General features: G+C 34.5%; 6 protein-coding genes and 4 pseudogenes across 9 annotated transcripts; 2 read left to right on the top strand and 8 right to left on the bottom strand.

Annotated features, from left to right (window-relative positions):
• Positions 1-9,671: 9,671 nt before the first annotated feature.
• On the bottom strand, positions 9,672-10,412 carry LOC110730767 (uncharacterized mitochondrial protein AtMg00810-like). Its single transcript, XM_021910589.1, has one exon. It carries the CDS (start codon positions 10,410-10,412, stop codon positions 9,672-9,674), a length of 741 nt encoding a protein of 246 aa, XP_021766281.1.
• A 3,634-nt stretch (positions 10,413-14,046) lies between these two features.
• LOC110730766 lies at positions 14,047-15,645 on the bottom strand. The gene is made up of 2 exons (XM_021910588.1): positions 15,499-15,645; positions 14,047-15,396 (listed from the first exon to the last, which is right to left on the bottom strand). Exons 1-2 carry the CDS (start codon positions 15,643-15,645, stop codon positions 14,047-14,049), a joined length of 1,497 nt encoding a protein of 498 aa, XP_021766280.1.
• Positions 15,646-16,632: 987 nt separating this feature from the next.
• LOC110730830 lies at positions 16,633-19,282 on the bottom strand. Its single transcript, XM_021910655.1, has 3 exons — positions 19,035-19,282; positions 18,856-18,931; positions 16,633-16,930 (listed from the first exon to the last, which is right to left on the bottom strand). Exons 1-3 carry the CDS (start codon positions 19,177-19,179, stop codon positions 16,789-16,791), a joined length of 363 nt encoding a protein of 120 aa, XP_021766347.1. The 5' UTR covers positions 19,180-19,282; the 3' UTR covers positions 16,633-16,788.
• Positions 19,283-28,862: 9,580 nt separating this feature from the next.
• Positions 28,863-30,863, top strand: LOC110730829 (alpha-1,6-mannosyl-glycoprotein 2-beta-N-acetylglucosaminyltransferase-like). Its single transcript, XM_021910654.1, has one exon. It carries the CDS (start codon positions 29,301-29,303, stop codon positions 30,579-30,581), a length of 1,281 nt encoding a protein of 426 aa, XP_021766346.1. The 5' UTR covers positions 28,863-29,300; the 3' UTR covers positions 30,582-30,863.
• Positions 30,864-31,727: 864 nt separating this feature from the next.
• Positions 31,728-34,426, bottom strand: LOC110730764 (annotated as a pseudogene).
• A 2,806-nt stretch (positions 34,427-37,232) lies between these two features.
• On the top strand, positions 37,233-43,236 carry LOC110730828 (phytochrome C-like). Of its 4 annotated transcripts, XR_002513155.1 has the most exons (6): positions 37,233-37,477; positions 38,237-40,375; positions 40,921-41,734; positions 41,929-42,225; positions 42,354-42,687; positions 42,775-43,236. XR_002513155.1 is itself a non-coding variant. In XM_021910650.1 (5 exons), the coding sequence occupies exons 2-5, from the start codon at positions 38,287-38,289 to the stop codon at positions 42,565-42,567; spliced, it is 3,414 nt and encodes a 1,137-aa protein (XP_021766342.1). In that variant the 5' UTR covers positions 37,233-37,477; positions 38,237-38,286; the 3' UTR covers positions 42,568-43,236. The 4 variants fall into 4 exon arrangements, 3 of the variants coding, with proteins under 3 accessions (XP_021766342.1, XP_021766344.1, XP_021766345.1); XM_021910650.1 differs by having other exon boundaries at positions 42,354-43,236; XM_021910652.1 differs by lacking the exon at positions 37,233-37,477 and having other exon boundaries at positions 38,664-38,751; positions 38,838-40,375; positions 42,354-43,236.
• Positions 43,237-44,397: 1,161 nt separating this feature from the next.
• LOC110730827 (serpin-ZX-like) lies at positions 44,398-46,167 on the bottom strand. Its single transcript, XM_021910649.1, has 2 exons — positions 45,586-46,167; positions 44,398-45,434 (listed from the first exon to the last, which is right to left on the bottom strand). The coding sequence occupies exons 1-2, from the start codon at positions 45,976-45,978 to the stop codon at positions 44,649-44,651; spliced, it is 1,179 nt and encodes a 392-aa protein (XP_021766341.1). The 5' UTR covers positions 45,979-46,167; the 3' UTR covers positions 44,398-44,648.
• Positions 46,168-54,528: 8,361 nt separating this feature from the next.
• LOC110730825 lies at positions 54,529-64,267 on the bottom strand (annotated as a pseudogene).
• Positions 64,268-75,748: 11,481 nt separating this feature from the next.
• Positions 75,749-82,135, bottom strand: LOC110730824 (annotated as a pseudogene).
• A 23,134-nt stretch (positions 82,136-105,269) lies between these two features.
• Positions 105,270-111,086, bottom strand: part of LOC110730763 — a 19,854-nt pseudogene continuing 14,037 nt past the window's right edge.

Genomic DNA, 111,086 nt, shown 5'->3' with positions numbered 1-111,086 from the left:
TTAATAGGTATTTTCTTTAAATAGCTCAAATGACATACAACCTACCAAACAAGTTACTTTTAATATATATTAGGCGACTCGACAGGTTTTCAAGTCGCACCTTACGTATAGGTGACTTTGATAGCCTAATTTAAACCACCGAATAAGTTGGTTTATAGAGTCGTATGCAAATATTGGGCGACTTGTTAACCTATCAAGTCGCCTCATAATATATTAAGTGACTCGTTAGGTGCTTTAATGATTTTAACCCCAACTTAACAAATCGCCTAACAAGTATGAGGCAACTCGATAGGTTTATAAGTCGCATCTTATGTACATGTGACTCTAAAGTCCGACTTAATAGGGTTTTTTTTTTTTTTTTTTTTTTTTTTTTTAGTAGTAGTAGTAGTAGTGTGCCCCTAAAACATTTATTTACATAATTGCTCTCATTAATTCTAATTGTTTTTTTAACTCTTAAAAATAGTTTGTGGACATTTATACCCCTAAACAATATTTGTTTACATATTTTGCCTAATTAGCGCTACGAACAATAAATTAAAGTTGTAACATAAGGCCAAACCAAGAAATTCCCTAACTAGCTAGCTATGATGCTCGCATCAAGCGCTTAGCTGTCCTAATAGTAAAAAATAACTTGGAGGGGTTATACACTATTAAGATTTTTGAGAGATTAGGTGAAAACTTAATCCTCTATTTATATACTTCTTTTTTTTACCCTTGCAATCTTATTAATTCAAGCTTGTCAATGTATACACCATTACAATCACTAATATCTTAAATTACCAATATATAAAACTTTTAGGATATGACATTATATCCCGTCTTGTGTGTGGTTGGCCACCCCGTGTGACCACTTATAAAAGATCAAATTTAAACCCTATAACACTGATCAAGTAAACCTGTAATACTGATCGAATAACACTCCTCTAACACTGACCAAGTAACCCATATTATTGTGAGAGTATCATGAATTAAGATATATTTAACAAAAATTCACATAACTATTTTCCCTAAATTATAGCATAAGTGTAGAGCTGTCAATTCTGGTAAACGGGTCGGGTTTGAGTCGATTTAGTGTGAGTCGGGTCATCTCGGGTCGGGTCAATACGCGTTAATGTCATAACAAAATGCGGGTCATGCTTGAGTCGGGTCATACATCTTATCAGGTTTGGGTCGGGTTTAGGTCAGGTTAGTAAAAGGTCGGGTTACATTCAGGTCGGGTGAAAAATAGGTCGGGTTAAATTCGGGTCTTTACAGGTTTAAACAAGTTAGGGTCGTTCTCGGGTTCAAGTCGGGTTCGGTTCAACTCAATTATTTACGGGTTATAATCAGGTCGGGTCATTCTCAGGTTCAAGTCGGGTTCAGTTTAAGTCAATAATTTGCGGGTTATAATCAAGTCGGGTCATTCTCGGGTTCGAGTCGGGTTTGGTTCAAGTCAATAATTTGCGAAAAACATGTTTCGTCCCTGAAATTCGTCCCTAAAAACAAGTTGTGAAACTAACCTCTTAAAATTCAAAGTGAAATATTGAAGGAATAAAGTTAGGATTCAATTTCCGTTCCAATACCAACATGAGATAACGACCTATGCATATTGATTCAATAACAAGTCGGGTTGAATTAGGGTCGGGTCAATAACAAGTCGGGTTGATTCGGGTCGGGTTTATAACAGGTCAGGTTGAAATTCGAGTCGGGTTTGTAGCACATCAGGTTAAATTCGGGTCGGGTTAGGAACAGGTCGGGTTGAATTTGGATCGGGTTAGGAACAGGTCGAGTTGAATTCGGGTTTTGACAGGTTAAAACGGGTTTGGGTCAATTTCGGTTCAGGTCGGGTTCGGTTCAGGTCAATTATTTACGGGTTACATTCGGGTTGGGTCGTCTCTAGGTCGGTTAATGTTCGGGTTCGGGTCTCAAATACTCGGGTCAAGGGTTGGTTTCAGGTCCGGTAAGGTCGGGTTCGGGTCATCATCACTTTTTTCGGGTTCAAACAGGTCGGTTAATAGGTCGGGTTAGGGTAGGTATTTCGGGTTGGGTCAGCTTTTGACAGCTCTACATAAGAGAAAGACCAGAGTGTTACAAATTTATTTTTTTAAAAATAAATGTTTATTCTTCGCATAAGATAAACCTAACATTTCATCCCATTCAGAACCCGATTGGGCCATCAAACGACCTATTATTTGGATGTTCATGGTGAATTACTAGTTTTTCTAATTAAAATAGATTGAGCTACCTATAGGGGAGTGTGGAGTGGTTCAATGTTGTCAACGGATGGGCATCCTTAAGCTTTTGGTGATCATATATTGCGGTATCACATCTGAGGATGAGTTGAGTTGTGATATGGACTAGTATTATGGCAACTCACATGGCAATTCACATGTGAGAGTGAGTGATGAGTCCATAAGTGAAAGTATGGCCTCACATTAAAAGATTGTAAATGTAAGAGTGCATGTTGGGATGTGTATCTCACATTAAAGAAAAAAATAAAAATAAAATTGTGTCTACTTAGTTAAGTTGTTACTCTTCTCATTGTCATATGCTTTGGACGTGAAACCTCCTTGGACTTATAAAGTAGACATTCACACCATGTGTGCCTAAAGCTCGTTTATATCATATTATTCCACATGTTACAATGGGTACGAAGAAAATAAAGGCTTGTTCTCTTCATCTTAAATCTAGTTTAGTTCACTTCAATTTAGCTCATATCAATTCAGTTCGGTTCCTAATTTCATTCTCTCATAAAATATTCAGTTCAGTTCACTCTATCTATTTTAGTTAAGCTCCAATCAGTTCAGTAAATCAAAACAGGCCCTAAGGTGAGATTAATTCTCCTCCCTCACCCCCAAGTTTATTTTCATAAACTAAAATTCATTTCAAAATGGATTTTTCTAAACCAAATTAAAAACAACCTTAAAATATTTCTCATAATCCTTTGATGCATTGCTTGCTTTTAAGTTGACTAACTAATACTTCCTCCGTTTCTTTTTAGTTGACACGTTTGTTTAGTCACGTTTGTCAATGCACTTATTCAATTATTAATATCTTTAATTACCAATAAGCAAAAATTATGAAAAGTTGATATTTTGAAAGTATACAACATGACGAATTAACAAGATCCCACGTGACTATATTTTTCATTACATATAAAGCACAAAACACCGTCAAAGTAAGGGGTGTGAATAGTGCTAAAGTCAAAACGTGTCAACTAAATAAAAATGGAGGTAGTAAGAGCTTGGATTGTTTATTTTATTTTATTTTTTTTCAAATTGCAAAGTGCATTTTAATGATGTTCAAACTTTGTATTAATTAGTGCAAGTTGGTGGATTTGCTTGGTAAATTCATAAATTTGTTTTGGATACAACCCCAAACCCTTTTTTCTAAAAAGGGTATGTATTGTACATAATGAGGAAAATGATCACTTTTGATCGTGCAACTTGCCAAGATTATGCCAGTTAGATCTAAAACACTATGGATCATTCCTAAATTAAGTAAGTTTTTGTCAAATATCAAAATAATTTACTTGTATGTTCTACTACGTATTTGAAAAACTTAGTGCTAATTACTCATTAAGGTATATAATCAGCACAACTCATGCATGCTAGTTTCTTATGTTACAAGAGACTTTCCTTCCAAAATTACATTTTAAATTATGAACATAATTGGCTTATAGTTAACAAGCTTTTGGAGAAATATATATGTAGTACAAGAATTTAGCTTCGGTTATAAATTCTATGACACAAAAATCATGTTATATGTACTCTGTGAGTACTTCAATAACTTCATTTGTGATGTCTTTAAACTAATCTTAAGAAATTCTAGCAATATGAAGAAATATATGTAATAAATCGTAATAAAGTGTTAATTATGTATTCTAACTGACGCACATGTTTAGCATTTTGAACACCCAAGATGTCAACAATCAAAAGCCAAGAAAAGGCCAATATAATTATTCATTAACAAACAAGCTATCATGAAGGTGAAAAACTTCAAAGTAAAATTAAATTAGTCATATGTATCATTTTTGATACTTTGTATTTACTAAGCTAGCTATTGCGGCTTGGGTTGTACCAAGTAACCCTAGTAACACGATGGCACAGTATGAGGCCGAGGCTTAACCCGGTTTAAACCTTTACAACTTATTGCCAACCTTATTATAAGGTCGATCTATTATCGCTTACAAAATGGATTTATATAAAGAACCGGAGGTTGCTAGGTTTCATACCAAATCAAGTACAGTAGTAAAGGTCTTCCTACAAGAAACAAGTGAGGATCCCATAGCTAACATTGATGAAAACAATGGCAAGACAAATGCAGCCACTTGTCGAGTGTCTACAAGGAGCAAATGGTAGCTAAGGTACATGCCGAAAGAGATGCAGCCACTTGTCGAATGTCGACTAGATACGAACGCTAGCTGTAACAATGAAGCAATGCCACATGGAAATCCAGCAATTTAGAGACCTCTTTAGTGTTTGCCCTGAGTTCTAGCTACAAAACGTAGCTTGTGCAAATAAACAAAAGGATTTTGGCCGTTAAGTTTGGATTTTAATTTTTTCGTTGAAAGTTGCTAACTTTGGTAGATGTAATTAGATCAAGTGTGACCATTATTAATATTATGCTAATGTTTTTGGGGAGAGTAATTAGGCTAAGGAATGTCTTAGGGTGTGATTTCCTATTCATTTTACTAGGTTGGGGACCATGCCTCTTTTTTGATGAATGTTTCATTGTAATTTGTTGCCTATTAGGACTTGTGACTTTTGATAAAGAGTGGTAAGTTTTCCATTTTTTAAATTCACTATATTATCTTACCTTTTTAATTATACTCTTTATTTTCATATTTATATTCCGCAATACTTGTTTTGTTTTCTTATATTTGCAATACAGTTTAATGACACACATTTTGAGGAAGAGATAATAATGTAAACAGACGAACTAATCAAAATAATTAATACACATAGCTTTCTTATCCTAATGGTAAAATTATTCGTTTAAATTATCTTCTTTAATCACATCCTAAAATTGTGTACTATGAAACTATCTTGAAAGTAAAATAAAGCGTTTTACAATGCAACTACTCTTTCTATAAAGTGATTTTATATAAAGTGATTATATAAAGTGATTTTAGTGAAGTGTAAATTTATGCTATTAATTATTTGCATTATATACCCTCAGTACAAAATAAATCTACCTCCATTACATATTATTTGCAACGATTTGACATAAAGTAGAGAGAAAAAATATCTAATCGTTACAAATAATATGTAACGGAGGTAGTATTAAACCTTTCATTATACTTGACATAGGTTAACTTTGTACATTATTATTACATTAACTTTGATCATAACTTTTACTCATATATGCTCAAAAATATATAACAAAGTACATTGTATCATACAAAATGTTATTAAATAGGTATTTTGTTAAGTATAAAAACTTAATTTTGAAAGAATTTAAAAGTGGAGGAACAAGAGGATTAAATTGTACGTACTTTGTACCTAATCCCCTCAAAGTTTGGTAATTGGCACTAGGGGTGTACAAAAATTGGCCCGGACCTGAAACCGGACCTGAACCGACCTGAACCGGACCGGACCTGTTGATTCAGGTCCGGTCCCAGTTCTTAAAAATCCAGGTTCCCGGTCCCGGTCCGGACCCGGTCCAAACCCGGGGTTTTCAGGTCCGGACCTGAAACCCGGGAAAATCGTAATTAAAAAAAAAAAAAAAAAAGAAGAAGAAAACCAAACTCTGGAAAATTGAAACTGAGTTTTCTTGGACTTATTTGTATTTTCGGTGGACTCATTTGTATTTTTGGTGTTTGAGAATCGGGACTTTATAGACTTTATGTAGTTTTGTAATTGATAATTTTGGTTTGTATGTAATTATTAAATTATGCAACAGGTCTAAAAATCACAAAACAGGTCCATATGCAGGTCCATATGCAGGTCCAACAGGTTTTGTATTAAAAAAAAAAAAAAAACGAAAAAGACACAAAACAGGTCCATTCAGGTCCAAACCCGGACCGGACCTGTTAATTCAGGTCCGGTCCCCGGTCCTCATAATTACCCAATTCAGGTCCCCGGTCCAAACAGGTCCGGTCCAGGTCCGGTCCGGTTTTGGACCGGTGTACACCCCTAATTGGCACTACACATTTTGTCTTTTGCGACGATCTGATGCTGCTTTTGAAGGTTGGAGTGCTTCGCTAATCACTATAGTTTTTAGTAATTTTGTTTTTTTTTTAATGGATAGTTTTCGAGGTTACTTTTACGATTTCGCATTTTCTTGTACTACTGTTACCGTTTAAAACAACAGATTAAAAATGTTAATCGTAAGAAATGCAATTTTATCCAAATTTCATGGAATTTGTCGTATTCGACCAAAGTGGCCGGTTGGTACAATATGATTAAAATATTAATTTGGAAAGCATAGCAAATTTAACCTAATTTAGTTGATAAGGTTGTAACTTGTTATTACATGGGAATGATATATTTTCATTAAGATTGGATATATAATGTAAATGCATCCCCTCCATACTCAAGTATATATATTAAGTTATTTAGTAAAGTGGGTGAATAGTAGCTGAAAAATAAGACTAAGGGCTTGTTCTGATTTACTGAAAACACAAGACCGAACTGAACTGAAATGAACTTATTGGGGGCTGAACTGAACGGAATTGAACTGAACTGAACCGAATTGTTTATGAGAGAAGGAAATTAGAAACTGAACTGAATAGAACAAGCCCTAAATTGATAAAAGTTGTGAAATACCCCCTCCGTTTTTTTCTTATTTGCATCACTTTCCTTTTATGAGTGTTATTTTTTATTTGCATCACTTCTATATATAGTAACTTTACACTATATTTGATTATTTCTCTCTTTTATTTTAAACCCCACTCAAATTAATTTATCATTTCTCTATCTCATGGTCCCCACTACTCTCTCACATACTTTCACTTTCATGGTCCCCACATTACTTTTACCATAATAAATTATCCATCCACTCACATTATTAATTCATACTTCTAAAACTTCGCGCACTTGCAAGTGATGCAAAATAAATAAACAAATAAAATTAATTAAGTGAATTTGAAAAAAAAAAGTACTTTTTAAGTAAATTGACTCACACGAGATATAGACCCTGTTTGGGAGAAAGCTGAAAGCTGAAGCTGATTGAGTTAGCTGATTTTGACTAGCTGATTTTATTAACTGATTTGACTAACTTATTGTATTAACTGATTATATAAAAGTGTTTGGTAAATAGCTGATAGCTTAAAGGTGATTGAGTATGTGAAATGACCAATAAGCTAATTGTGAGGTAGGTAGTTTAGATAGGATTTTAAATTAAATGAGGTTATAAGTGTCATTTCACAATAATTAATGAATAAGCTAATTGAAAAAGCTCCTAAAATGAGCTTTTTCAAAAAGAGCTTATTTAGTGGAATAAGCTCTTTCAATAAGCTTACTACCAAACACTTGTATTAGCTTGTTTTACTAGTCAATCAGCTAAAGTTAGTCAAATAAGCTAATATACCCCCAATAAGCTAACTACCAAACAGGGCCATAAGAGCAAGATTAGCCCTAAGACTCAGGATGACATCATCTTTTTTTGATTTTGTAATCTTAAGACAAGACTTTGTTTTTTTAATGCATTTAAGAAGCTAAATCTTAACAAAATCTGAAGTGGAGTCTTGAAAACTCAAGACTCAACTCTATATACTATACACAGTGTTTTCCCTGTATATACATCAAAACACAGTGTTTTGATGATTAAAAAAAACCCTTTTTTTTCTTAAATACATTAAAATCTATGTACATTTCTTAAAAATAAAAATAAATTGTACATTGTTTCAAATTTTTTTTATAGATATGTACGTTGTTTTTAATTTTTTATATACAAAGATCATATTGTTTGTTTAATTTATCTTAATTATGTACTTATCTTGTTGCAAAAAAAATATAAATACATACTAATCATGATTCAACAACAAGTATAAATTTAAATTATCTTGTATTTTAATTATCCTATTTTTTTTGTTATTGTTTGTTAGTTTTTAATATTTATCATGTATGTACCTAGTCATAATAAAACTACACTATATATGTATTATTAAAGCTAAATATCCTATGGGATTATATATATGATTTTGAGTTAGGAAAATCATAAAGATAGATAGCCTCTCTTTCCTATGTTCTCTCTCTAAAACCCTAGTCACCATTGTTGAATTTTGAAGGGGCTTCCATCAGATTTACCGGTGGAAAGCCCCAATCGTTGTTTCTTTTATGCCTTTTCTCTTGCTTTAGGTTTATAATAATTCTTCCTCTTCTAGGAGGAATATTTCTCCCTCGAAAGACAGGGTTTTTCTTCCTCTTTAGGAGGATTTGACTCCTTCGAAAGACCGGGTTTTTCTTCTCTCTTTTGAGGGAGGATTTGCTTTTTTATTTCATGGATTGCTATAGAGTTGTTTCATGGGTAAAATTTTGTGCGGGATTGAAAAAGAGATTAATATTTCGACAACAATCGAACAAATCAGACGGAAATTTTCTGCACGGCTACAATAGATCGATAGACCCCCTCGCCGAAGAAGACTGTAAATCACAGCGATATGAAAGAGGGTATGAAGAATGTACGATTTGCAACAACGATCGTAGCTATGCTTACAGAATGTTTTTATTTGATTCAATTATTATGTATTTGTTAGATCTAAATCTCTTTGTAGATATCGTATGACTTATTTATGAATCAATTTTATTTCAAAAAAAAAAAAGCTAAATATCCTATTGATTTTATTATCATTTATTTGTCTTCTTTAAAAGCCTACTACTAATATAAAGAACGTACAATATTATAGCTTTTTTCTTAACATGATTTGGTTGAACATTTGTGGAGTCGTTTTGGGGGAAGTAATATTTAAATTCAGATCAATTTTACATTAGTCATTTTTATTTTACATTTACAACTATTTGATGCAATATGTGTATAGTAATTATAAAGTTTCATGCATTTTTAAATCAATTAAATTCATGTAGTTCCATTATAATTGATTTTTTTTTCTTGATCTATTTTGCTATTATTTTTCAACTATGACATACATCTAAATTGGGTTAGAAATTGTTATCCCACTGTTTATTTATATCATATTAAAATTATATATGTATTTCAAAAAAATATATTGAAATATATATGTTAAAAGACCAAAAAAAAAGTAATAAATAATTTTAAGAAATCTAAAATAAGTCTTAGGATTGAAGAGATAAATCTGATTGAGTCTTAAGGAGTCTTAACATAATTAAAATTAAAAAAATAATTATATTTAATTTAAAATCTGATGTGGCAATTAATTAAAATCTTGATAAATTGATCTCAAAGTCTCTCTCTTCTCATTCATCATTCATCCAATATTTATACACATATCTTAGAAACCTAATCAACGTAGGAATCTAATTCATATCTATCTTATCTTAGTAAATATTATCCTACCTAAAGATATCATAATATAAACACAAATATATCAAATATATTCCCTAAGATATTCTTCCTTATCTTAACATCCCCCCTCAAGTTGGAGCATGGAGGTCACGAATGCCCAACTTGGAAAGTAGAGTCTCGAACTGAGCCTTCCCCAAGGCTTTGGTAAAAATGTCTGCTAGCTGCTCCTTCGTAGGTACATACGAAGGTGAAATCAGTCCCTCCTAAATTGCATCTCTTACAAAATGCAAATCAATTTCAATATGTTTTGTTCTTTCATGAAATACTGGATTTTTAGCAATGTACAAAGCTGACTGGCTATCACAAAATAATTTCATACCCTGCGGATGTTGTACACCCAAAGTTCGTAGTAGTTGTTTCAACCACTTTAGTTCACACGTCGTAGCCGTCATTGACCTGTATTCCGCATCTGCAGACGATGTAGCAACTGTGGGTTGTTTCTTTGTCCGCCATGATATTGGGGAGAAACCAAGTAACACAAACCAACCCGTCAAAGACCTCCTAGACAAAGGACAACTAGCCCAATCAGAATCACACCAACCTTCAAGTTGCAATCCACTATCCGAGCGAAGAAGTATTCCTTGCCCTGGATGTTTCTTCAAATAACGCACCACTCTAAGTGCGGCCTCCCAATGTACTTCCTTCGGATTCTGCATAAACTGAGATAAAATATGAACAGGATATGCTAGATCCGGTCTAGTTACACATAAATAAATCAGACGACCAACAAGCCGTCTATATTTCTCCACATCCTCCAATACTCTGCCTTCCGCAAGAGCCAATTTATGATTTTGTTCCATCGGGAAATCTGCAGGCTTAGCTCCCAACAAACCAGTTTCTGAAATAATGTCTAATGCATATTTCCGTTGACAAATATAAATTCCCTGCTTACTTCTCGCAACCTCAAGACCTAGGAAGTATTTTAATACTCCCAAATCCTTCATCTAAAACAATCTCCTAAGTATGCCTTAAATTTTGATAAGGCTTCTTTATTGTTCCCTACAACAATCAAGTCATCAACATATATCAACACATTCAACTGCAATTTTCCTTTGGTGAATGTGAACAAAGAATAATCTGAGTAGGATTGCTTAAATCCGTACTTCTTCAGAGCTGCAGTTAATTTTGCAAACCAACATCTGGGAGCCTGTTTCAAACCATACAATGATTTTTTCATCCTGCACACATAATCAGAGTTATTTTTATTGAAACCTGGAGGAATTTTCATGTAAATTTCGTCCTCCAAGTCTCCATGTAAAAAGGTATTGTGCACATCCATCTGATGTACTTCCCAATTCTTCACTGCTGCTACTGCTAGGAATGTTCGAACTGTAGTCATCTTTGCAACTGGCGCAAATGTCTCATTGTAATCAAGACCTTCCACCTGATGATTGCCTAGTATCACCAATCGTGCTTTCAATCTTAACAAGTTCCCATGCTCATCACGTTTCTCTGTATACACCCACTTACTTCCCAAGGCTTTCTTCCCTGGTGGAAGTTTTTGAAGTACCCAAGTGCCTTGCTCTTCTAGAGCTCTTATCTCTGCAGCCATCGCATCTCGCCAACCTGCATGTTTCATTGCCTCTTTGAAAGATCTAGGCTCGTTCCCTGCTGTTATAGCTGCAATATACTTTTTATGTTTCTCAGAAAAACGTGAGAATCAACAAAATATGTGAGAGGATAAGGAGTACCTGAGGAAGATAATATAGGAGTCGATGTACTTGTTGATGGACTGTATTTCCGTATTGTGTGAGTGACAAAATCTCGATATTTAGTGTTTGGTATCTTTGGTCGTTTACCTTTCCCCAAGTCCTCAACACTCCCCTCCCCACGATGCTGCACGGGCTTGGCACGCCCCTCATGACACTGCCGCTGCTGCTCAGTGCCTGGCTGCTGCCCGTCACTCCCACACTCCCTGCCACCGTCCGCTGGTGTTGCTGCGGGCTGGTCAGCGTTGTCCTGGGGCTGTGCGGCATCTCCTGCACCCTCTAGCCGGTGCTGGGCTACGGGCTGTTGGTGCTGCACCCCGGGCTCCTCATGTGCTGCACCCCACCCCTCGTCATCACTACAAACATCCTTTAGTACCCCAAACTGTAAGTGCTCATGTACCCCCGATTTTTCCTTTACTAAATCTTCAATATATGGGAAAGTACTCTCAAAAAATCTCACATCACGGGACACAAATATCTCCCCGTTTTCCAAATCTAGAACTCTCCAACCCTTTTTACCAAATGGATATCCCAAAAAAACACACCGTCGACTACGACATGCAAATTTATCTCCCTTGGTCTTTTGATTGTGAGCATAACACAAACAACCAAATACTTTAATATATTCATACGTCGGTGGTTTATTGAATAATATTTCAAACGGGGTTTTGTTATCAAGTAAAGGAGTTGGAGTTCTATTAATTAAATGACATGCCGCTAAAACACACTCACCCCAAAATTTTAATGGCAAATTCCCTTGAAATCTTAAAGACCGGGCTACATTCAATCACTAGGCAAAAATATCAATTGGCCACCAGTTCAAAACCCCCCTATGCCACCGGTTTTGAACCGGTGGTCATTTGGGGGGTGGAAATAAACTGAAGCTTTTGCCACCGGTTCAAAACCGGTGGCAAAATCAAGTATTGCCACCGATTAACCGGTGGCAATAGTCGTTCCCGCAATTTTTTTTTTTTTTTTTTTTTGTATTAACAACTATTGCCATCGGTTAACCGGTGGAAATAATACCCTAAAAAAACAAATTTTTTTTTTTTTTTTTTTGCATTTTTTTCACTTAAAATGTTGCAGAAACATATATATATATATATATGAATAATATACATGAAACACATGTATTCATCAATAACCAGTATATAATAACTACAAATAAATTTCTCATAAAACAGTTCCAAATAACTAAGATAATCAGATTTACAAACTAAAATTCCAATATTAAACTAAAATATAATTACAACATTAAAATCTAAAAAACCCCATACAACATCTAATTCACTATTCTTGCATCTTGGTTCTTCGATTTAAGATCTTGATCAATATACCTGCATCAATTAAAACAAAAAAATAAATCGATTAAAATAAGCTATGAAAAAAATAATAATAACCAAAACACTGCATGTAACCATTAATTAATTAAAATCAGTTTAAAACCCACATAAACAAAAACAAAAACCCAGAAATTCAACAAAAACCCAGGAAAAAAAATTAAACAAAAATAAAATTAAATCCCTGAAATTGATTTTCGCGAACTCAGAAAAGAGAAAAAAAAAACAAGAATTAAATCGAATTAAACCCAGAAGAAGATGGAATTAAAATCGAATTTTCTGTCAAATTTCATTTTAAACTAAATGTCACAAATTTTTTTTTTAAGTACTATCTCACACCAGTCACCACCCCACCACCTTAACCCACCAACAACACCACCTTAACCCACCATCCGCACCACCTTAACCTTCACCCGAACACCCACCTTCACCCACTAGACCCATCCACCAACTGAACCCACGTGTAATAAACACAAATTCAGAAAAAATAACCCAGAAAAAAAAAAGAAAAAACAAACCCAGAAAAAAAAATAAACAAAATTCCCAGAAATTAGTAAAAACCCAAGCTCAAAATCGAAAAAAAAAACAGAATAAAATCGAATAGAACTTAGAAGGAGATCGACTTAAAATCGATTAAAATCAATTAAAATCGATGAAAACACTCAAAAAATCCAAAATCGACTAATTAACAATTAATTAAACCCAACAAAATCCAAAAATCGATTAAAATCGATTAATTAAACACAAAATTAAACCTAACCTCGTGCATGTCTTCGTTGTTGTTGTTGCGGTGGTGGTTGAAATGACCGAGAAGGAGACGAGAAGGAGATCGAGAAGGAGACGAGAAGGAGACCGAGAAGGAGATTGAGAAGGAGATCGATGATCGAAATGAAAGAAAGAGAAGGAGATCGAATGAGGGAGAGAGCAGGAAAGGGAAGAAGAGGGACGACGGCGGTGGTGGTTAAGACGATAGAGCAGGAAAGAGAAGAAGAGGAGAGGAGAGGAGAAGAGAGGAGAGAGAGAATGAGGGAGGCTGATGAGTGAGTAGGGCTTGGGGTTGGGTTTTTATATGGGCGCTTTTTTTTTTTTTTTTTGAAATTTAACTGGATATTGCCACCGGTTCAAAACCGGTGGCCTTTTAATTATTGCCACGGGTTTGGTTTGAACCGGTGGCAAAAATGGTTTGGCTCATCCCGCCCATTAATTAAGCCACCGGTTTTCAAAAACCGGTGGCCAATTAGCGGTGCATTTTTCAATTTTTCTACTAGTGAATATATGTTGATGTTTTCTCTCTACTCTCCCATTTTGTTGCGGGGTTCCCACACAAGAAGTTTCGAAAATCATGCCATTATGATGAAAATAATCCTTCAAGTTATTAAATTATGTGCCATTATCACTCCTAACAATTTTAATAACATGATCAAATTGTTTTTTCACCATTGCAACAAAATTCAAAAACATTAATTCGACCTTTGTTTTATTTTTCAATAAATAAATCCATACACCTCTAGTAAAATCATCAACTATTGTTAAAAAATAACGGGCACCACATGAGGCTGGTATTTTATACGAACCCCATAAATCAATATGCACAAGTTCAAATATACGACTTGCTTTATTTTCACTAATTGGAAAACTACTCCTAGATTGTTTTGCACGAGGACAAACATCACAAATTTATTATTTTTCCTAGAAGAGCTACTCACATGCGGAATATTTCTCAAAACTGAATCTGAGGGATGTCCCAACCGTTGATGCCATAAGTCGAACGAAGAATCTCCTTCTACTGCTAGAACCTTCACTTGAGGCACACCCCGGAATATATACAGTCCATCCTCGCGTTCACCCACACCAATCACCTTCCTCGTCTGCGGATCCTGTATAACACATATTTTGTTAGTAAATTGCATCATACACTTGGATTCATCATTTAATTGAGTCACAGAAATTAAATTGCAAGTTAATTGAGGCACGTAAAGCATGTTCTCGAGTTGTAAACCACCCGGCAATATCACCGTTCCTAATTGATCCGCATTAGCCGAGTTTCCGTCTAGCAAACCTGCGGGACAATTTTGGATTTTCTTCACGTTCTTAAACAACGTCAAATCACATGAAACATGGTTTGATGCACCTGTATCCACAATCCAAGGTATTTTATTTGTCTTACCATGAAACTTGTTATTTTTCAAGATGTCCAAAATTTGTTGGACTTGAGTAGCACTCACGCCAACCAAACTAGCTGCTGCATCATCAGTCAAGGGGGCTTGCGATTGTTGTTGTGACGAACCACCAACCTTGTTGGCTCTCACGGACTGCTGCTGTGATGAAGTAGATGCCGAGTTGCTGCCAGAATTGCGTGCTCCTCCCCGGCCACCACAGCCTCCACTACGGCCTCTGCCTCTTCCTCCACGACCACGGTCCCCCCACCACTCGGGGTAACCAATGATCTGAAAACACCCACTCTCGTCATGGCCTATGCGATTACAATGATTGCAAAACTTGTCACTATTATCCTCATATTTTGGCTTTGCCTTGTCCACCTTAAACGCCACAGCATTCTCTACCTTCATACTCCCATCTCGCAGTCTTTCCGCCATTGCTACATTTTGGTAAGCAACATCCACACTTGGCAAAGGTGATTGTGCAAGTAGTTGAGCCCGAATCGCTGCGTAGTGTGCGTCCAAGCCTATCAAAAAATAATCCAGGTAGTCTTCTTCTCTAATACTTTCTACCTGTGTAACAATGTTACACTCACACTTCCCACATCCGCATTTAGGAACCCGAACATAATTCAAGAGCTCCTTCCAAATCTTCGAGAGCCTGCCGAAATAATCTGCTACGGACTCTGTAGAAGACTGTTGACACGCTCCCAAAGCAGTCTTCAGTTGAAAAACACGGGTGCCACTAACTACACAAAATCGGTTCTTAAGATTTTGCTATAGGACACTCGCATCATCATAATCTCCAATGGTCGATCGAACCTTCGAGTCAAGAGTATTAGTTATCCAAGAAACTAACATGGACTGAACAACAATCCAATCCTCCATCTTCTTTGCATCCGTCTTTGGCATTACAATAGTACCATCTACAAAGCCGAATTTACGCTTAGCCAGTAAAGACCTTCGCATCGCTTGAGCCTATTCATCGTAATTTTCACCACGCAATTGTATAGGCGTAATGATATTACCCGGACCATCACTTGATCCCAGATAATACATCAAATCCACCGGAGTTTTTTCACCCATCTTTGGTCTGCTTCAACTACGGTTCGATTAAATTGTATGTTTAATTTCAGATTTTACTCAAGGCAAAGAAATTGTATTCTTACCCTGGCTCTTGATACCATGATAAATTGATCTCAAAGTCTCTCTCTTCTCATTCATCATTCATCCAATATTTATACACATATCTTAGAAACCTAATCAACGTAGGAATCTAATTCATATCTATCTTATCTTAGTAAATATTATCCTACCTAAAGATATCATAATATAAACACAAATATATCAAATATATTCCCTAAGATATTCTTCCTTATCTTAACAAATCTTAAGACCAAATAGGGCTAATCTTGCTCTAAAAAGCATTGAAAGAGTTAGGAGTCAACAACACATGAGATCAGTGAATGAGCCCCATTTTTTTGTAGACTTTATAAAAAGAATTAAGCGTTAAGAGGGTCCATGCCCATCCATGCTTCTAGCCCAAACGGGCTCTCGTATGAAGGGGCGTGATAGAATATAAAACATATTTTTGGGTCTCAACCAATAACAAGCTTTTGGTTGAGTTGGTCCTTTAACATATGGAAAGCTCGGATTTGACATAAACACATAGGAAAAGTCATGTACTTCGTATGTATAACATCCAAAAACTCTGTACTTATATTGAAGCCAGCTCCCAGTGCTAGTTACACAAAATTTGGTAGTAGATGCATGGCTGGCTGCCAAATTGGTAGTATTAATAGTATTTGGCTCAGTGCATTAATATTGGTGCGTACTCTAGGTAATGGCTCCGTGAACTTGGACCTCTATTACTATAAACTGAACATGCATCAAAATGGAGCATTCGAGACATACATATAACAGATTATACATCACAATACAAAAGGGGTGTGTAAGTATAGCATCCAACAGTATGTCATTGTATGTGTATATATATAGAAGCTCCAAGTGCTAGTTACACAAAATCTCATCTGCTGACAGATATAGATGCCTGCTGCGAACCTGATATACTATATATAGTTTTGAACAATATGATACAGTATTTATTTTTATCTAATTGGGAGTTTTTATCCATCCATTAGCAAATGCAATGGCTAGAATGATAAAAGGCGTGGACATTCCGAATATGAAAAAATAAGGAAGAGGAGTTGCCATTGGATTTTCACCTTCTCTTTCTCCTGCCGTTTGCCAATACCTACACATGTATTTTTGTTAGCTTGCTTGATCATAATATGACGATATAAATGTCAAGGGTAGGTGCTATGAAGTACATATAGTATTGTGCCAATGCAATGTTATATGGATTTACAAGGTTTTCAATCTTGCTCACATGCATGTCCAATTGCATTGGTGCATATTTACTTCATGTATAGAAGTTTTTCAATCTGGCTCACATGTCCAAGTGCATTGGTGCATACTTTGTACGTCATATAAGATATGTCACACCGACCATTATCCAACATTTTAAACATTCATTCACACGACCCTTAATTATATACCTTGTCACCACGCTGGCTGCGTTTCATTCATGGTTTGTAGAGTATATACCTCTTTCATCCCATAATATTTTTCCCATTTCTATTTTTATATGGTTAAAATCGTTTAACTTAGAAAACTTTGTCCAATAATGCCCATTGATATATGTTGAAGTTTATCCTACCAAATAACACATGTAAGTGTCAGATAAAAAGAAGAAAGCCTAAAACACTTTATAAGGCTAAGGGTTACTCCTCCTATTGTCATATGATTTTGGGATGGAACCTCCTTGGACTTATGAAGTGGACTCTCTCTCTTGGTTTGCGGGTGCGGCCCACACTCGCGTTTAATATTGTATTAGAGCCAGGCCCACCCACAGTATGGGACCTCTAATGGTTTGAGTATATTGTCAGGCTCAAAGTTTGGGATCTTTAATGTCATTAAGTATTTTGGGCCAAATTAAATTGGATCAAGTGATCCTTGAGTTAAAGGGACCTTACATGTGAGGGAGAGTGTTGAAGTTTATCCTACCAAATAACACATGTAAGTGTCTCACATTGATAAAAAGAAGAGAGCCTTAAACACTTTATAAGGCTAAGGGGTTACTTCTCCTATTGCCATATGGTTTTGGAATGGAACTTCCTTGAACTTGTGAAGTGGACTATCTCTCTATTGGTTTGTGGGTGCGGCCTAGACCCGCGTTTAATAATATATGGTCATGTGAGATATTGTTAGATTCGTCTTTGATAGAGTATAAAACATATTTTTGGGCTTCAACCATCAGTTTAAGCTTTTGGTTGAGTTGGTCCTTTAACATGGTATCAGAGCCAGCGTGACACAAAGGTTACGGGTTTGAATCTCATCCGCCCCTCCTTCAAAGTGGAATTAATTCGCACCAGGTATGGGTGGGCCTGTGTTGCATCCACATTTCAAGCCCAAAGGGCCTTTCATGTGAGGGGAAGTGATAGAGTATTCATCCTTCTTGATTTGGTCTAATAATCAAACATTCAACTCTTGTTAGTCATTGGGTACGTACGTCTCTCCAAGTAAAGATTTACCTCTTCATTAGTTAAGTTTTTATCGCCTTTTCTTGGATGTTTATATGGTAGTCAACCTTAAAATGACAATCTTTTCTTTTCAATTCTCTATACAAATTACATAATTATATCGATTAGGTAGTTAGACAACTCTGTGATACAGGACACTATATCGATTGTACATAGAGTCTAGTCAATTAAGCAGTTCCGTGATACAATTAAGTGATAAAGCCCGAGAATATCTCAATCGCAAATCTTTAACCAATCATATATCGATTTGTACATGTTTAGCCCCATGTAATATATTGCACAATATATTTGAGTGTCTCACCAAATGTTACACCCATCTTATTGATCCAACAACTCATAATTCTCCGTGCAACATATTTTATGCAAAATTATTAATATAATATCATACGGAGTAAAACTCGATAATCTTTAAGTAGTGACATACGAGTAATGTTTAAGACGAACCCAAAACATTAATCATACTTGTATTATTTAGCAAACATTACATCTTTCTCCAAAAATTTAAACACTTAAATAAATGACGATTAATTCTGGACGGAAGGAGTAATATATAATTGTAATTAGAAAAGAGACTCACTGTTCTGGTTCTTGCTCTTTGGTGATAAATTTCCTCTTCCCACTCTTCTTTTGCTCTGCTTCTGCATCATCTCCACCTAACAACACAAATTTCCCATTTTTATAGATTATGTTAAATTAATTAAAACAGATGTATTAACTATAAAGTGGGAAAATTAAACACGAGATGATTAAAAGTACCTAATTTTGCATTAATTCTGAAATGTGAATTGGTGCTAGTTCTTGGAAGATAATGAATATGAGGAGCTGAAGTTGAGGGTAATTTCGGTAAGAGATGAATTTTGGTAGTGATATAAGAGGAAGACAAAGCAATTTTGGCAGCCATTTTATGTTAAGTTGCAGAAAGTGTTTCAAGTTATAATTTGAAGGACCATCAATCTAGAAAAAAAAAGATGCAGTTAATGTATGGATATGGTGGGAATCGTATATGATATATCTGCCTTTCGCCTTGCAAACAATCTTATCTTGCCTATTAATTGCGAAATGACCTTCTTGCCACTAAGATTTTGGAATTCTTACATTTGTGTGTTATGTTTTGTTGGTTTTAGGGGTGTCCATAATTCGGATAAAAACCGAAATTCAATCCAATCCAAACCGAATTATCAATTCGGATCGGCTCCGAACTTTAAATCGGATCGGATTGAGATTTTTTGGAAATTCGGATTTTCGGATTGGATCGGATTGACCCTAATTGGATCCAATCCAAACCGAAAACCGAATTGTAAAATTAAGCTTGTATAAATATAGATTTCTGTATATTTTGAAGTTTAGCTCAAATACTTAATACTACATAAAATAAATTAGAGAGACTTTGTATTAATTAATTAATGACTTGACGTTGAACTATGTATTTTAATCATGATTTTGAAGACTTTTATTTATAGTAAAGCTTTATTTATATAATTGTATTAGGCGCTAAAAAAATAATGTATTATAATTTGGATTTTCGGATCGGATCCAAATAATCGAATTTTAATTCGGATTGGATCGGATTGGATCAAGAGAGAAATTCGGATCGGATCGGATTGGAAAACTGAAAACCGAATAATATTTCGGATTGGATCGGATTTGGACTAAATCCAAACTGAAAACCGAATGGACACCCCTAGTTGGTTTGACTAACGGTTTGTAATAGTTAATTTATACTACTATACTTAGGGCCTGTTCTCATAGACTGAACTGAAATGAAATGAATATTTTATAAGAGAAGGAAATTAGGAGCTGAACTGAACTGAAAATAAACGTATGAGAACATGCCCTTATTTTGAAAAATAATTTTTAGGTTTTTTTTAGAAAATAACACAATAAAAATCACTCAAATTTATTATAACAACACAAAATTTAATCATAACACCACTAAAAAAATCCAAAAATTGAATTTCACCACCACTTAATTTTGTCATCCAAAAAAACTGTTAGTGAGCCTCCACGTTGTACACATGTCAATTATTTATTGGATTATAAAAAAAACCCTAAATTCCTAACCTAGCCACCACCCCCACTGCCGTCACCCTAACCCAGGCGACCACACCCTTGACGACGAAATTAGCCAGTCGACCGCTAGTAAACCCCTCCCCTAACACCGGCACCGCCAATATCCCTTCCCCTAACACCAACACTACCCAAAACCCCCTCCCCTAACACCAGCAACCCCCAACCTGGCCTCCTCCCCTAACACCGAAAACCCTCGAAACCTCTTCCTATAACGCTGGCAACCCCCGAAACCTACTCTCTTGTCATCGATAAACCCAGAAATCTAGGTTAATTCTAGCTTTACGGAGGGCTATGGTGGTGGTAAGGCTGGTGGGGCGATGGGGTTCATCGAGAAACGGGGTTCCGGGGATTGGCTTGGCTTGGCGACAGAGGTGGGGAAGCCGGTGGTGGGTTGTATGTAGAGCTGGTGGTGGTGGTCGCTGGATAATGTCTATTGTGGGCTTCACTAACGTATTGGATTCCATCTAAGACCGTTAACAGGTGGTGAAATCCAATTTTTGCATTCTTTTGTGGTATTATAATAAAAGTTTTTTTTTTTTAAGGTGGTGTTATAATCCATTTTTATGACTTTTTTGTGGTGTTATTTTGCAAAAAGTTCTAATTTTTATATGTGGCCAGGGTTACTTATTCAAGGGTTAATCGGTTGGGCAGGGGATACTTATTCAGGGTTACTCAGTCAGTTAAGGGTTACTCTCACACAGAAAACCGCTAACTGATTGAGTAAATTTAGAATAAGTAACCCATGACCGAATGAGTAGCCCTAAATAAGTAGCCCTAGTGAAAAGACGTTAACTGACTAAGTAACCCTAGAATAAGTAACCCTTGACCGATTGAGTACCTCTTAAATAAGTAACCCCTGAATAAGTAATCTCTATTAGTAACTCGTGAATAAACAACCCCTATAAGTAACCCTGACAGCATGGTGTGGCTAGCCACACAGAAAAAATATCACATTTCGTATTAAACTACCGTACTTCCTACATGTTTTAATATGTGTTACACTTATCAAATATAATTGTATTTAAACAAGTGTTATACTTTCCTTTTGTCAAAAAGATACGTTTTAATTTATATGTTTCTCCTTTTGTAGTCCCCATCCAAACCTAGGCCACTTTTGCTATTTTAGGGCTCGATTTCTACGATTTATTTAGTGATTTTTTTTCCAATTAATGGTTTGAATTTTCAACTGCAATTTTGTTCGATATTTTTCAAATTTCCAATATTTTTGTACTCCAATTTTATTTGATTTTGTATTGCAATTTTGTTCAATTTTGTACTATAATTGTCCGAGGAATTTTTGATATTTTTAACATGTATACCTCTAGAAAAGTATACTGGAATGTTTGGTTTTGATAGTTCATTGTTAGAGTTCATATGAGATTGCAAATAATATTGAAGCATTTACTGTCAGTTGCATAAATTTAGTCATTTAGGTTAGTTCATGTAAAAATAAGAGTATTATAGTAAAAAATTAGATTAGTACTTGCAGTAGATAAATTTGCATTATATATTATAGGAATGGAGCAATGGATGAACATCCAACTGTATATTTTCCTCTGTCAGACTGATGTAATTTACTTTATAATACTTCCCAGTAGTACTGTAGTAGTTGTGTTTGGTAATTTGTATGGTGGTTGTTGTAGTAATAATTGAGGCATTTGAGTTTCTACATGTGATCGTTATCCTCTACTTCTATGGGAAGGCGGTGCATTGGATCTATACCAAAAATCTATTAGCTCAAGTGGTAGAGCACTATGCAAACTGCATAGATGATGTAGGTTCGAATCCTACATAGATTATATTTATAAATAACTATATATATATATATAAACTTAATCATCTCTCCTTATAGCCTAATTATTTTTGTATATAGGAAAAAATTTAGAATTAATTAGATCACAATTCATAATGTAATAATTTAGAACATAAGAAATAACTTTAGAACATAGGGAAAAAATTAGAACATAGGCTCAAAAGATAGGTTTAGAACATAGGAAGAAATTTAGCACACACATAAAAAATTTAGAACATAGACGGAAAAACTAAGAAATAGGAAATGATTTTAGAGTATAGGGGAAAAATTAGAACATAGGAAAAAGTTTATAACATAGACAAATTGTTTTTGAACATAGACAAAAAAATTTTAGAACATGAAAATATAAAATCGAACATAAATTGAGAATCAAGCATAAATCTAAATTTAGATCATAGAAACAAAAATTAGAACCTAGGGAAAAAATTAGAGCATAGGCTCAAAAGATAGGTTTAGAACATAGGAAGAAATTTAGAACACACATAAAAATTTAGAACATACACGAAATACTAAGAATATAGGAAATGATTTTAAATCATAGGGAAAAATTAGAACATAGGCTCACAATATAAGTTTAAAATATAGGTAAAAGTTTAGAACATTGGCAAATTTTTTGAACATAGACAAATATATATATATATATATATATATATATATATATATATATATATATATATATATATATATATATATATATATATATAATAGAACATAAAAATATAAAATTGAAAATCAAGCATAAATCTAAATTTTTTTTCTTATGTTCTAATTTTTTTTTTTTTTCTGATGTTCTAAATTTTTTCTGCTTATACTCTAAAATTTTTTCTATGTTCTAAATTTTTTTCTATGTTCTAAATATGAACTCTTCAAAATTACGGAAATGTCATTACTAAAGGATCATTTTAGATGTTTGATCAAAATTAATAAAGGGTTGAGATTGATTCTTATATAGAGGAGGGTGATGAAAACACTTATAAATATGTGAAAACACTTATAAATAGTTTCTATGAGAAAACACTTATAAATAGTGTCAAAACAATTATATCCTTAATATATTTGTTTACCTATATGTCTATATTGATATGCATGATGCTAATTACTTTTTGCTTGTGTGAATTAATGATGTTTGGACAACCATATCCTCAAAAATATTGATTTACTTATCTCATTATTGTTGTTTTTAAGAATAGTGTGCGGTTATTTATACCACTAAAAATATTTGTTTACATATTATAATTTAGGAAAAATTTGGCCGCAACAACACCGACTATGACAAAGGTGCGTGTAGCAGCACAATCTTTCGAGGGTGCACTCAACGTCGCAAACTATGCGCTTGAGTGCACATAACAACATAAATGACTTGACAAAATTTAGCTTTCTTCTTAAAGTGAAATCTTAAATATTTTTAATGTTTTTTCTGTTTATAAATATTTTTGATTAATTTCATTCTACTTAATTTTCCATTTTCCATCTCATGTAATTAAGTAACCATTAAATTGAATTATTTTAAAAAGTTTTCGCCATTATTTTGTATCATTTGTTTCTTCAATTACTTTTTTTTTTAAATCTCATGTAATTAAGTAACCATTAAATTGAATTATTTTAAAAAGTTTTCGCCATTATTCTCTCTTAACAGTGTTGTACATCAAAAACAAGAAAATCAAGTTGACATATCCTAAAATCCAATTCTAAAATTAATTTTAAATTAAGTATTTAAAATCATTTTGTGGGGTTTGGTATTAGAAAGTTTCCTATGTATCTTGAAATCTTGTAGAATGAAGGTATTCAAATGGTTTATTTATTTATTTATTGATTTAGTATTTAACTAAGTGAAAAGGGAAAGGAAACTAAGTCAAGCATGTGAGATCGATATTAGAAAAGTAAAAGTAATTGGAGAAGCGAACAAAGGAAAATAATAGCACAAATTTTTTTTGAAGGAATCCGCTTAATATAATGGTGGAGGTTAAGAAATGCTTAAATGAAAAAAATAAATAGAAGGTAAGGCTAATTTAGTCACGCATGATGGAAAATCATATAAGTTTAAATAATGTTTAAACAATTACTACCTCCGTTAACGGTTATTTGCAACATTTACCAAAAAAGGGTGCTAACTATTATTTGCAACAAACTTATTTCTTTCTTATTTTAGTTACTTATTTTGTTAAATTGACCAAAATACCCTCACTTAAAAATTATTAACACATAATACTACACATAATTACAAAACATTATAACCTTAATCTAAATTAATTATCTAACCCTTCCCACTCTAATAATCAGATTAATCATCTCCCATTATCTTTCTCTCTCCCCTTCATCTCTCAATTCATCTTCTTCATCTCTCATCTCTCTTCAAATTCCAATCCATCCTTCTAGTGGGTTTTAGATCTAGTTTTGTGGGTGGTTTGCTTGATTCGTGGTTGGAATTGGTGGCTTTTGGGTGGATTTGCAGATTTGTGGAGGTGCTTCGTGGTTGGGTATTGGTTTCGTGGGTGGGTAATTGATTCGTGGTATTTTTTGTGGTTCTTGGTGGTCGGTTTCGGGGTTTCTTGGTGGTTTTATTTTTCTTAGATTCTTGGTGGTTTCTAGTGGTTTTGGTTCGTGGTGGTTTTGGGTTTTGGTTTGTGGTGGTTCTTCATGGTGGTGGTCCGTTGGGATTTGGTTTATGGTGATTTTGGTTGGGTTAGTGGTTAGGTTTTGGTTCGTGGTGATTTTTGCTGGGTTGGTGGTTGGGTTTCGGTGGATTTGGTGGTGGTTTTAGGTTCTGGGTTTCGGTGGGTTTGGTGGTTCTGGTTGTTTCCGGTGGTTTTGGTGGTGATTCTGGGTTTAGTGTGTTTGGGTTTCGGTGGTTCTGATTTTTGTTTTATTGTTTTTTTTCCAGGTAGGATTATACTTAACCACATAGCCTTATTTTTCAATAATCATGATTTAAAACTTTTGCCTTGGAGTCCGCGCAGACCCCCTTTGTTGCAAATAACTGTTAACGGAGGTAGTATATAAAATAATAAAGATACCACTTTTTTTTCCCCATGAAACCTTAGTTAATTAGTGTCATTTATGCTAATATGTGCACCAAATTACATAATTTGTGCTGTAGACCGCACCCTTAAAAGGTTGTGCTGCTACACGCACCTTTATCATAGTTGGTGTTGTTGCGGCCAATTTTTCCTATAATTTATCTGATTATATTGCCAACAACTAAAATAGCTTATGGACATGGATCTATGGCGCGCATTAGCTACCCTTGTCTTGTATAACACAATTTTTTTATATGTGGCTAGCTATGCGGTGTGGCCACTTTACATAATCACATAGAATAAGACAACTAATTAAGTAATAAGGGTCCGATGATGCGCAAATAAGGTAATCTTTATGTATATATGTTACTTAAATGAGAAATAGGGGTTATTATTTTAAATATGTGGAATTATTCCTTCATTTTTTAAAACAAAAGAATAAGGGTTTCTCAAACGAACAAATGAAGTTGCTTAATTATTTCTAAATTACTTGATTCTACTTGTATAATGATTTGGGTTGCTTTTATATATAACATGTGTTACTCTTGCGGAAAAAATGAAGTTATTCATACATTTAAATGAAAATTACACTTATAAAACAATATGACCACACCGTGTGACTAGCCATTGATAAATCACATTTATATAGGATTTATAGGCACATTTATGCTAAGTTTATAGTAGTCTTTTAATTCTTTTTGTTGCTTTTTAGGTTGCAAATGCATAAGTTGTTTGTTTTGTACTCTATTACGCTTTGTTTATGTTTTTCTTAATGTTTCAGGTGATTTGATAGTCATTTGGACGCTTTTGAAGTGTTTGAAGTTGATTCGAATGATATTTAGATGGAAGCCGATGAATTGAGTTTATTAATTGGATATCCCATGTTTGTGGATGTTGATTTTGATTAATATATGCATGATACATGAATATATCATTCACAAGGGTCGTTATGCACTTTACGGAAATGAATTTGAGTTAGAAACGAGGAAAAACGATAGTTTGCAAAGTATCAAAACAGAACTTTGGTCACTCTTTTGATCATAACTTGAGTTCTACAGCTCAGATTGAATTTATTAAAATTGCATTAGAAACTAGACTTGAAGATCTTTCCATTGATAGGTCTCACGCCCCTATACGATTCCTAGATCTCGAGATACAAGCCTTTGAAGTTGACCCCGCGAAACTGCCAATCCATCGCCCAGCCATTGGGCAAGGCGATGGAAAACCAGCGGCCGCTGGTCGAACTCCCCCTTGTGCAGCTCCTCCAACCATCGGCCACCCATCGCCCGATGGGTGGTGCGCGCATTTGATGATCAAGGAGTCCTATGTGGACTACAACTCTTAAATTCGATCAATCATTAAACTTTTTTTGTTATTTTTATTTTCCTATTTTATTTAGGTTTAGGATAATATAAATACTCAAGGGATATTATTTTTCCCTTATGCCTTTTATATCTTTTATTATTTTACGTTTTTTTAGTTTTCTCTTTTGAACCCTAGTTTCTCATGGCATCTCCATGGATGCTTCTTGGGTTTACTATTTTAATTCATTGAGGTATTTCATTTCTATTTTCTTGCTTTTAATTATTTTTTATTCCTTAGATCTAGCTTTTATTATATATTATGTTTGAGTAGTTTATTTGTAGGGTTTGGGAATCCATGTTTATATAATGAATCTTGATTGATATTATTGATATTTTGATTATTGATTTCTTTTATTGATAATGTTTTATTGTTAATCTTGCAACCTGATCAATTGTTTGATTAATTATTGTTAATAAGAGTTTGAATTGAAAGATCTTACTTTTAGAGGCTACTACAATTAGCAATTTTGGTTATGTTAGCAACCGAACTACATATGTTGAATTGAGAGCGTTGAGACCCGACCGTAGGCTTAGCAATTTCTCTAGATAATTGATTGATTGAATTGTTATTGATATTTGATAGATTTAGAACTATAAACATGGTGAACCATAACCCTAGGTCTTTTTATTAATTATTTTATCCCTCTTTTAATTTGGACTATATTTTTATCCCATTTTCGTGACGTAGTTTAGTTTCTCCATGCCTTGAAAGCTAGATTAAATAGCCATCTCTCTGTGGATTCGACCCTACTTACCCTACTACATTTTTAGTTGGTTTGTTAGGAATTATTTTTGACAGGTGTACGACAACCTATCAGCCACATACAATACTTTCCATAAATAAACATAATGATGATAAGAATTTATCTAAACTAGATAATACTAAGAAAACAAATTCCCTAATTATATTAGTCACTAGTTTTGTTCCCCGTGCGGTGCCCGGGCTGTTTATTGAATTTTAAGATAAAATTATAATCTATATATCAAATTTTAAATATATCATTGATACAAAATTAGTTAGGAATTAATGTGCTTTTGTGATGATTTGCTATCTAGTAGACATTTGGTGAAAATGTTTAATTTAATACATTAAAAAAAAGCAATAAATAAATAAAATAAAATAAATGTTCAAAACCCGTTGGGTTGACCCGAACTCAAAACTTTGGGCAAGTATTGAACATTTATTGACTCGTAACCTGAAGTGATCCAACCGAGATGACTTATGACCCGACCCTAATTGACAGGTCTACACATTGATAAAATTCTAGGTTGTGAAGTATATTATTTTAGCTAATTATTATATATTATAAATGTATGTTTTACACTTCAAACACTTCTTTCGCTCCAAAAAAAAATATGATGATATAAAAAAAAAATTTATATGGTAATTTTTGAAAATAATAATCTAATAATTTTTTTGAATAAAATTATAATTCAATTTATACCTCTGAAATGTTGGTATTTTATCGAAAATAAAAATCTAAACTAATAATCTAATATATATATATATATTGTTGGTATTTTATCAAAAATAAAACTCTAAACTAATAATCTAATATATATATATATATATATATATATATATATATATATATATATATATATATATATATATATATATATATATATATATATATATATATATATACATACTAAATGGGAGTTTTTTCCCGAGTTTTTAGAGAGTCACGTAGGATCTAATTTTCTCAGTGCGGCATATAGGATTATAAATCTTAGTAGTAGCCAATTAAATAAGAGATTATTAATTTCTTTTAGAATTAAATAATTTAAATGTCATGTAAGTAAAATTGGCGAATGAGATTTTTAAGTTTAAATTAATTAAATATTATATATTATCTTTTAATATTAGGAATTTTATCTAAATATATAACAAATTTAGGCTCATAAATACAAAAAAAAAAACATTATTTAAAAAAAATCAAACAAACTGTGCATCGCACGGGCTTCATCTAGTTTTATCCTAAAATTCTATTTAAACATAATTCTAAACTACTTTTTATCTTATGAAGTCTATTTAAATCTATCCAAAGTGACACGACACTTGGCGAAAAGTTAGAACGCTAAGTGTCGCTGCCTCGTCACCTGACTAAAAATTTAGCATACTTTTGAATTAATATAATTCAATCTCATGGATATCGAATAAAAACTAAAAAACTTTAATTTTGATGCCTTTGATCCTAATCATTTACAATGTCTATTTTTATAAATTTAATTAATTAATTAATTAATTTTTTCTGTAATTTTTAATAATACTCGGTAAACAATTAAGATAATCAAAGTAATTTTTCTTCATTACAAACAGCCAAAGAAAAGTCTTTCTCTGCCGCAAGTCTTTACTTCAAAGTCTTCTCTCAGTCATTTTCTCTTTCTGAATAGTCCATCATCAATCTTCTGCCAACTCCTTCAACTCTTTAATATCCCAAATTCATTAAATTTTACCCTTTAAACTTCCAAGTTCAGATCTTTCACCTTCTTTACCCCATCTCAATTTTTCCGATTTAATTCCTCTTCTAGCATTAAATCAAATTTAGGGTTTTTTGGGTTGCTGATTTCTCGCTTGGAATTGCTGAATTTATCTGATGTAGAAAGAGTTCATTGAATTTCAAAGTAAAGGGTTTTTTTTTTGGAGGATTCAACTTCAGTAAGATTACAACAAATGAGGTTACAATTTCTTCTCTTTCTTGGTTTTTTTCCCTATTAATTGTTGTTCTAGTTAAATTAGCTGATTTTGGATATAATGTCTGTTTCGGCCGCCATGATTCCGAACAAAAAACCTCCTGTTAGAGTTAGTAGTTTTGGAAGATTTGTGCTGATTTCAGTTATTGCTACATCATTGGTTTTATTGTTTGTTTCACTAATTAGAACTAATTCTGCAATTGGGTATGATGAGAGTGTACATGAGAATCTGAAACCGGGTTCTGTTCGAAAACACCGGGACATTAACTTGCCAAAACAGAATACATTGTCGAAATCGTTGGAAGAACGGAATAATTTGCCTCCCCGGAATTTGGATTTGTATCCAAGTTTGCCTAAGGATCATGTTGTTATTGTTTTGTATGTTCATAATAGACCACAATATCTCAAAGTGGTTGTTGATAGCTTGTCGCGAGTAGAGGGGATTAATGAGACTCTACTTATAGTTAGTCATGATGGGTATTTCGAAGAGATGAATAAGATTTTGGAGGGTGTTAAATTCTGTCAAGTTAAGCAGATTTTTGCGCCGTATTCTCCTCATATCTTTAGTGATAGTTTCCCTGGTGTTTCTCCTTTAGACTGTAGGGATAAGGATGATGCTAGTGAAAAGAAGTGTGCTGGAAACCCTGATCAGTATGGGAACCATAGGTCCCCGAAGATTGTCTCTTTGAAGCATCATTGGTGGTGGATGATGAACACGGTGTGGGATGGGTTGAAGGAGACTAAGGATCACTTAGGTCATATACTTTTCATTGAAGAAGATCACTATATATTTCCCAATGCATATAGGAATCTGCAGCTTCTTATAAAGCTGAAACCTAAGAAGTGTTCGAGTTGTTATGCTGTTAATTTGGCTCCCTGGGATGTGAAAAGTAGAGGAGAAGGTATTGCATCATTGGTTGCTGAGAGAATGGGGAATGTTGGGTACTCTTTTAATCGGACAGTCTGGAAGAAAATCCACAACAAGGCTGAAGAATTTTGTTTTTTCGACGAGTACAATTGGGACATAACAATGTGGTCTCAGGTTTATCCCTCATTTGGGAGTCCTGTATATACATTACGAGGACCTAGAAGTAGTGCTGTTCACTTTGGGAAATGTGGGTTACATCAAGGCCAAGGGGATAAAGATGCATGCTTAGACGATGGTTCTGTTAACATTGAAGTACAGAATGATGACAGAGTCGTGAACATTAGCCCACAGTGGGACGTGTTTTTTTATGACCATCAAGCAGGGTATAAAGCCGGATTCAAAGGTTGGGGAGGATGGGGAGATGCAAGAGACCATAAGCTATGTCTGGATTTTGCCTCCATGTATCATCAATGACTTGCATTAGACGCGGCCTGTGCTGCTTTGCTGATTCGAGTCATTAGACGCGATGGTCTAAGTCAAGCATCCTCATCTGTGACATTGTAAGAGTATCTATTGTGTTCTTATACGGAGTGTTCTTTTTGGGTAGATTTGGATTTTGCAACCTACATTTTTGGTGCTCTTTGATTTTAAAATGCCTTGTATATTTTATCACTAACAAATATTCAGGTAATTAGAGAGATGCTATTGTATTTAGTTTTATTATTTTTAGTAAAAATCATCTTGGATACATTTTCAGCTATTGCCTTCTCTCATGTGCTCATCACCTTTATTAGGGCTATTAATCCTATTATGCCACAGCATACTGTAGTCTGCATAATAGCCTCAGTTCATGCTGATAGAGCAAAACTCTGGTGGCTTATTTTTTTTGACAAGATCTATCTCCAGTGAACCATGTTTCCTAAACCAAGTTTGGGGCATTATCATTCTTACCACACTTTGTCTTGGAACTTTTATCTACCGATGTGTGGAGCTTGCAGAATGACCAACCAACACCCCCCCCCCAACTCACACACACACACTGTAAATGACTGCTCCTTCACAAAACATGTTGTAAACATGTATGCCATAGTAGTTGTATATGGGCAGAAAATGCAGAATTAATAAGAATTTCTATGAAATCTCACCTGCTTAGTCTGATGTGTACATCAAGAATAAACCAGATGGATTTGGTGCTTGCTATATGAATATAGATTTCTGTTCTGAAAAAATTTGGCAGAAAGCTTATAAGATCATAAATTCAGACTCTGGAGTCTTAACAAGTGCCCTACACCACTTCATAGTTCATCCCATGTCGCTTAAGTAACTTCCTTGGACACATAACTGGTTGGTATTATAAGTTTGCATCTTTGTGTGTTCTTTGCATTGTGCTGCAATGGCAGGTAAATTTGTAGCCTTCTATTGCGACATCAGCTTAGTACTGAACATGGTGTAAATTGCATATAAGCTCAACTGTGCCGCTTCATCTTGGCTTTGTACAATTCAAGTAACTGCTCAACTTCTCGACTAGCTTAGGAACAGCCAAACAGGTCCCGTATCCTTTCTTGCAATGACTAAAAAGAGTAACAATGGTGCTACTGAAAGAAGAGGGACTATTAAGCTTTACTGCAAGTACTTTTCCTCCTTATAACTCTTCTTTTTTTTCTGAGAGTTGTCGCTCTGTGCCTTAGGAGGCACTGGTGCAAAGCTCTCTGTATCAAGCCACACTGTCCTTGAAAATTCCCCTAGCTGTGAATTCAAAATCCTGTGAAATAATTCATGTAAATTATGCCTTCTTACAGAGTCACTTCAAGGGGGGAAAACAACTTGTTATATGAGCATGTATTTTGATATACTCCATTCATATTAATGGGAGGGAGAGGGGAGGAGGAAGTGCTGGTAAAACGAACCTGAAAGCTGCTGTGAAAAACAGGGAAACTCCAATCACATTGAAATGGTTGAATAGCAGTTTATCCATCCCGAATATCATCTGATACCTCCAATTTGTGTAGAGGCCGAGGAAAGCTCCATATCCGAGTGCATTTGTATTTGCAGGTGGTATTGGCACAGACAGCCTACTTGTATGAGTCACGCATAAGAAACTCTGTACGAAACAAATAAAAGACAAAGATGAAGTGCAAAAATTAACCTTCTCTCTTTTCCTTGAGTACGGAGATGTAACAAAGCGCTTTGAAGTGCCCCTGCTGTAAATCCCACTAAGCTAAATTGTACAGCCTTGCATAAGAAAGACAGAACTCTCTTCTGCAAATCAAATTCTCTAAAACGATAACTTGCTTCGAATACATTGTTTGGGAGCTTCTGCAGTTTATTCTGTAGATCAGAGCTGAAGGTATTGGCATATGAGCAGCAAGGAGCGAGTGACCAAACAATTACTAAATTGCACGCTGCTACTGTGAGTACATTTATAAGTGCTATATCCCATTCCTACTTCATTCTGTTACAAACAAAAACAAAAACTTTGGTCGGGCAGTTGTTTGATGATTGACAATGTAAACAATGAGATTGTTACATCAGAGGGAATGGAACTTTGGGAAGAGTCAATCACTATTGTTTCTAAAAGCAGTAAGACATTAAGCACATACCTTCCCTTCCGGTTTTTCATTTCTGACCGAACAGAACAAGCAATAGTGACAAACTGCTCAAACAGAAGCTTATGCAAAAACGAAGGGTCTGCCATTATCCTGTTGCAGCATATCGAGGATTTAAGGTCATATATTATGCTCAGTTCATTCCATCAACACTCATTGTATGAAAGACATGTCAGTAAATCATATAATATGGTCATATAATCTGCATTACAAATTCAAGTGATTTATTGACAGCATTATTGATCTGCTATTATGGCACTAGATGCGTAGAAGCTGAAGTTATGATTGCAAATACACCGATCACAGATGTTAAGTTTAAGTTTATACGGAGTACCTCCCAAGGAATTCCCTTGACATATCCTTATGAAGCCTTCGATGTAGTGCTCTGGTGAAGGATGGCCTCGCCTCGTTCATCAGGTATTTCACCAATTGAGCTGAACTTACTGCACCCTGAATTCAATGAAAATCCAAGTTTACGGCCTAAGATTGATCATAAAATCAAAAATGCTGTAAAATCTAGCTTTTGTACCAGTTCACATGCTTGACGAATTCCTGCAGGTAACTCAAGCAATGTCTTCTGCCACTCACTCAATACCGCATCAATGAAAACTCTATCAAACAGCTGAAATTTCACAAGAATAAACACTTAATTGTCTGTTAGCTCGTTCTTATACAATCTATACCGTTGTTTTCATACCTCTGGCAGAGATATCCTGCGACTGAACAGTCCTTCGTCGTCCCCCTCCTCCTCATCGTCAAAATCCTCAAAGTAATCATCTTCATCACCAGAACCTCCACCACCCTTACCGTCACCACCCACATTGCCTTTACCAATGTTATCGCCGTTGTTGTGATCAAAATCCCCAACTGTAGCCTTCAAAACCCACATCAATTAGTCAATTGTATCAGTATACACCACCATGTCAACATAAACATATTACCTCATCATACAAACACATTTTTTTTAAGCTTAACTCTAATAGTACAACTACAAAACAGGGGAGGCAAGTGCTAGCCTAGTTGGTATGATTTAGACATGAAAACGTGACATATATAATAGTTTTACTTGCATCAAATTAAAAATGGTTTGTGCCCGTCTACATCATTGCCCTTAAACGAAGCTTTCAATAATGACTAACACCACATTAATATAAACATATTTCTTTATCACACACACACATTTATTTAAGCTTAACTCTGATAATACAACACAAAACAGGGGAGGCAAGTGCTAGCTTAGGCCTGTTCTCATACGTTTATTTTCAGTTCAGTTCAGCTCCGCTCCTAATTTTCTTCTCTTACAAAATATTCAATTCAATTCAGCTCAGTTCAGTTCAGCTGAGTTCAACAGGCCCCTAGTTGGTATATGCTACTCTACGTATGATTTAGACATGAAAACGTGACGATTATAATAGTTTACGTGCATCAAGTAATTAAATACACACGTCTACATCATTTCCCTTAAACGAAGCTTTTAATAATGACTAAAACCACTTAATAGTTAATTAAATGCCACAAACCCTAACAAAGGAACACATTGAAAATCCAAGAAACACTAACCTCAAGAACAGGTTTGCTAGTCTTGACATCCAACTCTGGTTTAGGCCTCTCTAAAATGACCGAAGGCGACGAACCATACGATCCCATAACAATGGTGGGATTTCGTAACGATAAGCATGGATCATCCAACGTCAAAGCCGATATGGCAGACATTCGTAAACTTCTTGAGGACGATACAAGGACGGGTTTTGGTGGGAAAGATCTAGGATGATTGATGACAATGGCATTCCTGATTTTGTTGAAGTTATTATTAGTGTTTAGGAAGGTGACTTTGTTAAGGGAGGTGATTGTTTGGAAATGGTTGCGACGTCTGTTGAGAGTAGTGTTGTATGAAATGGAGGAACAAGGTTTAAGGGCTTGAATTGTGGCCATTGTTGTCGAATTTTGAGGAAGGTTTTTGGTTTTGGAACGAACTCAAAATGTTTGATTTGGACTTTTTGATGTGTTAGTTTTGACAGATTTTAGAGGTGTTTTAGTGTTTAGGCAATTTAATTGGTAACAAGAACAATTTTGGTTGTTTCGTGGGAACATATTTCATACATGTTTCTCGTAGATGAAGCTATTAGACTATTTGATGGCGTGCTTGTATAGTTGTATTTATGAACTTATGTGGCCGTATAAATTGTTGGATTCTCTAGGAAATTAGGTCATGGATACAAGCAATATGCATATGAAGAATAGACGGCATATAAAAAAACTTACTACTTCCGTTACATATTATTTGCAACGATTTGACATAAAGTAGAGAGGAAAAATGTCTAATCGTTGCAAATAATATGTAACGGAGGTAGTAATTACAATTAACGAATATGAGATTTGTTATATCTCATGTGGTTAAAGCTTCTATTTGTTATATTCCTTTGTTAAGGCGAAAACTAAATTTTGACCATATGACAAAATGTCACTTTTTTTTTTTTAATAAAGATTGATTCATAAGATTAATTCATAAATAAAAAGTCATACGATATTTACAAAGAGATTTAAATATAATACATACATGGCAATTGAATCAAGTAAAAACATTCTTCCAACAGAGTTAAATCGTTGTTGCAAATCGTACATTTTTCATACCCTATTTCATATCACAGTGATTTATAGAGTTTTTTGATGATGGGTCTATCAATCTGTTGTAGTCATGAATGAAATTTTTATTTGACAAATTGCCACTTAGTTCAAGAAAAAAATAGTATTGTAATGTTGAAAGATTTTTTTAAAAAAGTATCTATATATAAGGTCAAAATTATTCTTGTAATGATCTACAATAAAGATCGAAAATCTATAATGTTAGATAGCCACAAGAAAATAGAGTATTAAATTGTAGAAATATACTTTATAGTTATGAAATTACAATTTACTTTGTTTCCAAAAAAAAAAAAAATAAAGCAATTACAATTTACTTTGTATGAGACATGTCACATGTGCATGAGGGTTACACTTAAGATTTGTCCTCCATCCCTCCTTAGTTATGAAAAAAAAATCTACAAATACTACTACCTTCGTTAATTATTATCTGCAACTTTAGAGTTTAATTTGAGATATATAAAAGTTGATGCTATGCGTTAAAAATTTCTTAAGTAAACTTCAAAATCTAATACAAAGTAGAATGAACCTATTGCCTACAAAAATTGATTGGCATCTATCATCAAACAAGTAAACTCTAGTGTGGTCATGTGGTGTTAACTATTGTAGGATTATTCAAATCAAATTTGGCCAATTCGATTAGATTAGGATTATACTGTGGTGATTTTCTTTTCAGTTTAAGGTGAAACCTTACAAATCAAATTTAGTCATACCTATGAGTAGCTTCGTACTCCGATAAAGATTGGCTATGCGTACAAATAAATTGAATGGTAACTATCTAATCACTTAGGCCCCATTTGGTTTGATGTAAAACATTTTCAATGAAAAAATTTAGTTTTCATGAAAAACATATTTTAAACGAAAAGCACAATTGTAAATTAGGATTTTTTATTATTATTTTTTTTTCATACAAGGAAAGTTCAAGAAATATCAAAATATGAGTGGGTATGTGAGGGAAGTAATAAAGAGGTATAGAGGATGAAGTAAAATATGGCTTCCCTTGTATTATAAAGTAAAATGTTTGCCCAAAAAAAAAAGAAACAGAACAGCAATTTTCCACCATGGTGCATAGGAAAACTGTTTTTCATGCCTTCACAAACCAAATAAAGGAAAATGGGAAAATCATTTTACACCAAAACATTTTACATCAAACCATAGTTCCTACAAAATCAACAAATGTTTTATCATTTTTATGATACAACTCGAGTCTTTGTCTATGATCCAAAAATAATCATCACTAGATTAGGCTCGCGCGATGCACGCGTTTAACAATAATTTATGATTTTAACAATATCTTTTAGCTTATTTGTGTGTAATATGTACGTAATAGAAATAATTTTAAAAAAATCTAATAAATTGATAAATTAATAAAGAGTGGACACCCCAATTCATATAATCTGTATAAAATATATAAAATAGGAGAAAAAGATACTCCGTAATGTTTATAAGAAAATGAAATAGTCCGACCTTCCTTTAATTCTCCAATGAAAATTGCATAATTAGTCAATTCAAATATAAAATCTATTAGAAAAATATATAATTAATTTAGCATTTTCTAATTTTTATTTAGGTTGATAAAAAAAATTAATGATGTCATTATTAGTTTTGGAGGGAAATTTTTTTACAAGAAGTTGACATGTGAAAAATAATGATATCCGCGACAGTTACTTTAGTTATATTTAATTATTTATAGATAGTTATTCAAAGTTTTCATGGGAGAAATCAGAAAATTCATTTGAGGAATGATAAGAGAATGAGAATAACAAAGAAACATTAAAATCAGTTGAATATGATTCTTCAAATTTGAGTCTTTTTTACCAGAGTGTTGGCTGACCAATAACCACAAATGTGGGGCCAAAAATTGAAGATGAACCAAACAAACAATCAGTCAGCTTTCTTTCTTTCCCTCGTAAGAGATCTGCTTCGAGGCATCTCTCAACTTCTTTGGTGGACCCAATTTTTTTTTTTATACTTCTATTACTAACCTTTAACAAAAATTCATGATTCCACTCCACTTTTTTTATTTGGGTTTTGTGTTCTTCTTAACATCAAATCCTTGCTTTTTAAATGATTCTCTTCTATCCAGTTTTTTCTTAATTTCAAGCCCTTCGGTATAATTACATGGTATGTTCATTTTCTTTCAGCTTTATGAATTTGAATTTTGATTTGAATTGAATTTGCAATTTTATGCCTAATTTTATAGTCCCTTTTGTTATGGTGATTGTTATGCTGTGTATTTGCTTATACTTCATGATTTTGCTTGAGCAATTTTACTGAATTTGCTGCACTGAAATAGGTAATTAGAATGTAGAAATGAGAATTGGGTGAGAAATTTGGATAGTTTGTGTGTGTCTTAAGGCTAAACTGAATTGGGTTTTACTCAAATTTGATTTGTTCTTTTGATAATTGTAGGATTATTAATTGAAATGGAATGGTTCTGTTGATTTTTGAAGGAGTAATTGAAATTAATTCAAATTGTAATCTTTGTTTTTCATTTGGTAATTGAATGCTAATTTGAAATGGGTTTAACTCAAATTTGAATTTTTTTTATTCTTTTGAATACTGATGGATTATTTTATTTTATTTATTTATTTTTTTTTGAAAGAATTAATGGATTATTTATTGAGATGGGTTTTATAGAACTTACATTTTCTTTACATTTAATAATTGAAGGAGTAAATGAAATGGGTTTTGTTCAGATTAGTTTTTTTTGTTTGTTCATTTGTTATTTGAAGGCTAACTTAAATGGGTTTTCCTCACATTTGAATTTTTTTCCGTCATTTGGAAGAATAATTGGGGTTCTTTTCTTGAATTCCATTATTGTTTTTTTGTTGATTTTGGGCAGTAAGGAACTAATTAAGTAACTATACTCTGATTGTGTAGGTTGAGTTAATTAAATAAGCTTGTAGAAGAAAGAAGAGTTGCAGTGAAAGATGTCTTCGAGGTCAACTCAGAGGACAAGTAAGATGTCTTCAAGGTCAACTCAGAGGACAAGTTCTAGGGGTAGTTCGGCTCGTTCGAGGCATGATGCCTGGGTAATGGCTCAAACCCCCATTGATGCCAAGCTTGCTTTGGATTTTGATGAGTCGAAGCGCCACTTTGATTATTCATCTTCAGTTGATGTCAATTTGTCAAATTCTACTAGCAATATCTCTCCTTCAACAGTGTCATCCTACCTTCAAAAGATCCAAAGAGGGAGTCTTGTCCAGTCTTTCGGGTGTCTGATTGCCATTGATGAGCAGGACTTCCGTATCCTTGCGTACAGTAAAAATGCCCCTGAGCTGTTGGAGTTAAATCCAACTGCTGCCCCTAGCTTCCAACAACGTGAGGTTCTAAATCTTGGAACCGATGTAAGAACTCTTTTTAAAGAATCAAGTGCTTCTTCACTGCAAAAAGCTGTACGTGTTTCTGAGGTTAATCTTCTCAATCCCTTGCTTGTTCATTGTAAAAACTCGCATAAGCCTTTTTATGCCATTCTGCACAGAATTGATGTGGGGTTGGTCATAGACTTGGAGCCAGTAATTGCTGATGATACAGATGTAACTGCAGGAGCTTTAGAGTCTTATAAGCTTGCATCTAACGGGATGTCAAGATTGCGATCATTGCCCGGCCAAAATATTCAACTTTTCTGTGATGTTTTAGTTGACGAAGTGAAGGAATTAACGGGTTATGATAGGGTAATGGTGTATAAATTTCATGACGATGAGCATGGGGAAGTGATTGCTGAGTATTGTAGGCCTGAATTGGAACCTTATCTTGGTTTGCATTATCCAGCAACAGATATACCTCAAGCTTCGAGATTTTTGTTTTTGAGAAACAAGGTGAGGATGATATGTGATTGTCTTGCTTCTCCCGTGAAGGTGATTCAAGATGAAAAATTGACTCAACCACTGAGTCTTGGTGGATCAACTTTAAGAGCGCCCCATGGTTGTCATGCACAATATATGGCAAATATGGGTACCATTGCATCCCTTGTAATGGCTGTGACAATTAATGAAGATGATGATGAGGTTAATGATGGACAGAGAGGAAGAAAGCTATGGGGCTTGGTTGTGTGTCATCACACAAGATCCAGATTTTTTTCATTTCCTCGAAGATCTGCATGTGAGCGTTTAGTTCAGGTCTTTGGCATACAAATAAACAAGGAAGTTGGTTTGGCTGCTGAAATGAGGGAAAACCACATATTGAAAATTCAAACTGTGCTTTGTGATATGCTCATGAGAGACTCCCCTGTAGCCATTGTTACCCAATCACCTACTGTAATGGACCTGATTAAGTGCGATGGAGCTGCACTCATCTTTAAGAGCAAAGTATGGGCCCTTGGTATCACTCCAACTGAGGAACAGCTTAGAGATATAGCTCAGTGGCTTGTTGATCACCATGGCCCCACTAAAGGATTCAGTACTGATAGCCTAAAGGAAGCTGGTTACCCTAATGCTTCACAACTTGGGGATGCAGTCTGTGGGATGGTTGCAGTTAGGATAACTTCAAAAGATATCCTGTTTTGGTTTAGGTCCCATACAGTGAAAGAAATAAAATGGGGTTGTGCAAAACATGACCCTGTGGACACCGATGATAGAAGAAAGATGCATCCAAGATCATCATTTAATGCCTTCTTAGAGGTAGTCAAGTGGAGAAGTCTACCTTGGGAAGACATGGAGATGGATGCTATCCATTCATTACAGCTCATATTACGAAGATTATTGAAGGATAGTGCTACAATTACAGATGATTCAAAAACCACTACAAACAATTCAAAAATGATTGTGAATGTGCCTGGAGTTGATAATTCACTAGTGAATCAACTCCAAACTGTGACTGGTGAAATGATTCGTCTCATTGAAACAGCTGCTGTTCCAATTTTCTCTGTGGACGCGTCTGGTGTCATTAATGGATGGAATGTCAGAATGGCAGAATTAACTGGTTTGCTTATAGAGAAAGCAGTTGGCTTACCTTTAGTTGATGTTGTTGCTGACGAAACAGTTGGAACAATTAAAAATGTCCTCTCCTTGGCTGTACAAGGTAGTCAGTCTATACTCTGATTTGTGTTCCCTTCTTCCAGCTATTATACCACACTAACAGTAAGCATCTTTTTTATAAAAGATGGATGGTATCATTTTTCAATTATTCATCACACTGATGTTTTGGCTACTCATATGCATAACAATTAAAATTTTCATACTTTATTTATTTTCTCTAGGCTGAACATGATAGTGTATTTTTTATATCTGGAAGTTTTAAATGTTTAATGTAGCTGCAAATTACCTCACGGTTGTTGATTTTTATATTGATGTTGATTTGATAAAAGTAAAATGGAATTTACACCCAACATCACGTGATAGGAATTTCCTGCTCTACCCCTCCACCCCAACACCCAAAAAAAATTTCTTTTTTTTTCAGGAAAAAATGAAAGGTATGTGAAAATCCTGACAAGTGATCATAGTATACACATGTGCTTTGAGTAAGATCGTGGGAGATCATTTGTGTTCGTATTTATAAATTAACTTTACTCTATATACTTACTAATATTTTTCTATGCTGATCTCCATGAAAATTTGAATTGGCAGGCATAGAAGAGAAAGATGTTGAAGTAAGATTAAGAACCTTTGGTTCCCTAGAAAAGGATAACCCTGTGGTTTCAGTAAATGCATGTTGTAGTCGGGATGTGGATGAAAATGTTACAGGAATTTGCTTTATCGGGCAAGATGTTACTTTACAGAAAGTTATTATGGAAAAATATACTCAACTGCAGGGTGATTATACTGGAATTGTGAGGAACCCTAATCATCTTATTCCTCCAATATTTATGATGGATGAGCAAGGTCTATGCTTGGAGTGGAATGATGCAATGGAAAAACTATCTGGTTTTGGGAAAGAGGAAGCCATTGGTCGGATGCTTCTTGGGGAGGTGTTCACTACTGAAAGTAACGGTTGCCAGGTCAAAGATCATGACACCTTAACCAAGCTCAGAATACTACTAAATAAAATAATTGGAGGTGCGGATGCAGATAAAGTGCGTTTTATGTTCTTGGATCGGCATGGTAAATGTGTTGATGCATTGCTCTCTGCAAGTCCACGAACTGATGCTGAAGGAAAGGTCACTGGAGTTTTGTGTTTTCTCCATTTACCAAGTCCAGAACTTCAATATACCGTGCATTTGCAAAGGATTTCAAAAAAGGCTGCTGAGAATACCCTAAATAAGTTAGCATATTTCCGAGAGCAAATCAGAAATCCAATACAAGGGATGCTATTTACACGCAATTTGGTGGAATCATCTGAGTTGAATGGAGGGCAAAAGCAGTTGATGGTGACAAGGGCATTGTGTGAAGATCAGTTAATGAAGATCGCTGAGGACACTGATATCCCAAGCATTGAGGAAGGGTAAGATAATAACTTTAGAATTTGGAGTCTTTCCTTTTCATTATCTTCCTTTTTCTGCTTCCTTCATTTGAAAATTCAAGGTGGTTGTCTGAGCTAAAATTATCACTTCTCTGTCAACTTAAAATTGTTTATTCTTTTTTGAATTTTCTATCAATATCTTATACTACAAATTGAGTTTTGATTGTTGCTTGCAGTTACATGGAAACCATAACTGCTAAATTCAATCTTGGGGATGCTCTTGAGGCTGTCATGAGTCAGGTAATGCCCTTTAGCCAGGAAAGCCAGGTGCAGCTCATGCGTAATTCACCTTCTGGTCTATCTTCTATGTATCTGGATGGAGACAGTTTGAGGCTACAGCAAGTCCTTTCAGATTTTTTGGCGGTTGCTATCCGTTTTACCCCTGCATGCAGTGGATCCTCTGTTATGTTCATGGTAAATCCTAGAAGGGAATCTCTAGGAAAAAAGATGCAACTTCTTCGTGTTGAATTTAGGTAATTACCTGATGGAAGTTTGATGTTATGATCAATTAAACCTAAAATAAGAAGAAAACACACTACAAATGCTACTGTCATCCATTACTGATAAAATTATGAATACTGACGAGTCTTTTTCCTTGCAGGATTATACATCCATCCCCAGGGGTCCCAGAAGATCTGATCCAAGAGATGTTCCACCGAAACACAGGCATGTCAAGAGAAGGACTGAGCTTGTACATTAGCCACAAGCTTGTCAGAACCATGAATGGTACTCTGCAATATCTTAGGGGGGAAGGTCACTCATCTTTCATCATTCACCTGGAATTTCCGCTCATCCAAGATATTGGCCACAAGTGAAATTACTTTTAACTTCTTAAGCAAAGATGCTGTCAAAACTTGGAAGAAATCTTATTCCAAGAAGGCAGTTCAAGAACTGATCTCTGTAGCCTAGCATCAGTTTTCAGACATTGTTTGCAGGTGGGGCTTTCACACCTTTCAGTGTTCCATTTTGTGGTTCAAGCCCTCAGTTACATTCTGAACTTGTGGTTTTATTGGAAGCTGTAGGCTGTAGCTGAAGGGAATATTTTAGGACTTTGAAAATGGTGGATATTCGTCAGAATAATGACTTCCAAATGAATTCGGTAAGGAGGTGATATGTACCCTATGAGCTGCTATGTGCAGATTATTTTCGATGTTTCTCTACAGGATGAAGCTGAGTAAAATAAAACAGATATGTATATATGCTGATCTGTCACTTCTGTTCTGTTGTAATTTGTGAAGTAGCTAAATCAGGTAGGTTGGTTTGTGCAAAAGAGGGCTCCAGGGTACTCTCTTCTAGGAGATAGTCTTCAGATTGTAGTTCGATAACAGTAGCTGTAGCTAGAATATGGGAAAATCTGATGAATAGAGGGCAGAATACCTCAAGGTTCATAGAAGAGTCAGTCTGTATATGCAACAAACATCTAATTGACATTAATCCACTGCTTGACATGGGTTTGTATGACTATGCTTAAAACTTTCTAACTATGTCCATCTCTCAATTGTTTTCCGGAAAGTCTTCTTTGTAGAATCAATGGCCAAAGTAATTCCATCTCTCCAAATCAACTGCAACAGTGCAACATTAAAGAGGAGTGGAATGGAATCAATGGATTTTCTGTTTTACACAGTTTTTCTGGCATTTTCATCGATTGTCATATGTAAGTCTACTGCTATTCCTTTATGCTTCTTTTTTTTCTTTTTTGCATTTTTATCTGTGAAATCGAGTATATAAAACCATTGAAAATAGAAAGTGTGAATTCGCATGATAAAGATTCACGTCTAATGTACTGTAAATGCCCTGCTTTATGGATATTGTGAGAAAGTAGCTTTTCTTTTGCTTTATGTTTGTGATAAAAGAATCAGTATGTATACTGCTTTCTGTAGTTTTTCTCAGGGCCATATATTTCATTAAAGGTTGCACAGATGCGAAAAGCAGGTCCCCTACATTCTGACTTGCAAAGCCAGATTATGAGCTTCCTGGGTATGTTTCGTACTGTAATAGATACATCTTACAAAGTCATCAAAGATATTATATCATATCAGCGTATAGGTATTGACCCTCTGGAGTTATGACTTGCAAGATCGTAACAAGTGAAGTTTGTCATGTATACCTCATCCTGATTCCAAATAATTACTTTCTTTGTTTGACACAGTAGTCTTCATGTACTGGTTTTTGATGTCTGAAAAAATCTGGTGCATCCATGCATGGGCAATGCCCCGAGTAACTTTGTAAAATATGATTAAATTTCTGAATAAGTTAATAGAATTGTTAGCTAGGAAGTAGCTTGTCCTGTGAATAGCACAGCTCCGATTATGTAATTTGTTTTAAGGAACACGAATGGATAGTTAGCTACGAAGTTTAACACAGGCATTCTGCATTTCTTTTTCTCAGGTTGAAACGAAGTGTGAATTGCATTATAAATTGTCAGAATTACTGTTTGTTTTGGCTTTTGGATACTGTGACAAAGTGGCTTTACTTTTGTGTTATGAAAGTGATGAGAAAATCACTTTGAATGCCTTTTGTAGTTTATCTCAGGGCCATATATATTGCTTCGTACTCCTTATTAAAGTAATGGTGATGCTACAAGAGAATGTCCCTTTAGTAATTCAGGCTTGCAAAGCCAAATAAAGAGATTCATGGATACAATTCTTACTGTATTTAATTTGTTAAGATGTTGCGAACCAAACTCTGACTTTATTTGTTATCAGACTACACCAATATCTCTGATATACATTACAGATCATATCCCCTAGAGGAAATACAAATAGATGGATGACTTGCCAAAGTGTGTCACTAAATAAATTTCAAATGAAAAGCATAATAATTAACTATAACACGCTCACAACATTGATACTAGATACATTTACAATTGTCTAAGACTGATTCTAACTCGAACTTTTTAATCCTCAAGAGGATTCATAACTTGTCCAGTGAATAACACAGCTCCGGTTATGTCATCTCTTATAAGGAACATAAATGGATAGTTAGCTACGAAATTTAACATGGGCATTCTGCAACACTTAAATAGAGCTCTAGAAGCAGCAGCAGATTCAGTCCCTTCCTCGTCGATCTCAATAAAGGATTTCTGGAAAATGTCTGAAACATAAAGTTTCTGAGCCATGGCGGATGATGAGTCTGTCATTTCAGTAAGGCCACCCTCCTTAAAGGGCAACTCAACTCCCAACCACTTTAAAACATTTGAAGCCTCAAATCCAAATGAAAACTTGAACTTAGGAATCTTAAATTCAACTGCTTGAACTTTTTGAGCTAATAGTGGAAGAAGCTTATGTAGAAAAGCAGGTTCTGAGTTTAGTTTCTGCATCAAGGCGGGAAGCCCATCTTTCTCATCTGGAAGGAAGAGATACATAGAAAATTGACGCTTATCTTCTTCTCCTTGTTCATAAGGAAGACGAAGAACTTTAAAACCAATGAAAGCTTTGATGAACTGATCATACTTGGTGGTCATAAAAGGAACCTTAATCGAGTTGCCATTCAATAGATAAAAGTCATCTTCCTTTGTTCGTGATGCATCAAACTTCTCCTTCCATGCCCCCTTGAAGTATATTGCGTTTGCAAAGATGAGCTTTGTGTTGCAATCAATGGAGTTAGGAGCTAACGAATCGCTTATAAGGCCATTAGTCTTGTCCTTAGCCCATGAATTCACATCTAAGGCCACTTCGTTGTCCTGCATACATGTATGCATAGACATCATACGATTACTCGATTAGGTTGCAATAACAAATTATATAGAAATTTGATGAACATTAAACTCAAACTTTTAAACAAACAAAAATAAATAAAACAAAACTTTGGTGAAGTGGTAGAAGTGTACATACTTTGTTGCAAAAATCAACTTGATTAGAAGAAGCTTTGTAAACATGATCAAGTAGATGTTTGAAAGTGGGGTTAAGAGGAAGAGTTTGATCAACCCAAACACCATTAGCATAGCTCAACTTAGGCCCACCGGTGGCGCTGCCATCAGCAAAGACGAGTGATACAAGCTCTGCACAAAGTTTGTTGAGTTCATCAGAGGAATTAGCCTTAAGATACGTAAGAAGTTGGTCACGAGTTGAGCCAGATGATCCGGCAGCGATCACACCAAGTATGACATGAAGTGAGAGTGGTGAGATGACCAAGTTCTTGTTCTTATTCGCCTCCGTTGACGACAGACGGCCGGTGAGAGTCAGTGAGACGTCTGCTAGGTTGGTGAGTGATTGTTGATGGTCCATCGCTAAGAACACTTTAGTTATGGATAAATTTACAAAGTAGTAGTACGGTTTTATTTTATTTTTACTTTTCTTTATTAGAACCTAATACAGCTTAATTAAGGTTTTTTTTTTTTTTTTTTTTTTTTTTTTTTTTTTTTGTGAGTTGTAGGCTTACTTTTTATAATATGGATGAGATGAGATTTGGTCTGATTAACTTTATGATTTTGCTTTAATGAAAGAGCTCAACAAATCAACACACCTACATTTGTTAATTCGGATAACCGGGTGGAGTTTGGGTTGATCCATGACGAGACGGGTCTGTGGACCAGATATACTTAGTTCAAAATTACCCTGTTAAGATTGGGTCTTTTTTTAGTCGGGTCAAATTCGAGTCAAGGCCTGTCAAGTCAATATGGGTTTTGGATCCATCCGGTCTAACTTAAGATCGGTTCATACTCGGTTCGGATAAATTCAGGTTGGGTTCAGTATGGGTTTGACCAGGTTAATTTCTGGTTGGATGACTTTAGATCGGGTTGGTTCTAGTTCGATTGATTTCAGTTATGTTAAGTTTTGGGTTGATTACTAATGTTGATTCGATATTTGATCAATTCTAATTTAGATACTTTTCGGGTTTGGTTGGGTTGACCAAATTAATATTCATATATAGGTAAATTTTAAAATCACGTCAAATCAAAATTAGGTTAAATTAAAATCAGGTTGGGTTAATATCAATTCGGATAAAGACACATTGGATTGAATCGAATAATACTCGAGTCAATTTTGATTCGGGTTAAGTTCAGGTCGGGTCAAAATTGGTTCGGTTTGAGTTCAGGTCAGGTCAAATCGGTTTCGAGCTAAGTTCAAGTTGGGTGTAATCGGTGCCGGGTTAAGTTCAAACACTACTACAAAATTTGAATAAGGGACCCCAAATAAAAGACCCGTCATATCAACCAACATGTTTGTTTTATGTAAGAGACCTAATATCATAGATTACGGGTCTGTAACGTGTAATAGGCCTCACCACTATGGAGATAAAAAAAAAAAGTAAAAAAAGTAAGAGATCCGTCTTGATTTTTTACAGCTTTATTAGTCACCAACGGATGTCTAATATGTAGTAGGGCCCAATACTTAGGTTAGAAAATTTGAAAGAAAAAGATAACAACCTTTTGTTAGACTTGACACACCTCTTGCCTTGATTTTTTTTAAAACTTTATTAGTCACCAAGTAGGTAAGTATTCATTTCTCTTTCCCTAGATTTTTCCTCTATCATTCCTCGTTATTTCCGCCTAACTTAATCTTTCTCAATCTATATCCTCTCCTTCATTTCCAAGTCGCACTAAAACAATCACTACTACAAAAAAACCCCTATCGAGTCGCCTGTAAATGACCTAACGAGTCATTTTAAAGGCGACTCCACAACCACCGACACAATAGCTTTCAACTTTAGGAGTCGCCTCTGAGGCGACTCGATAACTTTTATATAAGTCACCAATTAGTTTTTAGCTTAGGTGACTCTATTTGTTAAGCTATTGTGTCGCTTGTGTTGAAAAGAGGCGGCTCCATAGGTTCATCTATTGTGTCGCTTGTGTTGAAAGAGGCGACACGTAAAAAATCAACATTTTTTTCCAATTATTTTTATTAGCTCATATAATGTCAGTGTTTATGACACTCAGCATGCTTGATCTCTGGTTCTTTGCCTGGAAGGTTGGAGTTCTTGCCATTATGCCAAAGTTACTTTTCATATATATAAGATAATGTAACTATTTTAAATGCATTCTTAAAATTAACCTATCGAGTCGCGTCTTACGTATTAGGCGACTTATTAGGTAGTGGTCATATAATAAAGCACCTAACAAGTTGAACTTTTAAAGTCACCTGTATGTAAGGTGCGACTTGTAAACATATCGTGTCGCCTCATACTTATTAGGCGACTTGTTAAGTTGGGGTTAAAATCAACAAAGCACCTAATGATCGAGTCACCTGATATACATGAGGTGACTTGATAGGTTTACAAGTCGCACCATATATGCATGTGACTCTACAACTCGACTTATTCGGTGGGTTAAATTAGCTTTTCAAAGTCACTTGTATATAAGGTGCGACTCATTAACCTATCGAGTCGCCTTATACATATTAGGCGACTCATTAGGTGAGAGTCATAGATAACAAAACTCACCTATTGAGTCGCCTAATATGTATAAGGCGACTCGACATGTTTTCGAGTCGCAATTTATGTACAAGTGACTTTGAAAATCTAATTTAAACCACCAAATAAGTCGGATTATAGAGTCGCGTGCATATATGGGGCGACTTGTTAACTTTTCAAGTCACCTCATATATATTAGGCGACTTGTTAGCTGCTTTGTTGATTTTATTAACCCCAACTTAACAGGTCACCTAATAAGTATAAGGCGACTCGATAGGTTTATAAGTCGCACCTTATGTACAGGTGACTCTAAAAGTCTGACTTATTAGGGATTTTTTGTAGTAGTGAATCTTAGCAGGTCGATAGCGGTGAAGAATTATTTGGCGACTGTAGACACCCAAATGTGTCTCCCCAAAACCAAACCCAGTGATGAATACCTTTCATGTCATTGATTATCGAACAAAGCAAAAGTGTGAAAAGTCTAGTGATGAGGATGTTTTTATTAAAATATCTCCTCTTTCTGTTTTTTGAAAATATTTCTTTTCTTACCCTATTTATGAAAAACGTGTATTATAGTTTAGTTTGGTCCATGAAAAGGGTACAATAATGGTGTAGTTGGATGGGGCTTGAATAGACATTTCCAACGATATATTATAAGCCCAATTCCGATGAATAATGAGGAAGTTATGGCCAAAATACTAAACTGGGTCCGGTTTGGTTCTTACATACGGTCCAATGATCTAGAGGAGGGTCTATTATTAATTATCATTCCTAAAGCTATTATGATTGATTATAGTCTTCTAGAATACTCTAGAAGGTTCTCTTAAATCCTAATGGAGTTAGGATTGATAATTATGTTTCAAAGAGTTTGAAATTGAATAAAACTACTCCTTTTGAGAATCCTTATTTTGTACGAGATAGAATATATTTAGATATTATTTTTGTGCCTCATAATCTTTATCCAAATTTTATATGGTTGGATAGATCTTGAAATTATCTTTTCAATGATACATTATAATATTAAATACAAGCTATAACGAAAAAGAAATGAATGGAATATGAAACTCTATCCAAATCTGACACCCTTACACTATTTCGGCCATATCGATCTTTTTATCTACAAAAGATTTTAATTGGGTTAGAAAGTAGACTTCAAGAGCTTTCCAACGACATATTATATGCCTTATTTGGACTTCTGGATCAAAAGAGATGATAAAAATAAAATCCGCAAAAACTGTCTTACAGCATCGGACAACAGGCCTATCGCGCGGCTATAGGGGTTGTTGTGGCGACAACGGCGTGTTTTATTCCTTTGCAAGCTCCGATTCTTTTTTATCATATTCGGACTATTTTCATTATAAATAGCGTCCTTAGACCTCCGTTTTCAAATCACCAACTCTTATCAAGAAATTCTTGATATTCTTTTTTTTTTTTCTAAACAAATTTTCACAAACAAAATTCCGCATTCACAAGATCTAGACACACCTAGCCACATTCGAAGTTGCCTTCGCCCTAGACGTGAAAGGTTTAATATTTATGAGGGTTTGGTCCCAAATCTCTATTTCAATTATTTAATTTAATTGTTTGATTTTATTATTTTCCTTGAAGTTACTAATGTGTGTATTTTGTTATTAGAAAGAGATACAAGGCATCCAAGTAAGTACTTTAATTGCTTAATCGATATTATGATATACAAATCATGCTTAGATTATTATTTTGATTCCTAATATCATGCTAGAATGTTTTATTGCTTCCTATTATCATGTTTAGGGTAATAACTAAAAATTCCTAATATCAAGCAAGTATGGTTGTTGTGATGCTTTTTATTTTCTTCCCTAATATCATGTTAGTATCATGTTAGGGCTAAAGCTTTGATTTTTATTGTTTAGTGGCATGCTAGGGTTTGTTAGTAAAGACTAGAATAGACCAGGTCTACAATTACTTATTGTAGACCCAACCTTCTAGTATACCATACGAATGTGATTATATCATACGAAATGTGATTATATCACTACAAAAGTGATTATATCATCCTGAAACTGTTATGTAACTGTATCCCTCAAAAAGTGAATTTATCATTATAAAAAGTATCAAATTAAATAGTAAATTACATCCATTCAAAAGATGATTTTTAAATTTTATATAATTATATAATCTCATTAAATGGTTAATAAGTATGAGAATGAGATTATATAATTCAAAATATGACTCACAAAAAGATAATTATATCGTCTAAAAAAGTGATTATATCATGCAGAATGTGATTATACTATTTGAAAGTGTCAAATTTTGGGTCTACAATAATTTATTGTAAACCGGGTCCATACAAGACCAATTATTGTTAGTAATCTTGTTAATATCATGCCTAGGATCTTGCTATTTTTATACTTTAACATGATTATTTTAATTATGATTATTATTATTATTATTATTATTATTATTATTATTATTGTTACTATTATTATGTTGCTTGATTTTTTTTTGTTATTGCTTGATCACACCCTCTTGTTTAGGGTTAATATGATTATAACACTAGTAGAAAAAAAGCATTAGGCACCCCCCATATGGCACCGGTTCAGGCTAAACCGGTGCCCAAAACCGGTCCAGAAATGGGCGGGATTTTAGACGAAGAGAAAAGGCACCGGTTCAGATCGAACCGGTGCCAAAAATGCAAATGGCACCGGTTTGAACCGGTGCCACTGAACCGGTTCACCCTTTTAAAAATAAAAAACGGAGCATTAAACATTTATACCCTAAAATCGTTTAATCCGCCCCCATTTCCTCTCCTCTCCTTCTCTCTCCTCCTTCTCTCTCTGTTCATTCTTCTTTCAATCTCCATTGTTCATTCTTCTTTCAATCTCCTCTCTCTCTCTGTTCGTTCTTTTCTCTCTCTCTTCGTTCTTTTTTATTCTTTCATCTCCATCGATCTCCTCTCCCTCATATTCTCCCTTCGATCTACAACAACAGCCGCCGCCACCACCACAACGTTCGAGCACCAACAACAACAGACGCCGCCACCATCACAAAATCTCTCAAAGTTCAAGTTCTGGCTTTATTTTTTCGATTTTAATTGTTTTTGTTTTCGATTCACCAATTTCGATTTTGGTTTTGTTTTTCGTAATTGGTTTTTTTTTTCGATTTTTCCTTTTAATATCGATTTTGGTTTTTTTTTTTCGATTTGTGGGATTTTTTTTTCGATTTTGGTTATCTGGGTTTCAATTTTGATTTTGGTTTTTGATTTTGGTTTTTTTTTTTTCCGATTTCTGGAATTTTGTTTTTGATTTTGGTTTTTGGTTTTCAATATTGATTTTGATTTTTGATTTTGGATTTTGTTTTCGATTTCTAGGATTTTGTTTTTGGTTTTGGTTTTTTTTTTCGTTTTTGATAATTTCGATTTTGATTTTTTTCCGATATTGATTTTGATTTTTAATTGGTTTTTTTTTTTCGTTTTTGATGATTTCGACTATGAATTTTTGGGTTTTTTTTATTTATTATGAATTTTTATTTCAAATTGAATTTTTGGGTTTTTTTTTTATTTATTCTTAAGCTTATTTTTACCAATTGATTTTTTTTCTTCTGTTTTAATTAGTGCAGGTACAGAAGATTATGCAAGTTGTAATTGATCTATATTGTAATTTTTCTATTTTTACATTATAATTTTTTTTTTTATGATTTATAATGTAATTATTTATTTATTTATTTATATGTTAGTTGTAATTGAGCTATATTGTAATTTTGGATTTGATTATGTATTGTAAATTTTTGATTATATAAATTGAAACCAATTCGGATTTTGTTGTGATTGTTATTTTTTTTTTTCAGTTGATTGATTTAATTGGTAAGTGAAAAAAACCAAAAAAAAAAAAAAAAAAAAAATTATTTTTTGGACATTTTTGGCACCGGTTAACCGGTGCCAAAAGGAGGATAAAATTTTTTTTAATGTATTTTTGGCACCGGTTAACCGGTGCCAAAACCTGTTTATGGCATCGGTTTTGAACCGGTGCCAAAAAGGGGGGTAAATGGCACCCCCCACATTGGCACCGGTTCAAACCGGTGCCTATTTTATTTTTTCACGTAGTGTAATTCAAGTGATCGCCGATAATAGTTTTATTTGTGCATTAATATTTGACCAACATAGATAAATAGGTTTAGGGTAAACCTATTGATTGTAGGTTAGTCAGAAAACGCACATGAATACTAGAAGAATAAAGTAGAGGTCTATTATTAGGGCGAGTTCTTTCTCTTTTAGATTGGATTTGTACCTTCATCCCCGAACTTCCAGTCTTGGTTCCAGACTTATTGGAGTTGATGATCTCTTGGATCGTTAAGGGGTGTAACCTTCACCCTGCGTACGGTTTACAAGTTCCTGAAACTTGTTGGCGACTCTTTTAATCTAGCTTCCTTCCCTTTGGACGTCACCATGCTTAAGTGTATGATCACAGTGGGGTTCAAGTTTTGGGTAATGCTTGAAATATTCCCTACAGCGACAATCGGTGATTAGTGGTGGTAACATTGTAAAAGTGAAAGAGGGTCGATAGCAGTGGTCGATTCAACAGCAAGAAAACTAGTAATCGTTACTGAAATCTAAATTTGATAAAGGTATGTGTTACATTACAATTTTATTTTCCTACTTCAATTTGCTCGATTAATTTGATATAAACTTGCTGTAATTTGTGATTAAGAATTAATGGATTTTCATTCTGACTCAACAAGCTGTTCTCCACCTTTGCTTTTATTTATTTTTTTTTTTTGGGTTTTTTCTACATTATAACCCTCTAACTTTCCGTTTTGTACGATGTGCCCCCCCTTTTAAAGAAATCTAACTGTAACCTCAAAATACATTTAGCTTCTATATGGTAACCTTGCCGTTAACAAATTCCGTTAGTGGGGCCCACTCACCACTTAATAATATTTTTTTATCGATTTGCGTGTTGAAAATGGTTCTGTTATTGGTTTTGGGGGCTATTTTGGCCCTAAAGGGTCCAAATTGAGCTCGGATTTGACAAAAAAAATAACACAAGTGGCTCCTTTTTCTTATTAAGAAATGTCTCGATTTGCGTGTTTACGTATTTAATACGCAAAACAAGACATTTGCGTCATTTTTTGGTCAAATATGAGCTCCATTTGGTTTCTTTAACGGCAAAACCTTTAATGGAACCATTTTCAACACGCAAATCAATAAAAAAATATTATGAAGTAGTGAGTGTGCTCCACTAACGGAATTTGTTAACGGCAAGATAACGGTAAGGTTATCGTATAAAAGCTAAATGTATTTTGAGGTTACAGTGTAGATTTCTCAAAGAGGGGGGCACATCATAGAAAACGAAAAGTTAGAGGATTATAACATAGAAAAACCCTATTTTTTATACGGTAACAATTAATAAAACGTGGATACAATAAAAGTTGATTGCATGATTGTTATTGCGGGGTTCAACCTTTCATCATTATTTCTTGTAGTCCACCTTCTCACTATCTTTACAATCCTTATAATGGACATATATGGGTTTATCCTCTTCTATGTCGAAATCCAGAACACATTTGGTGGGATATAATTTGTCCCATGTAACATAGATCTTAAACAAATGTTCTTTCCCTGCTGAAGATAGAAATTTTCCAACTTCTACTTCTTCGATTTATTCAGAAGAGACTCACCCTTTTTAATATCTTTGGTAGATGATCTTTGAACCATTAAGGAGCTATTGTACTTGTACTCCAACATGAATGATTAGTGGTGGTTCTTTTTAGATCGAAGATACTGAGCTATATAGAAAAATTCATATGCTCTAGCCTGGATCATTTACTTTACTTTGTAGAGCACAAATAAGGTCTTTGGATAAAATTTTCCAATTATTAATAAGTAACGTATATGTTGGGGGGGGGGGGTGTATATGTCCATCTACTACTTCTATGTATCAAGCTGAAATTTTTATTTGAACTTGTATCACAATACCATTGGTGAATTAAGTCCTACCACCCAACACCTTCCTAATAAATAAATGCCACATATTTTTTTGTTTCTTTTCGACTCTTTTAGCTTATATACAATATACAATAACATAACTGGATTGGATAAAATTCTTAGAAGCCTTAAAATATGGCTAGCACTAAGAAAATTAATAGTTTTTTTTTTTTTTTTTAGTACAATATATTATTGGTGAAGAAGCTAAGCATTAATAATAGCAAATTACAAACATTTATACAATATAGAGTCAGTTAAGTATGTGTAATGGTTATGCACGCACAAATGTCAAAGATAGTTATATATGTAATTATCTAGGATTGACATAAATAGGTACTTCATTAAATTAATACTTGCCAAAGTGACACTAATTAAACCAAAGCATGAAATGTTATTGCTATTTATATGCTTATGGTATAGATAGGTTTATCAATCTAAAATTATTTCACACTCAAACTCGAACTTTTCAATTTTCAAGAGGGTTCACAACTTGTCCAGTGAAAAGCACAGCTCCAGTCATGTTTTCTCTTATAAGAAACATGAATGGATGATCAGCCACGAAGTATAATGTTTCATAAGTTCTTAAGCACTGTTGTCTTATTTTAGCAAAAGTAGCAGCAGCAACTTCAGTACCTTCTTCATTGATTTCAATAAAACATTTCTGTTTAATGCCTGAAACATATAGTTTTTGAGCTTCAGGTGAGTCTGTCATTTCGGTGAAGCCACCCTCCCTAAAGAGCAGTTCTAATCCTAAGCCCTTGAGAATCTTAGAAGCTTCGAATCCAAATGAAATCTTGAACCTGGGAAGCCTAAAACTAATCACTTTAACCTTTCTGAATGGAAGGCGTTCATTTAGAAAACCAGGTTGAGAGCTTACTTTATGTACCAAAGCTGGAAGTGTAATCCCCCGTATTTTTAAAATATTTTATAAATAAAATTTTATTTTATTTATAATATTTATTTGTTATTTTCCGGAATTTAATTTCAAAAGTTTCAAATTATTAATTTGGGTCAAAAATTATTTTGGTACAAATTATTTTATGAACCTTCATTCTATAATTTATTTCAATACAACTATAGCTTAGTCCATTTCATTCATTTGACCCATTAATTTTATGAGGCCCAATCTTTCTATTTACCCTACAACGTTCTCTCCTATAAATACCCCATGAATCCCCAAAAATTTCCTGCACAAAAAGGTTAGTCTTATTTTCTTCCTCCTTTGTTTCATTCTTTTGCTTAATGTTAATTTAATTGTTTTGATTTTAGTATAAAGATTATATTTTTAGTATCAAATTATATTTTGATGGTATAAAGATTATAAATTTCAGATTATATTTATGTTATAAATTTTCATATTTTATGAATTATAAACCTAGGGTTTCAATTTATTGAAATTGAGATTTTAGGGTTTTTATGAACAATTGATTTAGAGCTTTTATAATAATGATGTTTTGAAATTTTGGTGATTATAACTACTGATTAGTTTAACTTAATTCCATATTATTTTGAACACGTAGATTCGTGTTTTAATTTTTAGATTTTCGTTCGTTAATATTAATCCCGTTTTAATCCCGATCAGATTATGAACTCATGATATTTTGATGAAAAACTAGTGTTTTCCATGTGATTTTTCGGGCAGTTTTTGATTTTAACGAAGTTTTTTTTTATATTTAAAATATTATCCTTGAGTTTGATTAATAAAATTAATTATGTTTAAAGTTGATTAAGCATAAATATATGTTTTTATTGAAGTTTTAAGTGTTGGAAATAGTTTCTAAGTACTATTTTTGATGTTTTATAAAGAGGGTTTAATAATCACCCATTAAAAAGGGAGATTATTAGGGGTTTTTATATAATTTTCAGATTTTTATTAGATTTTTAACTTGCTGTAATTTCATGTATAAGAGTGTATTTTAAGGTTTTTATGAAGAAAATTTAAAGAACTATATATAAGCCTTTAATATTAACTAAAGGGAAGGTTTTAAACTGTTGTTTGATTTGGATTTTGAAGGTTTTAAAGTAAGTTAGTATTGCTGTAAATTTGATTGATTGGGTATTGATTAAGATGTTATTATATATTTGGTTTAGGAGAGGAGTTTATTGAAGGTGATTTCTAGATAGTAAAGTGGCATACCAATTTGTTTACTCAAGGTAAGTACAAGTTATGAAACCTTGCTTGTAGGTGCATGTTTAAGGACGGATCGAGAACTTAGTATCATGTATAGGGATGACTGGGTTAAATTGTTTGGTTATACATTGTGAATTTCATATGAAGTGCACTATTTTATATTGCAAGTATTACTTGTGCTCTAATTATGCAAGATGCGCTTAGAGGCAAAGGTATGTGATTGGTGTAAAGATTAATTTATTACTCATTCATGATTATACAAGCAGGATGAGTAAAGGAAGAATTTAAGTCTTATTAGACAAGGTTAAGGTTTTGGGGTGCCTTATGCACTCAAGGTGTTTAAACACCGAGGTAGTAAAGGAATAAATAATAAATGTTGCTTGTCACTAATAAATCAAGAATTGAAATTGGAAAGTTGTTTTACTTGATTGAATTGATAATGGATTGATAGTATTGTTTGCATATGAGTCATCACCAAGTCTAAACCTGTAAATCACGTAAAGTGCAAGATGGATGAGCAATAAAACTCTGGATTGGTGCACTTCTGGAGTAATGACAATCAGGGGTTTGGGTACACGGGGTATTAGCCGTGTACTTTTCTCGAGGCCGTCTGATCTACGAGTCTCTTATTTCAAATATTTTTTTTTTAAAACTAGGAGTTAGGTGAGATCTCATACTAACTACGATCACGGAGTCGCGCCCGTGGTCGTTGGATGTTTATTGATGTTTCCGAAAGGAGGCATGGGGTTTTTCTTTTATTGATGTTCCAAATGGGACATGAGTTGGACAACCTTGTCTATTGCTAAATCCAATGAAATAAATAAATGAGTTAGTTAATATCAACTAGTGAGGTCTTAATAAATTTGATAATTGAGTCATGTGTCGAGTCTGTATTTAATTAATGATGCTTATGCTTGATTATTAGTAGCATGTTAGGTATTTTCTTAATTTATTTCATAGCTTGTATGTACTCAGCTTTGCTGTTTGCGTGCTTTGTGTGTGTCTTTCTTTGGTCATGGCCTTCACCTTTCAATGACCCTGTGACGATCCAATTTTTACACTTGTAATATTGGGGAGCTGATTAACCACAGGTTCTTACATACGCAGCATTCACATCAGGGTTGTGGGATTTTGAGTAGAGGGTTGGTTATTATTCGCAGTTTATTTCTTTTCATAAGTTTGAATTTATTTAAACTCTGGTTTTATTTATTTACTACTTTTGTGGGGTTTTGAATAAGGGCCTTAATGGTTCCATCTTGTATCACTTAATTTGGTTTTATTTGTTGGTTTAGAAACTTATTTATAACTGAGCTAGTTTTTCCGCTGCTAATTTCTGATATAGCCTTAACGTTTGAACACGTGGCGGTAGCACGCCAGTAATTCTCTTGGATTTTGTTCAGGATATTTACAGATTTTAAGAGAGAATTATTTGGGTGTTACAGGAAGCCCATCTTTTTCATCTGGAAGGAAGAAATACATGGAAAATTGGCGCTTGTCTTCTCCTTGTTTATAAAGTAAGCCAAGGACTTTGAAACCGGGGAAAGCTCTGATGTATTGCTTCTTTTTGGTGGTCATAAAAGGCACCTTAACTGAGGTACCATTAAGAAGGTAAAAGTCATCTTCTTTTGTTAGTAGTGCATCAAATTTCTTATACCATGCACCTTAAAGTAAATTGCGTTTGCCAAGATAAGTTTTGTTTCGTCATCAAAAGAATCAGGAGACACCAACTCTTTAATAAGACCATTAGTTTGCTTCTCAGCCCAAGAATTTACATCAGCGGCCACTTCAGTTGCCTACAAAGATAGAATAGATCAACTTGTGAGCGCACTAGGCCACTTTCAAAAAGTAGTTAGCCTCGAGTGAAACTAAATCATACAAATATGTTTGAGTTGTACAATGTTACATTGTGATTATCATAACAAGATCTAGCAATGAAATGGTTTTTTCTCATGCACTTCCTCTATTATTTTTTTACTACGTATTTCATCTATCATGGTTATCAGTTTTGCATTAATTATATGGCTATTATCTTTTAACATTTACTCTCTTTATTTTTAAATACTTGCTCTATTTCTCCATGCACGGAGTTTTAGAATACATTAGAGAAAACAATAAAATATAGAGATAGTGGGGTAGGTGAAAGATTAAAAAATTGTTAAAGTAAAAGTAGTGGAGAAAATTGAAGGCAAGAGAACATAATTAATAAAATATGATTAATGGCGGATTCACTAGGTGAGAGAAATTAATTAAATATTTTAAAAGCTATCCAAATAAGGAAATTGAACAAGTATTTAAAAATGGCCGAAAAAGAAAAATGGAACAAGTATTTAAAAACGGAGGAAGTATTAACTAAGTAAAAAATTAATACAAGTAACAATCAACAGCGTGAAAATACTTCCTCCATTTTTATAATTAGAGCAAGTTTAGCCGCAAGTCTTAAGACTTGGTGACATCATCATTTTGAGTTCTAAGATTTATACTTAAGACTTTTCCCATTTTTCTTCAAAAATCTCAAGCAAATATCTTCACCTACTTCACTTTTATTTTTATTATCCTTTTTTTTTCATTTTTCTACGTATAATATGTCAAATATTTAAGTCTTAGGGCTAAAGTGATAAATTTGTACAAGTCTTAGTGAGTCTTAACAAGAATTTGATGACATCAATTTAATGAGAACACAAAAAATAATGTCACATCCAAGAGTAAAGACACGGAAAAGTTAATACTTGTACTGTAGTTATTCTTAATTGTCTAGAAAATCACTTTTTAACTATTTGATGATGTGCACTAAAGTTATTGCACTAAAATTTTTTGATTAAAAAAATTGAGTATTGCTTAATCTCATCAAAATCCGTACATAACTAATGTAAAAGAAGACAGCCGATTCTAATTCAAAACTATAGCAATTGATACGTACAGTAAACATTGAAAAAAATTAAAAATAAAAATAAATAATAAAAAGGAAAGAAGACATACTTTGTTGAAAAAATCAACTTGATTAGAATCAGCTTTGTAGAGATGATCAGCAACTTGTTTAAAGGTATGCTTAAGAGGAAGTCTTTGATCCACCCAAACTCCATTGGCATAGCTCAGCTTCGGCCCACCAATGGCGCTGCCGTCCGCGAAGACGAGTGAAACAGCTCCCAACAAAGCTTGTTGAGATGATAGGTGGAATTGGACTTGAGAAATGTCACGAAATAATTTTTTGTAGTTTTCATTAGAGTATAGCAAGCGTTATATACAACCTAGCAAATAGATTAGGGCTCATGAGATAGGCTCGATAACTATACACTACACATAATAATAGGCCCTAACACCCCCCTCAAGTTGGAGCATGCAAATCACAAATACCCAACTTGCCAAGTAAATACATGAATTGACTTTTACTCAAAGCCTTGGTGAATATATCCGCTAATTGATCCGTTGTCTTCCCATAAGACGGACTAATGATACCATCCTGAATCGCATCACGAAGATAATAACAATCCACCTCAATGTGCTTGGTACGCTCATGGAAAACCGGATTCTTCGCAATATACAAAGCAGATTGATTATCACAAAACAAACTCATAGCACGAGGATGCGAGACACCCAAACTCAGAAGAAGGGCCTTTAACCATTTCAACTCATCAGTAGTTTTAGACATTGAGCGGAATTCGGCCTCTGAAGAAGACTTGGCCACAGTGTCCTGTTTCTTAGTCTTCCAAGATATAGGAGAAGCCCCAAGAAACACCAACCAACCAGAGATAGAACGTCGCGACAAGGGACAACCCGCCCAATCTGAATCATACTAACCTGTAATATGGAAATCACAATCTGAACTCAAAAGGATACCCTGACCCGGACATCCCTTCAAGTACCGCACTGTACGAAGATCCTCTTCCCAATGGTTCTGTCGCGGGTGTTGCATAAATTGAGATAAAATATGCACCGCGTATGCCAAATCCGGTCTAGTAAAAGACAAATAAATCAGACGGCCCACAAGCCGTCGATACTGCTCTGGATCAGAAAAGAAAGAGGACTCTGATTTGGCCAGAGTATGATTCTGCTCAATAGGAGTACCTGTCGGACGAGCACCTAGCAAACCAGACTCTGCAATAATGTCAAGTGTATATTTCCGTTGACATAAAAATATGCCTTCCGGACTACGAGCAACCTCAACACCAAGAAAATACTTTAATACACCCAAATCTTTCATATGAAAACAGTCACTCAAGTATGACTTGAATGTTGAAATCGCAGAAGAATCATTACCATAAATTATCAAATCATCAAGATACACCAGAAACTAAGTCGAATAGACCCAGATTGCAGAGTAAAAAGAGAATAGTCAGAGTACGATTGCACAAATCCGTACCTTCTCAGATAGGCGGCCAATTTAGAATACCAACAACGAGGTGCCTGGCGAAGACCATACAATGACTTCAAAAGACGACACACCATACCAGGTTGAGAGCCATGAAACCCAGGGGGAAGCTTCATATAAACTTCCTCATCAAGATCACCATGAAGAAATGCATTGTGGACATCCATCTGATGCAATTCCCAATTCTTTGCAGCAGCAACAGCAAGAAAAACACGAACAGTGACCATTTTAGCAACAGGAGCAAAAGTCTCATTGTAATCAATACCCTCAACCTGATGATTACCAAAGATAACAAGATGAGATTTCAATATCTCGAGTGTGCCATCAGAATTAAGCTTGACCTTGTAAACCCATCTGCACCCTAGAGCTTTCTTGCCCGGAGGTAATTTTTCCATCACCCATGTTCCATTGTTTTCCAATGCATCAATTTCTTTTTGCATTGCCTCTTTCCACCCCTCATCTTGCATTGCCTCCTTGAAATTACGAGGCTCAACCACCGTATCACTAGCTGCAATAAATACACGGTGTCGTACGGAAAATTTATCACAATTCACAAAATGTGCTAAAGGATAGGGAGTACCTGAGGAGCATGGAGTAGACAGTGAACTAGCAGGGATAGATGGACTCGGAACAGAAATAGTATGTGCAACATAATTTCGATGCCAACCTGGGGGATATCTATGTCGTTGACCACGACCAAGATCAAGAGATGATGTAGATGAGAGGCTCGGATTAGCAGCCTCCGAGGAAGAAGCAGTAGCAGAGGGGTCAGCAGTGGCAGTAGTGTGATCTGAGTATCATGGGGGGTAGCACAGGTAGTGGCAGCGGCGTCACAAGCAGTGGCAGAGCTACTCGGTGCTTGTGGGGAACCGCGATCAATAGAGGATTCACCGACCTCCAACACATTTTCCAAATCGTCCAAAAAATCATGATCAACTACCACATTTTCTTGTGACACACCCTAGGTTCCCACATTATCATTAAGAGAGTCACTAGCAGACACAAAGGGGAATTCATTCTCATAGAACTTGACATCACGTGAGACAAAAATTTCACCAGTTTCAAAATCATATAACTTCCAACCCTTCTTGCCATGAGGATAACCCACAAACACACATTTCCTACTCCTAGGAACAAACTTGTCACTCTTAGCTTTTTGATTATGAGCGAAGCAAAGACACCCAAAAACACGCAGTGCATCAAAATCAGGTTCTTTGCCAAAAAGCATTTCATATGGAGTTTTCTTATCAAGTAAAAGAGAAGGAGTGCGATTAATAACATAAACCGCCCCAAGAATACACTCACCCCACAAATCAATTGGAAAATTGCCTTGAAACATCAATGCTCTACCAACATTCAATATATATTGGTGTTTACGCTCTACCCGACCATTTTGTTGAGGGGTACCGACACAAGAGGTTTGAAAGAGAATGCCATGTTCATCAAAATAGGGAAGCATGTGTTTGAATTCAGTACCATTATCACTCCGTACACACTTAACAGTAACATCAAATTGATTTTTAACCATAGCAAAGAAAGAACAGAAAGAAGAATAAACTTCAATTTTATCATTCAGCAAATAAACTCAAACACCTCTTGAGAAATCATCCACTATAGTTAAAAAATAGTGAGCACCACAAGTAGAAGCCGTCTTATACGGTCTCCACAAATTACAATGTATCATTTCAAGAATACGACTAGCACGACTATCACTATCAGGAAAATTGGCTCGGGTTTGTTTTGCTAGATGACAAATTTCACATACGTTATGTAAACACTAAGGAGTAGAACTACCTCGAATAGAAGGAAGCAATTTGACAATTTTCTCCGACGGATGCCCCATAGGACGATGCCACAACTCAAATGTAGAAATGTCCGGACCTGTGAGAGCACATACTTTTGGGAGACGCCGAAAATAATATAGTCCATCTATCCGTTCACCGCCTCCAATTAAGATCCCCATGGATTGATCCTGTATAGCACAAAGAGAATTAGTGAATCGGACAAAGCAATTAGAATCATCAATCAATTTAGAGACCGAAATCAAATTGCAATTCAATTGCGGAACAAATAAAATATGTTGAAGAGTAATGCCATCTGCCAAGACAACACAACCCTCCTTAGTAGCCATGGCCTTAGCACCATCCGGAAGACTAACAGGACAAGAAATAATTGAGTGAGCATCTAGTAGAAAAGTCTAGTTGCTAGTAACATGATGAGATGCACCAGTGTCAATAATCCACGACAAAGATAAATAATCATCATAATAGAATCGGTACGAGAATCGAACACACCACCCAAAATAGGAGTAGTGGCGGAAGTAGAAAGCATTGTCAAAGTAGTAGAGGCAGTCTTAGTAGCAAACCGAGGAAGAGCAAGACTCCCAACCTGCTGGGCAGTCCACTCCGCGGCCTGGCTGCGGCTGGGAGGGCTGTCCCGCGGCTGGGTCGCGGAGTGATCTGGTTGGTAGGATGGCGTAGCCTGCTGGGCAGTCGAAGAACAAGCAGTAGCAGCAAAAAACGAGGAGGAAACTCGCCCTTTATGCCCATACGTGTCAAGCCACCAATCGGGTAACCCGTGGACAAGGAAGCAAGCGGCATGGTCGTGACCAAAACGATGGCAATGGATACAGTACAAGGTCGACTTATCACGTCGATTAGAGATAAACATGCCTTAATCCACCATTGTTGAACAAGTATTAAAGAAATGCAACCACCGAGTATCGCAAATTGGCAGAACCCACAAACTTAGGGATTAGTAATTAAAAAATTGATAGTGGAATTAGAAATTGATAGTGGGAATTAATTAGAGAATGTCGAATCAGGAAATAGAAATTGTGTTTAGAAATTAGAATTTAGAATGTAGGAATTGATAGTGGGAATTAGAAAAAAAAAATGGGTTTTTCTAAGCTATACCCCTAAGGTAGTTGAGTTTCTAAGGTGTACTCATGCTTTTTCAAGTTTCTAAGCCGTGCCCTTCAACTTCTTATCAATACTAAATTGTACCCTTATTAGTTATTTAAAAGTTAATTGAGAGTGTGATTTCGTGGCTTTCTTTCTCGTATCATTTTCTTACCGTTTATCATCTTTTTATTAAATTTATAGTTAACTTTAGGTGACGTGGAAGTTCCAAGGAGGGTACCATTCATTAATGGTAGTGAGTTGAGGGGCACAACTAAGAAATTTGAAAAAGCATGGGTACACCTTAGAAACTAGACTACCTTAGGGGCATAGCTTAGAAAAACCCAAAAAAAATTTAGAGATGTAGGACTTAGAGTGATTTTGGCTCCGATACCATGTCACGAAATAATTTTCCGTAGTTTTCATTAGAGTATAGCAAGCGTATATATACAACCTAGCAAATAGATTAGGGCTCATGAGATAGGCCCAATAACTATACACTACACATAATAATAGGCCCTAACAAGAAACGATAGAAGCTGATCACGAGTCGAGCCGGATGAACCGGCAGCGATCAAACTCAGTACGACATGGAGTGAGATAGGTGACATGACCGTGTTTTTGTTCTTCGCCTCATTGGACGACAACACGCTTCCGGTGAGAGTCAGTGAGACGTCCGTTAGGTCGGAGATTGATTGCTGAAGGTACATCGATCCCTTTGACATGGACTCTACAAACAAACAAGATGGAAGAGAGTATGAATGAATAGTGGAAGATCAGACTCTTTCTATATTCTGTTTTATCCTTACTTGTTATTGAAAAAAAAAATGGAAGAGTGGAAGACTTTATATATGCTACCTGGTTAATTAACACGTACAACTTAAAAATATTATTCGTGGGATATAAAAATTTCAAAATTGCACATAATGATTATCGGATGTAATGTTGTATTTCTTCCATTTTGGCTTTTGAATAGTGTTTTGGGTCTAAAAAGCATGAAACTCACTATTCAACATAATGAAACACAAATCAAGTGAAATTCACGTGAAATTATGTTGAGATAGAATTGGTTTCGTATTGAAAAAGCTAGAATATTGAGTGAATATATTCGATTGCATAGAATATTTAGAGAATATATGAATATATTTTATTGATTTAGGAAATATATCAAGTGCCTTTATATTTATTAATAGTTTGATGCTTTCGTGCGATGTCTGGGTTGATTATTAAATTTTAAGATAAACTGTTCATCAATGTTTCAAGTTTTACAATATATTATTGATACAAAACTAGTATATATGTAATGACTAATAATAATATTGGTGAAAACATTTTATTTAAAAAAATTGTTAACAAAAAATAGCAAAGTAATCTTGAAATAGTAGAAATTTCTAAAAATTAGCAAAAATAAAGTTAAAAAAAAAACTATTATAAGCACGTTGGGTTGATCTGAATCTGAAACATTGATTTTGTGTGAACATTTCTTGACCCGTGACATAAAGTAACTCAACCAGTAACCTGACCCAATTGACAATTTTACATAAAGTAATTAAATCATTTTAGATTGTAAAGTATTATATTTCAATGAATGTTATAAATGAATGTTGTACATTTTGAATTGAATTACTTCCTTTGATCTAAAAAAACTATGACATAAAAATAAATTTATATGATAATTAAATTATTTAATTGTTGTTAACGTGGCGTGATATTAGGTAAAAAGTTAAAATGTCAAGTGTCACAGCTAAACTTATAATTTATGTTGTACTTATAAAATATAGGTATTTTTTTTTTGAACGGATAAAATATAGGTATTTAATCGGAAATAAAACTATAGATCAATAATTTTATCCTATAAATTTATCATAATTTTATTGAAAATAAAACTCTAACCTAACTTTTTTTTTATCCTATTAAAAAATAGGAAATTTTGATTTTTACCACCTTCAAATAACGACTTTATTGAATTTACCACCTCCAAAAAAAAAATATTTACTTTATCACCTCATAAAAAAATTAACATTAGTTTTCCCACCTAAGCCTAACTCCGGTGACGGAAACCGCCAGAGGGGCACGCCATAACAACTAGTTTTTGAAATTATCCCCAAATTCTCCCGATTTCCCTTTGATTTAAACCTAACTTCTTCATTTCTACATCTATTTCGTGAAGATTGAAGTTTTTTTTTGCCATTTTCTTCACAAATTTTGATTTTGGGTGATCCTTAACAATCCCACATCCTCAAATTATCAAATTATTGAAGATTGTACTCGGCCCTGAATCAATTGAACTGTTCGACGACAAACAGCGAAAAGGTAAGCAATTTTCATGAATTCTGTTGTAATTTTTTGCAATTGTTTGCGTGATTATGTTACAACTGCTAAGTATAATTGAAATTGCATGTTTTCTGTTATTAATTCAACCCCAATTTCATATTGTAAATAATTAGGGTTCATGTAAGTGTAAATTAATTTGGGGTTTTTGATATTTCAATTAGGCAGTAAAATTAGGGTTAGATTATGGTAATTGTGTTCAAATACAATTAACTTCAATGAAAATTTGGCAGTAGAAATGGTCACACTACCTCCGAATTACGAGAACAATTTTTTTCCAGAAGTCGAATCTATTCTTCGTCGCCGTTTGTTTTCTGAAACCTCTGTCATATAACAATCAGGTTCAGGAAACAGAAATTGAAGTAGCTCAGGTACGAGTAATTGTTGTTGCTCATCGACGGATTCGGTATTTATAAGATCAAACACGTTTTTGTTTGCAATCCTTAAGCCATTAAGGATACAAATCAGACCAAAAACCAAGCTATAAGCAAATTATAAGATGAACTTTGGCTCATTTACTACCCAAATTAAGGATTTGTAAAGAAAATCGCTAAAAAAAAAAACTTCAATCTTCAACAATTTGATGTGGAAATGAAGAAGGTTGTTTAAATAGGAGGAAAATCGAGAGAATTTGGGGATAATTTCAAAAACTAGCTGTTATGGCGGGCCCTACTGGTGGTTTCCGTCACCATGGTAAAGTAAATCTTTTTTTTTTGGAGGTGGTAAATTCAATAAAGTCGTTATTTGTAGGTGGTAAAAATCAAAATTTCCTAAAAAATATAACTTTTTTATTCATAAATAATTATATTCAGATAAATCCAAAGTGTCATACTAATATTTAATTACTAGATTAGTACTCCTGCGGTGCACGATTTGAGAATTTAAAAGATATTTTAATTTTAGTAATATTATATAATTAATTAATTAATAATTTTATAACCAATCATATGAATGAGTATTTTTAGGGAGAAATACTTCATTAATGCATTTTTAGTAATTGATACTCATACTTTTATTTATTTTTTAAAAAAATAATTTTTCTAATATTTGAATTTATTTGATGCAAAGATAAAAAAATTGAAATAAAATGATTGAAAAAAATGATGTCATAATTAATTTTGGACGAAAATTTTTTAATTAGAAAATGACATGTGTACAAAGATGATGTCAGCGGTTTTAACTTTAGTAATAGTTATAGATTGTCATGGTATCACAAAATTGAGAATAAACACATAGAGCCGAGATGACTAAGGGCCTTTTCATATTTACTGAGCTGAGCTGAACTAAACTGAACTGAACTGAACTGATTGGAGCTGAACAGAACTGAACTGAAAAATTAAAATGCATAAAACTGAATTGAACTGAATTGAACTGAAAATAAGTAAATATGAACAGGCCCTAAGGGCGATGATTAGGTGCCGCAAAATTGAGAATAATGAACGTGCTAAAGAAATTTGACATTCAATGAATTTACAAATTTTTAAGTTCAATAATAATAAGATCCGTTTAAGAAATACTTAAATCAACTAAAAATTAAAAGTTCACAACCTTATGTGACGTGATTGTTATATTGAATTTTTTTTTTTTTTTTGTAAAGACGTGGCGAATATTATTAAATTAAATTAAGACCAACACGCCAGTAAAAAATGAGTACAATTAATGGCATCAAAATCTTGACTCGTCTTAAAATAAAATATCATTTAATAACATGGAATCTGGTGCAATTCATGCTACTTTGTGTCACTTACAACTTTATGAGCGGTAATAATATAATTTTTATTTTACAAATATGATTATTAATCCATTAATAGCAAATTCAAATGCATACGTCTTTTTCCCATATATATATACTAGGTTAAAATCCCGTGCAGTTGTTAAATATTTTTGACAATAATATTACAAAATATAAAGTATATAAAAGGTATTTAAAATTATTTCTTTTGGGTATATATTTAGTATGATTAAACTGGAAATAAGGCTTCAAAAAAAAAAAAAAAAAAACTGGAAATAAATTACATAAGATTTACTTAAAGATTTTGCAAAAAAGAAAAAAAAAGTAAAAAAGGCGGAAATTTTTTTCACAAGATAATGACAAGTGTCATTTTAAATTTGTTTTTAAGTATAGGTTAATAGATAGATATATAGTGTATATTTTTATAATATATACAAGTATTTCGTTTTCTTACAAAATCAATATATCCTATATCAAAATAACCCAAATCAAAAGAGATATACACATCGATCTTATATATAACTGACAAATTAGAAAGAATAGAATAGAATAGCTTAATTTCTCATTAAGCAAAGCCCCAAATATATACAATTGGTCTTGTATGGACCCGGTCTACAATAAATTATTGTAGACCCAAAATTTGACACTTTCAAATAATATAATCACATTCTAGATGATATAATCACTTTTTTAGATGATATAATTATCTTTTTATGAGTCATATTTTGAATTATATAATCTCATATTATACTATTTAATGAGATTATATAATTATCTTTAGGATGATAAAATTTAAAAATCATGTATTAAAATGATGTAATTTACTATTTGATACTTTTTATAATGATAAATTCACTTTTTGAGTTAACATTTACATAACAGTTTCAAAATGATATAATCACTTTTGTAGTAATGTAATCACATCTTGTATGATATAATCACATTCGTATGGTATACAAGAAGGTTGGGTCTACAATAAGTTATTGTAGATCGGGTCTATTCTAGTCTTTGTAAAATATATATAGCATTACATACTTTCCTTAACCTAGAATCATAAGATCTCCTAGAATATTAAGGAATACACAAGATAATATTAGGGAATAAATATCTTCCTAAAATATAATATATGATATATCTCAATACCCCCCCTCAAGTTAGAGCATGCGGATCCAAAATGACGAACTTGGAAAGAAGATAATCAAATTGTGACTTTCCAAGAGCTTTTGTGAAGAAGATATCAGCTAATTGTTCCTTTCTAGAAACATGAGATGGAGAAATTAAGCCTTCATTAATAGCATCACGAACGAAGTGACAATCAACCTCAATGTGCTTCGTTCGTTCATGAAAAACTGGGTTCTTTGCGACGTGCAAAGCAGACTGACTATCGCAAAATAATTTTATCGCCTTTGGATGTTGGACACCCATACTTAACAACAAGGCCTTAAGCCATTTAAGCTCGCATGTGGCTCCTGACATGGACCTATATTCGGCCTCAGACGAAGAGAAAGAAACTGTGGGTTGCTTTTTTTGTTTTCCATGAAATAAGAGACTTGCCAAGAAACATTAGCCAATCTGTGAGAGAACGCCGAGTTAAAGGACAAGCGACCCAATCGGAGTCACACCACCCCTCCAAAGTCAAGTCACTTGCAGAACTCAAGAGAATACCCTGACCTGGAGTACCTTTCAAATATCGTACCACCCTCAAAGTGGCCTCCCAATGCTCCATACGAGGAGTCTGTTGAGATAGTATATGAACAGAATAAGCAAGATCAGGCCGAGTGACACCAAGGTATATTAATCGGCCTACTAGCCTCCGATACGACTCAGGATCCGGCAGAAAATCACCAGTAGCCGTACCCAATTTGTGATTTTGCTCCATTGGAAATCCGCTAGGCTTAGCACCAACAACCCAGCTTCAGAAATAATATCTGACGTATATTTACGTTGACATAGAAACAAACCTGCAGAGCTATGAGCAACACCGTTTGTTTCAATAATATGTTTTAAAATTTGGCGTACAAATAAACAGTTTCTCTTTAACTTCAATAAACTACAACCTGGGCATTATATGAGACATAAAACTAGTGTTTAAGAAATTGAAACTTAATCAACCCTATACAAAATACTACCTTTATTTTTATTTTGTTGACATTTTTCTTATATCACGCTTTTCAATGTATTATTTTAACTATTAATATATCTAATTCTTATACTACGTAGTATATATTATATATTTAAAGGCATTCCAAATAAAGTATATTTGCTAGTAGTGTGCTACATAGTGCTCTCCTCCAAATGTTTTCTAATTCATGCATGTCAAATGTCCTCATCAATTTATAATAGTTATCCACAAGATTCAAACGCATGTTACCTCCAATCGTAAAAGTAAGTATCTCACCATATATCAAGCTATGTCATACTATATTTTACTTTTTCAATGCGAAAAATTAATATGTAGTAAATAATAATATAATAACAAATTTAATTACGAGAACTTGAGTCATAAATTAAACGTATTTTAATGCAATCTCATGTAATGACCCCGAGTTACTATTCCAGCCCAAATACTAAATGTAAAATTATAAAAAGTGATTATTAATTAAATGTACATTAAGACGATTCAAATAAGATCCTACTTGACTATTTTTTTTATCGTAACCACAAATTGAAAAAACTAGTCAAACTACAGTTTGTAAATAGTAAAAAAGTCAAACGATTTTAACTTTTTTTAAAAAAAAAGTACTCGTACAACTGTATATAAATATACATAGTAGTTTTTTTGCTCTTCTTTTTTTTTTGGATAGTTCCACTTTATGTGGTTATCTATGTATTTTTTTCCATGAGATTTTGGTGTTCATATGTTGTAAATTAAAAGCAAATCCCAACTTTCATTGATCGATACTCCCTTTGTTTCAAAATAATTGTAATACTTTTCTTTTATAGTTGTTTGATAATAATTGTAACACTTTATACTTTGGTAAGGATCTACTACTATTTTATAATTTCTCTCTCCCACTTACCCTACTTATATAAATATTTTATTATTTCTCTCTCTAATTAACCCTGCTTTTAGTACTTGTCTTTTTACTCACTTTATTAATATTAGGGTTATTATGTTTAACATAGTGTCCTACTTTATATTCACAATAATATTAAACGTCAAACAAGTTAAAGGTTATTATATTAAACTTAGGGCTTGTTTGGTTGATGTAGGAAGTAAATTCCCGGCCATGGGAAATTCTAATTCATGGAAAATTACTTCCTTTATTAAAAATTTCTAGGAATTACATAAATATGTTTGGTTGTCATGTAAGAATTTATAAATCATGGGAATTGTGAATTACCAAGGGAGGGTTGAGTAAGTAACTTCCCATGTTTTGTGGGAAGTGAAAATTCCCATGAATTATGACTTCCCCCATTTTTGCTTTTTTATGTCAACCAAACAACAAACCTAAAAGAAAATTCATGGGAATTTTGAGTGTCCATGGAAATTAAAGACAACCACACAGTCACTGTATATGTTCAAAATACAGTTAGTTGTGCACATATGAATCTCAAGTCCACATAAGTTGTTTTCCAAACCCAAATATATACTTAAATTCATTATGTTACTCATACATATAAATAGATATACTTTTATAAAAGGAAATTTGTAAGAAAGGGCTTATTTAAGTGGTCAACTTGTGAAAAAAGTAGTTATATATAAAAAGGTGGTAAAAAAGTATGAGAGATAGTAGTTGAGAATTTTTATTTACTATCTCTGTTTCATAATATTTGCAACTTTGAAAGGCGCACAGGCTTCTACGCAAAATTTGGTTGTGAGTGTAAAATAGAGAAAGAAAATAATGGATGCATGTGATGAGGAAAGAGATGGAGAGAAATGACGAGGAAGTATAAATCAAGGGTTGTGAAACAAATAAAAATGTCTCACAATCATTAAAATAACATAAAAGTATAAGGAAGAGATAGAAAGGAGGAGATGGATAGGAAGAGTGAAAAAGATAGTGTGGGCCCTATTAAAACTTTTCAGACATGTATCATGAGCAAAAACAGATAAAAAATTTTGGAGACTACTACCACTGAGTTTATATTTTGTTCCACTAAAACTCCAGTTGAACTTTTTGAAGTGCCACTGAGACTATATTTTGTACCGCTGATGAGAGTGTATTTTGTACCACTGAAACTCCAGTGATATCATTTGATAGCTCAATGAGACAACTTTAAACTGACACCTGAAATGCCTATATTACCCTTGTGAGACATGACTTTGTTGTCTCTCAACCCTCCGTTTATATAACTTCAGAAATGACAACCTAAAAAGGAAAGAAAATATTTATTGCAAATAATGTTTAGCATAATTTTGACAAAAATTGCAAATAATATGAAATGAAAGTTGTATCATTGGTGGGATAAAATTTCCTCACCATATTTCCTTACGAGGAACATACGGATTTTAGAGAGAGAATGAAGAAACCTTTTTTTCATAACGTGAATGGATAGTTAGTTACAAAGTTTAACACAAGTATTTTGCATTTATTTTTGGAAAAATTGTAAAAAATAATCCCAACTTTTCTTCGTCTACTCAAAATAATCCCAACTTTCGATTATTTTTTAATAATCCCAACCTCATACTCTATCCGCCCAATTAGTCCCAATTGTTAATCCAACTTGTTATTATATTACAAGTTATCACCCACGTGTCATTCTATAATTGGCTAAAAAAAATTAAACAAATTTTTTTAAAAAAAAAATGAAAATAAAAAACAAAAAAAAAACAAAACCACCAGCGGCCTTCAACCAAAGCACCCAGCCACCCCCACTGCCACACAAGCCCAGCCCAACCCCTGCCACTGCCCAGATGCCCTCCCCTTCCCCGGGAGCCGACGCCGCCCCGACTACCCTTCCCCTTCCCCTTAAACCATCATTATTCCCATACCCTCCAATTTCAGAAACCGTTTGGGATCGGAGGCGGTTTAGCTCGATTGTCGAGAGGGTGTTTCTTGGGGTGAAAGGACGATGACTGAAGGTGGAGATGACTTGAAAAGAGAGATTGAGGGATTAAACGATTGTCGAGATGTTGTTGCTCTTTGTGACGAATTTCGATGCGAACTTCGAGCGGTTGATGCATCTCTTTAATGAAGGATGGTGGTTTAAGGGGAAGGGAGAGGGTTGACGACCGGTACAGGGATAGGGGGTTGACTGTTAATAGTTGAGTTTGGCGCCAGTAAGGGGATGATGTAGCGTCGGCTAAAGAGGAGGGCCTTGGAAGGTGCTGGGTTGATGGTGGTTTTTTTTTATTATTAATAATTATTTAATAATATTAATATTAATAATAGTTTTTTTTTTTATCAAATAAGTGGTGACACGTGTAAATGAAACCTTAAAGAAAAAAATCTTACCTATTTAACAAGTCACCAGTAACTTGGGATTGTTTTGGGAGGATAGAGTATAAAGTTGGAATTATTAAAAAATAATCGAAAGTTCGAATTACTTTGAGCGAACGGAGCAAAGTTGAGAATATACCAGTCAATTTTTCCTTTATTTTTCCCGCGTTAAAGAAGTGTGAATGGCATTATAAATTGTCAAAATTACTGTTTGTATTTGCTTGGATACTGTGAGTAAATGGCTTTACTTTTGTTTTATGAAAGTGATGAGAAAATCACTTTGAATGCTTTTTTTAGTTTATCATCTCAGGACTTTTTTTTTTCGTACTCTGTATCAAATTTAATATTTGATCGGACATAAAGTAATGGTGATGCTTGATTGCTTGAAGGTTGAAGCTAAGAGAGTCCCTTTAATAATTGAATGGATACAATTTCTACAGCACCTAGTTAATAATGCGGAATAAGGCCCCGATCAATTTACCTTATTTTTGCTGAAATGAAGTAAATTATTTTTACTGAATTGAAATTATTTTTATTTAACATAATTATTTTTATTTTTTATTGATCTTATATTATATTTCTTCTTTAGGCCCGGTTCACTTCACCTTATTTTTGCTGAACTGAAATTATTTTTACTGAACTGAAACTATTTTTGCCAAACTTAAATTATTTTTACTAAATTGAAATTAATTTTACTAAACTTTGAATGCTTTTTGTAGTTAATCATCTCAGGACCTTTTTTTTTTGGGATTAAAGTTCATCACATGTAAAGTAATGGTGATGCTTGATTGCTTGAAAAATTGAATGGATACAATTTCTACCGCACCAAGTTAATAGTGCGGAATAAGGCCCCGAGTTCACCTAGTCTTTGGTGAACTAAAATTATTTTTACTCAATTGAAGTCAATTATTTTTACTGAATTTAAATTATTTTTAATGAGCTGAAATTATTTTTGCTGAACTTAAATTATATTTTACTGATTTTATATTATATTTCTTTTTTATGATTACTAAATTTTATTAAAATGAACTTTTTTTACTAAACTAAAATTATTTTAACTGAATTGAAATTATTTCTATTTAATATTATTTTTTTAAGATAAAGTAAAATTGGACTTTTATGTCCTTGTAAAATGAAGTGTTTTGGTTAGCATATTTTTGAGATAAGGTATGACTCGGATGGGATATAAAATTCCAACGAGTGGTGGAGAATAGATAGTAGATACCAATATGTCTCATAGGCCTCATGCAGTCATGCCATATGTTCTTTAGGTATCAGATAAAAGAAAATTGTTCATTTTTGGACAAAACCAAACACATTATACGAAAGTACTTCCTCCGTTACGCATTATGTGCAACAAATAGGTTGACACGAACTCCAAGACAAAAGATGTTAAGGCTTGATTAGATTAAAGGGTAAGTGATATTATGTGAAGGAGAGAGATTGGTATGACTAATAATCTACCACCTCACCACAAAACTAACACCCCTTCACCACCATTATTATATCCGTACCACCTGAAACCCCACCACCAGCACCACAACCAGAAACTCCACCACAACCACCACCACAAACTCCACCAGAGTAATCCCAAAACCCAGGCCACCACCAAAAAACTCCGCAACTCTGCCACCACCAGAAACGACAACCCCGACAACCACCAGCGAAATTCTATAAGCCCGACAACCAGAAATGACCTTTTCCACCAGAAACTCCAAAATCCACCAATAAAATCCCGAAGCCCTGACCACTAGCACCACATCGCAAAACCACAAGCAAATCCCAAAACCCCCACCACCTACAAAACCCCCACCGTATTAGCAAAATCCATATCACCACAACGTGAAATCATGCCAGCGAAATCCACCATCCAAATCCCTAGATCTGAAATCCATCGGCCAAATTGCACACCCAATTCTCTTTCTCTATCGTTTCAAATTTGGATCTGAGATCCTTGGTTGTGGTGGTGGCGACGATAAAGAACGAAGATGAACCCTAAATGAAGATGAAGAAGATGATGTTGGTGGTTGTAATGGTTTGGTGTCGGAGATGTTTATGGTGGCCTTGGTGTCGAAGGTGTTCGTGGTGTTGGTGGTTTGGTACGGTGGTTCTCATGGGTGATCGGTGATGATGGTGGTAGGGGAGAGAAAGGGGTTTTTAATTATTAATGTTAAGTAATCTAATCAATTTAAATTAGTAACTAAAATAGTGCTATTAGTTTTAAAACAGGGGTATTATAGTAAATTTATTTTTAAAAAGTTACCAAAAAAGGAAAGCAAAATTAAAGTTTGTTGCACATAATATGTAATTTCCCTTTTTGGTAATTGTTGCACATAATGCGTAACGGAGGAAGTATGTTGTTTAAGTACGAGCACTAATGGGTTGGTGTGTTTGTACTTTTTAGCGGTTGCATTATTACATACGTTGATTGGTTAAGATGTTGGAAATTAGTGTGAAATTGAAAATGTAGCGACTTTGTAAGGCCCCATTCACTTCACCTTATTTTTACTGAACTGAAATTAATTTTACTGAAATGAAATTATTTTTGCTAAACTTAAATTATATTTACTGAATTGAAATTAATTTTACTAAATTGAAATTATTGTTACTAATTTTTGATTATATTCTTCTTTAAGATTACTAATTTTTACTGAACTGAAATTATTTTTAATTACTTAACTAAACTTATTTTTATTGAAATAAAATTATTTTTACTGAATATTATTTTTTTAAGGTGAAGTGAACGGGGCCTAATAACGCATACATCAAACTCGAGTTTATTTATTATCATACTACAACAATAACTCATAGACAATAAATATAAATATTCATAGCCCCTAGAGAAGAAACAAATAGATGGATAACTTGCCAAAGTGTGGCACCTAACAAACTTCTAATGAAAGCATAGAAATTAACTATAACACACTCGCAACCATATTGTTACTAGATATATATTGTCCAAGTTTGATTCAAACTCGAACTTTTTAACTCTCAAGAGGATTCATAACTTGTCCGGTAAATAACACAGCTCCAGTCATATCATCTCTTATAAGGAACATGAATGGATGGTTAGCTATGAATTTCAACCTGGTAATTCTGTCACACTCCAAACGTTTAGAGGCTAAGAAGCAGCAGCAGCTTTAGTACCTTCCTCGTTGATCTCAATAAAGGATTTCTGGAAAATGTCTGAAACATAAAGTTTTCGAGCTATGGCTGATGATGATGAGTCTATCATTTCAGTAAGACCACCCGCCTTAAAGGGCAATTCAACTCCTAATCCCTTTAAAACATTTGAAGCTTCAAATCCAAATGAAAACTTGAACTTAGGAATCTTTAATTTAGCTATTGGAATTCTTTTAACTAATAATGGAAGGTGATTATGTAGAAAACCAGGTTCCGAGCTGAGTTTTTGCATCAAGGCGGGAAGCCCATATTTTTCATCTGGAAGGAAGAGATACATAGAAAATTGGCGCTTATCTTGTCCTTGTTTATAAGGAAGACGAAGAATTGTAAAACAGATGAAAACTTTGATGAATTGATCATACTCGTTGGTCATAAAAGGAACCTTGGTCGAGTTGCCATTCAAAAGATAAAAATCATCTTCTTTTGTTTGCGATGCATTAAACTTCCTCTTCCATGCTCCCTTGAAGTAAATTGCGTTTGCAAAGATGAGATTTGTGTTGCAATCAACTGAGTCAGGATCCAACAAATCGCTTATAAGGCCATTAGTTTTGGTCTTCGCCCATGAATTCACATCTAAGACCACTTCGTCAGCCTACATATATGTATAGACATCTTATGATTAGGTTGCTGTCAAAAATTCAAACTAATTAATCGTTTCAAAAATGAACTTATAGCTTAAAATCATGGTATATGACAACAAGTTAATAAATAACACTATGTATGTCTTCCATCATATGATTCTCTCTACTATTCTAATCATATGAGTCCTCTATTTTTTCTAAGGTTGCAATAAGAATTTATATAAAAATGGAGAATATTAGTTAAATGGAACATAAAAAAAATTTGATGGATGATGCCCCAGTTTCTAATAGTGAGAAACAAATTTTGTTTCTCAGATGGTATTTTCGTAAGTAAACCAACAACTTTATTCAATTGTGAAGCCTACAATAATGAAAAAGTTGTTGATTTATTCACGAAGATGTCATTATGAGAAACAGGGAATTTCCCAAAAAAAAGTACATTAAAACAAACAAAAAAATAAAACAAACTTTGGTAAGTGGTAGAAGTAGACATACTTAGTTGCAAAAATCAACTTGATTGGAAGTAGCTTTGTAAACATGATCAAGTAGTTGTTTGAAAGTGGAGTTAAGAGGAAGTGTTTGATCAACCCAAACACCATTAGCATAGCTCAACTTAGGCCCACAACGGCACTGCCATCAGCAAAGACGAGTGATACAAGCTCTGCACAAAGTTGGTTGAGCTCATCAGAGGAATTAGCCTTAAGAAACGTGAGTAGTTGTTCATGAGTTGAGCCGGATGATCCGGCTGCAATCACACTAAGGATAGCATGAAGTGAGAGTGGTGAGATAACCAAGTTGTTGTTCTTATTTGTCTCGGTTGACGACACACGGCTGGTGAGAGTCAGTGAGACGTCTGCTAGGTTGGTGAATGATTGGTGGTCCATCGCTAAGAAAACTTAGTTATGAATAAACATACAATTGATAAATAACAATAAGTAGTAAGTTTAATTACTATTGATAATATGGATGAGATGAAATTTGGTATGATTGAGTAACTTTATAGGAGGATTTTGCTTTAATGAAAGAATTCAACTGTGCAACACACCTTAAAATTAAAGAGTTCCAATACATCTGTATATAATATTACCTTTTTTTTTTTTGGTCTTTCCTCTTTGTTTGTTCCATTTGTAATCCTCTAAGATAACAAAACTTTGGTAAGTGGTAGAAGTAGATGAAATTTCTTATTAGCAATTATTTTATCAATGTGTAAGATTAAAAATTTAGCACAAATAAAACTCTTAAATCCATCCAATATCGCTTACCTAGTATCTAATGTGTGACATCTTTATGTATAATTGTCGCCTATCTAACGCTAGAGCAGTCAAAAACTGATCCGACTTAAGAACCCAACCTGAACCGGCAATGATTTCAACCCGATCTGTGCTCGAACAATGGGGAGAAATTATTGACCTGTACCTCGACCTGATGTTAACTGACAACAGAATTGATCTGATGATACTTTTTGACCTAAACCTAAACATGCCCCCTGATAGTAATCGATAACCAATTTATCTCGAACCGACAACCATTCGAACACGAACTAGTATCCAATCCAGTTAGAACTTGAAAATGATTAAAACCCGACATAACCAATTATTATTGAACCGACTTGTAGTCACTACAAAAATCTGGCCTTTAAGAGATAGGTGAAATCCGTTGCTAATTTCTAAAAATCGGTCGCTAGACATAGCTAGCTACGGATATATCGACATAATCATTCCGTTGGTAAAAATCTTGTCGCTAAATGGATTTAGAGACAGAAAAAAAAATCCGTCGCTGGATACGGGAAAAAAATCCGTTGCTAGATTTAGCAACGGAAAAATAAATTCGTCTCTTGATTCAGCAACAGAAAATATAAATCTGTCGCTAGCTTTAGCAACAGATAAAAAAAAAAACCGTCGCTAGATTCAGCAATGGAAAATAAAATACGTGAACGGAAAAAAAAAATTTTGACTCTAAAAGGAGAGTCTATTTGGTTCGACCTCACTTGGGTCAACCCGACACTACTAAACATAGGCTCATTTTCGACGGAAAAATTCCGTCGACAACACCCTAAAATCTGTCGGAAACCCCGTCAGATGTGGTTGTCGAAAACGGCATGGTACGAAAAACCACCTTTTCCGTCGTTTGAGATGTCCTCTTCGCAGTTTCATGGTCATAACCCATGAAGTCCTCTTCGCAACAAGAAAACCACAACCACACCTCATAACACCTATTTGATCCATATTTGCTGCATAATTGAGAAAATTTAAAAAGGGGAAAAAACCCTAATTTCCAATCAAGAATTGAAAACACAGAGTTGGACAAATTAAACACTTATCTCTAGTCAAAAATTGATGGGAAAGCCTTCTATTGCTTCGAATTGGCTGCACTCCAGTAATGGTGTGAGAATTTGAGAACACAGAGCAGAGAAAGCTAGAGATGAAATAGAATAAAGAGAAGGAGAGAGAGTGTGTGTGTTTAATTGGAGGGAAAAGAGTATGAAATTAGGAAAAATGGGGTGTCATTAGGATATTAGAAGTCATGCGCATGGCACATGTGGGAAAACACGTGGTCAATGCCAGGAAATGTTCAATCAATGTCGAAAAGTGAGTGTTGGATGTTTTGAACAAAAAAAAAAAAATTTAAACAGGTTTCTCTTGGCAAAAAATTTTTTATAAGGTTTTTCTGAATAAAAAGGTCACTTTAAAAGGTTTTCCTGACAAATTTTCCTAAAAATTAATATTAATAATATATGTTTAATAACGCCCGATTTACACTAATGCTGCAAATGGAAACAATTGAAAGTTTTTGGAAAGACTTCGGAACGATCAATTGAACAGTCTTCAATTCAGAATTTCACAGTTAATAATAAGCTGTTTTAAAACAATTGTAGTAGTAATCTGATAAATTTTTTGAGCAAGGAGTGGACAAAGAAGATTTGAAGTCAAAAGAAGGTAAAGTGAGCTCTAACTCGAAGAAAGAGTCTTCGTCATTGTCGTCGCTTTGATTGGTGAGATGGTCGGAAATGGTGGAATCAACGATGGTTTCAGCGCGCGCTATCGGTGGTTTTAGCGGCGAATTTTGATTTGTTTGAGTGATAATATTGTTTTTTCATGACTATTCTTAATTTTTGTTGATTTTGATACTCTGTTTTGCATATGTAGCTTAATTACTTTTGTGGAAAAAAAAGGTTACTTTTTGTGAAAAAGGGTCAATTTTCTGAAAAGGAGTCATTTTTGTAAAAAAAAAAAGTCAGTTCTGTGAAAAAAAGGGTCACTTTTGTAAAAAAGAAAAAGGGCCGCTTTTGTTATAAATATGGTGACTTTTCGCAAAATGTTTGATGTACAATAAAATTATTGTAAATTGGGGGCATGAATTTTTTTTTGTAATAATAGTGTATTTCAAGACGAATTTAACAAGATCACATGAGACATGACTATTTTTCCCAACTAATAAAATTCTACTTTTATAACAAATAGGAAAGTTTGCAAAAAATCAACTTTTATAAGTAATTTTCTGCAAGAAACCATCTTACAATTTTTTTTTCCTTTTTTGTTCAATGACACACTTTAATCAATTTTTTTTTAAAATTTTATTAATTGTTATTAAAACAGAAGTTGCTGACGTCACCATTGCCCACGTGTCGCTTTCTCAATAAAAAAATTTCCCTCCTAAATGCAATGACAATGTCACCATTTTTTTTTTGGTAGAGTTATCATATTTAACATTTTTCAAATTTAAATATTAAAAGCTTCTACATTACAATTAAAACCTATCAATTTATCTTAGGAAATTGAAATAATTTTAAATAGCACACTAATAAATGACCTCCTACATTGAATTATGAATTAGACAATGTTGAACAAATACTATATCATAATTTTGATGAAAATTAAAAATTTTAAAATTACAAAATATACATAATTTTTATTTGTATTTATGTATAATAGTGATTTATTTTTAAAATGTACAAATTAAAAATAGGTTTTATGTAACCCTGCATCACACAGGTTCTAACCTAGTTAGCTAATGTAAAAAGTAGAGAGACGAATCTAATTCAAACTATAACAATTGATACATACAATAAACATTTAAAAAAAAAATTAAAAAGGAAAGAAGACATAATTTGTGGATAAAATCAACTTGATTAGAATCAGTTTTATAAAGATGATCAGCAACTTGTTTGAAAGTATGCTTAAGAGGAAGTGTTTAATCCGTCGACAGTGGTTGTCGGTAACGGTTTGGTAGGAAAAACCACCTTTTCCGATGGAATTATTCGTCGAAATATTTTTCTGACAGAATTTTTCGTCATATGAGATTTTCAGGCAATGGAAAAGTCCGTCGGAAGATGTTTCAACCGAAATAAAAAAAAACGCCGCATCACCACCAGCGAGGCGTATTACCACCTCCAACCCCAACCAGACCACCATCTCCACTACCCACCAGACCACCACCTTCACTACCCACCAGGCTCCACCGCCAAACCACCACACCGCAACAAAAAAACCAAAAAAATCCCCACCCACCCAAAACCCAGATCTACCCACCACCACCTCCCTCCGTTCAGCCGTCTAGCCACCAAGACCACGAACCTCCCATCTAGCCACCCTGACCACGACCCTAAAACCACCAACAAGCCACCCACAACAACCCATAAATTGACCATGACCCACCCTTAAACTGACCAGACCCACCCACAACAACCCTAAAACCACCAACGAGCCGCCACCACCAGAACCCAAATTAAAAAAAAAAAAAACTTCAAAGCAAAAGAAAGAACATTAAAAACATCAAAAAATACATGAAATTAGCTTCGAATTTCTCCAAATTTAGGTTAATAAGGCTAAATTCGACCAAGAGTTTTTATGGCCGAATTTAACCTTAAAAACCTTATAAAATAAAAAAACTTACAAATTGGCACGGAAAGGGGATTTATAGGGGTGGCAGTGGAGTGATGAGATGGCGGTGGAGAGGAAGTACGAAGGAAAGGACGTTGGGTGGGTGAAATGACGGAGAGGAAGTGCGAAGGAGAGGAGAGGAAAGAAGAGAAAGAGGAGGGAAAAGGAGATCGAAGGGAGGAGGAAGACATAGATGAGAGAGAAACAGAAGATTCAGAATAAGAAAGGAGAGAGAATGAAAAGGGGAAAGTGAAAAAAAAAACTGTTGAGGGGTGAAATAAAAGGGGGGCTGAAATTAGGGTTTGTTGAATTTTTTTAAAAATATATTCTGATGGAATATTCCGTCGGAAATTTCCGATGGATTTTAATTTCGTTGGAAATTTCTGACGGAATTACGCGTCCGTCGGAAATAGGCCTATTTTTAGTAGTGATATTGTGTGAATATATTCGATTGAATAGAATATTTAGAGAATAATATTTGAATGTATTTCCTAACATGTGATATGTATTGATTTAGGAAACATATCAAGTGTCGTTATATTTATTAGAAAAAATTAAATTAAGGACTTGTTCTCTTCAACTTAATTTCAATTTACTTTTTGTTTTAGCTCAACTCAGAAAATCAGAACATACCTTAATAATCTCACTTTTGTCACTTCTACTTAAAATAATTCCACCTTTACCCCTGATTTGCTCAAAACGATCCTTTTTACCTTTAACATGTGAAAAAGATAGTTATATATAGAAAGGTGGTAAAAAAGTATGAGAGAAATTAAGTGGTTGAGAATTTTTATTTACTACCTCCGTTTCATATTAATTGCAAATTTGGAAGGCGCATAAACTTTTAAACAAAATTTGGTTGTGAGTGTAAAATAGAGAAATAAAATTATGGATGCATGTGATGAGGAGAGAGATAAAGAGAAATAACAACCTAAAGGAAAGAAAAAATTTGTTTCAATGTTTAGCATCCATTTTTTGACAAATATTGCAAATAATATGAAACAAAAGTGATTTTTTTTAATTTTTTTTTAATTTTTTTTTAAAATTTTATCATTGATGGGATAAAATTTCCTCACCATAATTTCTTACGAGGAAAATACGAATTTTAGAGAGAATGAAGAAAACTTTTTTTTCTCATTGTTGGCAATGCTCTTATAAGGAACATGAATGGATAGGTAGTTACAAACTTTAGCACAGGCATTCTGCATTTATTTTTTCCCGCGTTAAAGGAGTGTGAATGGCATTATAAGTTATAAATTGTCAAAATTACTGTTTGTTTTTGCTTGGATACTGTGAGTAAATGGCTTTACTTTTGTTTTATGAAAGTGATGAGAAAATCACTTTGAATGCTTTTTGTAGTTTATCATCTCAGGACCTTTTTTTTTTCGTACTCTGTATCAAAGTTTGATCATATGTAAAGTAATGGTGATGCTTGAAGCTAAGAGAAAGTCCCTTTAATAATTGAATGGATACAATTTCTACCGCACCTAGTTAATAATGCGGAATAAGGCCCGATCAGTTTACCTTATTTTTGCTAAATTGAAGTAAATTAATTTTACTAAGTTAACAACAATTATTTTTTACTAATTTTATATTATATTTTTTTTAGGCCCTGTTCACTTCACCTTATTTTTATTGAACTGAAATTATTTTTACTGAAGTGGAACTATTTTTGCCGAACTTAAATTATTTTCACTAAATTGAAATTAATTTTACTAAACTGAAATTAATTTGTTGAACTAAAATTATTTTTACTAATTTTCTATTATATTTTTCTTTGGTTTACTGATTTTTACTGAACTGAAATTTTTTTGTTGAATTGATTTTAATTTTACTTTACTGAAATTATATTTAATGAACGAAAATTATTTTTACTGGATATTTTTTTTATGGTAAAGTGAAAAAGGGCCTTATAGTTACAAAATTTAACCGAATTAAACTTATTTTTACTGAACCAAAATTATTTTTATTGAACTAAACTTATTTTTACTGAATAAAAATTATTTTTTATTGAAATGAAATTATTTTTATTTAATATTTTTTTTAAGTTAAAGTAAACGGGGACTTGTTTGTCTTGTAAAATGAGGTGTTTGGTTAGCATAATTTTAAGATAAGGTATGACTCGGATGGGATATAAAAGCACAACGAGGGGTGGGGAATAGATAGTAGATATGTATCATAGGCCTCAATGCAGTCATGCCATATGTTCTTTAGGTATCAAATAAACGAAAATTGTTCATTTTCGGACAAAACTAAAAACACATTATATTAAGTATGTTGTTTAAGTAGGCAGTAATAGGTTGGTGTGTTTGTACTTTGTAGAGGTTGGATTATTACATACGTTTATTGGTTAAAATGTTGCAAACTAGTGTGAAATTCAATATGTAGCTACTTATTTATTTTTTTTAATAACAAAAATATTTCATTAATTAAAAGTCATATGACATCTACGGTATAGATTCGACGTTAACAAATACTGGTAGAAGGAATAATCGGTCGTTGGACAATCACCCTCAAGCCAAACAATATTTCTACCTAAACCAACCTAAGACAAGTTTAGGGTAAGTAAAGGATCGTATCCACAGGGAATGGGTATGAGTACACCGAGAATATGAAACGGTTGTAATCAAGTTCGGTCACAAGTTTGGGGTTTGATTAAATAACTACTATGGAGACAAACACTAGGGGGGAAATGGGAATCGACACCAAACAAACCTATGAATCAAAACAATAAGCAAATATGTACACAAATTGGGTGATAGAAAGGGCACTCAACATTGTCTTCTACCGAAGCCACCACACTAAGCATTCTTAAACCAAACTCAACTAGCAAGATAGGCCAACCAAGTTTTAACAATGGGAAGTAGACTACTAACTCGGGTTTGTCTTTCGATCGGTTCGAGATAGTACTAAGGCACAAATAATTGGGATTTCTCTCCTAGTTACCGCAACTAATAAGACTACTATATCATCCAAACAAGGAACCGTAATCAAGATAGAAGTTCGGTCTAATCATACAAGAAAAGGTTCACTTCTTTCGAAACCACAACACTAAGCATTCCTAAACCAAACTCAACTAGCAAGATAGGCCAACCAAGTTTTAACAATGGGAAGTAGTCTACTAACTCGGGTTTGTCTTTCGATCGGTTCGAGATAGTACTAAGGCACAAATAATTGGGATTTCTCTCCTAATTACCGCAACTAAGACTACTACATCATTCAAACAAGGGACCGTAATCAAGAGGAATTTAGCATAATCATACAAGAAAAGGCTCACAACTAGACCTCATCTTTCAATGCAAGCATAGAAGTGAATACATGAGCAATAAGTGGCCATCCAATTACACATGCAATTAACCAATTCTTTAACAATCAATCATCAATCCAAAATGAACATGCAAGCACAAATATCAATCAACCCATGGCTTGGTTGGGTCTTCACCCAACCCCTAGCTAACTAACTACTCACTAAACATGGTAAAGAACATTCTAACAACAATATCTAAGTTCAAAATAAAATCTAACAAATTGAAGAGAGTAGTAAGAACAAAGAAGATTGAACATGCAACAATAATTAACCAAGATTAAGAGAGAAATATATAATTCAAAACAATAAAAAAAACAGAAAATAAAGAGTAAGAGATAGAGGAAAGAGATTACTAATGAAGCTTCAAGGTTAAGAAAATGTTGAAAGTGAGAATACAAACTTCAATTAATCTACTTCAATGATTGAGTTGAGAGAAACTAAGCTAATTAGTAAGAGTTTAGAGATTTAAGGGACTAAGGAGACTAAAGGGAAGAAGGTGATCTTCTCCAAGGAAGAACATGCAGAAAACTGAAGCCAAGGGTCGTATTTATACACCCTAAAATCACATCGTAAAATCCGCCCAAAAAGTCGGGTTTGCATGTAGGAGCGCCCGCTCCTACATAGAGGAGCGCCCTCTCCTGACTCTTGCGCGCCCTCTCCTCTTGCAGCAATTTGAGGCAGTTTGTGGAAGATCAGGGAGGAGCGCCAGCTCCTACTATGGTGCACGTCCTCTCCTAGCTGGGAATAAAGAGAGGCAGATTGTGGCGCTTGGGGTAGGAGCGCCCTCTCCTCAGGGGTTGCACGCCCTCTCCTCTTGTGCTTGCTTCCAATATAGTTCTTCATGTTCATGCTATATAACCAATTTCTCCTTGCATCTACAAACACGAACACACACATAAAAAAGATTAGGAAAGCCAAAAGTTGTAATCATACACAAAAAAGGAGTCGGAAAGGGGGAAAAGAGGGGAAAATGACAACAAAATTGTGTTAAAAATGCCATGATAAGTGGACAAATAAAACACTTATAAAATACATATAATATTGAATCAAATAAATTTTTCCGTCATAAAAACTACGATCGTAGAGTAGATCTTGCACGATAGAACATCTCCCGCTTATATCGCTGGAAAATCAGCCTTGATGAAGAGACAATCTAATGATTCTTTGAAGCAGTGAGGATGTTTTTTTTTCCTGATTCATCTATCTGCATTCGCATTCAAAAACTTGATAACTTTTTCACCAATGAAATAATTTCACGACAATCCATTTGATCTAATATTATGGATTCAAAACTAAGAAATTTCTCCCACAAAAAGAGGAGATAAACATTGTCTTTCGAAGGAGGTCGAAAAACCCTTGTCTTTCGAAGGAGATCACAAACCCTTTATTTCGAGGGAGAAAAGTTCCTCCCAAAAGGAGGGAGCATTATTATAAAACCTAAAAAACTTTATAGGAGGATTTTGCTTTAATGAAATTTAACTGTGCAACACACCTTCAAATTAAAGAGTTCCAATACATCTGTATATAATTTTACCTTTCTTTTTAGGGAAATTCTCAACGTTGATCCTCAACTTCTGTTACGCATCAATGGTAATCTCCCTATTTTTTTTATTATACAAAATGACACTAATTGTAAAATTTATCTCGCTTATGACATTAATGAGTGTCATTTATTTTTACAAAAAATTAACTATGGTTAGCTTAGAAAAAAAAAAGAACTTAAAATAAAAACCACGAAACCCAGCCACCCCCTTCACCCTCAACCCCACCAGATGTAGCCAGCACCACCTACACCTCCACCCTCACCCTGTCACCGGAGCCACCGAACCCCCTCATATGAAACGTCGACCTTCCACAGTCGAACCATTGCCTCCACCCTTTCTACCGCCTAAACCTGAACCCTAACCTCAAAATTCTCTCTCCTCTTCTTTGACCTTCAATTCTCGCCTCCTCACCGTGGGTTTGGTTTTGGTCGAGGAGGGATGGTGGGTTTAGGTTTGAGGTTTTGATTCTAGGCAAGGATCGAAAATGGCGGAAGATTAAGAGAGAGAGAGGGGGTGGAGGAGATGGCGGAGAAAAAAGAGAAATAGATCGGTGGATTGGTGGTTTGGGGGTGGTCATAGTTTGGGTTCGGTGGTCTGGGGGTTGTTGGGGGTGGTCAGGAATATGAGTTTGGTGATCTAGTGGTGGTCATGGTGAGGACGAGAGGGAGGGATGGTTGTGGGCGGGGATTTGGGAATTTGGGGGCTCGATGGGGCTGGGCGGTGGTCGAGGTGCATTTGGCACTGGTCACCGATGGTCGGAGGAGCCTGGGTAGTGTTGTCGGCGATCAAAGGGACATGGGGTTGTGTCGCAGGAATGGAGATGGTGGCTGGACATGTGGTGGCTAGATGGTTGTGGAGTGTGTGTGTGTGTGTATATATATATATATACATATATATATATATATACATATATATATATATATATATATATTATTAAACACGTCTAATATCGCTTACCTAGTTCTAACATGCATGTGACATCTTTGTGTATAATTGTCACCTATCTAACGCTAGAGCTGTCAAAAACTGATCTGACTTAAGAACCCGATCTGAACCGACAATGATTTAAACCAGATCTATGCTCGAACAATGGGGTGAAACTATTAACCGGTACCTTGACCTAAAACCGACCTGATATTAACTGACAACAAAATTGATTCGATACTTTTTAACCAGAACCTAAACATGCCCATGACCTGAAAGTAATCAATAACCAATTTAACTCGACCCGACAATGATCCGAACCGGAACTAGTTTCCAACCCAATTAGAACTCGAAAATGATTATAACCCGACATAACCAATTATTATTGAACCGACTTGTAGTGACCCATAACCAAGCTTTATTTGACTCATCAATTCATCATTGTTAACCCAATATGCGATTGACCAGAATAACATGAAACTAGCTAGATATCAACGCGACCTGCTTTTTCCCAGATAACCTAAAATAAAATAAATCAAATAATGATAAAACTGTAGAATTGTACAATTGGTTTAGATAATATACCAACATGTTGGCTTAACAATATATTTGGACAATTTGTTTAGATTATATATATCTCGCTCTCTATTATATATGTTTAATAAAATCTTTATAATGTTTGATCGAATTGTGGAAGAAATAATTATATAGGTTCAAATTGGCCACACTAATCTTGATCCGACTTGAACTTAACGTAAACTGATCGGTTGTCGTACACCTGTTGTAGACACCCATTTGTGTCTCCCCAAAACCAAACCCGGTGATGAGTACCTTTCGCGTCGAATCATAATCGAATGAAGTGAAAGTGTGAAAAATTTAGTATTGCGGAAAGTTTTAATTTCTTTTCTCTTCTCTTTGTTTTTGAAAACTTATTTTAAGAGAACAGCCAATCCAGTTTGGTTGGTCCATGATATGGGTCCAATAGTAGTGTAGTTGGATGGGGCTTAACAAGAGCTTTCCAACAATATATTATAAGCCCAATTCCGATGAATATTGAGAAAGTTATGGCCAATTTACCAAAATGGGCCCGGTCTGAGCCTTATATGCGGCCCTATGATCTAGGGGAGGGCCTAATATGGATTTATCATTCCTAATGCGATAAGGAATGGTTTTAGTCTTCTAGAAGATTCTTTTCATTCCTAATTCAATTAGCATTGATAAATTGTCTTTGGTTGACTTTTTAGAGTTTTAATTAAGATCAAAGAGCATTTTTGAGGAAAATAAGATTTTATCCTCCTGCACGACAATTTTTATCTGATTTTAAGAAAACGCGTAATTTTCCAAATCAGCGCCAAACGCCAGCTGTAGCGCCTGGCGCCTAGCGCTAATGTTGGTGCCTGGCGCCAATAGCCAGCGTTGGCGTTGGTTCTATTTTACGTGCGCCAAAACTCTGTTTTGATATTTTATCTTTTTGGCTGATTTCTCTATAAATAACGTGCTAAAAACTCCGTTTTCAATAACCAGTTTTCATCTACAATCTACCGATTCTCTCTATTCTCACCAACTCTCTCAAGATTCTCTTGGCTGCTCTCTCTCTCTTTATCTAAACTAGTTTTTTACGTACAAAATTCTGCATTCATTAGATCTAGACACACCTAGCCATATTCGAAGTTGCCTTCGCCCTAGACGTGAAAGGTTTAATTTCTGAGGGTTTGGTCCCAAATCTCTCTTTCAATTATTTAATTTAATTGTTTTGTTTATATTTTCCTTGAAGTTACTAACGTGTGTATTTTGTTATTAGAAAGAGGTACGAGGCATCGAAGTAAGTGCTTTAATGGTTTTTATTGATGTTATGATGTAGAAATCATGTTTAGGTTGTTATTATGATATTCCTAGTATCATGTCTAGAGTAACTTTAATACTAAATATGATTGTTATGATGCCTTTTATGTTCTTCCTAATATTTATGATTGTTAGTATCATGTTAGGGTTAAATCTTTGATTTTTATTGTTTAGTGACAAGCTAGCGTTTGATTTTAATCTTGTTAGTATCATGCCTATGATATTGCTATTATTATGCTTTAACATGATTCATGATTATTTTTATAATTGTTTTGATTATTATAATTGTTATGATTATTTTAATTATGATTATTATGATGATTATTATTATGGTTATTATTATGTTGCTTGATTTTTATATTTATTGTTATTGCTTGATCACGCCTTTTATGCATGTTTAAAGGAATTTTGTACTTGTAATCACGCTTAATAAGGTATTTAATAATCTTGTTTAAGGTTAACTTGATTATAATTCAAGTGATCGCCAATAATAGATTTATTTGTGCATTAAATTCAACCAACATAGATAAACAGGTTTAGAGTAAACCTATTGCTTGCATGTTAGTCAGAAAGCGCACATGAATACGATCAGAATAAAGTAGAGGCCTATTATTAGGGCAGGTTCAATCTCTTTTAGGTTGGATTTGTACCTTCATCCCTGAACCCTATTTTGGTTCAAGACCTTATGGAGTTGACGATCTCTTGGATCGTTAAGGGGTGTAACCTTCACCTCGTGAACAGTTTACAAGTTCCTAAAACTTGTTGGCGACTCTTTTGCTCTATCTTCTTCCATTTTGGACGCCACCGTACTTTAGTGTATGATCACAGTGGGGTTCAAGCTAGGGAATTAACGCTTGAAATTATTCCCCACAGTTTTTGACGACTCTGCTGATGAGGATTTCTATTTTAATTCCTTAATTTGTTTCGGCAATGATTTAGAATGAGTGGATGAGATTCGAAACGTTCTAAGTATTTCATGAGCGTAATTTTGATTAACATTATTGTCATATGCATAAAAAAAGATCTCATTGGAAAGACCATCCGTAATGAGTTAAATCATAGGATTTTACACGTAGGAAGTTTGAGAAATATCTTTCACAATTAGGACCGAAATAACACTGCGCGAAACTGGAAATTTTATCGAGCACAGAAAGCTGCTGAGGCATGTAGGAATTAGCGTCAGCGACCAGAGGATTGGCGCCAAAATTTAAACTGTAGCGCCAGACACCAGCATTGGCGCCACGCGCTACAGCTAAAACTTGGCGCCAAGCTATGTTTGCTGGCGCCAAATTCTTCCAATACCGAGCCAGAAATATGCGTTCTAATTTCGACCAGTTTTTCGTATTGTTTGCTCGATCCTACTTCCTGATTGAATTTTTTCTCACTTTTCTGAAACCCATATGTGTTCTACATATGGACATAACCCTCTGGGAATTCATGCTCCATCTACCTTGACAACAATGGTTCTTCTCCCTTGACAAAGAGAAAACCTCTACCTGGGAATCGATAGTAAACGCTTTCATTGATAGATACAAGTGCAATATTCAAGTTGAAACCGACTATAGACAACTTGAGATGCTAAGACAAAAAGAGAATGAAGGCTTTACTTCTTTCTTTAATAAATTGAGGGAAACTTCCGCTAAGATGATTGAGGTGCCTACTGAAAAAGAATCTGTGAGAATGTTTATCAAGAATCTTCAAGAGAAGTATTCGAAGCATTTAAAATATCAACACAATTTTAATACTTTCATGGCCGTTTATGACATCGGAATTGAAATCGAAGATGACCTCGCAAAACAAAAAGCTACTAACAATAGTAACCACGGTGGCTGGAAAGGAAAGAAGAACGACAATCCTTCTTCTTCTGAAAACATCCACTCTAGTAACAATGTTAGTACCTTTGACCATAATGGTGTCTTAGCCATGGACAATCAAGGATCTAAAAGGAAACCCAGGAGAGAGTTCACACCCATTGGAATGACCTACGATGCTGCTTTCGATCGTCTCTATGATCGAGGATTAATCAAACCTATTGGCCATACCGAGGATCCAACGCCAGAAAATCGATCTTCGAGATGGAATCCCAACTCTTATTGCAAGTACCATCGAGGAAACGGTCATACCACTGATGAATGCTACAGGTTTCAAAATCTCATTCAAGATCTCATAGAAGCAAACAAGATCCCATTGCCTCTAGCTAGCGAGAAGACTGGGTGATGATGAAGCGAATGACACAAGACAAGAGGCGAGCTTCAACGACAAGATTTCATGACCTCTTTTTCTATTTCTTTTTCATTTTTTCCTTTCCCCAATAAGTCTAGCATAGGCATCTTTCTTCTCCCTTAGATTAATTTTGTAGATTCTTTCTTTTCCTTAAATAAAATGAGCATTTTATTTTCTTGCATATGATCATTTCATTATATTGTTAAAAAAAAGCACAAGGTATACCAATGATTTGAGGCACCCCCTGAGCCACATCATATTACCTTTCACCCTTCAAATACACAATCCTTTCTTCATAAGCCACTTTGAGCCTCGTCTAATGATAGACCTTTCATTTTTCAACCCATATCTACCTAACTTTGGGATGGGATTGTGTGCAACTTATGCAATTTTCAATTTCATAAAAAGCTTGAGTGACTTCAAAAGATTGAAATAGCAAAAAATAAATAAAAGTGTACAAAAGGACAAGTGTTCCAATGTCTTTGATATGAAAATGCCTTTGATATGAACACGTCTCAGATTGCGTCTCTTATCGAGTGCTCGGTACCGTGCCTAAGAAACATGAATACCAAGTGAGTGATAGACCGCATGATCGGGATTGCCCACACTTATAAAAATAAAATAGATGCTAAAGCAAAAAAAGAAAGAGCTAAAAAAAGTGTAGAAACTCAAGCATAAAAATATAAAGATTCAAAAGCGAGGTTGCACACCTTGGGGGCTTATCGAGGGTCTTGAGCCTTTATCCTCTTCTTCTTCAACCTTTAGCTTAACCACGTTACAACCCTTAAAAGACCTTTTTGAGGTATACACACTTGTGTGAGGTTCGGCTAGAGCTACGTTCGGCCTGATTCCTAACGGATACGTAGGCAACCTCACATCGAGGTACGTCCGAAATAAAAATGCATTCATATTTACATTCATAATTGATCATATCAAGGGATCTCCTATGCTCATCCCTATTTACTTAGAGCTAGACTTGTTCCTACATCATTAGCTTACCTAGCCTAAGAGTCACCATTATTTGACTCTTCTAAAAATAATATCTTTCCACACACTTATCCCTTGTGGCCTAACTTTAGTGTCACTTTCACACACCGCACAGACACATGACCAAATATACTTCCCTTAGGAACCCTTTGTCATGGAATCTTAACATAACGTTGAAGTATGCCTTGTCATATCAACATCACTCATTAATCATAATTGTCATTGCATCACGAAGTACGAAGTACTTAGCCTCCGTGCCTAAGTTACCCAAATACTTTCATCATGGAGTCAACAGTTGAGATAGCCTAGGATGGGTTAATCCTTGAACCTTGAGAGATAGTATCAAATGACATTTGGCTAAACTCATTCAACATGCACCTTCAAAAACTTCGATCCTTTTTACGCGTATTTCTTTTTCGGGAGAAAGTCGGTACCCTCCATAAAAATGACGGAAAATTTTTGCTTTTTTGCATTTTCGATCGCACGATCATAATACAATGCACACACAGGTCATGAGTCACACGTGTCATTTCATTTCGAGTCGAGTCAACCTCGAGTCAATCACAGAGAGTCAAGTTTACACCTTGAGTTGTGTCAAATCACAATGAGTCAAGCGACGCTAAACCTTAGGTCAACCGTAAGATAATTAAAAAGATTAGAAAAGTTCTATAGTAAAAAATAAATACAGGTGTAGCATAACAGGGAAGACCCTACTCCAGCGCCGGACGAAAACATTTAGCATCTGGCAATAGTTTTTTAGCGCTTGGCGCTAGATCACAGCGTCTGGCGACAGAGTCAATTCTTGGCGCCAGAGATATTTCAGCAGCGACAGAGCTCAAAGCCTCTCAGAAAGGTGATTTAGACCTCATACAGCAATTTCGGGTTCCTTGGTACGTCATTTAGCCCCTATAAGCAATTTGACATGATTTTGTAGTCAGTTTGATTACAATCACAATAAGTGATCGACCTGATGAAAGATCGTCTCACTTAGCTTAAAGTGCCTAAGCGTTGGCTTATCACAAAGACACCGACATACTGGTTTTAGCGGAAGCAAAGTTCAAGCGAGCTTTAGAGATCGGTAAGCGTTGGTCTTCGGAAAATTTTTCTTCAGAATATCATTCAAAGCTCTATTGTTCAGAGATGTGTGGACATATTATTTAAGTTCTATTGTTCAGAGACGCGTGGACATATTATTCAAGCTCTATTGTTCAGAGATGCGTGGACATATTTTCAAAGCTCTTTTGCTCCAGAGACGCGTAGGCATATCAATAAAAAGCTTTTTGTTCAGAGATGCGTGGACATATTTTCAAAGCTCTTTGCTCCAGAGACGCGTGGGCATATCATTCAAGCTCTTTTGTTTAGAGGGCGTGGGCATATCATTCAAGCTCTTTCGCTCAGAGACGCGTGGGCATCCTATTATCAAGCTCTTTGTTCAGAGACGCGTGGAAATATCATCAAGCTCTTGGCGTGAACATATCCAAAAGAAGCTCTTTGTTTAGAGACTAGTGAACATCGAAACAGCAAGGTGACGTTCCATAGATTGTGGAGAGTTGTCACAAAAAACTGAAGGTGATTTCAAGCGAAGTTGTCTTCGATCATGTTCCCTTAGACGTGGAAGATGGTCATAAAGCGGAAGAAGATTATTTCAAGCGAAGAAATATTCGATAGTATTCCCTTGGACGTGGAATATTATCAAAGCGGAAGAAGATTGTTTCAAGCGAAGCAATCTTCGATAGTATTCCCTTGGACGTGGAATATTATCAAAGCGAAAGAGGATTGTTTCAAGCGAAGCAATCTTCGATAGTATTCCCTTGGACGTGGAATATTATCAAAGCGGAAGAGGATCGTTTCAAGCGAAGCAATCTTCTATATTGGAAGCAGTTACAAGCGTAGCGGTTTTCAAGCGGGATGGCATTCTCTTGGCAGGAGGTCATCAAAACAACGACAATGCAGCAGCAAATCGATTACTTTCAGATACGTGTGCTCGACGGTGCAAGATACGCGTTTCTTAACAATTTTATCTGTTTAACTAATTCTAGTTTTGCAGGTATCGGCGTTACAAGAGTGATTTAGGATCGCAGAACGTTCTGAATCATTCTCCATCCTTATCGATACTTTGACTTTTGTTTTCGAAACTTACGTTTCTCCAAACTCAGTCAAAGTGGGGGCTTCTGTAGACACCCATTTGTGTCTCCCCAAAACAAAACCCGGTGATGAGTACCTTTCGTTTCGAATCATAATCGAATGAAGTGAAAGTGTGGAAAGTTTAGTGTTGCGGAAAATTTTAATTTCTTTTCTATTCTCTCTGTTTTTGAAAACTTATTTTAAGAGAACATCCAATCCGATTTGGTTGGTCCATGATATGGGTCCAATAGTAGTGTAGTTTGATGGGGCTTGACAAGAGCTTTCCAACGATATATTATAAGCCCAATTCCGATGAATATTGAGGAAGTTATGGCGAATTAACCAAACTGGCCCGGTCTGAGCCTTATATGCGGCCCAATGATCTAGGGGAGGGCCTAATATGGATTTATCATTCCTAATGTGATTAGGAATGGTTTTAGTCTTCTAGATTCTTCTAGAAGGTTCTTTTCATTCCTAATTCAATTAGCATTGATAAATTGACTTTGGTTGACTTTTCAGAGTTTTAATTAAGATCAAAGAGCATTTTTGAGGAAAACACGATTTTATCCTTCTGTACGGCAATTTTTATCTGATTTTAAGAAAACGCATAATTTTCCAGATCAGCGCCAAACGCCAGCATTGGCGCTTGGCGCTAATGTTGGCGCCTGGCGCCAATAGCCAGCGTTGGCGTTGGTTCTTTTTTACATGCGCCAAAACTCTGTTTTGATATTTTATCTTTTTAGCTGATTTCTCTATAAATAACGTGCTAAAAACTCCGTTTTCAATAACCAGTTTTCATCTACAATCTACCGATTCCCTCTATTCTCACCAACTCTCATCAAGATTCTCTTGGTTGCTCTCTCTCTCTCTTTTTCTAAACTAGTTTTTTACATACAAAATTCTGCATTCATTAGATCTAGACACACCTAGCCATATTCAAAGTTGCCTTCGCCCTAGACGTGAAAGGTTTAATTTATGAGGGTTTGGTCCCAAATCTCTCTTTCAATTATTTAATTTAATTGTTTTGTTTATATTTTCCTTGAAGTTACTAACGTGTGTATTTTGTTATTAGAAAGAGGTACGAGGCATCGAAGTAAGTGCTTTAATGGTTTTTATTAATGTTATGATGTAGAAATCATGTTTAGGTTGTTATTATGATATTCCTAGTATCATGTCTAGAGTAACTTTAATACTAAATATGATTGTTATGATGCCTTTTATGTTCTTCCTAATATTTATGATTGTTAGTATCATGTTAGGGTTGAAACTTTGATTTTTATTGTTTAGTGACATGCTAGGGTTTGATTTTAATCTTGTTAGTATCATGCTTAGGATCTTGCTATTATTATGCTTTAACATGATTCATGATTATTTTTATAATTGTTTTGATTATTATTATAATTGTTATGATTATTTTAATTATGATTATTATGATGATTATTATTTTGATTATTATTATGTTGCTTGTTTTTTATATTTATTGTTATTGCTTGATCACACCTTTTATGCATGTTTAAAGGGAATTTTGTACTTGTAATCACGCTTAATAAGGTATTTAATAATCTTGTTTAAGGTTAATTTGATTATAATTCAAGTGATCGCCAATAATAGATTTATTTGTGCATTAAATTCAACCAACATAGATAAACAGGTTTAGGGTAAACCTATTGCTTGTAAGTTAGTCAGAAAGCGCACATGAATACGATCAGAATAAAGTAGAGGCCTATTATTAGGGCAGGTTCAATCTCTTTTAGGTTGGATTTGTACCTTCATCCCGGAACCCTATTTTGGTTCAAGACCTTATGGAGTTGACGATCTCTTGGATCGTTAAGGGGTGTAACCTTCACCTCGTGAACGGTTTACAAGTTCCTAAAACTTGTTGGCGACTCTTTTGCTCTATCTTCTTCTCTTTTGGACGCCACCGTACTTTAGTGTATGATCATAGTGGGGTTCAAGCTAGGGGATTAACGCTTGAAATATTCCCTACACCTGTCAAAAATAAATGCCTAACAAATCCAACTAACAATGTAGCAGGGTAAGTAGGGTCGAATCCACAAAGAGATGGTATTCAATCTAACCTCTAAGAAATTGGAGAAACTAACAAGTCACGAAATTCGGATAGAAAAGTAGTCTAAATTATAAAAGAATAAAACAATTAATAAAAAGACCTAGGGTTATGGTTCCCCAAGTTTATAGTTCTAAATCTATCAAATATCAATAACAATTCAATCAATCAATTATCTAGAGCAATTTCTAAGCCTACGATCGGGTCTTAACGCTCTCAATTCAACATATGTAGTTCGGTCACTAACATAATCAGAATGGCTAATTGTAGGTAAGCCTCTAAAAGTAAGATATTTTGATTCAAACTCTTAACAATAATTAATCAAACAATTGATCAGGTTGCAAGATTAACAATAAAACGCTATCAATTAGAGAAATCAATAATCAAAATATCAATAATGTCAAATAAGATTCATAGTATAAATATGGATTCCCAAACCCTAGAAATAAATTACTCAAGCATGAAATAAATAATTAAAACTAAATAATAAAGAAAGCATAATTAAAATAAAGAAATAAAATTACCTCAATGAATAAAGTTAATAAACTCAAGAACAATCCATGGAGAATCCATGGAGTTGCCCATGAGAAAACTAGGGCTGAGAAAACGAACGTAAAATAAAAAGTATAAAAAGGCATAAGGGAAAATATTAATCCCTTGGGATATTTATATACATAAGTTGCAATATTATTGGATGATAGAAGGTGACGTGGCACGAATAATATCGACGGAAACAAGGGACGAGTGATGTGCAGAAACGAAACCTCGTGGTCGTGGGATGGTCGTGCACTCGCCAAATCCTGCGGGCGCAGGTCATCCCCGCGCCCTGGTAGTAGCTACGGAGCCTCGATTGGGCGCGGGGTATGGTCACAAGCTACTAGCTCAGATTAAAACAGCCATAACTTTTGTTCTAGGAGGCTTATCGGGGCATGTGACCTATCATTGCAAAGCCCTCAAGTCTAGTTTCCAACGCAATTTGAATCGCATCAATCCGATCTGTAGGACTCAAGTTATGATCAAAAGAGTGGATAAAGGTCAGTTTTGCCACTTTGTAAAATACCGTTTAACTTCGTTTCTAACTCAAATTCATTTTTGAAAGATGCATAGCGCCCCTTTTGAATTCTATATTCATTCCTCATGCATATAAATCTCAAAATCAACATTCGCGAACATGGTATCTACAATTAATAAGCTCGATTCTTCGGCTTCCATCTAAATATCATCCGAATCAACTCCAAACACTTCGAAAGCGTCCAAATGACTATAAAATCACATGAAATATCAAGACAAACACAAACGAAGCGTAATAGAATACAAAATGGACAATTATGCAATTGCGACCTAAAAAGCGATAAAAGACTCAAAGAGCAACTATAAAACTAGCATAAACATGCCTATAAACTCTATATAAATATGATTTATCAAATTCCCCCAAGCTAAACCGTTGCTTGTCCCCAAGCAACACTAGAATCAAAACGGAGAAACAAGACCAATAAGACTTCCAGGGAACCAGAATAAGACCGACCTGACTCTCGAGCAAACAATCAAAGCAAAGTTATTAAGACCAAAATCTAGCTCGGATACAAATAGAACCACTTAACATCGCGATCCACAATTGAAACCAAACTTGGCCACAAACGATTTCCCAATCAAGCTAGTCGTCGCCGCACACCTTGTAGAATATAAATATTTGATGCAACATAGGGTAATTTGAAGATAGTAAGAGATAATGTTCACTCAATCACAAAACAAACATGCCGAGCAAAAGGACTTTATAAGCTTGTGATGGGGCTAAGGTAAAGAGGTAGGATAATATTTTAGGAAAATGCGAGTAAAAAGCCAACTTGGGGAGTAAAAACATAAACACGATCAAATAATGATCTAACTCCGATTGACATCACCAACTTTCTCCAAAACGTTATATCGAGCCAAGATTGAAATTAATTATACATCGTAATGAATAATTTTTTTTCTTTCTTTTTTCCTTTTTCTTTCATTCTTTTGGCTTTTTCAACGAATTACATATAAACAAGATTTTTATTTTTTTTCTTTACATCTTCAAGTAACACTTCTCAACTATAAATACAACTTTTTTTTTCAATCTTTACTCCATCATGTTTTGCATAAATTGAAGCTTGACACACAAACGACACCACATCAATAAGCTCCCCAAGCTAGCTAGACTTGGGAATAGTAACCAATGGGGCTAAAGAGGCTTGTAATGTAGCTAGATATCAATAAATGGGCAAGGCAACAACATGGGTGAGAAAAAGGAACAAATGTATCTAAATATCATCTGAAGGCTACCTAAAAAAACATGGCCTTTATCATATGCGGCATGCGTGAATCATAATCAAATTACTAATAATTCTCAAGCCAAAGTCATTAAAATAACAAATTGCATCAATCACACAAACACAAAGTAAGGTGACCTAGCAAGAGAATTGGCTAGCTATACTTGATATGGGACAACCAATCTTCTACAAACCATTCAATTGATTCACACAATGTCAAGCAGTTAGCAATGTATAGCACAGACCGATCAAATTTTAGAATTATAACTAAGATCAAAAGAAGCTCAAGAGAGTTAAATCAAATCCGCACACGGTTCGAAGTCAAAATATAAAAGATAGACACAAGTATGCACTATCAAAACAACTAAAAAAAACTAAGAAAGCAATACATTATTTTTCGTTGTATGTAAACTCCCACTCCTAATGAATGGTACAAACCATACAACACCTACAAAGAAATAAAAATTAAGCTAAAACACAACTAACATGCACAAAGCAATGATGACAATCATCCTCCCCCAAGCTAAACATCACATTGTCCTCAATGTGAACAAAGAGGAACTAAAGCATAAATAAAGGAGAGGCACAACTCACAAAGGGGTGGGTAAGCAAAGGGAGCATCAAAGGTATAGACACCTCCACCACAATTGGTAGTTGTAATTGGATAGCCGACGTAGCCGACGAACTTAGCTATGTTTGTACCTAGCAACAAAGATCATCACTTGAACACACATTAGCATTATTATTCAAATAACAGAAAAATGAAATAAAAAAGGAAGTAGAAAAAAAAAACAAAAAGAAAATTGGGTTGCCTCCCAATTAGCACTGGTTTTTAAGGTCCCGCACGACCCTACTCAATTCGTCAACCGGAAGAATCCAATGCAAATATATCACTGAGCACCAGATATGGCTTGAATACAAGCACACCAATCTTGAAATACAGGGGGTTAGAAAAATTAGAAGAGAAATTAAAAGAAAAAGAAGAGTAAGAAGAGGAGGAATAATCAAAATAAAAAGAAAAGGGAAAGAGTTTACAACTTCTCTCTACCTGTTCTTTGGGCAATATAAACCTCTTTAAATTAACATCAAGGTCCACTTTGCCACTGTCATGCAATGGAGATATTTTGAAAAATTTAGAGCAATAAAGCATAGAGGATGAATTCACAAGTTTAAGACTCTCTACACATGGGACATAAAGGGAACGTAGGGTTGGCTCAACATCCATGAATTTACCATTATTAATCGAACCCTCTTCTATAAGCATATCTACACAATAGTCTATAGCTTGAATTTTCATAACTAATGGTTCCTCAACCGCAAATTCATCATATAACGGTTCATCATCCTAAAAAATATCTAGCATATCCACTTTGTTCTCATCATGAACATCTATTAATTCATACACGTTCTCATGAAAATTTTCATTCTTAATCCACCCTTCATCGTCATCATAAATGTATGGTAAGGCACTAGATTTTACAATAGAATGCGCTTCATACTTGGGAGAGGGGTTTGGACCATGCATGAAAGAGTTATTGTAAGGACATGAAGAGTTATTGTAAGGACATGAAGAGTCATCATGATCATATGAATAACAGTGAGAACAATAATAAGGGGATGGAGTATTGGTCAAAGAAGTGAAGGAGAAGAAATTTTATTGAGTTGGTTCAACATACAATGTCATTTCCCACTCATATGTATCTCTAGCAAACCACTCAATAAAATCCAAGCCAAAAGATTCTTCACTACATATAGACTCAACAATATACCTAGTTTCTTCATTTAGACCCTCATAAATCACTAAGCACATATCCCATTCTTCAATTCCATGATTAGGGCCAACAAAGTCACCAAGCCTATAATAATATCTCCAAAATACCTCATTCTCAAATTGTTGAAAATAAAAAATAGCCATTAAAATAAATCCACAAATGAGAAAGAAAAACCTACAAACACAAGAATTAGTAGAAAAAAAAGGAAAAAAAATATAAACAGATTAGTCTCACCAAATAAGAAGCTAAATAAAATTAAGCCGTCTGCTCGGCAACGGCGCCAAAATTTGATAGGTTGTCGTACACCTGTCAAAAATAAAGTCCTAACAAATCCAACCAACAATGTAGTAGGGTAAGTAGGGTCGAACCCACAGAGACATGGTATTCAAACTAACCTCTAAGAAATTGGAGAAACTAAACAATTCACGAAATTCGGATAGAAAAGTAGTCTAAATTATAAAAGAATAAAACAATTAATAAAAAGACCTAGGGTTATGGTTCACCATGTTTATAGTTCTAAATCTATCAAATTTCAATAACAGTTCAATCAATCAATTATCTAGAGCAATTTCTAAGCCTACGATCGGGTCTTAACGCTCTCAATTCAACATATGTAGTTCGGTCGCTAACATAATTAGAATGGCTAATTATAGGTAAGCCTCTTAAAGTAAGATCTTTCGATTCAAACTCCTAACAATAATAAATCAAACAATTGATCAGGTTGCAAGATTAACAATAAAACACTATCAATTAGAGAAATCAATAATCAAAATATCAATAATATCAAACAAGATTCATAGTATAAACATGGATTCCCATACCCTAGAAATAAACTACTCAAGCATGAAATAAATAATTAAAACTAAATAATAAAGAAAACATAATTAAAATAAAGAAATGAAATTACCTCAATGAATAAAGTTAATAAACTCAAGAATAATCCATGGAGAATCCATGGAGTTGCCCATGAGAAAACTAGGGCTGAGCAAACGAACGTAAAATAAAAATTATAAAAAGGCATAAGGGAAAATATTAATCCCTTGGGATATTTATAAACTTCCTAAATCTAATCTAAAAATAATTAAAGAAAAGAAATAAGAAAATAATATATACATAAGTTGCAATATTATTTGATGACAGAAGGTGACGTGGCACGAATAATATTGACGGAAACGAGGGACGAGTTATGTGCAGCAACGAAACCTCGTGGTCGTGGGCTGGTTGTGCACTCGCCAATCCTGCGGGCGCAGGTCATCCCTGCCCCCTGGCAGTAGCTACGGAGCCTCGATAGGGCGCGGGGATGACCTGAAACATCAAGACAAACACAAACGAAGCATAATTGAATATAAAATGGATAACTTATGCAATTGCGACCTAAAAAGCGACAAAAGACTCAAAAAGCAACTATAAAACTAGCATAAATGTGCCTATAAACTCTATATAAATATGATTTATCATAAACCCAAGATTGATCCAATTTAAAGATATATAATACATGATAATTATTTGACTCTACCCTAACCTGAACCCAAATATACCAGCTATTAACCCGCTTAAACCGGATTTAACACAACCCAAACCTGAAATTGAACCCGATCTGAATTTGACTTGAATCGAACCCGACCTAATTAAACTTGAAAAGGTGAATGACCTGAAATAAACTAAACCAAGCTAGGTTGACCCGATTCGAACCTGAACCTGATCTGGAGGCTAGTTGATCCGACATAACTTGATACCTGATTTGACCCAACCCGAACCCGACTTGAATACCTGAATTAACATCTCTACTTTGCGCTATATTTGGCGAAAAACTATTATGCATGATTCAATATTATTTATCAATGATATAATATGACATCTTAACACAACTTTTCATATGTGGATGCCACACCGTGTGGTCGGGGTTACTTATTCATGAGATACTTGGTCCACTACTAAAAAACAACCCATTTTCGACGGTAAATTTTTGTCTGAAACACCCTTAAATCCGTCGGAAATGGGGTTTCCGACAAAAATTCCGTCGAAACTGGTTGTCGGAAAAGGTGTGGTAGGAAAACGGCCCTTTTGACGAAATGTCCGTCGGAAATAATTTTCCAACAGAACTCATTCGTCAAAAGGTAATTTTTTGGCACCGAAAAAATTCGTCGGAAGGACACAAACCCGTGTGAAATTTGCGAGGAAATTTTTGTCGGAAACTGCTTCCACCCAAATGTAAAAAATAAACAGCGCCACCATCGGCACAACGTATCACCACCTCCAACCCCATCAGACCACCAGCACCCCCAACCCTAACCCTAATCCCCCACCACCACCAGCCCCCATCGCAAAACCCCCAAACCTCCAGGCCCGATCCAAACCCCAACTAACCACCTTCCCTTCAGCCCCTATTTAAACCCCACCTACCAAGAACTACCACTGACCTCCATCCCTTCGCCCCTTATTTAAACCCTAACCCTAATCCCCCACCACCACCCAACCCAGGCTGAACCGACACCACAGTTCTCTACCACCACGACACCGCAACACAAAAAATCATAAAAAATGACCACAACCCAAATGTACCCAACACAACCTTGCTAACCCAACCCCACAAATCTGTACTCCAAGAGCAGCCGCCACCACCACCACCACCATAAATTTTCAAAAAAAAAAAAAATCCCAAAAAACAACAAAATAAAATCAAAATTAAGAAAAAAAGAGATACATACCTTAATTTAACCGAACAAAACCTTGAAATTGGGTTTATAAGGTCAAATTTGACCATGAAAACTCTAGATCTAGAGTTTTCATGGTCAAATTTGATCTGAAAACATTCGTTTTAATTGCACCGTTGATGTCTTTGGTGTTGTTGTTGTTCATGCGGTGTTGGTATTGTCGTTTATGCGGCGTAGGTGTTGCGGCGGTGGTGGGGTGTTGGCGGTGGTAAGTAGTTAGAAATAGTGGAAAGGAGAAGAGAGAAACAAATGGCGAGAAAGAGAAGTGGAAATAGAACTAGAAGAAGAAGAAGAGAGAGAAGAAGAACGTTGAGGATAGAAGGAGAACAAAGATCAGATTGAAGAGGAGAATGAATAGGAGAGAGAAGAAGGGGAAAGAAAAAGAGAAGGGGGAAAGAGGAAAAAAAAGAGGTGGACTGAACAAAGGGAACTTATCCCTTTTAGGGTTTTCTAAAAAGATATTTTTTTAAAAAAAAAATTATTTTGACAGAAATTCCGTCGTAAATTTCCAACGAATTCTTATTCTGTCGAAAAATGTACTTTTCGACGGAAAAATCCGTTTCGTTGGAAATTTTCGACGAGATATAAATCCGTCGGAAATTACGATATTTTCGACGAATTTACCTGTCCCTCGGAATTCTACCTGATTCTAGTAGTGGTCTGGGGTTAATCAATCATTCTGGGTTACTCGCTAAGTATTTTGGTGTGTGTCAGTCGTCAACATAGAAAATGCATTATACACAAAGTTTCATATGTGACTGACCATAATATATATATACGTATTTGATTGGTATTATGCATATATATAGAGGTGTTGGGGGTAATGGTATACTCTAATTTAAAAAATAACCTTATTTGGATATGAATTGGTTTAACTCGATTAAAATCCAGCCAAACACAGAAAGAAATTGAATTGAAATTGACCAAATAATGAACCAACGGATCAACCTTATTTTAATCAAACCAAACTTGATCGAACTGAAATCAACCCAACCCAAATTCATACGACCCGAAATTAACCCGGTTAAACTCGTTTTGAACCCTATCCGAATTTATCCGAACCGAACATGAACCGATCTGGAGTTGACCCCGATCCATATCCTACCCGGACTTAGGGGTGTTCATAAATCGGTCCGGACCGAAAAAAGGGACCGGACCGGACCGGACCGAATTACTCGGTCCGGTCTTCGGGTCTTGAAATTCATTTTTCGTTCTTCGGTCCGGTCCGGTCCAAAACCCTATAAAAACTGGTTTTGGACCGGACCGATTTTTTTATTAATAATATGTGTGAAACCTTAAATAATGGTTAAAATTATCCTTAATAAGCTTAGAAAACTTTAAATTTATAAGCTTTTTCGCACTAAACATACAAAAAAGACGTAAAAATGACGTTACAACATAGTTTTTCCAATACGTTTTTTTGTGTTTCCTAAACTTTATAAAAAATTTAGTATTCATTTAAAAAAAATTTCTTAAATCGGTCCGAAGCGGTCCGGTCTGGGTTCGATCCTAACTTAATCGGTCCGGTCTTCGGTTCTTAAAATTCTAATTTTCGGTCTTCGGTCCAATCCGGGTCGGTCCGGTCCAGTCCGGTCTTGGACCGATGATCAACCCTACCCGGACTCGATAGACTATGACCCGACTTTAACTCGATCCGACCCAAGCCGAATTAAAAGAATAATTTTGACCCGAATAGACCCGACTCAAACTCCATCCAATTATCCAAATTGATACCTCTAAGTATATATGTCACACAAAATAAAATTAAACAAGGTTGTAGAATATAAATGTTCCAAGTAACAAGGGAAGGGAAAGTATAAGTATATCAAATTTTACTCAACATTATCATATCACTAGAAGTTGGAATCGACTTTCAATCCTTTTATTAAAAGCATTATTACACCATCAAATTCATGCACACATTCATATCATATAACCAAGAGTAAACATAAATAACACAACTCCGCTTATATCTTCTCTTATAAGGAACATGAATGGATGATTAGCCACAAACTCTACCTTTTCTATAATCATTGAACACCACACACTAATTGCAGTCGCAGCTGCAGCTTCAGTGCCTTCCTCATTGACTTCGATAAAGGATTTTTGGAAAATGTTTGAAACATACAGATTTCTATCTTCATACAAGTTTGTCATTTTTGTTAGACCACCCTTTGAAAACGGCAATTCAACTCCTAAGTCTACTAAAACTTTAGAAGCATCAAATTCAAATGAAATCTGAAACTTAGGGAGCCTAAAGTCACCCACTTCAACTTCATCGACTAATAATGGAAGGTGTTCATTCAAGAAACCAGTTGAGAGCATACTCGTTGTACCAAGTTTGAAAGCCCATCTTTTGCATTTGGAAGAAAGAAATACATAGAAAATTGGCGCTTGTCTTCTCCTTGTTTATAAGGTAACCTAAGGACTTTGAAGTCATCAAAAGTTTTGATGTATTGGTCCTTGTAACTAGTCATAAAGGGCACTTTAACTGAGTTACCATTTAAAAGAAAGAAGTCACCTTCCATTGTTTTTGATGCTTATTCCATGCTCCCTTGAAGTAAATTGCGTTTGCAAAGATGAGCCTAGTAGTGCTATCAATAGAATCAAGAGACAACAAGTCTTTGATAAGGCCATTAGTTTGCTTCTCTTCCCATGAATTCACATCGACGACAACTACAGATGCCTACATATACAAATAAATGTGATTATTATAGTATTTATAATCTTAGTAATAAAACTATAACATCTTAGTAAAACTAATCATGGTTAGTGTTGGATTGATACGCCTACATATACAAATAAAACTAATCATGGTTAGTGTTGGATTGATACGCGTGAATCTTCGAAAAGTGCAAGCAAAAAGAGTCTTGTTATATATGCATCAATACATCATACATGAGTTCGCGGGCCTTGGCAAAATAGCGTGTTTTGATCATGTTCTTTTAGTGAAATCAAACATTAACTCATCTTTCAAAAACTACTAGATGAAGTCCGTGTGATACACGGTTCGTTTGAATTTTTTAAAATATTTTTTACAGTATGTGCTAAAATTTGTTACATATTTAGATAAAATTCCTATTATCAAAAGATAATTTTATATATTTAATTAAAACTTAAAAATATCATTCGCCAATGTTGCTTGAGTGACATTGAATTATTTAATTTTAAAAGAAATTAATAATATCTTATTTAATTGGCTACAACTAAAATTTATAATCTTACATGGCGCGCTAAGATTCCTATTATCAAAAGATAATATTTTACATCTAATTAAAACTTAAAAATATCATTCGCCAATTTTGCTTGGGTGACATTGAATTATTTAATTATAAAAGAAATTAATAATCTCTTATTTAATTGGCTACAATTAAAATTCATAATCTTATATGGTGCGCTAAGAAAATTAAATCCTGCTCTCTAAATTCTTGGGAAAAAACTCTCCTTTATATATATAATATTAGATTAGATTAGATCGGTCAAATCTTCACTAGGATAGGATTTGCTATATCGAGAAGAGTGAGGGCTTAGATTGTATCTCGACTTTCCATTGATATTTTGTATTGTTGAGCAATTAGGTTTTGATGATTATAAACTAATGATGATTATCTATCTAACGTGTATGTTAAGTTGTGCATAGAAAAAGCAAATTATGCTTGGAACAGGATACAAGGAACCTGAGTAATGACAGGTATATATGTAAGGAACTTGAGCAATATAGGATAAGCAATAGAGGAACAAGAACAACGATAAGTGTTATGGTTGATAAGCATGATGATGGCTAAGGGACCATGAAGGTAACTATGTAAACATGTGTTTACATATGTTAGCTTCATAAGGTAAGTATCCTATACATATATAGGTTATGTATGTGTAGGAGTCTTTTAATTTAGTTTAGTTTTCTTTATTGTTTTTATAAATAAAAAACTAACCTTCTGTTTTACTTTGTTATTCTCAGAAGTTTGCTCAGTTCGTCATCATCAAAAAGGGACAACTTGTTGATCCTTATGAGGTTTTGATGATGATGTTAAGAATTGAGCAAACTTCCATTTAATAAGGATTTTCTAGTGTTGTGATGTTTGCAGGTTCAGTAAGCGTTGAGGGCTGAAGTAGGAATTGAAACAGAGGAACTTTAGAGGATCCATGAGGATACAAGTAAATTTAGAAGAAGAGTTCCAGAAATGGAACTTCCAGAAGTTTCTTAACAGGAACTTCAAAACGGGTTGTAACGACCTGGTTCCGGTGTAATGTTGGGGCAAACCCTAAGATCCAGAATATATCAAGACTACAGGATTCCAGAACAAGAGTTTCAGAGAAGCAACATGAAGACAGAGAAATAGAAGTATTTTGCTCTAGGATTCATGTAAGTATGTTGGACATAAAATTCGGTCTGGAACAAGTCTATATAGAACCAAGGTGGACTCCAAACAGTCAATGAAATTAGAGTAACTGACTTGTCAGGAACTCGAAGACTGTCAGAGTTCAGGAACCTAATAGGAACTTAAGTATGCACGTCGTTAAAGGTCGGTTTTAATGATATATATATTTACCTTATACGTGCATATCTTTTAGGGATTTGGTTTTACTGAATAAAGATATTTATCTTCTAATTAATCCCTTTTGGAAAAAGATAAGATTGTTTAAAAAGTATTTTAAACAAAAAGATAAGTTTTGAATAAAGTCTGATTTTATGCTAAGTTTATCTTATTATTATTGACAGTTTTTATTCTTAACAAAAAGATATATTTTCGGAAAACTGATTTTTAGAAAATATCTTTTAAACTTATCTTTTCAGAAAATCTATCTTTTTCAAGATGAAATGAATATTTCGAGTGTACTATAAATATGCTCATATGTATTCATTCAAAGTTGAGGCTGACGAAGTGTAGTGGTCGTGCTTAATGGTTTTGTCCTTCACCACGAAGCTAAGTCAGTCCTCCTGGTCAAAGTTCCTATCAGGTTTTGGTTACAGTACGTCCAGTGAGTTCCAGACAGGTCTCGAGTGTCCAACATATTAGTTTTATCTCTTTATTCATAGATATGTATTTAGGGATATTCAATGAGATCTTGTAATGGGAAAAAGGGTTTTGAGTGTTTTGTATTTTGGGGTGAGATTGTGAATTATCTTAAATTCACGCTTGTGTATGAGTTTGAAATCTCGTAAAATTCGAGTGGTAGTTAGTCACCCTGAGTGGGTGTGTCTTGGATTGCACAGTGAGTGAAAGGAACCTGAGAGGTGTCTTGGGTCACCTAGGAAGTGTCCTGGGTAAAGGGAGAAAAAGGGTCCTGAGAGGTGTCTTAGGTCTGGTAGGAGGTGTCCTATCATATAGTCAAGTGTCCGTGGTGGAACTTTCAAAGCAAAGGTCAGTGTAATAGGTTGTACTAGGAGAGTTGCCTATTATAGTGGAATTTGTTTATAAGTCCCAATAGGGCCGAGGTTTTACTTCCAGTTAGGCACTGGATGGTTTCCTCGTAAAACTTGTTGTGTGCTTTAAGTTCCTTTACGTTTTGTTTTTAATTTCCGCATAAGTTCCGCGAAAAGTAGGCACTAGGAACATACTACAATTCACCCCCCCTCTTGTAGTATATCATCCGAAATAACAATTGGTATCAGAGCAGGTGCTCTTGATAAACCGGGCAACCCCGAGGAGCAAGTTCCAGGCTAGGATGGATACCTACAAGGAATGCAGCGAATGGAACTCAACCCTAGAACGTTCCCAATACCACGTGAAGACCAAAGTCTGCTTGTGAAGCAGATTTGATTCAAAGATGAACATCTTTGAGGTAAGTGTCTCGTCTTTGAAGTCTTGATTATATATGTGTACAAGTTCCTTGTAGTATTTCTAGTTAAATTTTGGATTTTGTTTTGAAAGTTTGCAAATCAATTTTGTGTAACCTCAAATCTGATTTATAGAGTGAAAAGTATTTGTCAAATTTACAAATTGATTTATTTTTAAAGAATCGGTTTACTGGAAATAGTTCAAGGAACGTATTATGTAGAATTATGCATATTTGGTCTCTTGGAACCTAGATTACCCCTGTATGGAAACTTAATTCTTTGGGCAAGGTAATGAACGTATATTTTGAATATTTGCCAAAGAATGACCTTATCATGTGTATGTGTTTTTCTGAATATTTATTATGTAGACACATGGTGTTTATTGTTAGTAAAGATAGTTGGTTTAACCGTAGTTGTTTTAATTATGGATTATTGATGTCTATTACTAACATGAAGGTACCTAATATAAATTGGGTAACCAAAGCCAAAAGATGACCGATTTTGCAGGCTAAGTGAGTGGAGACAACTTATTAATAATGATGATCTTTGGTTGTTTGTATATAAGCAATTATGTGCAAATTCCTCTCACTAGAAAGCCTTTATAAGAGGTTTGTAGTAGGTGAAGCGACAGTGGATAAGTGTGTAAGTCGCCTATACATCTCTCTGTAAATATTGGTCATGTGCTTTTAGTATGTATTAATCCTTCACAAAGTCCTATTGAAATTCAATTCCCTAATATTATGAAGGTTATTTGTGAATGGATGAAAAGAGAAGTTGTTTGGATGTTTATAATGTATATCATGACAAACTAACTTCTCTTCTAGCTTTGTGCAAGTTATTAATGATTGTTTTGTAGGTTTGTCCATTGAGACAAATTGGTGCGCAAAAGTTTGTTCCATTAGGAGCTCAGTGCTTAAATTGGTTGGAACTTGGTAAACTTGGAATGATAAAACGAATTAGGGATACAGGAATAACAAAGCTTCTATATCAAGGTGCTATAGGAGTTAGCGTATACGTTCCTGTAAAGATTCTTGTTCAAGTTCCAGTTAAGTTCTTATTATTCAAAGTTCCTTGGAACAAAGCATTAATTCCTGTAGCAGACTCTTATGAAGGATGATGAGCTAAGATGATTATATTTGACTTCGTGTTAGAAATTCATCATTTCGTTGATGGAACGACATCTAAAAGGGAGTATTCTTACAGGAACTTTATGTTTTAACACTTTTATGCTTTAGGTTTTATCTACCTCTTTTGACTAACCTACTGACATTTTAAAGGCACAAAGGAATCTCTTGGGTTGTGAACTTTCATGTTATATCTTTTGAATGATAATATGAGGGACTTTGACAAGGTGTTGAAGAATTTGAGATTTAATCAACACGTTCCTCTACCCAAGATACAATGGTCTAAAGGACCAGAAGGACATGTTCCAACTTTATGTCAAAAGGAACATGGAAGAGTCGAAGGTTTATAATAGGAGGGAACTCGCATTATCTCGACAGCGAGGTTCCAAAAGAGATGATGATAGCCAAATCAAGGTATCTCTTTCTATAAACCTACAATGGAAGAACTTTGACTTATAATACTAACACGAAAGGTAAAATTTCTACAGAACAGGAAGTTAGTAAGTCAAGTTCCTATCCCATTGTGAATATCTTTCTTGTCGAGTTTTTAATGCACATTCTGGTTTTCAATTGCTTGTAACTCTAGTTGTTTCATGGCTTCAATAAGACATCATCAATAAAGAGTGGAAATGTCACATATGAAGGGAATCAAAAAGGGAACACATCATTTGTGGATCTCAAGGTGATTCCTAACAACAACCTGACATTTCTAGGTTTTATTGAAGATGAGATACTTCTATGCTTCAAACTGTGAACATGTAAACCTTTTCATGCTTGATAAACCTAGTAGGAACTCGATAATAGGTATATGGTAAGCAACACTAATCCATTGGATCT

This window comes from Chenopodium quinoa, unplaced genomic scaffold (genome assembly GCF_001683475.1).
Source record: "Chenopodium quinoa cultivar QQ74 unplaced genomic scaffold, ASM168347v1, whole genome shotgun sequence".
Lineage (NCBI taxonomy): Eukaryota > Viridiplantae > Streptophyta > Magnoliopsida > Caryophyllales > Amaranthaceae > Chenopodium > Chenopodium quinoa.
This window is presented reverse-complemented; position numbering and strand designations above follow the sequence as displayed.

What these genes read in the sequence shown, in the direction of transcription:
- LOC110730828 (XM_021910650.1), top strand. Translation starts at nt 38,287, where the DNA reads ATGTCTTCGAGGTCAACTCAGAGGACAAGTAAGATGTCTTCAAGGTCA. An exon ending in ATCCCAAGCATTGAGGAAGG is followed by an intron (nt 41,735 to 41,928) that starts GTAAGATAATAA and finishes TGTTGCTTGCAG; the next exon opens with TTACATGGAAACCATAACTG. An exon ending in CTTCTTCGTGTTGAATTTAG is followed by an intron (nt 42,226 to 42,353) that starts GTAATTACCTGA and finishes TTTTCCTTGCAG; the next exon opens with GATTATACATCCATCCCCAG.
- LOC110730766 (XM_021910588.1), bottom strand. Translation starts at nt 15,645, where the DNA reads ATGCGAAGGTCTTTACTGGCTAAGCGTAAATTCGGCTTTGTAGATGGT. An exon ending in CTAATACTCTTGACTCGAAG is followed by an intron (nt 15,397 to 15,498) that starts GTTCGATCGACC and finishes TTTCAACTGAAG; the next exon opens with ACTGCTTTGGGAGCGTGTCA.
- LOC110730830 (XM_021910655.1), bottom strand. Translation starts at nt 19,179, where the DNA reads ATGGCTGCCAAAATTGCTTTGTCTTCCTCTTATATCACTACCAAAATT. An exon ending in CAGAATTAATGCAAAATTAG is followed by an intron (nt 18,932 to 19,034) that starts GTACTTTTAATC and finishes TTGTGTTGTTAG; the next exon opens with GTGGAGATGATGCAGAAGCA. An exon ending in AAAGAGCAAGAACCAGAACA is followed by an intron (nt 16,931 to 18,855) that starts GTGAGTCTCTTT and finishes ATACATGTGTAG; the next exon opens with GTATTGGCAAACGGCAGGAG.
- LOC110730829 (XM_021910654.1), top strand. Translation starts at nt 29,301, where the DNA reads ATGTCTGTTTCGGCCGCCATGATTCCGAACAAAAAACCTCCTGTTAGA.
- LOC110730767 (XM_021910589.1), bottom strand. Translation starts at nt 10,412, where the DNA reads ATGAAGGATTTGGGAGTATTAAAATACTTCCTAGGTCTTGAGGTTGCG.
- LOC110730827 (XM_021910649.1), bottom strand. Translation starts at nt 45,978, where the DNA reads ATGGACCATCAACAATCACTCACCAACCTAGCAGACGTCTCACTGACT. An exon ending in AAGTTGATTTTTGCAACAAA is followed by an intron (nt 45,435 to 45,585) that starts GTATGTACACTT and finishes ACATGTATGCAG; the next exon opens with GACAACGAAGTGGCCTTAGA.